The sequence below is a fragment of the Bubalus kerabau genome, chromosome 18 (genome assembly GCF_029407905.1).
Source record: "Bubalus kerabau isolate K-KA32 ecotype Philippines breed swamp buffalo chromosome 18, PCC_UOA_SB_1v2, whole genome shotgun sequence".
NCBI classification, from domain to species: Eukaryota; Metazoa; Chordata; class Mammalia; order Artiodactyla; family Bovidae; genus Bubalus; species Bubalus kerabau.
In genome coordinates, this window is record NC_073641.1 from 32,524,324 (window position 1) to 32,668,502 (window position 144,179).

The window sequence follows — 144,179 nt, forward strand, 5'->3', positions numbered from 1 at the left end:
GATCAGCAATTATCCCTTCCTATCAGCAAACATCTAGAAGGTGTTCAAATTTCTGACTATCTCATAATTTTTTCAGGTTATTCAAATCTGGTTCCCAATATGGTCCATACAGTTTAACTATTGGACATGTTTCTTAAATATCTTTAAGCTAGTTTTTTTTTTGTTTGTTTGTTTGTTTCTCATGCTTTTGTTTTCCTTCTAGTGTATTTGGTGAAGAAAACAGCTTCTTGCTCCTATAGTATCTCCAGGGTAGACTTTACTGATTGCACTCCTGTGGTGCCTTTCCATATTTTTTCCATATTATTCCATCTCTATCCTTTTATTTTCTATAAATTGGCAATTAAGTTTAGATTCTTAATTACATTTAGGCTTGATTGAAGAAAGGAGACAGTCAAGAACACTTATTAAATGTTGTTTTATACTTCTATCAGTGGGTACATAATTTCTGGCAGCCAATGATGTTCATTTCCTAAACACCATTTCATTAGGGGTTACAAAAAAATGGTATTATAATTTCATGTTTCTTTCTTGATTTATTGCTTCAAGCTCTTCTGGAAACTTTTCTTCGTTAGTTCTTTAATTTTATTTATCAGTTCTTTTAATTATGAATTGGTTTCCTGGCATATTAAATTGAAGGCTGAAATATATGTTGGTATTAATGTGAGCTTATAGATTTAAGTATTTTCAATGTTGGAATCATTCTTATTCATGCTGAAAAATTTCCAGCTTTTACCAGGACACATCTTCAAATTTTCTCCTTTAAATGTGAGTTAAGTAGCTTTTGATAACTTTCTTATTGTTTGGTGTAACAAGATGCTCCAGGATTAACTTATACATTTCCGAGTATCAGCTATTTATCCAAGGAATTCTTGTCTATTTTACTGGGAAGAGTTCTTTAGAGACCAGAGTATGGATGCTAGTGGTGCTTATTGCTATAGATTGGTCATTCTTTCTAGATTTTATTTTTCAGTTGATGGAGCTAAGCTCCATATTTGTTTTGAATCTAAAATAGAATTTTATAGTGATATATTTAATTCAAATTCAAGACAATAGATTTTTAATTAATCTTTTTATTATCATAGCTATTTCTTCTTTTTCTCATGCTAAACCTCTAGATTCCATAACCATCAACATAATAACTCCTCTATTTTATCCTAGACCACATACACAACAATCTCAGAATACTATTTTGGTAGATGTCTGATAGCCCCAGTTCTTCACCAACCTCTTACATCTACACACTTTGTTATTTAAACTTTGTTCATACTTACTCTGGACCTATGAGATGATTTTCAGAGGCCACAGGATCTTAGTAACCACTAGACAAAAAATTAGAAAAAATTCTTGCATGTATCTGCTTTCTTTCTTGCACTTCCATGATACCTTAAGAACATGCCCAGGCAAGCCTGCCAGAGGTATTAGAGGTCAATAGAGCCATATGGACTCTGTTATTAATATCTGCCATTCTAGATTACTAAACAGCCAAATAATCCCCAGCTTGAGCTCACCATGTTCAGCAGAACCATCTATCTAACCAAAACTAATAACATATTCATAGGGCTAGAACATATCAGCTAAACTCTGCAGACCTGTGAGCTAAATAAATACCATTTTATCTTGTATTTGTTTGTTACTAAACATTTTGTCATGAGGTATAATTTCTACAAATAATACAATGTGATTATTGAAAAAGTATTTTGCAATTTTTTTTGTTCATATTATACTAAGTATGTGCAGTCATATGTTTTTAATATCTGTGAAGAAGTTCCACTCTTTGTAATTATGCTCAACTTGATACAGAGTAAAGTTCATTAATTTTATTATGCCTTCAATTGTTAAGTATTAATTTTCATTTAATTTTGCTTGATAATAATTTAATATTTATATGGTTCCAGGAAATATGCAAAGCAGGATGTATTTAGGAGAAAATCACAATTCAAAAAGACACATGCACCCCAGTGTTCATAGCAGCTCTATTTACAATAGCCAAGATATGGAAGCAAACTAAATGCCCATCAACAGACGGATGGATAAAGGACATATGGCATATAAATATACAGACATACATACAATGGAATATAACTCAGTCATAAAATAGAATGAAATAATGCCATATGCAGTGACATGGATGGATCTAGAGATTATCATGCTAAGTGAAGTAAGTCAGAGAAAAACAAATATCATATGACATCACTTATATGGGGAATCTAAAAAGTGATGTGAGTGAATTTATTTATGAAATAGAAACAAACTCAGACTTTGAAAACAAACTTACTGTTTCCAAAAGGGGGATAAATTAGGAGTTGGGGATTAACATAGACACACTATAGATAAAAAAGATAATCAATAAGAACCTACTCTATAGCATAGGGAACTCTATTCAATATTCTACAGTAACCTATATGGGAAAAGAAACTGAAAAAAATGGATATATGTTTATGTATAATTAAATCACTTTTTTGTATACCTGAAACTAATATAACATTGTAAATCAACTATATTCCATATAAAATAATTTTTTAACATAAGATATATTCAGAGAAATAGTTTTTATCTCTGTCCTTCCATACTGTTTTCTCCTGGGCTGAAGGATGGCCATTATTTTAGGATTAGTTTATCTTGTCATTTAAAAATAAATAAATAAATTCAAATTTAAGCATGTTCTTTCTCTTCTAGTAAAAAGTAGCAGAATATATAGAAATTCCAAACTGATGCATGTTATGCCTTGTATTCAAAGCAAGGGTGTTAGTAGCTAGCTATACTCCTTGGTAATGGCAACCCACTCCAGTATTCTTGCGTGGAAAATCCCATGGACGGAGGAGCCTGGTAGGCTGCAGTTCATGGGGTCGCAAAGAATTGGACACTACTGAGAGGCTTCACTTTCACTTTTCACTTTCATGCATTGGAGAAGGAAATGGCAACCCACTCCAGTGTTCTTGCCTGGAGAATCCCAGGGACAGGGGAGCCTCATGGGCTGCCGTCTATGGGGTAGCATAGAGTTAAACACAACTGAAGTGACTTAGCAGCAGCAGCATACTCCTTGGCAGTCATTCTAACATTTTCTGCAAACCATTAAAATGATAATAATAACAGATCACTTCAGTTTCTCAGTCGTGGCCAACTCTTTGTGACCTCGTGGACTGCAACACGCCAGGCCTCCCTGTCCATCATCAACACCTGGAGTTTGCTCAAACTCATGTCCATTGAACTGATGATGCCATCCAACCATCTCATACTCTATTGTCCTCTTTTCCCACCTTCAGTATTTCCCAGCATCAGGTCTTACCTAATGAGTCAGTTCTTCGCATTAGGTGGCCAACATAATGGAGTTTCAGCTTCAACATCAGACCTTCCAAAAAACATTCAGGACTGATTTTCTTTAGGATGGAATGGTTGGATCTCCTTGGAGTCCAGGGGACTCTAAAGAGTCTTTTCCAACACCACAGTTCAAAAGCATCAATTCTTCGGTGTTCAGCTTTCTTTATAGTCCATCCCTCACATCCATACATGACTACTGGAAAAGCACTAGACAGACATTTGTTGGCAATGTAATGTCTCTGCTTTTAAATAAGATGTCTAGGTTGGTCATGGATAAGGCAATGGTACCCCACTCCAGTACTATTGCCTGGAAAATCCCATGGACAGAGGAGCCTGGTAGGCTGCAGTCCATGGGCTCGCGAAGAGTCGGACATGACTGAGTGACTTCCCTTTCACTTTTCACTTTCATGTATTGGACAAGGAAATGGCAACCCACTCCAGTGTTCGCCTGGAGAATCCCAGGGACGGGCGAGCCTGGTGGGGTGCCATCTATGGGGTCACACAGAGTCAGACACGACTGAAATGACTTAGCAGCAGCAGCAGCAGGTTGGTCATAACTTTTCTTCCAAGGAGTAATCATCTTTTAATTTCATGGCTGCAATCACCGTCTGCAGTGATCTTGGAGCCCCCCAAAAATAAAGTCTGTCATTGTTTCCACTGTTTCTCCATCTATTTGCCATGAAGTGATGGGACCAGATGCCATGATCTTAGTTTTCTGAATGTTGAGCTTTAAGCCAACAATTTCACTCTCCTCTTTCATTTTCAACAAAAGGCTCTTTAGTTCATCTTCACTTTCTGCCATAAGGTCATAAAGCATGACATATGCAGATATGTCATCTGCATATCTGAGGTTATTAATATTTCTCACAGCAATCTTGATTCCAGCTTGTGCTTCATCCAGCCCAGCGTTTCTCATGATAAACTCTACATATAAGTTAAATAAGCAGGGTGACAATATATAGCCTTGACGTACTCCTTTCTTGATTTGGAACCAGTCTGTTGTTCCATGTCCAATTCTAACTATTGCTTCTTGACCTGCCTACAGATTTCTCAAGAGGCAGGTCAGGTGATCTGTTATTCTTATCTCTTTAAGAATTTTCCACAGTTTGTGGTGATCCACACAGTCAAAGGCTTTGGTATAGTCAATAAAGCAGAAATAGATGTTTTTATGGAACTTTCTTGCTTTTTTGATGATCCAGTTGATGTTGACAATTTGATCTCTGGTTCCTCTGCCTTTTCTAAAACCAGCTTGAACATCTGGAAATTCATGGATCACGTACTGCTGAAGGCTGACTTGGAAAATTCTGAGCAAGAATTCTCACACACTTTAATAGTGTGTGAGATGAGTGCAATCATGCAATCAAAGCTGGTAGTTTTAACATTCTTTGGCATTGCCTTTCTTTGGGATTGGAATGAAAACTGACCTTTTACAGTCCTGTGGCCACTGCTGAGTTTCTCAAATTTGCTGGCATATTGACTGTAACACTTTCACAGCATCATTTTTTAGTACTTGAAATAGCTTAGCTGGCAATACATCACTTCCATTAGCTTTGTTCATAGTGATGCTTCCTAAGGCCCACTTGACTTCAGACTCCAGGATATCTGGCTCTAGGAGAGTGACCACATCATTGTGGCTATCTAGGTCATGAAGATCTTTATTGTATAGTTCTTCTGTGTATTCTTGCCACCTGTTCTTAATATCTTCTGCTTCTGTTAGGTCCATACCATTTCTGTCCTTTATCGAGCCCATCTTTGCATGAAATGTTCCCTTGGTATCTCTAATTTTCTTGAAGAGATCTCTAGTCTTTCCCATTCTATTGTTTTCCTCTGTTTCTTTGCATTGATCGCTGAAGAAGGCTTTCTTATCTCTTCTTGCTATTCTTTGGAACTCTGCATTTAAATGCGTATATCTTTCCTTTTCTCCTTTGCTTTTTATTTCTCTTCTTTTCAGAGCTATTTGTAAGGCCTCCTCAGACAGCCATTGTGCTTTTTTGCATTTCTTTTTCTTGGGGGTGGTCTTGATCCCTGTCTCCTGTACAATGTCAAAAACCTCAGTCCATAGTTTATCAGGCATTCTGTCTATCAGACCTAATCCCTTGAATCTATTTCTCACTTCCACTGTATAATCATAAGGGATTTGATTTAGGTCATACCTGAATGGTCTAGTGGTTTTCCCTACTTTCTTCAATTTCAGTCTGAATTTGGCAATAAGGATTTCCTGATCTGAGCCACAGTCAGCTCCTGGTCTTATTTTTGCTGACTGTGTAGAGCTTCTCCATCTTTGGCTTCAAAGAATACAATCAGTCTGATTTTGGTGTTGACCATCTGGTGATGTCCATGGGTAGAATCGTCTCTTGTGTTGTTGGAAGAGGGTGTTTGCTATGATCAGTGCATTCTCTTGGCAAAACTCTGTTAGTCTTTGCCCTGCTTCATTCTATACTCCAAGACCAAATTTGCCTGTTACCCCAGGTGTTTCTTGACTTCCTACTTTTGCATTCCAGTCCCCTATAATGAAAAGGACATCTTTTGGGGGTGTTAGTTCTAGAAGGTCTTGTAGGTGTTCATAGAACTGTTCAACTTCAGCTTCTTAAGCATTACTGGTTGGGGCATAGGCTTGGATTACTGTGATATTGAATGGTTTGCCTTGGAAATGAACAAAGATCATTCTGTCATTTTTGAGATTGCATCCAAGTACTGCATTTTGGACTCTTTTTTTGACCCTGATGGCTACTCCATTTCTTCTAAGGGATTCTTACCCACAATATTAGATATAATGGTCATCTGAGTTAAATTCACCCATTCCAGTCCATTTTAGTTCGCTGACTCCTAAAATGTCAACATTCACTCTTGCCATCTCCTGTTTGACCACTTCCAATTTGCCTTGATTCATGGACCTAACATTCCAGGTTCCTATGCAATATTGCTCTTCACAACATCGGACTTTGCTTCTATCACCAGTCACATCCACAACTGGGTGTTGTTTCTGCTTTGGCTCCATCTCTTCATTCTTTCTGGATTTATTTCTCCACTGATCTCCAGTAACATATTGGGCACCTACCAACCTGAGGAGTTCATCTTTCAGTGTCATATCTTTTTGCCTTTTCATACTGTTCTTGGGGTTCTCAAGGCAAGAATTCTGAACTGGTTTGCCATCCCCTTCTCCAGTGGACCACATTTCTCCACAATAACAGTAGGTGGCCCAATAACAGTAGTACTATTAAAATATTAGCAGTAATATTAAGCATTAAATAATAACACTAAATGCTAAAATTTAACATTTCTAAAAAGAACCCAATATTACAACCTTTAGCATCAATTATGAGCCAGACATCTTCAGAACAATAGTTAAAGAAACTGACAGAGTTTAAGTAACTCATTAAAGGCTACCCTGCTAACAAGTAACAAACTGGGTGTACATTAGAGCTATACTCTTTCTATTCTGCTATATTATTGTTGTTGTTGTTGTTGTTGTTCAGTAGCTCAGTAGTGTCCAGCTCTCTGCAACCCCATGGACTGCAGCATGCTAGGTTCCCTGTCCTTCACAGGAGTTTGCTATTTTGGTGCATAGCTTCTCATTACACTCCAGTCCTTTTTAAGTAGTGGGCTCCCCTGGTGGCTCAGTTGGTAAAGAGTCTACCTGCAGTGCGGGAGACCCAGGTTCAATCACTGGGTCGGGAAGATCCCCTGGAGAAGGAAATAGCAAGCCACTCCAGTATTCTTGCCTGGATAATCCCGTGAGTTGAGGATAATAAGCTGCCATATAATATAAAAGGGTAAAGGAAACAATCTCTAAAGTTTTCTCAAGTTTGAACATTCTATGATTCTGTAATAATCTATATTTTAAATTCAAAACAAAAAGGAGAAATTGATTATGAAGATGACATTCCCCAGCATCCACACATTACAGATTTTAGAAAGTTTTGAACTACACTGTAGATAAACATTGTACTGGTGTTTTGTTTATATGACACTAAATACTAGTGCTTTTGGAATACAATGCAGAGAAGAAATATTTTGCTCCTAGTAACAGAAAATTAATTCCATGTGAATTAATTTAAAAAACAATTGAAGGGAACTATGTACAACTTATCAATAACCTCAGATATGCAGATGACACCACCCTTATGACAGAAAGTGAAGAGGAACTCAAAAGCCTCTTGATGAAAGTGAAAGTGGAGAGTGAAAAAGTTGGCTTAAAGCTCAACATTCAGAAAACGAAGATCATGGCATCCGGTCCCACCACTTCATGGGACATAGATAGGGAAACAGTGGAAACAGTGTCAGACTGTATTTTTTTGGGCCCCAAAATCACTACAGATGGTGACTGCAGCCATGAAATTAAAAGATGCTTACTCCTTGGAAGGAAAGTTATGACCAACCTAGATAGCATATTCAAAAGCAGAGACATTACTTTGCCAACAAAGGTCCATCTAGTCAAGGCTATGGTTTTTGCAGTGGTCATGTATGGATGTGAGAGTTGGACTGTGAAGAAGGCTGAGTGCCGAAGAATTGATGCTTTTGAAGTGTGGTGTTGGAGAAGACTCTTGAGAGTCCCTTGGACTGCAAGGAGATCCAACCAGTCCATTCTGAAGGAGATCAGCCCTGGGATTACTTTGGAAGGAATGATGCTAAAGCTGAAACTCCAGTACTTTGGCCATCTCATGCGAAGAGTTGACTCATTGGAAAAGACTCAGATGCTGGGAGGGATTGGGGGCAAGAGGAGAAGGGGACGACAGAGGATGAGACGGCTGGATGGCATCAGTGACTCGATGGATGTGAGTCTGAGTGAACTCCGGGAGTTGGTGACAGACAGGGAGGCCTGGTGTGCTGCGATTCATGGGGTCGCGAAGAGTCGGACATGACTGAGCGACTGAACTGAACTGAACTGATGTACAACTTAAAAGCCCAACATTAGGTATCTTCAAGCAGAGTTGGATACAGGTACTCAACTAATATTCTCATCTAGTGTCCCTTTACATACAGCACTACTGCAATGGGTTGCCTTCACTGGCTAGTGGTTTTTCATTTTGGAAGAGTACCTTCCTACGGCTCAGCAAATCTGAATGGAAGAACTTTTCAAACAATCAATGCTTCCAATAGAAGTTCCAGGATTGAGTGTAAGTAACCTGATTTTGATAACATCATTGTCAAAAGAATATTCTTACAAGCAAATCAGGGTCATATAGCTATCCTGGAAGAAATTAATCCCACCCAAACCACATGGACTAAGGATGGGAGAAAGGTGATACCTCAGATGAAAAATCAGGGTTTTTACCAAAAGAGAAGTGGCTAGATTATATACAAGCACATACAACAGACATCTTCAAAAGGAGGATAAAGAAGAAAAGTGTTGGATAGCCTCATGATTGGCGAGTAGGCAGAGTGATATACAATAGCTAAATCCTTCTCTCATAATTATTTGATGTTCTTTAAAAGTTAAAATAATCATAAAATTATCCAAACCAGTTAAATTTTCAATCATCTCATGCTCCTACCGTCCTTTAAAGGTACAGGAAGTACTCATTGAGTTACCAGATGGAATTAAAAGAATCCATCTCAGTTTAGGGCCAAGGTGGAACAGTTATTAACCAAAGAAGACAATTTTCTTACTTTTTAACTCCAGAAAGCCTAGAGATGATCACTATTAATGTTGGGAAAGAAGAAAAGTGAGAGTAAGATGTTGACCCAGAGAGATGGTACGGGGAGGGAGGAGGGAGGAGGGTTCAGGATGGGGAACACGTGTATACCTGTGGTGGACTCATGTTGATATATGGCAAAACCAATACAATGTTGTAAAGTTAAAAAATAAAATAAAAAAAAGAAAAATAAATAAATAAAGGATTCCATTTTTCTTAAAGGAGAATTCTCTTGGTTTATCCTCCTGTATTAAAAAAAAATTATTGGAGTAAAATTGATATACAATATTGTGTTAATTTTAGGTTTATAGTAAAGTGGATCAGTTATACATATCCACTCTTTTTTAGATTATTTTCCCATATAGGCTGTTACAGAGTATTTAGCAGAGTTCCCTATATTGTATAGTAGGACCTTATTAGTAATATATTTCATTTACAGTGGTATGTATATGTCAAACTCAGTCTCTCAATTTATCCCTCCCTCCCTCACCCCTGGTAACCATGAGTTTGTTTTCTATGTCTATAACTATTTGTTTAGATAAGTTTATTTGTACCCTCTTTTAGGTTCCACATGTAAGCAATATCATATATCTATCTTTCTCTGTCTGACCTAGAGATTGTCCCATATGTTTTTTCTTGAAATTCCCTCCCTTAAAAATTGCTGAATTAGTGCTAATCAAAGAGTTTTGAATTCTTCAGAGAAAAGTCTCTAAATATGAAAAATCAATGTCAAAAATATTAAAACTTGAACATACAAAGCTTTGGGGGTATTGTACACCACAACAAGAAGAAAAAGAATTTTTCAGTCACATTTAACAGATGAAACTCATTGATGATTTTAAAGTCAACAATCCCCTTGTGATTGGCATTTTATCAAATTAAAATGTATTCTAGTTTACACACTCAGTTTTGTATACACTCTGAACATCAGAGTATAAATAACATACATACCAAATGTTGACTTCAGAGCTTTGTGTAGGCAGAACAAATTTCCTCAAAAATGGATATATAACTGAGGCAGAATGTTTCAAAATCATACATGAAACAATCTTAAGATTCTGCCAAAAATTCCAGTAGAAACTTAGATTGTTGTTTTGGTTTTTTACAGAGTATCTCAAAATAGGAGATAGCTGAATAAACATTGTCTAAAGACTTATTTTCTGTAAAACTTTATGCATAATCAATCTTTATGGGTCTTGTAGTCTGCAAACCTTTAGGACTGTTCAGCTTTTATCCCAATCAATTATAAAAATTAATTCCAATGAAGTTGGCTTCAGAGAAGCAATTTTATGCACTGAAGTTGAATAATGGATATTCAGTACCATTAATTCACCTCTTATAAACTTTCAGATTCATAGCTGACACATGAATTCATCCTCTCCAATTTTTCTACTGTGAAAACACCCTTATTCTTTAAATATGCTACAATACACAAAACAGTGGTAGAATCTGAACTTTGTGCCAGGTGAATAATAGAATTATTCCCATATAACTCCAATTCATAAGAGCTCCCACATGTGTGTCCAACTTTATGTTCATCAATTTCACTTTCAGCCTCAGAATGTAAGGAATTCAGAGTTCTAATTCCTAGAAAAAGAAATTTGTATTTTATGAAACAAAAGCAACTCTTCTTTTGTACACATCAAAATATTATTCTTCAGCAAATGCTTTAAAAGATATTGCATGTGCATTTGAGGGTATTTTTGTTCACTCACTCAGTCATGTCTGACTCTTTGCAACCCCATGGGCTACAGCACGCCAGACCTCTCTGGCCCTCACCATCTCCTGAAGTTTGCCCAAGTTAATGTCCATTGCATTGGTGATGCCATCCAGCCATCTCATCCTCTGATGCCCTCTTCTCCTTCTGCCCTCAATCTTTCCCAGCATCAGGGACTTTTCCAATAAGTCAGCTGTTCACATCAGATGACCAAAATGCTGGAGTTTCACCTTCATCATCAGTCCTTCCAATGAGTATTCGGGGTTGATTTCCCTTATAATTGACTGGTTTGATCGTTTTGCTGCCCAAGGGACTCTCAGGAGTCTTCTCCGGCACCACAGTTCCAAGGCATCAATTCTTCAGTGCTCTGACTTCTTTATGGTCCAGTTCTCAAATTGTATATGACCACAGGGAAGACCATAGCCTTGACTATATGGACTTTTGTCAGTAGAATGGTGTCTCTGCTTTTCAACACACTGTCTAGGTTTGTCATAGTTTTCCTTCCAAGAAGCAAACATCTTCTGATTTCATGGCTGCAGTTACCATCTGCAGTGATTTTACAGCCCAAGAAGAGGAACTCTGTCACAACTTCCACCCTTTCCCTCTTTATTTGCCATGAAATAATGGGGTCGAATGCCATGATCTTAGTTTTTTTAATATTTAGCTTTAAGTTTAGTTTGAGGGTATTTATATTCACATAAACTAGATAGCATATTCAAAAGCAGAGACATTACTTTGCCAACAAAGGTCCGTCTAGTCAAGGCTATGGTTTTTCCCATGGTCATGTATGGATGTGAGAGTTGGACTGTGAAGAAAGCTGAGTGCCGAAGAATTGATACTTTTGAACTGTGGTGTTGGAGAAGACTCTTGAGAGTCCCTTGGACTGCAAGGAGATCCAACCAGTCCATTCTGAAGGAGATCAGCCCTGGGAGTTCTTTGGAAGAAATGATGCTAAAGCTGAAACTCCAGTACTTTGGCCACCTCATGCGAAGGGTTGACTCACTGGAAAAGACTCTGATGCTGGGAGGGATTGGGGGCAGGAGGAGAAGGGGATGACAGAGGATGAGATGGCTGGATGGCATCACTAACTCGATGGACGTGAGTCTGAGTGAACTCCAGGAGTTGGTGATGGACAGGGAGGCCTGGCATGCTGCGATTCACTGGGTCGCAAAGAGTTGGACAAGACTGAGTGACTGAACTGAACTGATATTCACATATATGTGAATAATTACAATATAAATATATACATGTTATATATGAAGAATAGACACACACTGTGTACATGAAGAATATGACAGAGAAAGAATTATTATTTTTTGCATCTTGATATCACACCACTCACACAAGAAGTTTATAATGGAAGATATCTGTAATTCAACTTTTAAAAGGAGACTAGTATAAGATTGGGAGAAGGCAATGGCACCCCACTCCAGTACTATTGCCTGGAAAATCCCATGAATGGAGGAGCCTGGTAGGCTGCAGTCCATGGGGTCGCTAAGAGTCGGACACGACTGAGCGACTTCACTTTCACTTTCCACTTGCATGCATTGGAGAAGGAAATGGCAACCCACTCCAGTGTTCTTGCCTGGAGAATCCCATGGATGGAGAAGCCTGGTAGGCTGCAGTCCATGGGGTCGCACAGAGACGGACACGACTGAAGCAACTTAATAGCAGCAGCAGCAGCAGTATAAGATTTGGAGAAGGCAATGGCAGCCCACTCCAGTACTCTTGCCTGGAAAATCCCATGGGCGGAGGAGCCTGGTAGGCTGCCGTCTATGGGGTCCCTTTCACTTTTCACTTTCATGCATTGGAGAAGGAAATGGCAACCCACTCCAGTGTTCTTGCCTGGAGAATCCCAGGGACGGGGGAGCCTGGTGGGCTGCCTTCTATGGGGTCCCACAGAGTTGGACATGACTGAAGAGACTTAGCAGCAGCAGCAGCAGTATAAGATTATTCATCATGGGAGCTCATTCATAAGTTTTTAATGTCAAAATAAAAGACCTTTTGCTACAATCATCTGGCCTCTTTCCAATATGTTTAGTGAATTGTATATTCCTGCTAGGTATTTTCTCTAGATATTAAGTCTAAACACAGGTTTTCCCTATCTCTCCCCCAACTTTTCAGATTTATGCCCATCATATTCTTGGTCTTCCATGGGTGATTAGACTCTGGCCAATGATTTTAACTCAGTTAACTGGATTTACTCAGTAACTGGATTTAACTCAGTTACTAAAGAAATCCAGGGCCAAATTCTACCACAAATTCATTCTTTTCACACTGAAGTCAAAAGAGTTCTGTGCAGCAAACCGAGAAAAAAAACAGAGGCAGGAGTGCTTTTCTTGTCTCTTTTGAAGATAATAGCTCCAGGCCTCTTGTTGCTTAGTTCCTCTCCTCTGAAATTCCTGGATTGTTTTCCAGTTAAAGGCCAAGCTACTGCTCCCATAGCTAATGTCAAATGCAAGAACACCATAGCTGCCAAAAAACAAACCAGAGAATAATAAACTAGCCAACAGAGTTCTCAGCAGTATCCATGAACTTGCTGATCTGCGTGTCAATTAATCCTACTTTAAAATATCAATACAAACAGTTATGCAATGGGAAACCACAGCACATTTAACCTGAAGCTTTCAAATGTGCACAAATGATAGCCATACGTGAAGTCAACACAGGAAATATAAGTTTAGAGTTATGGCAATCTTGGAGAGTTTTTGGAACCACAGATCTTACTTTGATGTTCATAGCTATTTCCATCAGCCGAAGTAGCAGTTGTAGAGGAGAGAAACTTAGACTAGCATTTCTCAAGGGAGTTTTCCTTTCCTTTCAAGAATTCTTTTCAATTTATTAAATTACCTATCTCTTTTTTAGCAAAGTGTTTTATAATGTAAGAATGTATCAAAGTGACAAGTAATCTACTGGGAACTAAACCAAAATGAAAACTTAGTTGTTGTCTTTAAAAACCACGTGTCTTTAAATTCCTTGATTGTTAACTCTTATCCCAAAGAGAAGAGGTCTTAACATTCACCGACTTTCACTAAGTAATAGTTGGACTATTCTGAGTTATATTTACCCCTACCCTGACAACTTAATTGACCTTTTAGAAGTATAATTTACTATATATATATAAAAAAAAAGCTCCTAAAGCATTAAATAAATTTTTATTAAAAATCACAACAGTATTTATCTAAAAACAAATTAGGATAGAATTAAAATTAGATAAAAACAATTTTAAGAAAGTCAGATATAATATTACAATGCTATAATTTCCATCAAAACAAAAACATGTTTATTCCACAAGCCTTAGACTAATTGTCTACCTCAGATGTATCATGGTCATCCACACAGCGACTTTCTTTGGAATTACTTGTTTACACAAGAAAACTCATCTCAGATGTTGCATCTGTTTCTCACTAAGACTTAGCTTTCACCTAATTCTCCAAATGGGTTGACTGGGGTTCAAGAATGTGAGGTGACTCGCTCAAGATCATACGGAGAGTCCAGGGCAAGCAGCTGCTCTCCCTTGAGTAGTAGATGGATATCTTGGCACAAAACTCAACTGATGCTGCTCTCAGGTCTGTGACATACTTACATCCACTTGAAAACTTTAGTTTATTGAGTGAATTACTTAGCATCTTTATATTTTTTAAGTGTAACAGAAGGATGAAGAAAGTATCATGGAGTGTTAATGTGTTCACCACCAACTCTTCTTCATTAAATTATGTCTTGACTCCAAAAGTAACCTAACCTAAAATATTTGAGTTTTCGGTCCACAAGAATGTAGTAACAGGAAAAATATATATGAAAAATACCAAAAGGTAAAAAACAGCAAAAACCTGTTTACATAGTCTTACGTATTTATTATACATGAAGCATATTTTACTGTCTTTATTATAAAAGACTACTTATAAGTACTAATCTTCCTTGGATAACTTATTGGTTTTATATTACTTATTGCAAAGGATCCCAATAATACTTAAGCTTACAATAAATCCAAATAATTATATTTCAAAAAAATTAACTTTGCCATAATGTAAATATAAGTCTACATACACTCAGCTTAAATAAAGTGAAAACTCATAATTTGCCACTATGTGAACTTATATAGTTTCCTATAATGTGCTTGTATATTTTAATTATTTTTATTTTAATCATGATCTTCTTTAGCTAATTTTATCTCTATAAAATTGTGTCAACCCTTTTCTAATCTACAGTGAATAGAATTATTTAAATTCTTTTTTTCTAGTGTTTGTTTTCCAGAGAGTAATATCTTTTGCATCCATTTTGGTAAGAATACATCAAATCAAGTAACATATTTACAGAGGTTACTCTCAGACTTAATGTTATTTTTGTATAGAGCCAACGTTCTAAGTTCAGCTGTTTCTACATGATTATAAATACCCATGACTAGCCTAGTGATTCCTAATTCTGGTATTGCAACTAAAATGTTCTCTTCTATAACCTCCAGTGAGTATCACATAATTCTTCAGACACTCTGATGAAAGAGTTGCTCATATTCCATTTTAGTTCATTTTAAATAAAAATAAATGTTAATCACATGTTAATATTAAGGAAGCATAATACATAAGCATAAGACATATGAAAGCCCTCTATATTATATTTGCAGCTTTTCCATTAAAATAAGATTTTCCCCAAATAAAACGTTTAAATAAAAAGAAGAATGCTCTACATTCTTTGTGGGAGCAATGAAGTAACAAAATAAAAGGCCAGGTTCTGAGGTATAAAAGATAGGGAACTCTTCAGAGTAAATTTATGTTTTTTCCTTTTTTTTCCCATATATGTTACTAACTTATAGCTATTTCTCTTTCCCTTTTGACAGTTCTCTGAAATGTTATTGATTTATTAAAATGGTCAAAACTTCTGTAGTAATGAGAATGCATGAGAATTTGTGCATGTTCGGTTGTATCTGACTCTTTGCAACCCCATGTACTATAGCCTACCAGGCTCTTCTGTCCATGGGATTCTCCAGGCAAGAATATTGAGGTGGGTTGCAATTCCTTTTCCAGTCGATCTTGCCCAGCCAAGGATTGAACCAGTGTCTCTTGCATTTCCTGCATTGGCAGGTGTATTCTTTACCACTGTACCACCTAGGAAGCCCCAAATTTCAAAAGCATGCCACAATACTTAAAGTATGTATAAGTCTAGTTATAGTAGTGATATGTCATGTTGTTGCTAAGTCGCTTCAGTCGTGTCCGACTCTATGCGACCCCATAGACGGCAGCCCACCAGGCTCCCCCATCCCTGGGATTCTCCAGGCAAGAACACTGGAGTGGGTTGCCATTTCCTTCTCAATGCATGAAAGTGAAAAGTGAAAGTGAAGCCGCTCAGTCCTGTCTGACGCCTAGTGACCCCATGGACTGCAGCCCACCAGGCTCCTCCGTCCATGGGATTTTCCAGGCAAGAGTGTTGGAGTGGGGTGCCATTGCCTTCTCTGATATGTCATGAATATTCTTCAATTACCTCACAGTAACGAATACCTGCTAGAGAAGGGAATGGCAGCCCACTCCATTCCCTTGGCTGGAGAATTCCATGGACAGAGGAGCCTGGTGCGCTGCAGTGCATGGAGTAGTGAAGAGTCGGACATGACTGAGTGACTAACACACACACACTCACAATGAACACGTGATACCAACAACATTTTGATAAATCAATCAGCAAATATGTATGGAGCAATTGCTATATCTCAGATATTATACTAGGCGCTGGAGATACAAAGTTGTAAAGCATGGCCCTATGCTTGGAGAGCCAACATGCAGGCAACACATAATGAGAAACTCTAATTTAGAGATATTGTGCTCCAAATGAGTTCCCAGGAAAGCTCCCCAAAGTGGGTTTTCTTTAAATGCAGTGGTCTCAGATCTTATATTTGATAGCACTGTGTACTTTACAAAACAGTCCCAGACAGTTTTTTCTCATCCAAACCTCATCACAGTCTTATAAAGCTAAATGGACATCCATTTCATTTCTATGTTACTGATGAGAGTTACACCCAGCTTCACCTGAAGCCAAGAGGGTTTAATTCATGTCATATGAACTAATTTTGTCCCCATTCTACAATTTCAACTTACCTACATGAAAGTCCAGAGAAGGCAATGGCACCCCACTCCAGTACTCTTGCCTGGAAAATCCTATGGACGGAGAAGCCTGGTAGGCTGCAGTCTATGGGGTCGCTAAGAGTCAGACACAACTGAGCGACTTCACTTTCACTTTTCACTTTCATGCATTGGAGAAGGAAATGGCAACCCACTCCGGTGTTCTTGCCTGGAGAATCCCAGGGACAGTGGAGCCTGATGGGCTGCCATCTATGGAGTCACACAGAGTTGGACACGACTGAAGTGACTTAGCAGCAGCAGCAGCAGCAGCAGGTGAAAGTCTTGCCAGATTCATTCTATAAAGATTCCATTCTTTCTTGATATTAAAGTGAATGTCCAGTGTATTTCTTTTTTCTTGGCCTTTATTCTGTTCTTATCTATTCTCAAAACAAAGTAAACAGCAGTAGTTATTCTAGTTTTAAGTCAAATTTCCTTTCCCAGGACAGGCAGTCACTTTTGAAAATAAGTGAATTTCCTAAAGTTAACAGCCCTAAAAATAAATCAGGTACACTTTGAAAGTCAATTTACAAACATTATAACTTTTTAGTGTACTGAATGAAACATGCTCACACAAAAAAAAGATATTCCATATTAAAGTGCTTCACAATAATGTATTGGTTTGTCTTTTTTTATGTGCCAGGTACATAAAAATAGATTGTTTTATGCTGAATCCTTGATATACAAAGATAAACAAAGCATAGGATCTTCAGTGAAGGAGTCCCTAATCTAATGAAGGTGAGAAGATGAGTTATTATAATGCAATATGAAAGTTTCTATTATATATGTATGCACAGGACCTTACAAGGAGTTCCTGAAATAGAGGATTGGAGAGGAGCATTTTAGGTTGAGTTAGAAGCAGACACAAAGATTTGGAAATGTTGATGTAGCTGATCAAGAAATTAATAATAATTTAGGAGTAAGTATAGAGGGCTTTGAGGAACTGAAGATGAATGATATGACAGATGAGTGGCTTTGCATGGCAGGCTCAGGATCACAGGTTTTATTTGGATAATAAGGAGTCACAACAGGATTTTAAGCAAGAAAGATGTAATGAGCTATATTACTGAAAACATGAAGGTCACTCTAGTTGATATGGAGAGAATATAGAAACAGAGGAAAAGTGGAGTCAGAAATAAGTGAGAAAAACGATAATAGCCAAGAACACACTGATGAGAAGAATAAACTTGTTTGACCAGGTAATGACAGTAAGTCTTGAGTAAAGTGGAAGGATTCAGGCTTTATTCAGTGGAAAACTTGGTGTGAACTGAGTGGATACAGCGATGGAGAGAAGGTCAAGCTGGTCTTCCCAGTTGACAGTTTAGGTGACTATTCATTGACAACAAGAAAAGGGAGATTGCCAAGCGGACAAACTCTGAGGGGCTTCAGAGAGGTTAGGGGTGAGCAGGTGCAGAATGTAAGATGTTTAATTAGAAATATGTTGGGTAGGAGGCGCCTATGCATCCTCTGTAGGTATGCAACTCAGAAAAGATGTCTGTGATAGTAATATTTGGGAGTTATTTATCCTGATAGTACTCAGGTTTCTGAAAACTATATGTACTCTGAAGTTAAGGGCTCAGGTTTTAGAGAGTCTGGATCATGGAAAAAGCAAGAGGGTTCCAGAAAAACAACTATTTCTGCTTTATTGACTATGCCAAGCCCTTTGACTGTGTGGATCACAATAAACTGTGGAAAATTCTTCAAGAAATGGGAATACCAGACCACCTGATCTGCCTCTTGAGAAATTTGTATGCAGGTCAGGAAGCAACAGTTAGAACTGGACATGGATCAACAGACTGGTTCCAAATAGGAAAAGGAGTATGTCAAGGCTGTATATTGTCACCCTGCTTATTTAACTTCTATGCAGAGTACATCATAAGAAACGCTGGCCTGGAAGAAACACAAGCTGGAATCAAGATTGCGGGGAGAAATATCAATAACCTCAGATATGCAGATGACACCACCCTTATGGCAGAAAGTGAAGAGGAACTCAAAAGCCTCTTGATGAAAGTGAAAGAGGAGAGTGAAAAAGTTGGCTTAAAGCTCAACATTCAGAAAACGAAGATCATGCCATCTGGTCCCATTACTTCATGGCAAACAGATGGGGAAACAGTGGAAAAAATGTCAGACTCTATTTTTCTGGGGGTCAAGATCACTGCAGATGGTGACTGCAGCCATGAAATTAAAAGACGCTTACTCCTTGGAAGGAAAGTTATGACCAACCTAGATAGCATATTCAAAAGCGGAGACATTACTTTGCCAACAAAGGTCTGTCTAGTCAAGGCTATGGTTTTTGCAGTGGTCATGTACGGATGTGAGAGTTGGACTGTGAAGAAGGCTGAGTGCCGAAGAATTGATGCCTTTGAAGTGTGGTGTTGGAGAAGACTCTTGAGAGTCCCTTGGACTGCGAGGAGATCCAACCAGTCCATTCTGAAGGAGATCAGCCCTGGGATTTCTTTAGAAGGAATGATGCTAAAGCTGAAACTCCAGTACTTTGGCCACTTCATGCAAAGAGCTGACTCATTGGAAAAGACTCTGATGCTGGGAGGGATTGGGGGCAAGAGGAGAAGGGGACAACAGAGGATGAGACGGCTGGATGGCATCAGTGACTCGATGGACGTGAGTCTGAGTGAACTCCGGGAGTTTGTGATGGACAGGGAGGCCTGGTGTGCTGCCATTCATGGGGTCACAAAGAATCGGACACGACTGAGCGACTGATCTGATCTGAGAGACAGAATTTGTGTCATGGATTTATCCCTACTTAATTATTAAAGCTTCATCTTTCCTATCTGCTATTATCTATTGCATACTACTGTTGCAAGTATAGATAAAAAGATGTGTAAAGTAACAAGAATGATTCTTAGAATAGAAAAGGAGCATAATAATTGTGCATTACCTTTCAAAAATGCTCAAAGCAAATCTTCTCCTATAATAACACATTTTATAAAGGATTTTTTAATAAGAGAGGGGACTAACTACCTTCCAGTTCAGTTGTTTTGTAATTTTGTTTATTTATATGATTCATCAAGGTTTTTAAAAAGCAGACTATACTGCTTTCTAACTCAATATATGTTAAAATTACTATTTAAATTCAATATACAAATGAAAAAACTTTAATTTTATCTAAAGCAAATGAAAGTCTCTCACTTTAGAGCTAATATTTTGTGCTATTATGAACTATTATGACTTTTTGTCACTTGTGTATACTAAAGCTTAAGGTTACTAGAAAAAACTGTGGCAGTATCCCAAATTTTAATTGCCTAATTTTAACTTTTGTTTGTAATTTCCCATTTTAAAAAAGACAGGGATAATAGTCAAAAAATTTCAGCTGGATTTAATAAGTTCATACTCTAAACTGGAAAAGGGTAGAACCTTTTCCCATCCTACTTGGGACCTCCTTCCTAAGAATTCCCTTTGGTCGCTCTTCATATTACTGTTCATTGGAAGGAAATTGGAAGCTCTGGTGGCATTCAAAAACAACAACTCTTTGTGCTATGATTTAAAGGCTCTGTGTGCAGCACAATTGGAATTCCTCAACTTCAGAAAATTAATTTTTAGTACTTGTTCTGAAATCCAACAAAAAAACAATTCTTGAATTTTGCTTGGCTGCATCCTATTAGCATTCAAAGGTTGTTTTCATTAGAGTTGCTTTCAAAAAAGATATGGCTATGAGATATATAGGGCTTCCCTGGTGGCTCAGACAGTAAAGAATCCGCCTGCAATGCCAGAGACCGGGGTTCGATCCCTGAGTCAGAAAGATGGCAACACTCTCCAGTATTCCTGTCTGGGAAATCCCATGGACAGAGGCCCTGGAGGATTACAGTCTATGGGGTTGCAAAGAGTCAGACACGACTGAGCAACTAACACACAAATATATAATATGATTTAAATACCAGTTTTTGAACTAATGTTATAAAATAAATATAGAGTTTTTAAAAATGAAACAGAATTAAATGGGATATAGTAGAATAGAACATATCAGACGGCACCTACTACAGAAAAGGTAAATACCATTTTGTAAGACCTTTTATTTATATATCACGAGATATAAGTATACATATCTCCATGCCAGTGCATGTGTGTTACTGGCAGGAAAATATTTGAAAGTCATAGCACTGTGAATTGTACACTATGAAATAAGCTAGAAAAGACAAAATACTCCCTTGAGAAATTCTTTATCTTGTAAAGTTAAGCACATCTTGCTTTCAAAATCTGTCTCAAAATTCATTTTGAAAATAGAACTTTCCTTTGCTTGAATACAATGTTATACACTATACATATATGTATAGTGATGGTAATGATGAAGACAATAATGATAACTTCATTTTACTTATATATGTTGAAGGGATTTCAGATCAGTTATTCAATTTGATTCCATTCACTTCACAGCAATATTGTAAGACCTACAGGAGAGATAGAAGTAGCTGTGTTTACAGTGAAGCACAGAGAGGTCAAGTGGTTAGCCTCAGGTATATTAAGATATATTAATATTGTAAAACCATGAGTTTATGACATTATCTCCAATGCTAGTCTAACACAATAGGATAAGTTCCAGGGCTTTTTTGTTTTCTTTTCATATTTAAGACCCCCTTCTCCCATAGCGAGAAATCAAATTCCCATTCTATTAGTCTGTTTGCTTTACTAAAACAAAGATGAGGTGACTTAAACAATAGAACCTATTTTCTCATTTCTAAAGGCTGGGAAATTCAAGGTCAAAGTATAGGTGAATTTGGGTTCTACTGAGAGCCATCCTCTTCATTTGTGGTAACTGTTACACAACAATGTGCCTGTTGCATGCTCAGTTGCTAAGACATGGCCGACTCTTTGAGCCCCCGTGGACTGTACTTCACCAGCCACCTCTGTCCATGGGATTTCCCAGGCAAGAATACTGGAGTGAGTTGCCATTTCTTCCTCCAGGCGACCTTCCGAATCCAGGGATTAAGCTCTTGTCTTCTGCAACTCCTGCACTGGCAGGCTTGTACTTTACCACTGAGCAACCTGGGAATCATGTTGCATAATAACAGATAACTAATAAATTTCCTGAAGAGATGTATCACAGAATGCATTTCAAAGCAATTCCCACCTCCTCACTTCTAAGATCTATCTTTATACTTATGCCCTCTGGATGGACTTGTATCCCACCTTCTGATAAGCTGTCTATGTGAATATCTTCAAATCTCTTCCCTTTCACGTTGTTTATCATTATATTATTTTCATTTAAAGTCTTTTCTACCCTCTTCTTTGTTGTTCAATCACTCAGTCATGTCTGACTCTTTGTGACCCTATGGACTGCAGCACCCCTGGCTTCCCTGTCGTTCACCATCCCAGAGCTTGTTCAAACCCATGTCCATTGAGTCGGTGATGCCATCCAACCATCTCATCCTCTGTCGTCCCCTTCTCCTCCTGCCTTCAATCTTTCTCAGCATCAGAGTCTTACCTAATGAGTCAGTTCTTCATATCACGTGGCCAAACTATTGGAGCGTCAGCATCAGTCCTTCTAATGAATATCCAAGATTGATTTCCTTTCAGATTGATTGTGTTGATCTCCTTGCAGTCCAAGGAACTCTCAAGAGTCTTCTCCAACCTCACAGTTCAAAAGTACTAATTCTTTGGTGTTCACCTTCTTTATGTTCTAACTCACATCTATACATGACTACTGGAAAAATCATAGCTTTGATTATACAGACCTATGTCAGCAAAGTAATGTCTCTGCTTTGGAATATGCTATCTAGATTTGTCATAGCTTTTCTTCCAAGAAGCAAGTGTCTTTTAATTTCCTGGCTGCAGTCACCATCTGCAGTGATTTTGGAGCCCAAGAAAATAAAGTCTGTCACTGTTTCCATTGTTTCCCCATCTATTTGCCATGAAGTGATGGGACTGGATGCCATGATCTTCGCTTTTTGAATGTTGAGCGTTAAGCCAGGTTTTTCACTGTCCTCTTTCACTTTCATCAAGAGGCTCCTCAATTCCTCTTCACTTTCTGCCATAAAGGTGGTGTCATCTGCATATCTGAGGTTGTTGATATTTCTCCTGGCAATCTTGATTCCAACTTTTGCTTCATCCAGCCTGGCATGTCACATGATGTACTCCATGTAGAAGTTAAATAAGCAGGGTGACAATATACAGCCTTGACATACTCCTTTCCCAGTTTGGAACCAGTCATTGTGTTCCATGTCCAGTTTTAGCTGTTGCTTCTTGAGCTGCATACAGATTTCTCAGGAGAGAGGTGAGGTGGTACGGTAGTCCCATCTCTGAAGAATTTTCCACACTTTGTTGTGACCCACATAGTCAAAGGGTTTAGTGTAGTCAATGAAACAGAAGCAGATGTTTTTCCTGGAATTCTCTTGCTTTTTCTATGATCTAATGGATGTTGGCAATTTGATCTCTGGTTCCTCTGCCTTTTCTAAATCCAGCTTGAACATCTGGAAGTTCTCGGTTTACATACTATTTAGATAGCTTATCCTTAGGTAGGTTGATAAGGAGTCCTGGGTCCTTGAGGAGGAAGTGGTCCAGGGCCCTGGAGAAGGAGAAAGGGGTCTGAGGCTCTCAAGAAGGAGAAAATGACAAACTTTTTTTTCTACATTGTTTTGTCTTAGTCAATATAACAATGTATCTTGCTCAAAGACATGTTTCTCCTTAACAAGAACCTTCTGAATAATCTGGTTATCTTAAGATGTATGTTGTGGAGTGGGTCCGGTAAAATCTTCCTATTGTTAGTTCTAATCCTGTTATCTTATATTGTGGGAGTGGGTCTGGTGAGACCCTTTACTGTAATAAGGTATATAGCTCCCTTGCAAAGAATAGGGAGCAGAGCACTCTCCGTCCCCCTTTTCATGTATATGTCAGAAGCTTTCTCTGTCCCTTTTTGTACTTCAAGAAAACTCTGCTACACAAAAGCTCTTGAGTGATCAAGCCTGGCCCCTGGTCCTGAAGCTAAATCTTCTTTTTAAGACATCACAAATCCAACACCATTCACCATAAGCTATCACAACTGAAGCCTGGCTTGGAGAATTTTGAGCATTACTTTGCTAGCATCTGAGATCAGTGCAATCATGCAGTAGTCTGAACATTCTTTGGCATTGCCCTTCTTTGGGATTGGAATGAAAACTGACATTTTCCAGTCCTGTGGCCACTGCTGAGTTTTCCAAATTTGCTGGCATATTGAGTGCAGCACTTTCACAGCATCATCTTCCAGGATTTGAAATAGCTCAGCTGGAATTCCATCACCTCCACTAGCTTTGTTCATAGTGATGCTTCCTAAGGCCCACTTGGCTTTACACTCCAAGATGTCTGGCTCTAGGTGAGTGATCACACCATCATGTTTGGACTTTTTTGTATAAGTTTATACTTCTTTGCATAGTTTTTCTGTGTATTCTTGCCACTTCTTAATATCTTCTGCTTCTGTTAAGTCCATACTGTTTCTGTCCTTTTTTGTGCCCATCTTTGCATGAAATGTTCCCTTGGTATCTCTAATTTTCTTGAAGAGATCTCTAGTCTTTCCCATTCTATTGTTTTCCTCTCTTTCCTTGCATTGATCGCTGAGGAAGGCTTTCTTATCTCACCTGCTATTCCTCGGAACTCTGCATCAGATGGGTATATCTTACTTTTCTCTTTTGCCTTTAGCTTCTTTTCTTTTCTCAGCTATTTGTAAGGCCTTCACAGACAGGCATTTTGCTTTTTTTCATTTCTTTTTCCTAGGGATGGTTTTAATCACTGCCTCCTGTACAATGTCACAAACCTCTGTCTGTAGTTTTTTAGGCACTCTATCAGATCTAATCCCTTGAATCTATTTGTCACTTCCACTATATAATCATAAGGGATTTGATTTAGGTCATACTTTATTGGTCTAGTGGTTTTCCCTACTTTCTTCAAATTAAGACTGAATTTTGCAATATTGTCCTTCTTCTTATCAGACTATAAAATGTCTCACCAATACCAATGTTTATATTCATGCCTTTGTTCTCTTTTCTTCCCATCTCCTCTGGATATTTTACCCAGAAAAAAAAAATCCTTTCTCTATTTTTAATACAATTTCCTCACTTATTGGGCATTTATTCTTTCTTCTCTTTCTCCTGACTCAGTATACAAATGATGTCATGCTTAAAATTCTAAGCTCAGTTCTACCTTTTAAGCTATTCTCACATCTCCCTCTTTACTTTTATTTTCACCATCTAACTTTTTCCAAATAAACTGTACTTGTGATGTTTAGTTTGCACTCCTAAACCACTGTCAGTCCCTTGAAATCTGACCTCAACCTCCATCACTCTGCTTAAACTGCTCTTTTGTTTTGTTTTTAATTAATTTATTTATTTTAATTGGAGGCTAATTACTTTACGACATTGTTGGTTTTGGCCATATATTGACATGAATCAGCCATGAGTATACATGTATCACCCATCCTGAAGCCTCCTCCCACCTCGCTCCCCATCCTATCCCTCAGGGTCATCCCAGTGCACCAGCCCTGAGAGCTCTGTCTCATACATCGAATCGGGACTGGCGATCTATTTCACATATGGTAATATACATGTTTCAATGCCATTCTCTCAAATCATCCCACCCTCGCCTTCTCCCAGAGTCCAAAAGTCTGTTCTTTACTTCTGTGTCTCTTTTGCTGTCTCGCATATACGGTCATCATTACCATCTTTCTAAATTCCATATATATGCATTAATATACTGTGTTGGTGTTTTTCTTTCTGACTTACTTCACTCTGTATAATGGGCTACAGTTTCATCCACCTCACTAGACCTGATTCAAATGCATTCTTTTTAATAGCTGAGCAATATTCCATTGTGTATATGTACCATAGCCTTCTTATCCATTCATCTGCCAATGGACATCTAGGTTGCTTCCATGTCTTGGCTATTGTAAACAGTGCTGCGATGAACATTGGGGTACACGTGTCTCTTTCAATTCTGGTTTCCTCAGTGTGTATGCCCAGCAGTGGGATTGCTGGGTCGTATGGCAGTTCTATTTCCAGTTTTTTAAGGAATCTCTACACTGTTCTCCACAGTGGCTGTACTAGTTTGCATTCCCACCAACAGTGTGGGAATCAGCACCTTCTCCAGCATTTATTGTTTATAGACTTTTTTATAGCAGACATTCTGACCGGCGTGAGATGGCACCTCATTGTGGTTTTAATTTGCATTTGGCTGATAATGAGTGATTTTGAACATCTTTTCATGTGTTTGTTAGCTATCTGTATGTCTTCCTTGGAGAAATGTCTATTTAGTTCTTTGGCCCATTTTTTTATTGGGAATTGAGAGGCAGGGGCTGCTTGTATATTTTGAAGATGAATTCTTTGTCAGTTGCTTCATTTGCTATTATTTTCTCCCATTCTGAAGGCTATCTTTTCACCTTTCTTGTAGTTTCCTTTGTTGTGCAAAAGCTTTTAAGTTTAATTAGGTCCCATTTGTTTATTTTTGCTTTTATTTCCATTACTCTGGGAGATGGCTCATAGAGGCTCCTCTGTGATTTATGTCAGAAAGTGTTTTGCCTGTGTTTTCCTCTAGTTGTTTTATAGTTCCTGGTCTTACATTTAGATCTTTAATCCATTTTGAGTTTATTTTTGTGCTGGGAAAACTGGTCAACCACTTCTAAAAGAATGAAAATAGAACACTTTCTAATACCATACACAAAAATAAACTGCTCTTTTGAAGGTCATTAAAGTATAGACAAACTGATAACTCTATTTTTTGCTTGTTTGTTTTTGTTTTCATTTTTCTCAACCTTTAAGTGATATCCAGGAATGTTGGCCAATAATCACTTCTGGACAATAATCATCCTGGTCCTTCTTCTATCCATGTGATAACTCCTTATGCCTCTGTTTATCTGACCCCTACCATTTTCTAGTGTGTGAGATGAGTGCAATTGTGCGGTAGTTTGAGCATTCTTTGGCATTGCCTTTCTTTGGGATTGGAATGAAAACGGGCCTTTTCCAGTCCTGTGGCCACTGCTGAATTTTCCAAATTTGCTGGCATATTGAGTGTAGCACTTTCACAGCATCATCTTTCAGGATTTGAAATAGCTCAACTGGAATTCCATCACTTCCACTAGCTTTGTTTGTAGTGATGCTTTCTAAGGCCCACTTGACTTCACATTCCAGAATGTCTGGCTCTAGGTGAACGATTACACCATCATGATTATCTTGGTCGTGAAGCTCTTTTTTGTACAGTACTTCTGTGTATTCTTGCCACCTCTTCTTAATATCTTCAGCTTCTGTTAGGTCCATACCATTTCTGTCCTTTATTGAGCCCATCTTTGCATGAAATGTTCCCTTGGTATCTCTAATTTTCTTGAAGAGATCTCTAGTCTTTCCCATTCTGTTGCATATTGAAAAGCAGAGATATTACTTTGCCAACAAAGGTCCGTCTAGTTAAGGCTATGGTGTTTCCAGTGTTTATGTATGGATGTGAGAGTTGGACTGTGAAGAAAGCTGAGCACCCAAGAATTGATGCTTTTGAACTGCGGTGTTGGAGAAGACTCTTGAGAGTCCCTTGGACTACAAGGAGATCCAACCAGTCCATTCTAAAGGAAATCAGTCCTGGGTGTTCATTGAAAGGACTGATGCTGAAGCTGAAACTCCAATACTTTGGCCAGCTCATGCGAAAAGTTGACTCATTGGAAAAGACCCTGATGCTGGGAGGGATTGGGGGCAGGAGAAGAAGGGACGACAGAGGAAGAGATGGCTGGATGGCATCACTGACTCGATGGACATGAGTTTGAGTGAACTCCGGGAGTTGGTGATGGACAGGGAGGCCTGGCGTGCTGTGATTCACATGGTCGCAAAGAGTCGGACACGACAGCAACTGAACTGAACTGAACCATTTTCTAAGTCTAGATCCTGCACAAGATTGTGTGTAGTTTTCGCTCTTCCTTCTGTGGATCAAAAAAAGAAAAAAGACAATCCACAACGGATCCCATCACAACCAAAATAAAGTCCAAATGTTCACCCTGCCTTCCAATTCTCTCCATTTGTTACACCCATACTACTTTCCTAACATCACTGAAACATAGTCCCTTCTTATACCTGCTGCTGCTGCTAAGTCACTTCAGTTGTGTCTGACTCTGTGCTACCCCACAGATGGCAGCCCACTAGGCTCCCCTGTCCCTGGGATTTTCCAGGCAAGAACACTGGAGTGGGTTTCCATTTCCTTCTCCAATGCATGAAAGTGAAAAGTGAAAGTGAAGTCGCTCAGTCATGTCCGACTCTTAGCAACCCCATGGACTGCAGCCTACCAGGCTCCTCCACCCCTGGGATTTTCCATGCAAGAGTACTGGAGTGGGTTGCCATTGCCTTCTCCTCTTATTCCTACTTCTAATCAAAATGAATTATTTTCCAATTCCTAAATATTTCTTGAACTCCAAGCTCAGTTTTCACTCCATATACCTTATGAACAGTTTAAAATCTTTGTCACGAGCATAAAACTAATGAGGAAGCATTGTCATATTTATGTAACTACTTTATCTGTGAACTTGAATAGTCCTGAAAATTATATTCAGAAAATCATAACTGACTAAGGTGTCTCATTATTCATTGAGAGCCAATGAGGTGCAATTACTACAAATTGAACTTAGAATTGTTCAATATTTGGGGATGGAGACCATAGGAGAAGCGGTAAAAAAATTAGAGAAAAGCAACATTCACAAGTTCTCGGCTCTTTTTCAAACCATTTTAATCTCTTACTAACCTTTTTGGGTGTACTGCACACATTAATACTTGAGTTTTTCTAAAGTTCCATTTAAACAGCAAGTCCATCCCTCAAGCAGAAAGTCAATAAATTATTTCTTAGAATTCTTCCTTCTTCCATCTGCACCTACTCCTACCATTTCCTTACCCTTTTTCTGTAGCCTATTCAATTTCATCCAGTTGTCTCTTGTTTTTGAAACGTTTTATTTGTGTGAAGACTAAATCCCCATTTCCTCCTTTTTGATCTCCATTTAGTCTTGATTACAAACCTAACTGAATTATGGTCAGTATTATTTAGCTCCTTCCTCCACCCACTCACCTTTATGAGACCAGTCACATCATCGACTGAAAAAAACAGTTTTCATGATGGCTCACTTTTCATGATTGCTTTAGCATGGATCAAAAAGAAAAGCCATTCTATAAAATCTATGTTTTCCAGAATAAGCAAACAGAAAGAAGAACAGAGACCCCTGAAAATTTTTGGTAGTTTGGGGTTTAGTTAAATATATAAAATGCACTAGAATAAAATTGAAGAAGAGTTTTAAGATAAGTTAAAAGTTTATTCTCTTATTCCATAAAAAGACCAACCAGTGGATGGTTAAACAAGAGAATGTTAAGTTTTAATTCCTCTTATTTGAAGACAATTCTCTCTAATGACAATAATATTAACATAGTTAAGATTCAGGACACAGAACTAGATAAATGGAAAGATATCTCCTCTTTCCATCTTTGCTAGCCAAAGTCCCATTCCTGAAAACCATTTTCCTACATCCATTAGAAAAGATCTATAAACAGAACAGGTACCATAACTGAAACAATACAAAATATTTTCTTACTTTAGCTGCTATAGAAAATCATGTAATCATACATATTAAAGTGAAACGGGATAACCATTTATTTCAGTATTTTCTAAATAGCTTTGTGGAGATTTCTTATTCTGCATGCATGCTATGTAACTTCAGTTGTGTCAGACTCTTTGCAACCCCATGGACTATAGCCCACCAGGCTCTTCTGTCCATGGAATTCTCCAGGCAAGAAGACTGAAATGGGTTGTCATGCCCCCTCCAGAGGATCTTTCCAATCAGGGAATGAACCCATGTCTCATGTATCTCCTTCACTGGCAGGTGGGTTCTTTTCCACTAGAGCAACCTGGGAAGCCCTAGATCCCTTGTTCTATAGTATATTATTAGGTGTGGTTCCATGATTAAATAAGATGAGGGATGCTACATTCAATTAAGCTTAAGTCTAGACTATGCTAGGATTGATTTTAGGAATCTCTTTGGAAAGGTAGCTCAACTTTTCTGCTGTCATTTTATTTGCAAAGAGGCAAGATAATTAGCCTAGATTCTTTACCAGCTGAGTTACCAGGGAAGCCCAGAGCTATCTATACTGCATCCCAATGCTGCTAAGTCGCTCCAGTCATGTCCGACTCTGTGTGACCCCATAGACGGCAGCCCACCAGGCTGCCCCGTCCCTAGGATTCTCCAGGCAAGAACACTGGAGTGGGTTGCCATTTCCTTCTCCAATGCATGAAAGTGAAAAGTGAAAGTGAAGTCACTCAGTCGTGTCTGACTCTTAGCGACCCCATGGACTGCAGCCTACAAGGCTCCTCCATCCATGGGATTTTCCAGGCAAGAGTACTGGAGTGGGGTACCATCACCTTCTCTGATCCTATTAATTTAATCAAATTGTATTAAAGATAATATCCACAAAAAATTATAGAATATATCCTAACACATCTGAATTTCCTTCTTTTATTCCTTTCTGTGAGAACACAAACAAGATATGTTATCTTTTAAAGTGTTCTGGGGTTTATTGATCAAAAACATGGACATGGTCAGGAAAAAGTTAACACAGAGATAATCACATTTCCTCTCTTCTTGTTCTTGTTCTTTGATTGTGTTTCAATCAAAACACAAACCAAACCAAACAAAAATTCCAAATAAAGCAGCTCAAAAAGTCTGTGCAAAGAGAAAAATTCTTTTATTAAAACAAATATTTTAGTTAGAATTAAGATATCAGAATAAAAGATCAAGCAAAAGGTAATAGTACAGTTACTCTTGCTCTACATCATGCAAAAAAATAATCTGGTTATTTTCTTAATTAGTGAACAAAAGATCATACTTCAGCAATGTCTCCAATGAAGATATGAACAGATGAGTTTAAAAAGAGTTCTTAGTATCAAGCGGGCAGAGGTTACTCCTAAGGAACCCAAGAAGATAAAGCCAAGCCAATTAGAGAAGGAGAAAGAAGTGGTATACAGTAGAGTAATTCCTCTAAAAGTTTCCCTATTCCAAGCCTTCCATTTGTAAACAACTAGCATTTCTCAAATTATTTTGTTAAAAGACATTTTCATAATCTAGACTTTTCATTTCAAAACTTTGGACAATAAATGTTAGCAGCAAAGATTATTCTCCCAAAGGTATCAATAGCATGAACTCCAATTTATTCAAGTCCCTTTTTAATCTCTGAAAGATGCCTTGCAATGCCCCAAGAACAAGGATAAATATTACAATCGCTTTTCCAAAGTGGGTGCCTAGAGTAGGGAGCAGTAAATGGAACATGATCCAAAGAAATAGTTTCATTCTGACCCCTAAAATAATTTAGGGGCAGTTTCTATCATTCAATCAAAACTGCATGCTGTGTCATTATAAAGCTAACTGAAAAAAATAGGAGAGATGTAGCTATTTCCCTGTGATTGTTATTTATTTTAATGATGTTCAAGGCCATATTGATTCCTGTGATAAACAGTCTTCCAGGTAACCACCAAAAACTGGATTTTTGCTTAATCAACTAGGCTAATTAAGGCTTCTGTTCTGATCTTTGGATGACAAGGCAGAGTGTGGCTTCAATCAAATTGCTGGTTGACTCTTCCATGGGCCTAAATCATACCCAGCAATGTAATCAAACCAGTTTGGCTAAATTACACACCATATATCACTAAATGGCTTTTCTAGGTCACTAGCCTACACATAATCTGGCATTAAAGTATAGTAGATAAAAAGAAAATGTTTTAACATTTCCAAGAAACTCACATGCTTTACTTAAGGTTTTAACTAATAAGAAACTATTAGAAGAAAAAAAGAGAGACATGAAAGCATAACAACATCATGTCCATCCCAAACGTCATTAGCTGCAATCTTTAATCAGGCACTCACTCCAGTTACTGGGCGGTATCACCAACCTCCCAGAGGGAAGTCAGCCACAGACCAAGAATGAGAAAACCAATTTGAAAAGAAAAAAAAAAAAAAAAAGAACCTGAACGATAACTGAGCCCAGATGGAACTGGCCCCCTTTAAAGGCCACCAGTAAAATTCAAGCCACAAGAGAAATTTCCTGAAGAGGAAAATACTGTTTTTCCCTCTATACTAGAAAGGAAAATGAACATACTCAACTGGACCCACCAGCAGAGGCTTTTCCCAATTTTTAGTGTGGAACACAAGGTTCATGAGCCGGAGTTACAGGCTAAATTCGGAACTGCATCAGTGTAGGGAAGCAGCAGCTGTTTCTTATTATTTGCGTATATTTTTCTTAAGGGGAAAAACGTGGGCGGAGTGCCACGGTGTACTGCTGTGCAGACCTCCCAAAATGGCAAGGGCAGAGCACTGGCTTTCCTCTGCTACCATTAAGGATATGATCAAGATATCTATCCACTCCAGCAGAAATAGAACCTGTCACATGGTCACTGGCACGTAGTTCTATAAAAGAAGAAATGGATTGAGAGATGGTACATTTTAACAAATGCACTTAAAATTTTGATTACAAATAATACTAAGAAGAACTGGATTTACATATAACCAAAACTAAACATCATAAGTCTTTACAAACCTATGTTAGTTACTTAATAGTTTAAATCGCATGAGCTGTGGCTAAAATATTAATACATCCTACTAAAAACCATGAATTGGGAGAAAAGGCAGCCAAGAGAAAAATACCCAAACCTCTCCCATTCTCTTATAGACATACTGCAAACACCTCTCTTTGCCCACATCCATTTGGAAGCAGAAGGCCGGGCAGCCCCAGGGACATAGGACAGGGAAGGGCAGAGAATGGATCCAGAGGAGCAATGAATGCTAACCAGCATAATTCTGTGGCCTCTGCTCTTAGCAGGGCAGTATGAGTGGGGTTCCCTAGTGGCTCAGATGGTAAAGAATCCTGCCTGCAGTGCAGGAGACCTAGGGTCGATCCCTAGGTTGGGAAGATGCCCTGAAGAAAGGAATGGTAACCCACTCCAGTACTCTTGCCTGGAGAATTCCATGGACAGAGGAGCTTGGTGGGCTAAAGTCCATGGGGGTTGCAAAAAGTCGGACACAACTGAGTGACCAACAATGTAATGTAATGAGTGAGCCTTTTCAAACCTAAGTCAGTTCAGTTCAGTTCAGTCGCTCAGTTGTGTCTGACTCCTGGACTGCAGCACGCCAGGCTTCCTTGTCCATCACCAACTCCCAGAGCTTGCTCGAACTCATGTCTATCGAGTCAGTGATGCTATCCAACCACCTCATCCTCTGTTGCGCCCTTCTCCTCCTGCCTTCAATCTTTCCCAGCATCAGGGTCTATTCGAATGAGTCGGCTCTTTTACGTAGGTTTTTTTTTTTTTTTTTTTTTTTGGATAAATGTCTATTCAAGTCCTTTGCCTTAATCAGATTATTGGCTTGTACTTGATGATACTTTTAAACTGCTGAATCAACCAACTCTGATGCCTGCTCTGACTTTGTACTCCCAGTGATGCAATCCAGTAAACTACCTGCAGTAGACAGAATAATGGCCATTAAAAGATATCCATGTTCTAATCCCTGAAATCTATGAATATGTTCTCTCAGGTACTTTGCAGATGTGATTTAAGTTCAGTTCAGTTCAGTCACTCAGCCGTGTCCGACTCTTTGAGACCCCATGGGCTGCAGCACAGCAGGCTTCCCTGTCCATCACCAACTCCCAGAGTTTGCTCCAACTCATGTCCATCGGGTCGATGATGCCATCCAACCATCTTCTCCTCTGTCATCCCCTTTTCAAACCTAAGTCAGGGGTGTCAATTACCTTTCTGCTGAAAATCCTCCAAAGACTTCCTGTGGTATCAAGAGGAAAGCTAGAATCTCCACAAAGGTCAGCCCCTCCTGCTCTCTGGTATCACTCTTCCTGCAGATTCAGAATGATTTCCTTATTTTCATGAAGCCTTTGTACACAGGTCCCATTTCAGCATGATAGATCATGATTGCCCCATTTAATAGTTCAACCCCAACTCTACCCCTGAACAACCTGACCTTCCAGGATTTATTTTTCTTGATAGCAGTCACCATTAGCCTGAGCAGATGCTTTACTCTTCTGTTTATTGTCTGTCTTTCCCCTACTGGAATATAAGCTCCAGGGGTGTATAATATCTGTTTTGTTCTTGGATGTAGACCCACAACATCTAAACAATGCCTGGCACAGAGTAGCCATTTAATATTTGTTGAATGAATATATGAAGGAATGCATTAATGAATATTTCAAGATATTTAATTTTAACATGCTTTATAATCATTACTATTAACTTATGGACAACAATCAGTATCTCCTATAAAATTGCTGTATAAAATGAATGCCCTCTAAGTTTGCTTAGATGCTTATTATATTTAATTTAGGCTAACAGACATAAAAAAGTCCCAGCACCTTTTTTTTTTAACATCATCAAGCAACATGAAAACTGAACAAATTGCTTTGGAAAAGGGAAAATGACATCTCTTTGATTTTAGGAACAAAACAAATCTCCTCGTTTTTAATGCAGAGTTGTAAGGATCAAAATGAATGACGTACTAATTACCAACACTACAAACACTCCTCAGTACTGTCTTTTGTGACTTCTCTGGATTATTAGACACTCTTGAGCACCTCTTCAAAAATTTCCTTTCTGGTTTGATTTATTATGGCTTACTAAATAGGTGGGAAACTCATTCTTCAGTAAAATCAAATATATTTTGTCTAATTTATATTCAATCAAATTAACAAAACTTCAATTTCAAATTAAAATATAAAGTGCTAGCCTTTGACTATACAGAGAGCATGTGTTCACTGTAAAAAATAAATCAGAAAAATCAAATCCCACCACTAGAGACAAACAACTAAAAGCCCAATGTGCATTAAAATATTTTTAAACTAATGTTTACCTTAAATGTTAGTTATATTTATTCTTGTTAAAATATATGCAAACACATATATATTTTAATGTAGAAAATCTTTGTAGGAATGTGCCAAATTGTTCAACCCACCCGTCAATGTTATACATTTAGATTGTTTCTACCTTTTCTAGTTAAATATAGCTGAAATAATACCCTTGAATATACATTCTTGTGCAAATTACTCACTATACCTCAAGAATAACTCAAAAGTGAAATTGCTGGGTTACAACATTTATAAAAACATCAATTTCTTTGCCTATTTATGTTTATATTTACTTACTGCTTTAGTTTTGGTTATTACTTTGCCTGAAATCTCCAGAACGTAGAGTGAACAGACATGCTGGACTTATTCATGATTTTAGGAGAATTCCCTCTTGATACCTGTTATTTTAACCAGATTTCTCAAACTTAAGAACAGATAGTAAGTACAATGAGTACTCAACTTTGGAAGTGAATATTTTTCTAAACAGAAATCACAATTTACCTCTGATGAATTTCACATACCATTTAAATTTGTTTGCCAAAAATGTCTTAGTTTTAACTGAGCTAATCATTTAAATGGTGCTTCCCTGGTGGTTCAGAGGTAAAGAATCTGCCAAAACAGGAAACACAGAAACACAAAACATGGGTTTGATCCCTGGGTGAGGAAGATCTCTTTGGAGAAGAAATAGCAACCCACTCCAGTATTCTCAGGGCGGTTGGGGGCAGGGTGGGTGCCGGGTGGAAGGGGGGGGCGGTGGGGGAATCCCATGGAAAAAAGAGCCTGGCTGGCTACAGTCAATGGGGGGTAGTAGGGTGGGGTAACAAAAAGTCAGACATGGCTTAGCAACTAAACAACTAATCAACAATAATTTAAATTAGAAATTTTCACTTCTAATATTAAGACATTTTCATTTATTGGAAAATCAAAAGATCAAACAATACTTGGTCTGCACCCTTCGGGAACAAAAGTGGCTGAAACTGAATAGTCACTTACCCTCTAGGTAAGGACATAAATGTTCTAGCTGGCTGTGATCCCTACAACTCACTAATATATGCATATATAGTTATACTCAATGAAAGCTCAAACTACCGCACAATTGCACTCATCTCACACACTAGTAAAGTAATGCTCAAAATTCTCCAAGCCAGCCTTTAACAATATGTGAACCGTGAACTTCCAGATGCTCAAGCTGGTTTTAGAAAAGGCAGAGGAACCAGAGATCAACATCCGCTGGATCTGCCAACATCCGCTGGATCATCAAAAAAGTAAGAGTTTCATAAAAACATCTACTTCTGCTTTATTGACTATGCCAAAGCCTTTGACTGTGGGGATCACAATAAACTGTGGAAAATTCTGAAAGAGATGGGAATACCAGACCACCTGACCTGCCTCTTGAGAAACCTATATGCAGGTCAGGAAGCAACAGTTAGAACTGGACATGGAACAACAGACTGGCTCCAGATAGGAAAAGGAGTATGTCAAGGCTGTATATTGTCACTGCGCTTATTTAACTTATATGCAGAGTACATCATGAGAAATGCTGGGCTGGATGGAGCACAAGCTGGAATCAAGATTGCTGGAAGAAATATCAATAACCTCAGATATGCAGATGACACCACACTTATGGAAGAAAGTGAAGAAGAACTCAAAAGCCTCTTGATGAAAGTGAAAGAGGAGAGTGAAAAAGTTGGCTTAAAGCTCAACATTCAGAAAACTAAGATCATAGCATCTGGTCTCATCACCTCATGGCAAATAGATGGAAAAACAGTGGAAACAGTGGCAGACTATTTTGGAGGGTTCCAAAATCACTGCAGATGGTGACTGCAGCCATGAACTAAAAAGACACTTACTCCTTGGAAGAAAAGTTATGACCAATCTAGACAGCATATTAAAAAGCAGAGACATTATTTTGCCAACAAAGGTCCGTCTAGTCGAGGCTATGGTTTTTCCAGTGGTCATGCATGGATGTGAGAGTTGGACTATAAAGAAAGCTGAGTGCTGAAGAATTGATGCTTTTGAACTGTGGTGTTGGAGAAGACTCTTGAGAGTCCCTTGAGAGACTGCAAGGAGATCCAACCAGTCCATCCTAAAGGAAATCAGTCCTGAATGTTCTTTGGAAGGACTGATGTTGAAGCCTAAATTCCAATACTTTGGCCACCTGATGTGAAGAGCTGACTCATTTGAAAAGACCCTGATGCTTGGAAACATTGAAGGTGAGAGGAGCAGGGGATGACAGAGGATGAGATGAGAGTTGGATGGCATCACCAACTCAATGGACATGAGTTTGAGTAAACTCCGGGAGTTGGTGATGGACAGGGAGGCCTGGCGTGCTGCAGTCCATGAGGTCGCAAAGAGTTGGACATGACTGAGCGACTGAACTGTAACTATAGTTATATTCAAATTATTTCACTCATACATGTTTCTTGTCTCATCCATTGAGGCACTGGATTTTTTGTCCCAGTTCCAAAACACAAGTTTTAAAGACTCCATAGAATTCTATTATATCAAGTTATCATGATTTTTTTAACCAATGACCTATTTTAAAATTATAGTAATTGTCCATTACTTTTATTTGGTATGTATTCTAATGTGTAACACTAATTATTTAGGACAAAAATCTTAGTTGTAGAAATACAGGTTCTATTCAAAAACTATTTTGAAACTTGAGGTAAGCATTTCCAGATATCCTAAATGTAGATTTATGGAAGAAGGACCTTGATCAGTGCAGATAAACACACAGCCATCACTGGTCTAGTTGACTATACACTGTTCAAACACCTCTGCAGGGGAATTTGAGGGGGGGAATTCTTAGGAGACACCAGCGAAAGGAATGAAGACAACCAAAACAGTTTCTACTATGTGAAAACTATGTGAACAGATTGCTGGGGATCATTTTGTTATTGTTGTTCAGTCGCTAAGTCATGTCCAACTCTTTGCAACCCCATAGACTACAGCATGCCAGGCTACTCTGTCCTTCGCTATCTTCTGGAGTTTGTTCAAATTCGTGTCCATTGAGTCAGTGATGCTATCTAACCATCTCATCTTCTGCCACATTCTGCTTTTGCCTTCAATCTTTCCCATTCAGCTCTTTGCATCAGGTGGCCAAAGCATTAGAGCTTCAGCTTCAGCATCAGTCTTTCCAATGAATATTTGGGATTGATTTCCTTTAGGATTAACTAGTTTTATCTCCTTGAAGTCCGAAGGACTCTCAAGAGTCTTCTCCAGAACAACAGTTTGAAAGCATCAGTTTTTCAGCATTCAGCCTTATTTATGGTCCAGCTCTCACATCTGTACATGACCACTGGAAAAATCATAGCTTTGACTATATGGACATTTGTCAGCAAAGTGATATCTCTGCTTTTAAGACACTGTCTACATTAGTCATAGCTTTTCTTTCAAGGAACAAGCATCTTTTTATTTCATGGATACAGTTACCATCCGCAGTCATTTTGGAACCCAAGAAAATAAAATCTGTCACTGTTTCCACTTTTTCCCTTTCTGTTTGCCATGAAGTGATGGGACCAGATGCCATGATTTTAGTTTATTCATATTGAGCTTTAAGCCAGCTTTTTCATTTTCCTCTATTACCCTCATCAAGAGGCTCTTTAGTACCTCTTTATTTTCTGCCAATAGGGTAGTATCATCTGTATATCTGAGGTTGTTGATATTTCTCCTGGCAATCTTGATTCCAGCTTGAGCTTCATCCAGCCTAGAATTTTGCATGATGTGCTCTGCATGTAAGTTAAATAAGCAGGATGACCACATACAGCCTTGTCGTACTCCTTTCCCAATTTTGAACCAGTCAGTTGTTCCATGTCTGGTTCTAACTGTTGTTTCTTGACCTGCATACAGATTTCTCAGGAGGGAGGTAAGGTGGTCTGGTATTCCCAAATCTTTAAGAATTTTCCACAGTTTGTGGTGATCCACACAGTCAAAGGCTTTGGCATTGTCAATGAAGCAGAAGTAGATGTTTTTCTGGAATTTCCTTGCTTTCTCTATGATCCAACCAAAGTTGGCAATATGATCTCTGGTTCCTCTGCCTTTTCTAAATCCAGTTTGTACATCTGGAAGTTCTCAGTTCATGTACTACTGAAATCTAGTTTGTAGGATTTTGAGCATGACCTTACTAGCTTGTGAAATGCAAAAAATTGAGTATCATTACTGGTCACTTGAATTTCTACATTTTAGAATATTCAATTTATATTCTTTGCCCATTTTACTAATGCTGCTAAGCCGCTTCAGTCGTGTCTGACTCTGTGCAACCCCAGAGACGACAACCCACCAAGCTCCCCCGTCCCTGGGATTCTCCAGGCAAGAACACTGGAGTGGGTTGCCATTTCCTTCTCCATTTTACTAATAGTGAGTTTAATAAATGGTGGTTTTATTTTTTACTATCTTAAAAGTGCTGTTTACTTATAAAAATATTCTCCCTTTTCCATATATATTGCAAATTATCCACTCATTGTCATGTAAAGTTTCATTTTATTTACGTACCAATATCACAACTACTACTATTATTCTGTAGGACTTTTGTGAGATATAAATAAGTTTACATGAAAATAACTTGACACTATGCTTAGAACAAAATATTAGTAAATAAACAATAGCTGGATTTTTGTGCTTTTATGCTTAGAGGGGTCTTTTACCTCCAATATTTTTAAAAATTTAGATTAGTTTCCTATGATTTTATTGTTTGTTTTATATTCAATTCTTAAATTCATGTGCCATTATTTTGGCATATGCTATGATGGAAACATTTCATCTAATTTTATTTGCTGTCCAAATGACCTCAACACTATTTAGAGAATAATTATTCCTGCTCCACTAATTTAGAATTCCACTATTTTAACATTATAATCTACTGTGTATATCTGAGTCTGCTTGAGGACACTTTATTTCATTTTTGACAAATACGATCCTCCAAAATCACTGCAGATGGTGACTGCAGCCATGAAATTAAAAGACGCTTACTTCTTTGAAGGAAAGTTATGACCAACCTAGATAGCATATTGAAAAGGAAAGACATTACTTTGCCAACAAAGGTCCGTCTAGTCAAGGCTATGGTTTTTCCAGTGGTCATGTATGGCTGTGAGAGTTGGACTGTGAAGAAAGCTGAGCACCGAAGAATTGATGCTTTTGAACTGTGGTGTTGGAGAAGACTCTTGAGAGTCCCTTGGACTGCAAGGAGATCCAACCAGTCCATTCTAAAGGAGATCAGCCCTGAGTGTTCTTTGGAAGGACTGATGCTAATGCTGAAACTCCAGTACTTTGGCTACCTCATGCGAAGAGTTGACTCATTGGAAAAGACTCTGATGCTGGGAGGGATTGGGGACAGGAGGATAAGGGGATGACAGAGGATGAGATGGCTGGATGGTATCACTGACTCGATGGACCTGAGTTTGAGTGAAATCAGGGAGTTGGTGATGGACAGAGAGGCCTGGTGTGCTGCAATTCATGGGGTCACAAAGAGTCAGACATGACTGAGCGACTGAACTGAACTGAATCCTATTGACTCATTGGAAAAGACCCTAATGCTGACAAAGATTGAGGACAAAAGGACAAAAGTGCAGCAGGGGCTGAGATGGTTAGATAGCATCACCAAGTCAATGGACTTGAATTTGAGCAAACTCTAGGAGATAGTAAAGGACAAGGAAGCCTGGCTTGGTGCAGCCCATGGGGTGCAAAGAGTCGGACACAACTGAGAGACTGCACAACAACTCTGTTGTAAAACAGCATTTCTCGATGTATTCATCGGACACAACTGAGAGACCGCACAACAACTCTGTTGGAAAACAGCATTTCTCAATGTATTCTTTGTCATCTCAGTGAATTTTCTCTCGTTTTTCTTCTTATTCTTTTTTGACTACTTTTTACTATTTTTCTATTTTAGCTTCACTTTATAAAATTATCTTTCCCTTACCCCCAAATATAACTAAGAAATTTTTACATTTGTTCTACTGTGAAGATTATATGTCTTTATAAAATTGCCTTTCATCCAAAAACACTTATTGATTTTTTTTCTTTTATAGAAGAAATAGCCTCTCCTTTTAAACCTTTTAGATCTCTCCTGAGTGCTTCCCATTTGCATTTTTTAATGCAGACCCATGTGGAAAAGGGGTTCAGGGATTTGTATGTCCTGACCTTCCCTTGACAATGTGAAAAGGAGACCTCAGAAGGGAATTAGTACATGGGGTATCTTTCTATGGTGAATGATTTAGAGGAATAACTCAAATATTTTCTTGAGTATGAATTTTGGTCACTCTTGGTTTGATATAGATAGCACTATTACATTATAAAAGCTTCATTCTAATCTTTACTTCCAAATTTGCTAAGCTTTTTTTTTTAATCAAAAATGAATGCTGAATTATACCAAATATCTCCCTCCTTGAAACTCTCTCCCTGTGGTTATAATGACTCTGCTCTCTCCATTTTCCTACCTATTTCTCAATCCATTTTTCTCACTACCTTTTGCTTGCTCTTCATTCTTCATTTTCCTTTTTGTGATCAGTGTTGCCAAGGAGTCTATCCTTGGTTTGCTTTTCAAGTATTTGCTCACCATTACTATAGTTTCTGTATCATTAGCACAGATTTACTGAAATATAAACATTTTCAATTCTCTATTAAACTTCTCTTCAAACTGTCACAGAATGAAGACTATATCTTTTTTCTTTTTTTTTGCTAAAAATTACTCACTGTTTGTTTAAACAATTTTCTGACTCTGTCACCAAGAATTCACCTTCTTTGTAGGTCAGTTAAAGATAAAACCACCAGGACTCTGCTGGTGGTTCGGTGGTTAAGAATCTGACTTGCAATGCAAGGGACCCAGCTTTGATCCTTGGTTAGGAACTAAGATGCCACACATCACAACTAAGCCTGTGCACCACAACTACTGAACCTGTGCACAACAACTAGAGAGTTCATGTGCTGGAAAAAAGGTCTTGCATGTAGTAACTAAATCCAAAGCAACTAAATAAAAAATTTTTTTTAAAAAGGACAAAACCATCTACCCAATGACTGGAAGAAAAAGAAGCTAAAGGCAAAGGAGAAAAGGAATGATATAGCCATTTCAATGAAGAGTTCCAAAGAATAGCAAGGAGAGAGAATAAATAGAGGATCAATGCAAAGAAATAGAGGAAAACAAGATCTCTTCAAGAAAATTAGAGATACCAAGGAAACATTTCATGCAAAGATGGGCACAATAAAGGACAAAAATGGTATGGACCTAACAGAAGCAGAAGATATTAAGAAGAGGTGGCAAGAATACACAGAAGAACTATACAAAAAAGATGTTCATGACCCAGATAACCATGATGATGTGATCACTCACCTAGAGCCAGACATCCCAGAATGTGAAGTCAAGTGGGCCTTAGGAAGCACCACTATGAACAAAGCTAGTGGAGATGATGGAATTCCAGCTGAGCTATTTCAAATCCTAAAAGATGATGCTGTGAAAGTGCTACATTTCATATGACAGCAAATTTGGAAAACTCAGCAGTGGCCACAGGACTGGTAAAGGTCAGCTTTCATTCCAATTCCAAACAAAGGCAGTACCAAGAATGTTGAAACTACTGCTCAATTGCATTCATCCCACATGCTGGCAAAATAATGCTCAAAATTCTCCAAGCCAGGCTTCAACAATTCATGAAACTTGAACTTCCAGATGTTCAAGCTGGATTTAGAAAAGGCAGAGGAACCAGAGACCAAACTGCCAACATCTGTTGGATCATCGAAAAAGCAAGAGAGTTCTAGAAAACCATCTACTTTTGCTTTACTGACTATGCCAAAGCCTTTGTGTGGATCACAATAAACTGGAAAATTTTGAAAGAGATGGGAATACCAGATCACCTTACCAGCCTCCTGAAAAACCTGTATCCAGGTCAAAAAGCAACAGTTAGAACTGGACATGGAACAACAGACTGGTCCAAATCAGGAAAGGAGTACATCAAGATGATATATTGTCACCCTGCTCATTGCAAAATGCCAGCTAGATGAAGCACATGCTGGAATCAAGATTGCTGGGAGAAATATCGATAACCTCAGATATGCAGATGACACCACTGTTATGGCAGAAAGCGAAGAGGAACTGAGGAGCCTCTTGAGGAAAGTGAAAAGGTTTGTTTAAAACTCAGCATTCAAAAAATGAGATCATGGCAACTGGTCCCATTACTTCATGGCAAATAGATGGGGAAACAATGGAAACAGTGAGAGACTTTATTTTCTTGGGCTCCAAAATCAGTGCAGCTGGTGACTGCAGCCATGAAATTAAAATACGTTTGTTCCTTGAAAGAAAAGCTATGCCCAACCTGGACAGCATTTTAAAAAGCAGAGATATTACTTTGCCAACAAAGGTCCATATAGTCATGTATAGTTTTTCCAGTAGTCATGTATGGATGTGAGAACTGGACCATAAAGAAAGCTAAGAATCAAAGAATTGATGTTTTTGAACTGTGGTGTTGGAGAAAACTCTTGAGAGTCCCTTGGACTGCAAGGAGATCAAACCAGTCAATCCTAAAGGAAATCAGTCCTGAATGTTCACTGGAAGGACTGATTCTGAAGCCAAAACTCCAATAGTTTGGCCACCTAATGCAAAGAACTGACTCATTGGAAAAGACCCCGATGCTGGGAAAGAGTGAAGGCGGGAGGAAAAGGGGACAACAGAGAATGAGATGGTTGGATGGCATCAGTGACTCAATGGACAGGAGTTTGAGTAGTAAACTCCAGGAGCTGGCGATGGACAGGGAGGCCTGGCATGCTGCAGTCCATGGGGTCACAAAGAGTCAGACACGACTGAGCAACTGAACTGAATTGAACAATTCCCTGGTGGCTCAGATGGTAAAGAATCCATCCGCCTGCAATGAGGGAGACCTGGGTTCAGTCCCTGGGTTGGGAAGATCTCCTGGAGGAGAGCATGGCAATCCACTCCAGTATTCTTGCCTGGAGAATCCCCATGGATGGAGAAGCCTGGTGGGCTACATTCCATGGGCTCACAAAGAGTCAGACCTGACCGAGTGACTAAGCACACACGTATATAGCTCACTATATAGTTCACTACAAATTAAATATACGATAGAAAGAAAATGATAGTGAGAAATCAGGAAAACCAGTAAAAGATATCAGAAATAGAAACTATATCCAATCTAGTTATCAATGTCTAGAAACTAGAGCTTTTCTCATGTATTCCATATGACAAAAATTTTATCTGTAAACTTAACAGTTTCAACTAAAATATAGGTTTACTATTAAAGAAATTAGGATTTATTAGCAAAATCTATAATCAATTTGGATGGTTTTGTGTATGGGTCATCATCACTGCTCTATCTTTTATTTGGAAAAATATAAAATCCATTTCTATTTTTTTAAAGAAAGGAATTTAAACCTCAAAAACCTAATCGTATTTAAGCAATATTAAGGAAAGGAATTTTGACTTAGCAAACATGAAGACAATAAAGTTTAATTTTACAGAGCTATGTTTGGCTTTGAATCTTATTACATCAAAGAAAATGAAAATCTAATAAGACACTGCAATAAAATCTACGTGATTATAGACAACATTTTTTCAAGAAATAGTTGTATGTGTTTGCTTAGGCAACACCATGATAGCATAATGGTATCCCTTTGGCTACCACTCCCAGTTACATTTTTTAAAGTCTTTCTTTTAAATTAAAAATTTATCTTATGCTAATGGAAGTTCTTTTATCCAAATTCTCATTTGTCTTCAAAAATCTAGTCAAAGCAGTTAGCAAAAACATGTTATAAAAACCTGAAAGAGGGAGGAGCCAAGATGGCGGAGGAGTAGGACGGGGAGAACACTTTCTCCCCCACAAATTCATCAAAAGAGCATTTAAACGTCGAGTAAATTCCACAAAACAACTTCTGAATGCCAGCAGAGGACAAAAACCTGAAAGAGTATGAAGGAATTTATAATAATGCTGCAAAAAAGGTTAACTGTCATTGAAAATGGTTACTTTCCCCTTTGATAATAGGACCCTAAGAAATAATTTCCTTTTGACGTGAAATTGATAGGAATTTAATAATTGTTACACAGAAAGACACAAAAGGTACTAAATGAATTAGTTTGTTAAAGACACATCTAGAACAGAAGTTAAATTTTAGAGCTCAAACTTGGGTCATAAATTCCCAGAACTATGTCTGGATAGTGGTTTAATTCATACAAAACAAAGTGTATAAATCTTTTCAGCTTTAATATTACATCTCTTTTTTAAATAGAAGAGGCTGTTAAGACTTATTTACTGGCCACGACCTAAAAGAAGTGATCCCTCTGAAAGTACCAGTAATGAACCAGTCAATAAAATGAAATACCAATGTGGAGAAATTACACTACCTGAAGCACCATCTTGCTGGCCACTCTTTCCATTTTGACAAGTTTTAAAGTTAGTTACAGGTTCCACTAAAAAAGGAAGACTCCTGGGGACACTGGGTGATAGAGCTTCACAAGCTCACTAGTTACAACTCTAGTCTTTGGTTGGAAAGGGTTGTGTTTCTTTAGCTTTCTTTATATTGTACCCAAGCCCGTGCTGTGGACCTGAGGATGTTTCATGATGTTTTCAGGGCAAAAATGAGCAAAATGAAGTTGGGAAATGTTTTCTGTCTTCTGTAGTTCAATTTTAATAAATTATTTTTATAAGAAATTTTAAAACCTTAGCCAATATTTTGTCTCCATTTTAACTAGTTAATCTTTTTTGTATGTATGTAAAATGATTTGTGTAGTATAAATGATGCATTTTATAATAAGGGCCACATTTAGAGCTGAAAATTTTCTTTCTGTGACTATTTGGAGACCTTGAATGAGGCAGATTCTAAGCTTCAGCCTTACTTATGTTGCCATTAAAAATTCTTTTCAGAGTCAAAAAGTCAACCTTAAAAGCTCAAACTCTATGTCTCCCTCCCTATTTTAATTCTAATATTCTGATGTTCATAGAACTTCTGTCTTATGGAAGGTGAAAGGGAGTTGTTGAAGAGGAAATTCTTAAAATTAACAACCCTCGAGCCCTAGACCTTGAGCCTATGAATGTGAAAGAACCCTGTTGCCAAATTGACACCAGTCACAAAAGACTTTGAAAATTAATTCAAAAAGAGTTTGCACATGTTGTCAAATCCCTGAATAATATTGCCCTGATCCCAGGGAGCCATTATGGAGGAGTCGGAAATCTCCTATAACAAGCAAATGATTATGGTGGAATGAACTGAACTGATTGAAGCAGACATTTGACATCTGGGCATATTTCTATGAAGGCCTTGAAGAAAGAGATAGTTTGTGGAGTTTTTTTGTTTTTTGCTTTTTATTTTTTTAATCTAACTAGTATTTCCTGCAGGAACTTTCCCTCCAGCAGATTTACCATGGAGGGTGGAGAGCCTAAGACCATCTCTAACCAGCACAGTATATGGTAAAAATCACACTGAATTCTCCACATCCACATTTGTAAAGTGAATATAAAATCATATACAGGCAATCTGGATATCTATCAGAGGACAGTTATATCTCTGCTTCTTTACTGTCTGGAAATTATAGCAGTGGTTTATACACTAACTGGGGTATCCCAGGTGGTGCTAATGCTAAAGAACCCACTGCCAATGAAGGAGACATAACACACACAGGTTTGACCCCTAGGTCAGGAAAATCCCCCGGAGGAGGAAATGGCAACCCACTCCAGTATTCTTGCCTGGAGGATCCCATGGACAGAGGAGCCTGGTGGGCCACAGTTTATAGGATTGCAGAGTCAGACATGACCAAAGTGGTTTAACACACCCACACTAACTACTCGCATAAAACTCAGATCTTCTTTTAGCACATGGTAATTGAACCACCTCTTCTTCCTTCTGACAATCCCAGAACATAGGCAGAAAGATGATTTTTGTCACCAGCCATATTCTACATGTGTTTCTGTCAACATACATACAACTTTTCAGAAATTTATCTCATCATCCGCTGAAAACTGTAGCAAAAGAATAAATAAAACCTTACTAAAATATCTGGCAAGCCTACAGTGGCCAACCTGCGGCCTTTTCCTATGATCTTTGCATGATCAGTAAAGAGTAATGTAGTCAATAAGGCCAAAAAAAGAAAAAAATATGCTTGAGCTTTGAAATTCAGATAAGGTGGTTTTATGGTTTTAATTACATTGTAATAACTACATAGAAGTAAATACTCTCTTCCTGTTTTAAGTTAGGTGAACATCTGTCGTAAATAACTCCAATGCTCTTTCTTTTGTAAACTAATTACACAATAGACCCTATAAATTCATGGAGTGTTAGGATGCAGGATTTAATTATATAATTCACTTAACCAAAGTTTTGCTCTTGCTTCAGCACAGTTCACAAATCTTCATTTTCACAAAATGTAGCAGGAATGTGTTACATAATGTCCGTGTTGATTTCAGGTTAGAAAGGAAGGTAAAGAAAAGCTCTGTGACTGTACTTTTCTCTCTGTTAACCTGAACAAGGTGAACTAATGCCATTTACTCTTAAAAGAAGCTATTCACTCAATTTATAAATATAGGTGCACTATTTTTAAGTCACTTAACCTGTAAGTGATAGTGCTTTTCTGAGTTCTATAGGAAGAATAAATAAGAATTCACTTATTTATTCATTTATTATTAATAAATCTGTATTCATTCATCATCTACTGTATGTCAGAGAATAGATTATGTGCTAGAACTACAAAGAAAGACAAAAATTCCTATTCAGTTCAGTTCAGTCACTCAGTCGTGTCCGACTCTTTGCGACCCCATGAATCGCAGCACGCCAGGCCTCCCTGTCCACCACAAACTCCCACAGTTCACTCAGACTCAAGTCCATTGAGATGGGGAAACAGTGGAAACAGTGTCAGACTTTATTTTTTTGGGCTCCAAAATCACTGCAGATGGTGACTGCAGCCATGAAATTAAAAGACGCTTACTCCTTGGAAGGAAAGTTGTGACCAACCTGCTATATTCAAAAACAGAGACATTACTTTGCCAACAAAGGTCCATCTAGTCAAGGCTATGGTTTTTCCTGTGGTCATATACGGATGTGAGAGTTGGACTGTGAAGAAGGCTGAGCGTCGAAGAATTGATGCTTTTGAACTGTGGTGTTGGAGAAGACTCTTGAGAGTCCCTTGGACTGCAAGGAGATCCAACCAGTCCATTCTGAAGGAGATCAGCCCTGGGATTTCTTTGGAAGGAATGATGCTGAAGCTGAAACTCCAGTACTTTGGCCACCTCATGCGAAAAGTTGACTCATTGGAAAAGACTCTGATGCTGGAAGGGATTGGGGGCAGGAGGAGAAGGGGACGCCTATTATGTTATGATAAATAGAGAGTACTGGAATATGTTCTATAAAAAATATATGTACAAAATATCCTGGGACCCCAAAGAAGCTACGCCTAGGAGGAGTTAGAAGAGCGCTCTGAAAGGTAACATATGAGGCACATCTTTATAAAGTGGCTGCAAGAAGCAGAGGATCAGTATTGTGTTGAGCCTGAGAGTTTTGTTTGTGTGTTTCTTTGTTTTGATATGGAGCACATTAACCACAAAGATAACTATGAAGGTGGTTGGAAACAAAAATCCCCCAGATACCAACTATTTAATACTTTTTTTGTTCTTTTCCAAGGGACTCATAGCCTGAGGACTTTTTGTCTTCCTATTTCATGGCCTTCTCCATACTCTCAGTTCTCTTACTATGGACTGACCACTTACTACGGACAGTCAATCCAGTATCTAATCCAGTATCTGGATTCAGTTCAGTTCAGTTCAGTCACTCAGTCGTGTCCAACTCTTTGCAACCCCATGAATTGCAGCATGCCAGGCCTCCCTGTCCATCACAAACTCCCGGAGTTCACTCAGACTCATGTCCATCGAGTTGGTGATGCCATCCAGCCATCTCATCTTCTGTCCTCCCCTTCTTCTCTTGCCCCCAATCCCTCCCAGCATCAGAGTCTTTTCCAATGAGTCAACTCTTCGAATGAGGTGGCCAAAGTACTGGAGTTTCAGCTTCAGCATCATTCCTTCCAAAGAAATCCCAGGGCTGATCTCCTTCAGAATGGACTGGTTGGATCTCCTTGCAGTCCAAGGGACTCTCAAGAGTCTTCTCCAACACCACAGTTCAAAAGCATCAATTCTTCGGTGCTCAGCCTTCTTCACAGTCCAACTCTCACATCCATACATGACCACAGGAAAAACCATAGCCTTGACTAGACGAACCTTTGTTGGCAAAGTGATGTCTCTGCTTTTGAATATGCTATCTAGGTTGGTCATAACTTTCCTTCCAAGGAGTGAGCGTCTTTTAATTTCATGGCTGCAGTATCTAATCCAAATCCTAGAAGGCAGAGTATTGGATACAAGTGGATTTGGATTTAGGCCACCCTTGATCCAGTCAATAGTATAACCTATCTATATAAGAACCAATCATAATGTGTTAGTGAGCAGAGTACTAAAGAATAAGGTAATTTTTCCTAGAAGGGCAAGTTGAAGAATATAGGCATTGAGAACTGTGTCATTATAAAGTATGAATATGAATTTGCCATGTGAATAAGGTTAGAAATGTCATGTCTAAGGAACACTGTCTATACAGATATGAACACATAATAACAATGATGATAATAACTACCACTTATGGAAACTCAACTATGTTCCAGTTATTGTGATAAGCACTTTACATATATCAAAATACTCAAAATAAGTATGAATCATGATTATCATCCCCATTGAAGAAAGGATAAAACAGATGTTCAGAGAGTTTAGGTACCTTACTCAAGGTCAAGTGGCTCATAATTGTCAAATTTAGGATTTGAATCTGGATATACCCGACTCCCAAAATCTGTGCCTTTCCACTGTTCCATGCTGACTCTTTGGAGCCTCGAAAGAACCTGGTACATTTATGTGATTTCAGACTTGACTTTGATGGGTATAGCAGAAAGTTAAACCAGAATAATAAAAGTGGGTCACTTTTAGAACAACTCTGATGATTATACTAGTAGCTTGCACTTGTCCTATAAAAGATCTTCCTGGAAAGTGACAGAAAAAGACGGGCAGAGATTCAAAGGAAATAGATTTAGGAAGAGAGTGAATTGCTCCCAGGGAGCAATTTGACTATCTGAAGTAAATCTACCACCATGGGACAACTGGAGGGGGAAAAGATTTGGAGATTTTGGAGGTAAAGGGAAGCAACAGAAAGTAAACCAGATGGGGTGGGAAAGGAAGACAAGCAAATAAAAGAACTTGAATAAGAGTATCTAGCCAGACAAGAAAGGATAGTATCATGGAACCCAGGATGGGACAATGTTTCAAGATAGTGGGAGTTGTTAAGACTGTTAAATGATGCAGAGTGGTCTACTGAAATAAGGACCTAAATGTAAAGCTGGTAACAAAATCTGCTCCCCTTCGGGATAATCGATTAGAAAGCATGCCAAAGAATGCTCAAACTACCGCACAATTGCACTCATCTCACACGCTAGTAAAGTAATGCTCAAAATTCTCTAAGCCAGGCTTCAACAATATGTGAACCGTGAACTTCCAGATGTTCAAGCTGGTTTTAGAAAAGGCAGAGGAACCAGAGATCAAATTGCCAACATCCGCTGGATCATGGAAAAAGCAAGAGAGTTCCAGAAAAACACCTATTTCTGCTTTATTGACTATGCCAAAGCCTTTGACTGTGTGGATCACAAGAAACTGTGGAAAATTCTGAAAGAGATGGAATGCCAGACCACCTGATCTGCCTCTTGAGAAATTTGTATGCAGGTCAGGAAGCAACAGTTAGAACTGGACATGGAACAACAGACTGGTTCCAAATAGGAAAAGGAGTACGTCAAGGCTGTATATTGTCACCCTGCTTATTTAACTTCTATGCAGAGTACATCATGAGAAACACTGGACTGGAAGAAACACAAGCTGGAATCAAGATTGTCTGGGAGAAATAACAATAACCTCAGATATGGCAGAAAGTGAAGAGGAACTAAAAAGCCTCTTGATGAGGGTGAAAGTGGAGAATGAAAAAGTTGGCTTAAAGCTCAACATTCAGAAAACGAAGATCATGGCATCTGGTCCCACCACTTCATGGGAAATAGATGGGGAAACAGTGGAAACAGTGTCAGACTTTATTTTTCTGGGCTCCAAAATCACTGCAGATGGTGACTGCGGCCATGAAATTAAAAGATGCTTACTCCTTGGAAGGAAAGTTATGACCAACCTAGATAGCATATTCAAAAGCAGAGACATTACTTTGCCAACAACGTTTCGTCTAGTCAAGGCTATGGGTTTTCCTGTGGTCATGTATGGATGTGAGAGTTGGACTGTGAAGAAGGCTGAGTGCTGAAGAATTGATGCTTTTGAACTGTGGTGTTGGAGAAGACTCTTGAGAGTCCCTTGGACTGCAAGGAGATCCAACCAGTCCATTCTAAAGGAGATCAGTTCTGGGTGTTCTTCGGAAGGACTGATGCTAAAGCTGAAACTCCAGTACTTTGGCCACCTCCTGCAAAGAGTTGACTCATTGGAAAAGACTCTGATGCTGGGAGGGATTGGGGGCAAGAGGAGAAGAGGACGACAGAGGATGAGATGGCTGGATGGCATCACTGACTCGATGGATGTGAGTCTGAGTGAACTCCGGGAGTTGGTGATGGACAGGGAGGCCTGGCGTGCTGCGGTTCATGGGGTCGCAAAGAGTCGGACACGACTAAGCGACTGATCTGACCTGATCTGAAGCAGAAGAAATGCTAAAAATACTTAAAATTATTCCTCCCACATAGTATTCAGGAAAATTTCCTTCTCACAGTCAAGGTTAATTGTGTAGCTAGCACTGACTCTTCAGAGACGGAAGTTTTTCTAAGAGCAATAGAATCACAAGTTACACTACTGAAAGAAAACTCCATAGAGGGAGTATATTAAGACACAGCTTCAAGAGCAGTTCATCCCACTCCAGGCTGCGGATCATCCAAGTCCAAATGCCACATATTTTCTCTCCAAAAGTTGTTTATGCTAACCCCTCAGATTAATTGTAAACATAATCTACCTTATAGTTTCAAAAGTTTCCAGACTATCATCCAAATGATGGAATACTTGGAATGAATTGAGAAATAATATTGCTATTTTATTGATTAAAAAAATAAGTAACTATTTCAAATGACTATTATTCTTTGTTATTCTTTTCAAATAGAGTAAAAACATAGGATATTTTTAAGTTTTAAACACTTCATACATTTATATCCTTCCATGTGGGGTGTTGGGAGGGTGAAGAGAGACTGAGGAAATCATTAGTGCTGGCCACCAAATAATTATATGTATCCTTCCAGAAACATCGAATTGCAATTGTCTGCTTCCTTATAGTTGTGTGTGGCCATACAACTTACCTCAGCAAATGAAATGCGATAAATGGCAGTCTGGGTGTATATGTGAACTAGTACACGATTCACCATGCTCTTGGTTTCCTGTACCACAGCAGCTGGCCAGTTTCCAGAAATCATTCTCTCAGTCTGGAGTCCAGGTGAGAATAACAGGGGCCAGAACCTCCAGCCAATCTACAATGAACAAGTAACATGAGAAAGAATAATTTACATTGCTTAAAACTAAAAAATGTGGGTATTTGTTACTAAGTTCAGTTCAGTTCAGTTGCTCAGTCGTGTTCGACTCTTTGCAACCCCATGAATTGCAGCACGCCAGGCCTCCCTGTCCATCACAAACTCCCGGAGTGAACCCAGACTCACATCCATTGAGTCGGTGATGCCATCCAGCCATCTCATCCTCTGTCGTCCCCTTCTCCTCTTGCCCCCAATCCCTCCCAGCATCAGAGTCTTTTCCAATGAGTCAACTCTTTGCAGGAGGTGGCCAAAGTACTGGAGTTTCAGCTTTAGCATCAGTCCTTCCGAAGAACACCCAGAACTTATCTCCTTTAGAATGGACTGGTTGGATCTCCTTGCAGTCCAAGGGACTCTCAAGAGTCTTCTCCAACACCACAGTTCAAAAGTATCAATTCTTTGGCTCTCAGCTTTCTTCATAGTCCAACTCTCACATTCATACATGACCACTGGAAACACCATAGCCTTAACTAGACGGACCTTTGTTGGCAAAGTAATGTCTCTGCTTTTGAATATGCTATCTAGGTTGGTCATAACTTTCCTTCCAAGGAGTAAGCGTCTTTTAAATTCATGGCTGCAGTCACCATCTACAGTGAGTTTGGAACCCCAAAAAATAAAGTCTGACACTGTTTCCACTGTTTCCCCATCTATTTCCCATGAAGTGATAGGACCAGATGCCATGATCTTCATTTTCTGAATGTTGAGCTTTAAGCCACTTTTTCACTCTCCTCTTTCACTTTCATCAAGAGGCTTTTGAGTTCCTCTTGATTTTCTGCCATAAGGGTGATGTCATCTGCATATCTGAGGTTATTGATATTTCTCCCGGCAATCTTGATTCCAGCTTGTGCTTCTTCCAGCCCAGCGTTTCTCATGATGTACTCTACATATAAGCTAAATAAGCAGGGTGACAATATACAGCCTTGACGTACTCCTTTTCCTATTTGGAACCAGTCTGTTGTTCCATGTCCAGTTCTAACTGTTGCTTCCTGACCTGCATATAGGTTTCTCAAGAGGCAGGTCAGGTGGTCTGGTATTCCCATCTCTTTCAGAATTTTCCACAGTTTCTTGTGATCCACACAGTCAAAGCCTTGGCATAGTCGATAAAGCAGAAATAGATGTTTTTCTGGAACTCTCTTCCTTTTTCTATGATCCAGCAGATGCTGGCAATTTGATCCCTGGTTCCTCTCTGCCTTTTCTAAAACCAGCTTGAACATCTGGAAGTTCACAGTTCACATATTGCTGAAGCCTGGCTTGGAGAATTTTGAGCATTACTTTACTAGCATGTGAGATGAGTGCAATTGTGCAGTAGTTTGAGCATTCTTTGGCATTACCTTTCTTTGGGATTGGAATGAAAACTGACCTTTTCCAGTCCTGTGGCCACTGCTGAGTTTTCCAAAATTGCTGGCATATTGAGTGCAGCACTTTCACAGCATCATCATTCAGGATTTGAAATAGCTCAACTGGAATTCCATCACCTCCACTAGCTTTGTTCGTAGTGATGCTTTCTAAGGCCCACTTGACTTCACATTCCAGGATGTCTGGCTCTAGGTGAGGGATCACACCATCATGATTATCTGGATCGTGAAGCTCTTTTTCATACAGTTCTGTGTATTCTTGCCACCTCTTCTTGATATCTTCTGTTTCTGTTAGGTCCATACCATTTCTGTCCTTTATTGAGCCCGTCTTTGGATGAAATGTTCCCTTGGTATCTCTAGTTTTCTTGAACAGATCTCTAGTCTTTCCCATTCTTTCTTTCCCATTGTTCCTAAAGAGTAATCTAATTAGCCTGAATGGATATACATAGTGTGTGTAGTTTGTGCAGTGGTAAGGACTTCCCTGTAGCTCAAATTGTAAAGAATCTGCCTGCAGTGCGGGAGACCTGGGTGTGATCCCTGGGTCGGGAAGATCCTCTGGAGAAGGGAATGGCAATTCCCTTATCCACTCCAGTATTCTTGCCTGGAGAATCCCATGGACAGAGGAGCCTGGCGGGCTACAGTCTATGAGGTCGCAAAAAGTTGGACAAGACTGAGCAACTAACACACAAGAAAGATATGGCAGAGGAGAAAGAAGAAAAGTTTGGTAGAATTTTACCATCAAAAACAAAGCAGTTAGTGCTGACTTTATTCTATTCATGAAAGATAGATTCTGACTGAATAGCCACAGGGGAGTGAGAGTGAAAAACATAGGCTAGGCCAGCATAAGAGACTCAGGCAAGGCAGCCTATGATTATTCACCTTGGGCACTCACCACAACGCCCAGATACTAACTGTAAGAGGCTCATCATGTAGCTTCTTACAACCACAAAGAAACAAGAACCAAATTCTTAATCTGTCTTAAAAATGGGACATGGCAAAACCACAGAGAAGTAGCAGCCCTCATAGATTTTACGGTGTTCATCTGAAATACCAGGGATTGCTTAAAACTTGTTAAGTCCCCCAAATTCAAATGATTTTATCAGCTAGTAAGGATAAAGCTTTACTCTGTGGCCTCAAAACTGGCAAGAATAGTTGCAGCCAAAGGCAATACTTTTTCACCACATGATTAAAAAACATGCGTATTAGTTTTGGCAATTTCTTAGTTGCATACAGTATAATGCATTTTAAAATTTTGTGAGTTTTGAAGGCTGATAGCTTTAAAAACCAGGCTTCCCAGGTGGTGCTAGTGGTAAAGAACCCACCTGCCAATGCAGGAAACACAGAGACATGGGTTCAATCTCTGGGTCGGGAAGATCCCTGGAGAAGGAAATGGCTGTCTACTCCAGTATTATTGCCTGGAGAAACCCCTTAGACAGAAGAGCCTGGAAGATTACAGTCCATGGGGTTCCAAAGAGTTGGACACGACTATAAGTGACTTAACAGGTTTTAAAACTTTGGAAAAAATTATGAATTTAGAAAGTTTCATGTTAATATAAAAGCAAGTTAATATATTTGATCTTAAAGAATAATGAAGTAAATATTTAACAGTAGTTTTTAAATAGGATATACACATGACACAATATCTTAAATTATTCCAATATTTACATACATTAAAAGAACTTCTGCAAACAAAATATTGGCCTCCAGAAAACACATGTTTTTTTTGTATTCTTATTGTTTATTTTCTGAGCACAAGTTGCCTGTGAAAAAATCAGATGTCCTTAAACAATGAAATAGTATACATGGAATATCAATAGTATTTTAGTAAAAGAAAACTATTTACTCTTTTAGAATGATTGAATATGGGATGTACTGGCAGGACAAGGGAAACAAAATGTAATAATATGTGAAAAATAAGTTGTAATTCATTCTAGAATAACTACTAATGTGCTGTTGTTTAGTTGCTAAATTGTGTTCTAGGCTTTTGCAACCCTATAGACTGTAGATTGCCAGGCTCCTCTGTCCCTGGGATTTCCTAAGCAAGAATACTGGAATGGTTTGCCATTTCCTTCTGCAAGGGATCTTCACAACCCTGGAATTGAAACCATGTCCCTGCATTGCAGGCAGATTCTTTATCACTGAGCCACCAGGAACTTTAGAGGCACTTTTAATTCACTTAGAGTTTAGCCCTATTAATCCTGCAGCATACTGAAAGAACTGCAGTGTGTCTAAGTAGTGAAACACATGGTTCATAGTTCATAGAATTATCCACTGTTGTTGTTCTTGTTGTTCACTCACTAAGTTGTATCTGACTCTTTGCGATCCCATGGACTGTAGCACCCCAAGCCTCCCTGTCCCTCCCTTTCTCCCAGAGTTTGCCAAGTTCATATCCATTGAATTGGTGATTCCATCCAACTATCTCATCCTCAGTCACCCTCTTCTCCTTTTGCCTTCAGTCTTCCCCAGCATCAGGGTCTTTTCCAATCAGTTGGCTCTTGGCATGAGGGGCCAAAGTATCCGAGCTTCAGCTTCAGCTTCAGCATCAGTCCTTCCAATGTGTATTCAGGGTTGATTTCCTTTAGGATTGACTGGTTTGATCTCTTTGCTGTCAAAGGGACTCTTAAGAGTCTTCTCCAGCACCACAATTTGAGATCATAAATTCCTTGGTGTTCAGCCTTCCTATGGTCCAACTCTCACATCCATACATGACTACTGAAAAGACCATAGCCTTGATTATATGGACTTGGTCAGCAAAATGATGCCTCTGCATTCTAATATACTGTCTAGGTTTGTCATAACTTTCCTTCTAAGGAGCAAGAATCTTTTCATTTCATGGCTGCAATCACCATCCATAGTGATTTTGGAACCCAAGAAAATAAAATCTGTCACTGTTTCCACTTTTTCCCTTTCTGTTTCCCATAAAGGATGGGACTGAATTCTGTTTTTAGCTTTTTGAATGTTGAGTTTTAAGCCAACTTTTTTACTCTCCTCTTTCACCCTCATTTTCCTCCTCACTTTCTGCCATTAGAGTGGTATCATCTGCATATCAGAAGTTGTTTTTATTTCTCCTGGCAATCTTGATTCCAGCTTGTGATTCACCCAGCCTAGCATTTTGTATGATGTACTCTGCATATAAGTGAAATAAACAGAGTGACAACATACAGCCTTGATGTACTCCTTTCCCAATTTGGAACCAGTCAGTTGTTCCATGTCCGCTTCTAACTATTGCTTCTTGACTCACCTACAGGTGTCTTAGGAGACAGGTAAGGTGATCTGTTATTCCCATTCTTTTTAAGAAATTTCCACAGTTTGTTGTGATCCACATAGTTAAGGCTTTAGCATAGTCAATGAAGCAGAAGTAGATGTTTTTCTGGAATTCCCTTGCTTTTTCAATGATCCAACGGATGTTAGTAATTTGATCTCTGGTTACTCTACCTTTTCTAAACCCAGCTTGTATATCTGGAAATTCTTGGTTCACATACTATGGATGTATAGTTTGAACATTCTTTGACACTGCCCTTCTTTGGGATTGGAATGAAAACTGACCTTTTCCAGTCCTGTGGTTCCTGCTGATTTTTCCAAATTTGCTGACATATTGAGTGCAGCACTTTAACATCATATTTTAGGATTTTAAATAGTTCAGCTGAAATACATCACCTCCACTAGTTTTGTAATAATTCTTCCTAAGGCCCACTTGACTTCACCCTCCAGGATGTCTGGCTCTAGGTAAGTGGCCACAACATCGTGGTTACTGCTGTTCAGTCACTCAGTTGTGCCTGACTCTTTGCAGCCCCATGGACTGCAGCTCACCAGGCTTCCCTCTCTTTCACTGTCTCCTGGAGTTTGCTCAAACTTGTGTCCATTGAGTCAGTGTTGCTACACAAACATCTCATCCTCTGTCACATCCTTCTTGTCCTGCCTTCCATCTTTCCCAGCATCAGTGTCTTTTCGAATGAGTCAGTTCTTTGTATCAGGTGGCCAAAGTATTGGAGCTTCAGCTTCAGCATCAGTCTTTCTAGTGAATATTCATGGTTGATTTCTTTTAGGATTGACTGGTTTCATCTCCTTGCTGTCCAAGGGATTATCAACCATTATGGTCATCCAGGTCATTAAGACTTTTTTTTAATTGTTCTTCTGTGCATTCTTGCCACCTCTTCTTAATCTCTTCTGGATCCTATAGGGTCAAGGAAATTTCAAGCCGAGGTCATTGCACTTTGTTTATTATGACAAGAAGTAGATTTTTATGTGTTATTAAAATTTACACCATCAAATGGTTTAAAAAAGTATCTTTCTTCAATTAATCAGAAGATGCCAACATTAAGAGATCAATTCCTTAGCCATTCGGATGAGTTGAATTTGTAGCAACTCAGATCTTTGCATTAAATTTTAACTTATGCCTTGCTTAATTCCATCACAAGACCACCTTCTAGGTTTTCTTCTAATAGAACTGAGTTAACAGAGACCACAGCAAGTACTCTGGGACTGTGGTCTGAAAATCTCTCAAAATTATAAAATTACCATCATACATAGAAATATGAACATATTTGTAATAGATGAACCTTAATTTTTTAGAAAATTGAATGTTCTAAGATTAAGAAAAGAAGGAGATGCCACCAATGAAGAATTTTGCCTTTTAAATTATGTTTGATTTTTTAATGAACTATATAGTTAAGGTAAACAACTTTCAATTTTGCTGAGTCCTTTTCCAAATTGCCACAATTTCATAGAATAGAAGAAATAAAACAGCTTTAGTAATTATGTCGCTTACTCCTTGGAAGGAAAGTTATGACCAAACTAGATAGCATATTGAACAGCAGAGACATTACTTTGCCAACAAAGGTCCGTCTAGTCAAGGCTATGGTTTTTCCAGTGGTCATGTATGGATGTGAGAGTTGGACTGTGAAGAAGGCTGAGCTCCGAAGAATTGATGCTTTTGAACTGTGGTGCTGGAGAAGACTGAGAGTCCCTTGGACTTCGAGGAGATCCAACCAGTCCATTCTAAAGGATATCAGCCCTGGGATTTCTTTGGAAGGAATGATGCTAAAGCTGAAACTCCAGTACTTTGGCCACCTGATGTGAAGAGTTGACTCATTGGAAAAGATTCTGATGCTGGGAGGGATTGGGGGTAGGAGAAGAAGGGGATGACAGAGGATGAGACGGCAGGATGGCATCACCGACTTGATGGACGTGAGTTTGAGTGAACTCCGGGAGATGGTGATGGACAGGGAGGCCTGGCATGCTGCGATTCATGAGGTCGCAAAGAGTCGGACACGACTGAGCAACTGAACTGAACTGAACTGGCTTATATTGTCCTCTGTCATCATTTTATCCAAAGAGATATGGAGCCTGAGATAGACATCCATCCATCTGTGCATTCCTCAGATTATATTGACCTATTATATCAATAACATCATGTGGATCAATCAGTGTATGCAAGAGATCGTTAACATGGTATGAGGCCTTAATGAGATACATGAATTTTAGACAGTAGGGACAACTTACTTTGTGGTAATTTCAGTTCAGTTCAGTTCAGAACTCATTGAGTTTGAGTGAAGTGGAGTCAAACTCCACTGGAGTCAAACTCATCAACTTCATTGAGTCAGTGATGCCATCCAGCCATCTCTTCCTCTGTTGTCCCCTTCTCCTCCTACCCCCAATCGCTCCCAGCATCAGGGTCTTTTCCAATGAGTCAACTCTTCCCATGAGGTGGCCAAAGTATTGGAGTTTCAGCTTCAGCATCATTCCTTTCAATGAATACCCAGGACAGATCTCCTTTAGGATAGACTGATTGGATCTCCTTGCAGTCCAAGGGACTCTCAAGAGTCTTCTCCAACACCACACTTCAAAAGCATCAATTCTTCAACACTCAGCTTTCTTCACAGTTCAACTCTCACATCCATACATGACCACTGGAAAAAACATAGCCTTGACTAGATGGACCTTTGTTGGCAAAGTAATATCTCTGCTTTTTAATATGCTATCTAGGTTGGTCATAACTTTAAAGAGTAAGTGTCTTTTAATTTCATGGCTGCGATCACCATCCACAGAGATTTTGGGGCCCAAAAAAACCAAGTCTGACACTGTTTCCACTGTTTGGTAATTTAAGCCTCCATAATTTCAATAATTTTTAGGGGTCCACTATTCAGGGGTGCCATGATATCCCCTCCAAAGTAAAAGATGAAATTGCTTCATCTTTGATTCCCTATCATGAAAAAGGAGGTGCAAGACCTGGAGGCAAAATGGACCACACTTAGAAACACTGCTCTAAACCATGTATGGGTGTCATGGAAGTTACTAGCCTTGAGTAGGGCCTGTGGCAGGAAAGAGCTCTGCACAAAGTCCAGGCTAGGATGAAAGTAGCCCTGCCAATTTGACCAGTACTATCCAGCAGACCCTATGGTGCTGGAGGCAACAGTGATGGAAAAAAAAATTAGTGTGGACTTTATGGCAAGATGCAGTGAGAGAATCACAAAGTAAGCTCCTGGGGTTTTGGAGCAAGTCCATGACATCTGCAGTGGAGAGTTACACAGTATCAGAAAAATAGATGCTGGCATGCTATTTGACCCTGTTAATGATGGAATGCTAGAACACTTGGACAGAAGTGACTATACATCTGGAACTGTCCTATGGACCAAGTCATAAAGTCAGGCATGCCTAGCATATTCCATCACAATGTGAAAATGATACATACGGGAACAAGCATCAGCAGGACTGTACAAGAGTAGAGTAGTTAGACTCCGTGTTACCTATCACAATTGCATCAATATCTTTGTCCATTTCACAGTGATAGACCAAGGGGAGACTACTGTGCAATTACCCTAAGAAGCATGAGAAGAACTAAACTCAGATTATAGGTGTGTATGTCTGGTAAATAGGTAAAGTCCAGAAATTGTTTGATTTTGCATCACAGCCCCACTGAAGAGTGGTTTTAAAAGACAGCGGCAAGGGGGAAATCCTAATGGGCGGAGATTTGGGTGGAGGACATGCTCCTCTCATTTCTATGGATAAAACAGTGCTATCCAATAAAAATATAATGTAAGCCACAACTGTAGCTTTCAATTTTCTAGTACCCACATTTAAAAACTATTTCTTTAGTCCAATGTATTTAAAAGTTATCATTTAACATATTATCAATATTTTTTAATTAATAAGATACTTGGCTTTGTTTTCATAAGTTTTCTACATCTGGTCTGCATTCTACATTTACAATATGTCTCAGTTTGGACAGTCGCATTTCAAGAGCTCAGCAGCAATAAGATATGAGACTAGTGGCTAACTTATCAGACAATGTAGTGTTAGAATATACATAGACATGTGGACTGCAGCAAGTAAACTGGCCAGCTGGTCAGGGACCTGGAATAAAAAAGCCTGGGATATTAGAGGCAAGAAAGTTTGGAGTAGAGGCGTGTGAACAAACATTTGCAAACTGGGCACAAAGGAAAAAGATCTTTATATTATGTATCAATGCCAACTAGAAGCTACTCACCATTCAAGAGGCACTCTGTATATGAGTAGACAAAATGTCTTGAACTTTTGATGTTAGCCAACCTTTGTCTGTAACCACCCAGTGATGATACAATGAGCACACGAACAGCTATTCAGTGGTAGAGTTGAAGGTTATGCACATGCCTAGTGACTATGACCCCCACTTATCAAGGTTAAGTGAACTTGCCATCTCAGTGTATCAAATTTGCCAGCAACAGAGACCAGTGTGAACCCTTGGTATGGCACTATTCCTAGAAGAGTCCAACCACTTGATTATATTTTGGTCCCTTCTATTCCAAAAGAGCCAATAGTTCATGATCATGAAATAAACACCTATTAGCATAGATTTGTTTTTCTTGCTCACAAAGCCTCACTATACCATGTGATATAGCACTACCTCTCTCTTCTAAGTTTAGCCTCAGTAAGTGAGACCAACCAAACCCCTGGAGAAGGTCTGCGTATACAGAAGTGAATCAGCACAGAGCAAAGAACACATTTAGACGGAGATGCACCACTCAGAATCTTCTTCAAGCAAGGACTTGTTGCAGAATAATGAGGAGTGTGGTTAGCTGACAGTTTCAGCTGCTAGCTTCTCCAGCATCCATCTCAGTCTCTAACCCTGGTTATGCAGTTCTCAGCAACGACTGATCAAGACAGTGACAGATAAGGGCACATTCCTCTGGGGGTGGCCTCCAGCCATTGAACAAGTCATGATGCAAGGGCCTTACTATTTCTACACAATGGCAGACCCGTGTAAGAGGCTGTCTTTGCTCTAGACTCCTCACCGGGCTGTCAGATTGGCAGTGCTCCTCCTACCTAATTCTTCTTCATTCTTTTCCTTTCACAGATATTATTCCCCAATAAAAATTTATACTTCTAACTCCATCTCAGAGACTACTTCGGGAGTACTCAAACTGTGATACCTACAATGGAGAACTGCAAATGAGTTCTGGCACTGAGAGCAAAAGTGCCCTGATATTGGTATACTGAGAATAAAAGTTTAAAGGTATGTCTTTCTCTATAAATTAAGCATTAACCATATTTCACCTTAAGACAAGAATTAACAAAGTTTTATTGCTGCAAAAATATAACCAAATTTAAATCTTCATGTAGAATTTGGAGAAATTTAGACAAATAACTCCAATAATTTACTTTCTCCTAACCCAAGCTTTTGTGATGTCTGTAAATTACACATAAATATCTCACCATTAGGGACTTCTCAGGTGGTGCTAGTGTAAAGAACCCACCTCCCAATGCAGGAGATGGAAGACACACAGGTTTGATTTCTAAGTTGGGAAGATCCCCTAGAGGAGGGCATGGCAACCCACTCCAGTATTCTTGCCTGGAGAATCTCATGGACAGAGGATGCTGGTGGGCTACAGACCCAAGAGTTGGACATGACTGAAGTAACTTAGCTTGCACATCTCACCATAAACAGCATGATGATATGTATATATATGAATGTATAGATATATATGAATACACATATACATCTATATGTGTATTAATGCTATATATTAGTTTAAAGTTTAAGTATGGTCACATGCCCTATTCAAGAATCCATAATCAAAGAATTATTAGTTATCATATTAAACAGTTCAAAGTCCTGTATATGCTTATTCACATCTTGCTTGATAATGAAACATTATCAATTTGTATACCATATCAAAATGTGTTTCTATTGGTAAAATTAATGACTTTCTTATCAGAAGGATAAATTCAGACATAGCTTCCAATAAATAAATCAAAAGTTATTCAAGGCAAGTAAATTGGCTCAAATTATTTTAGAGCCAACCTCCTATACTTTCCTGAAGAAGATATAAGAATCTTTCAAAGTCTGTCCCCTGCTCCCCTTAGGAATGGTGCTTTTACTGTTAGTTTAATACATTTCTGCATACATTGCAGATTTTTGTGTACAACTTACCTTAATTAAACCAGGAAAGGAGTGATGGGGAAGTAGCTAATGCATACTCCAAAATTTTCAGACTACCATTATATACCCATTTCCACACCCTTCCTGACCCAGGGATGGAACCTGCCTCTCTTGGATCTCCTGCATTGACAGGAGGGTTATTTACCACTAGCCCCACATGGGAAGCCCGGTCTGAGCTCTGCTGCCGCTGCTAAGTCACTTCAGTCGTGTCCAACTCTGTGCAACCCCAGAGACGGCAGCCCACCAGGCTCCCCCATCCCTGGGATTCTCCAGGCGAGAACACTGGAGTGAGTTGCCATTTCCTTCTCCAATGCATCAAAGTGAAAAGTGAAAAGTGAAAGTGAAGTCGCTCAGTCGTGTCTGACCCTCAGTGACCCCATGGACTGCAGCCTTCCAGGCTCCTCCATCCATGGGATTTTCCAGGCAAGAGTACTGGAGTGGGGTGCCATTGCCTTCTCCAAGTCTGAGCTCTACCACTTTCTAAATAGGTGATGCTGAGCAAACTTTTTAACTCCTTTAATTCCTAGTTTTCTCAACTCTAATGCAGATATTATTATTACTATTATATTATTATTATTAATGCCTGCAATGCAGGAGACCCAGGTTCAATGCCTAGGTCAGGAAGATCCCATGGAGAAGGAAATGGCAACCCACTCCAGTATTCTTGCCTGGAGAATCCCATGGATGGAGGAGCCTGGTGGGTTACAGTCCATGGGGTCGCATATAGTCGGACATGACCGAGTGACTAGCACACACAATGCAAAGATAATAGTAGTAAGATAATAAGATTCTTATGGAGATGCGATTAATAAAGTACTTTGCTAAAGGGCTTTATAAAATCCTACTTTAATTAATGTGATATTATTTTCCACCATCATCATCATCATCAACTGAAACCTACTCCATGCAGAGCACAAAAAACAGAAAGTTTACAAAAGGAGATTTGGCTCATGCCATCAAAATATTTTAAAAATCAACTCAGCAGATTCTGGTAGCACAGTTATTAAAGTGGAACAAGATAGACTGGAATGGCCAAAATATGCCACCAAACTCCATGAAGCATTTTATATATGTCAGAACCTGAAGAATTGAACTGTGAAGATGAAACAAGCTAGAAATTTTGTTTGTTTTAGAATATCGGACACAAGATTGAAAGCAGAAGTAATTTGAAATACATATACACAACAATGACTGGACAAATTCTTCAAAAAGTTATTTATAAGTTGTTAACTATCCTTTAGAGATTACTAATTAATAAAGCACAGTTAACTGGGTCTTTGGGTTAGCAATAAGTTGTAAATATGTATGTAGTACTGAAAAAAATCAAATATTTGGCATCTGATAATATAAAAATATGTTGATAATGCCACTTAAAAATAAATTTGAATATAAATATTCCTGATTTTGAAGTTGTTATAATGGTTTTGGCTAACCTTCAGTTTTGTTGTCCTGATCATTATGCAGAAACACCTAATGCAATTTTCGTTTTAGATCAGGAATGTTTATATCAAATACAGTTGTTCATTTCAGACAAGCACATTGAGGTTTTGACACAGGAGATGTATTTCTTCCATCACTGCATAAAGAACACAGAACACAAACAAAAATTAATGAAGCCATTATAGCTGTCCAGGCAATTATTGCTGATCCAAAGACAAACCACAGGCTGGAAAACATTGGAAGATGAAAATTTTAAGATTTGAGCTTTTGGTTTAACTAGTATAGTCAGAGCCTACACACAATTCTGGAATGTGTGAGGAAATAAAATGTTATTTTTTCAGGAAATGAAACCCCATATTTGACCAAATACTTTGCCATTTGGGCTTTTTTCCCTCTAGGAAGTGTTAAGGAAAACGAGAAGTTAAAAAAGAGAAGAAAAATACTATGTATACAAAGATATTCACTTTAATATATCTAACATAGCTAAAGTTGGGAGAAATGCAAAGCCCAACAGAGTGAAATAATTTAAGCTTAGTTCAGGTCAGTTCTGGAGAAGGCAATGGCACCCCACTCCAGTACTCTTGCTTGGAAAATCCCATGGATAGAGGAGCCTGGTGGGCTGTAGTCCATGGGGTCGCTAAGAGTCAGACACGACTGAGCGACTTCACTTTCACCTTTCACTTTCATGCATTGGAGAAGGACATGGCAACTCACTCCAGTGATCTTGCCTGGAGAATCCCAGGGATGGGGGAGCCTGGTGGGCTGCCGTCTATGGGATCGCACAGAGTCGGACACGACTGAAGCGACTTAGCAGCAACAGTAGTTCAGTTCGGTCGCTCAGTCGTGTCCAACTCTTTGCGACCCCATGAATCGCAGCACGCCAGGCCTCCCTGTCCATCACCAACTCCCGAAGTTCACTCAGACTCACGTTTCTTAGGACAATCACAAATCACTGAACTTCCTGTACCCCAGTTCTGACCTCCATAAAATGCCAACAATACAGAGAAAACTATCTACTCAGTTATCTAATGTTCCACTACATCTCATACCTAAAAGTCCTGAGTTCTTTTGTATATTCAAATAATCTTCAGAACAATTCTTTGAGACAGGTACTATTTATTCCATTTTCACATGTGATGAATGAATTTAGGAAGACTTGGTGTGGTCATACATTGTAGTCAATGTCGTGCACCTGTTAAGTGACGAAGCTAGAATTTCAGTCACATCTACAAAGCTCAAACCCTGCTCCTAGAACATTTCTAAACTAAATATTCTCCTCCTAAACATTCTTTTTTTCCTAACTTCCTTTTTCTTTTCCCTGAACCACCATGTTCAAATTCTTGGTGTCATTTCCTTCCCCTTCCAGAAAACTGAAATAACTCTTGTATTCCCTCCTACATCATTCTTCTACTTCAGCAATCCTTACTACCTCTCTGCTGAGAAACTGAAATTGTTCTGTTTGTCTTATTGGCCCCAGTCTCTGCATGTCTTCAGTCCATTTTAGAACTATCTCATCTTCTTCTACCTGAACCCCTGCAGTGGCTTCGTTCCCTAAACCCTATCATGTAAAGGATGAAGCAACTTTGTTGTCCAAACCCCTTTGTGCTGTGCTTAGTCATTCAGTCATGCCCAATTCTTTGAGACCTCATGGACTGTAGCCCACCAGGCTCCTCTGTCCATGGGGATTCTCCAGGCAAGAATACTGGAGTGGGTTGCCATGACCTCCTCCAGGGGATCGTCCCAACCCTAGGATCAAATCCAGGTCTCCCACATTGCAGGTAGATTCTTTACCAGCTGAGCTACCAGTGAAGCCCTGAACCCCTTTAGTCTGTCCTCAGTCAAAATGGCAAAAGTTATCACCTACTGCTTTCATTTATACATTCTAAATTTCAAGTAAACTTGAAAAGGCATTGTTTAATTTACATCCTGAGTCTTTCTTCTTGTATGCTTTATTCTATTTCCTCATTCTGGAATTCTTCCTCATTTTACCCATTTTCTAATTTTCTCAGGTAAATGTTAATACCCTATAAAGAATTTCTTTAAAGATCAGCATCATTCTGTATAGGCATTTTTAAAACCCACATTAAATGCATACCTTCTCCATTTGCTTTAAAATGCTTTAAAAACATTTTAATGGTACATTATTCTCTAATGTATTCAGTTTGCTTCCTTTTTTAAAAAAGCCATTTTTACATTACAATAGTAATCCTTTTCTAAGTACAAAATTTCTGATTATATCTTGGCTAGAATTTTCCTGAGAAGTTTTTTTTAATAGAAGTATAGTTGATTTACAATATTATATTAGTTTGAAGTATACAGCATAGTGATTCAATTTTTTATAGATTATACTTCATTTAAAGTTATTACAAAATAATGGTTGTATTTCTCTGTGTTTTATAATGTATCCTGTTACTTATCTATCTTTAATTATAGTATAATTGCTTTACAATGTTGTACTAGTTTCTGCTGTACAACACAGTGAATCCACTATGCTACTGGACTGTGCTCAGTCATGTCCAGCTCTTTACAATCCCATGGACTGTAGCCCACCAGGCTCCTCTGTCAATGGAATTTTCCAGGCAAGCATACGGAAGTAGGTTGCCATTTCCTACTGCAGGGGGTATCCCTGGCCCAGGGATTGAACTGGCATCTCTTGCATCTCCTGCATTGGCAAGTGGATTTTTTACCACTGTACCACCTGAAGCCCAAATCAGTTATATGTAGGCATATATCCTAGCCTTCTTGACCCTCTCTCTCTGACCCTCATCCCACTCCCCTAGGTCATCACAGAGCACTGATCTGAGCTCGCTGCAATATACAGCAGGTTCCCACTACTATCTGCTTTACACGTGGTAGTGTATATATGTCAATGCTACTCTCTCAATTTGTCCCACTCTTCCCTTTCCTACCTGTGTCCATATGTTCATTCTCTACATCTGGGTCTCTATTCTTGCCCTGGAAATAGGTCCACCTTACCATTTTTCTAGAGTCCATGTATATGCATTAGTCCCTGATAGCTCAGTTGGTAAAGAATCCACCTGCAATGTAGGAGACCCCAGTTTGATCCCTGGGTTGGGAAGACCCACTGGACAAGGGATAGGCTACCCACTCCAGTATTCTTGGGCTTCCCTTGTGGCCCAGCTGGTAAAGAATCCACCTGAAATGCAGGAGACCTGGGTTCAATCCCTGGGTTGGGAAAATACCCTGGAGAAGGGAAAGGCTATCCACTCCAGTATTCTGGCCTAGAGAATTCCATGGACTGTATAGTCCATGAGGTCACAGAGAGTCGAACAAGACTGCAACTTTCACTTCACTATGCAATATTTATTTTTATGTCTTACTTCATTTTGTAAGAAAGACTCTAGGTATATCCACATAACTACAATAAATGGCTCAATTTTGCTCCTTTTTATGGCTGAGTAATAAAGATTTAAAGGAATTGCAATCAGTCACAATGGGTGTCTCCAAATGGTAGGTGGGGTTATGTTTATTTTTAGTTTTCTTTTTTAACATTCTAGTTGGATTCAGTTCAGTCACCCAGTCGTGTATGACTCTTTGCGACCATGGACTGCAGCATGCCAGTTGTCCATCATCAACTCCCAGAGCTTACTCAAACTCATGTCCATTGAGTCAGTGATGCCATCCAACCATCTCATCCTCTGTCGTCCCCTTCTCCCCCCACCTTCAATCTCGCCTAGCATCAGGGTCTTTTCCAATGAGTCAGTTCTTTGCATCAGGTGGCCAAAGTAATGGAGTTTCAGCTTCAGCATCAGTCCTTCCAATGAATATTCAGGACTGATTTCCTTTATGATGGACTGGTTGGATCTCCTTGCAGTCCAGAGGACTCTCAAGAGTCCGCTCCAACACCACAGTTTAAAAGCATCAATTCTTCAGCACTTAGTTTTCTTAATAGGTCCAGCTCTTACATGCATACATGACTACTGGAAAAACCATAACTTTGACTAGATGGACCTTTGTTGGCAAAGAAATATCTCTGCTTTTTAATACACTGTCTAGGTTGGTCTAACGTTCTAAGTTGTATATAATGAGTATTTACTTTCATCATTTGAAAATAATGTTATTGATGACTTTCAATATACTGTGAGCTGAGCAGAAATTAAAGAGAAAGATGTAGACATATTTGACTGAAGTCATATATGTTATATGTTCAATATATGTTCAATAACATATATATGTTATTGAAGACCTCAATGAAATCTGAGGCACATTTAAAGGCATATATCAGATGCAGGAGATGTGGGTCGGGAAGATTCCCTGGAAGAGGAAATGGCAACCTGCTTCAGTATTCTTTCCTAGAAAATTCTGTGGAAGAGGAGCCTGGTGGGCTACAGTCCATGGGATTGCAAAGAGTTGGACATGACTATGTGACTGAGCACACATGCATGTCAGTCTAGAAAGATGTGTTCTAGACACCAGAATAAGATCATCCCATTGAGAGTCTCTGGAATGTGAAAAAGGAAGAGAAACTGGCTTGCTTGTTGTTTGGAAGAATGCAGCTTGGGATCCCTATTGTGGCTAGAGATCAGGTTTAAAAATATATTCTGGGCATAGTGAGTTCATACCTAGTCTTGAGAGCAATCCAAATGGAATAGGTTTGGTTGTTCAACTATGAGCACAGAGAATAATGTTGCAATTTGATTTGCACTAATAGAGTAAATAGAATGGTGTTAGATGACATCAGAAGAAATGGAAGTGATAATAAACTATGTAGTAGTACAAGGCTAGTCTTGCTGCTGTGCTCTCCTGAGCACAGAGCAGGGAAATTTGCCTAATTATAATAGGTTAAATTCATATATGCAAATATGGAATGAGAAATACCACATGTGGCTATCAAAAATAAATATTAAAAATAAATAAATAAATACATATTAGCCAATAGATATCATAAATGAGCTAGAGCAGTATATTCAAATGTAAGTTTTAAATGAACAATCAGAGGAAAGGCCACTTAAGCTTTAATATCAAACTACAAAGCTCTAATAACTGCAGGAATAAGACTGCCACTTTCATCACATGATATGGAGAGGAGAAAATCATAGCTCTGAGGATAATAGTGCTTTCTCATTGGTTACTTAAGTTATTTGAAAGAAGTATAAGGAAAAGAGACCTTTCTGCCTAGATATATATACAGTATCTCAGGGAAAAAATATATTGCAATGTGTTATACATTCATGAAGTTGTACCTGAAATTTTTCATTTTGTTGTGTCCACTGGTCATGGGCTCAGAAGAAAGTAGCAGTATCAAAGGCTATTCAGAAAGTGAGTCAAGAATTTAACATAAACACTGCAGATGGTGAATGCAGCCATGAAATTAAAAGATGCTTACTCCTTGGAAGGAAAGTTATGACCAACCTAGATAGCATATTCAAAAGCAGAGGCATTACTTTGCCAACAAAGGTTCGTCTAGTCAAGGCTATGGTTTTTCCTGTAGTCATGTATGGATGTGAGAGTTGGACTGTGAAGAAGGCTGAGTGCCGAAGAATTGATGCTTTTGAACTGTGGTGCTGGAGAAGACTCTTGAGAGTCCCTTGGACTGCAAGGAGATCCAACCAGTCCATTCTGAAGGTGATCAGCCCTGGGATTTCTTTGGAAGGAATGATGCTAAAGCTGAAACTCCAATACTTTGGCCACCTCATGTGAAGAGTTGACTCATTGGAAAAGTCTCTGATGCTGGGAGGGATTGGGGGCAGGAGGAGAAGGGGACGACAGAGGATGAGATGGCTGGATGGCATCACTGACTCGATGGACCTGAATCTGGGTGAACTCCAGAAGTTGGTGATGGAAAGGGAGGCCTGGCGTGTTGCGATTCATGGGGTCGCAAAGAGTCGGACATGACTGAGCGACTGAACTGAACTGAATATTGTAAAATTTATTTTTTAAAAATATAGGAGATAAAAATATAAAAATCTTAGAGAAAATACATTAGAACATAAGTATCACTAACCATGAAAGAAAAAGGATACATTTAATTTTATCAAAGCTTAAAACTATTCGAAGGATGGTATGGGGAGGGAGGAGGGAGGAGGGTTCAGGATGGGGAACACATGTGTACCTGTGGCGGATTCATTTTGATATTTGACAAAACTAATACAATTATGTAAAGTTTAAAAATAAAATAAAATTAAAAAAAACTATTCATCAAAAATTATCATAAATAAAATGAAATGACAAGTTAGACACTGATGAAAATAGTTATAATAGATATCCTTGTCAAAGAGCTCTTATAAATTAATAACAAAAAGACAAATGCAATTTTTAAAAATGGGCAAAATCTTAAGCAGATGTTCACAGAAAAACCTAAGTGAATGGCCGATCAGCATACAAAAAGATGTTCAACATCACTAGTCATGAGAGCAATGAGAAATCAAAACCGCAACGAGATCTCACTACATACCAACCAGAAATGACCAAACTTCACACTAACAATATCAAATTGGGGCAAAATGTGGAGCAATTGAAGTATTCATATATAGTTGGTGTGAGTGTAAAAGGCTACAATCCCTTTGGAAAACTGGGTGGCAGCGTCTAAGAAAGTTAACCATCACCTACTTTATGACTTAGCAGTTCCACTCCTAGCTATATTCCCAAGATCAATAAATGTATATATCAATAAAAAGTCCTACACAAAAATGTCCACAACAGCTTTATTCATAATAAGCCCAAACTGAAAACAGTACATTTATCAACAGGAGAATGGATAAACAACTGGTGGTACCATTTACACAGAAGGATATTATGGAGAAAATAAAAGGGAAAAACTACTCATATAAATGCAACTTGAAGAATCTCAAAATGTTTTGTCAGGCAGAAGTAGCCACAAAAGAGTACATACTGTATAATGTTATTTATGTGAATGCTGGAAACAAGCAAAAACCTAAGTGATTATGGAAATCAGAAAATGGTTGTCTCTGGTGGGGATAAAAGATGCAGATTGACTGCAAAGAGGCACAAGGGAACGCTCTGTAGTGATGGATATGAGCCATATCTTCATTTGTCTGACAAATGCGTGAATACATATATTTATATAAATTTCAGATATATACCTAAGACCTGTGCATTTTGCTGTATTTATGCTGTTCCTCAGGAAAAAGCAAATCAGAAAAAAGTACTGAAGAGTAGACTTTAAGTAAACCAAGCCTTGTTTTAAAAAAAATGCTAAAACAAACAAAAAAAGATGTTTAAATCCATGATCTAAGTGAGAATAATGAAAAGGTATACCTCAGTACTTGGCCTGTTTCCACCTGCTCACCACTCTCACTTCCATCTATTTGGCAAAGTTGAGGGGCTTTTACACAGTGGAGCAGACATTAGTAAGAGGGAATTGAAGCCTAGGGGAACAGATTATTAAGTGCTGGCTTTGTCACTAACTTATTTTGTGATGTTGGGCAAGTCAGTTCTTCTGGACCTCTGCTTCCTCATCAGTAATATGAGGACCAGACTAGATAATTTCTAAGGCTACTTCCAGCTCTTTCTGTATGTAATTCCAAATGAGAGTTCTGCTTCTTAATACAAAGAAAAGCACCAGAGTTCTATAGTGACCTAATGAAACATTTGGCAGCATCAATAGACCTGGCAGATATTTCAAAATGTTGGGCTGCCAAGAAAAGCTTACCATGGTCATAAGCCTATTCCACAATGATATATTGGTCATGCTAGTGTTGACAGCATGTCATGTGATCCCCTCCCAAATTCTGGTAAAGTAAAGTAAGGCTATGAATGAGATCCAGGGATACCTAATTCTTTGTATGCAACCCTGTTAAGAGATTCAAGAAAAGACTTGGAAGCTGATATTAAGATCTGTTCCCAGTCCTTTGGAAAACCTTTTCAACTCATCTGACCAAGCACTCAAGAAGGAACAAACAACCAATGTTCTAAATAAAAGCATTCCTGTGGGCTTAAAAAAGTTATAGTACCATTAAATAAACCTTTTTTAGGTTAGCCATTTAATTTCCAATAATAATAATATATTTGAGTGTCCTGAATGACTATATAAAGATGTTAATTGTTCATCTCATTTTCCAGATACTAATGTCTTCTGAAGATTGGAAAAGAGGCAGCTTGCCCACCTCCCAAAGCTATATAAAACCAATTCAAAAGTACAGTGACTTCTGAAGGTGAGACACAAATTTATTCATTTCTTAAGGGCATTATTCAGTACATTTCAAAAATTGACCGAGTCTGAGTAGTCCACATAATTTATCACTCATCTCCCAGAACCCTTTAGTCCAAGGAGTCCAAGGAATAACAGGACCTTTTCCTTCCTAAGGCATTCATGGTTCATGACTAAAGAATAAAGAACATTTTTAAGCAAATCCAAGTGATTTCATTAAAGGCAAAGAACTGGATTTCATGTTTTCCTGCTAATCACATACACTCATCCTGGAGGCATCCTAAGTGCAATAAATAAATACATATATCATTTTCTGCAAAGGTTGTTTGTTCATTTGTTTTGTGGTGAAAATAGCTTTTATTTTCTGGAGTATACCCTAACTTCCCACTAATAAAAATGACTCCAAATGTATGAGAAAGAATGGGAGAATGGAAAAACTTAAGACAAACACTTGATCATATTTCCATCTTGTGGTGCAGAAATGATGGAGAGGCACAAAACTGAATCAAAATGTGCCAAGAAAATCTGTTGGTTCTTGAAGCAGGATGTCTTTCAAATTAATTTATACTCAAGTGCAGTCACTGAACAATAAAAAAATATTGTGAAAAGAGGATATTTGTGCATCTTCTCATAATTAATGTCAAAGAAGAATGAATTTTTACCAAATAAAATATTTCCATTTCATATATCATAATACGGAAGAATTACAACTGAGAATCACCTTAGGAAGACAAACTTTTTAAGTACACCCTAGTTCTACTCACTTTGTGTTACATGGAACTTTTCTTGGATTACTAACTTCTGAGGCTTTTTCAAATATATGTTGCTTTACGCGAAAAACATGTCCAAAAGCTTTACTAAAGCAGGAACTCATTCAAAGCAAATTTCTTTAAGAAGTGTTTTGTTGTTCTTTTCCCCATCCTGAAGGCTGTGGGCAAAGGAAAGGAAATTTGTGTTGCTTCAGAATTTAAGTGAGGTTCTAAAGCATTCTTTACACTGTCTTTCAGTTGTATGCTTAGTGTAATTTCTCAGTTTCACTCACAAAGACTAGAATTTTTTTTCAGAAATTATACGATTCTCTAGAAAGCCACGATTACTAACAGGGTTAGAGACAAAGAATCCTAGGAAAGTGACTGGGGCATTAGAAGGATACCAAAAACAAGATATCCCATTAGAATTCCTGGAACAAACAAGATGATAATTGTGCTGTCTGCTGACTGATGAAGTCCCCAGAAGAACCTGAATAACTGGATGTATCATGGAGTATTCATAGTACAGTTTATCCTCATTATTCGTGAATTCCATATCTGCAAATTCACCTACTCACTAAAATGTACTTATAAACCCCAACATCAATAATTGTCATGCTTTTGTAGTACTTTATGGACATACACAGAGTAGAGAAAAATTTAAGGCACCCTACCTGCACATGCTCAACTAACGTCAACAGGACAATACTCTGTCTTCTTAATGTATTGAAGTATGAAATCACTGTCGACAAGTATGAAATCGACAACCTGAAACTAACATAGAGTATAAGTCAATTATCAGTTCAGTTCAGTCCTTCAGTTGTGTCCAATTCTGTGACCCCAAGGACTGCACCACGGCAGGCTTCCCTGTCCATCACCAACTCCCGGGCTTGCTCAAACTCACATTGACTGAGTCTGTGATGCCATCCAACCGTCTCATCCTCTGTCCTCCCCTTCTCCTCCAGCCTTCAACCTTTCCCAGCATCAGGGTCTTTTCAAATGAGTCAGTCCTTTGCATCAGTTGGCCAAATTATTGGAGCTTCAGCTTCAACATCAGTCCTTCCAATGAATATTCAGGACTGATTTCCTTTAGAATGGACTGGTTGGATCTCCTTGCAGTCCAAGGGACATTCCAGAGTCTTCTCCAACACCACAGCTCAAAAGCATCAATTCTTTGGCACTCAACTTTCTTTATGGTCCAACTCTCATATCCATACATGACTACTGGAAAACCATAGCTTTGACTAGATGGACCTTTATTGGCAAAGTAATGTCTCTGCTTTTTAATATGCCGCCTAGGTTGGTCATAGCTTTTCTTCCAAGGAGCAAGCATCTTTTTAATTTCATGGCTGCAGACACCATCTGCAGTGATTTTGGAGCCCAAGAAAATAAAGTCTGTCACTGTTTCCATTGTTTCCCCATCTATTTGCCATGAAGTGATGGGACCGGATACCATGATCTTAGTTTTCTGAATGTTGAGCTTTTTTTTTTTTTTTTTGAAGGACACATAAGTGAAATGTTTGAAACATTTCACTCATGTCTTTGTTTTTTTTATTTTATTTTATTTTTAAACTTTACATAATTGTATTAGTTTTGCCAAATATCAAAATGAATCCGCCACAGGTATACAGGTGTTGAGCTTTTAAGCCAACTTTTTCACTCTCCTCTTTCACTTTCATCAAGAGGCTCTTTAGTTCTTCTTTGCCTTCTGCCATAAGGTTGCTGTCACCCTTCATAAAAGGGTGATGTCATCTTATAAGTTGAAGTCAATTATACTTCAACTTAAAAAATATAGGTAAAAAATACAGACGCTGGGAGAAAATGCACCAAAATGCTAATGTAGTTACCTCTCAGGCGTGAAGATTATGGATGATTGCTAATTTTTACTTTATGCTTTTATGTCTATCTAGTTGCTTGCAATGAACATGCATCAGCTTGAAAAATTACAAGAAAACCAATGTAATAAAAAATGTTTAAATACATTTTCTAATGCTGGACCATTCTAAAATACCTGAAATAAAGCAGATAATTAACATATTTGTAAATTGAACTGCTAATATCTTCTTAGGATTTTTTCCATTGATATTCCTAAATAGCTGAGGCCTTTGGGGTCTATATTGACCATGTTTTTTCATTATCATTATGCTGTTTTTATAAAATGAATTAGAAATTTTTCCATTTTTAAGTGCTAGAAAAATTTTTTATAGATGGTAACTACTATCTTTGAAGAACTGAAAGCATCCATTGTCAAACTACTTGCATCAGTACCTTTTAGAGAAACAATTTTTGACATTTTAAATTTCAATTGTTTATTGTCTTTAGATTTTTATTTCTTAATTTAATTTCATGTTAATATTTTCTTTAAAAAATAATTTCAATTAAATTTTCCTACCATAATAATTATTTCAACCCTATCTATATTTATTTCTCCAATCTTATTCCCAGTATCATTTGTATTTCTGTCTTCTCTCATTTTTAAGTCTTACTATTTTTATGAAACAAATAATTTATTGAATTATTTTTCAATTTAGCTTTTCTGTAGATCAATTCTTTTATTTCTTCATATCATTTTCCACACATTTAACATTTTCATTAGTTTTCTTTCACTAACTTCTTTATTTAAAGCCTCCATGATGTGTAAATCAAATCATTATGGCATATACCTTAAAATTATACAGGCTCTATCTCAATTCTATTCTAATGAAACTGGAAGAAGAAAAAAGAGGATAGAGAAAGGGAAACATATCAAAGTGGAGAGAGAGATAGGGATTTATGATAAAGAAAAGATGACTCAGGTCCTGGTTTAGGAATCAGAACAACTGGTTCAAAAACACAGAAACACTTCATATCTTTTCTTCTATGAACACTGTTTCAGAATGCAAAGTCTAGAGTCACTATGGAGACAGAACTTGGGCTCTGCTTAATTCCCTCTGCAGGGTGCAGGCCTGGCACAGAGAAAATGTAAGCCTGGAGTATCTTGTGGTGCCAGAAAAAAAGGAAGAAAGGAAGTAATCAAAAATAAAAAATAATGAGAACATTTGAAAGGGCAAAGAGGCCAATAAAAAGAATCCCTAATGGCAATAGTTGGAAGAAGTTGAGCATGCAAATAAACAATAGTACTGCATTGTTCCCCCCACAGAAAAAATATACATGAGATCACACTGACATAAATAAGTGAAAAGGACAGCTATTCTTTTTTAAATAATTTTATTTATTTATTTTTGGTTGTGCTGTCTTTGTTGCTTCACACGGACTTTTCTCTAGTTGTAGAGAGCAGGGGCTACTCTTCATTACAGTGCCCAGGGTTTTCATTACAGTGGCTTATCTCACTGCAGAGCAGAGGCTCTAGGGCACACAGCCTTCAGTAGTGGCAGCGCATGGGCTGTGGTTCCCAAGTTTCAGAGCAGAGGCTTAGTAGTTGTGGCCCATGGGCCTAGTTGCTTCATAGCATGTGGGAGCTTCCCAGACCAGGGATTGAAACTGTCTCCTTCATTGACAGGCAGATTCTTTACCACTGAGCCACCAGGAAGTCCACAACTAATTTTTTATAGAAGAATTTCAATTAATAAATGCAGGAAGAATACGGGAAATTGAAAATCAATAGGAGAACACTGTAATAATGATTGCTATAGGCAAGATCCTAATCAATACTTAATTTAATGAGCAGAACTTTAAGCAGAAAAGGGCACTTGCAAAATCTCAAAGAATCTCCTCCAAAATATTTAGTAATTACAAAGAAAAAAGAAAAAAAAAAAAAAAAAAAAAAAACAAGAGTAAACTTTACAGTGGAAAATCCTGGCCAAGTAGTAAATGGTAATAATACTAGCAGTATATACTGACACTGTGTGCCCCCTGATATGATACATTAATGAGGACATATTACCCCTGCAGTATTCTTTCTAGTAATGAATAACCCTAAATTAACCTTACAAAACATCAAACAAACACAAATTAAGGAATGTTCTAATATAGTGATCAATTCTCTTCATAAGGGTCAAGACAGTAAGATACAAAGAAAGACTGAGCAACTCATCGATGACGGAAACTGGGGAAACATGGAAACTAAATGCAATATGAGATGCTGGGTTGAATCCTGGGCCAGAAGAACAGAAATAAACAAAACACCTGGTGAAATCTGAATAAGTTTTTTAGTTTATCTAATAGTATTGTACATGATTAATTTGTTAGCTTTGGCAAGAGTCTTATGATTAAATCAGATGTTAACATAAGGGAAAGTGGGTGAAAAGTTTCAGAAATTCTATTATGTTTGTAATTCTGTTAATCTAAAATTATCTCAAAATAAGAAAATTTAAAATCACCTTAATTTGATAAAATATACACAAAAATTTCACATACATATTCCTGATATATGTCTAATAAAATACTAATTAAATAACAAGTCTATATTCAACTAGCCTTCAACACTCTAACCACTCAAAATTCTAAAATTTCTTTCATCCATAAAAACTTGTTCCTGATCTGGAATGCATGAAAACAGAATCTGTACGTTGGTCAGATTTCCATCAATATCATACACAAAGCACCCTGTAGGAATTTGGGTTCATAGAATCAGTAAAACAAAATGCCGATGCTCAGGCTACTGCTTTAATGAAGTCCTTTGTCTTTGACCCGAGTCTCATGTCTTCTGCCAGAATTCATAAACTGAAGCAAGTCTAACTTGCTACCTTGCAAGTAAAAATATAACCCTCTGAAGAGTTCTTAACATGTTCAATTCTACTTTCTTACACACAAAGAACAGTAATGCACGTGCTGAAAAAACAACCAAGTGCCTAAGGGTGTTTAGCAAGTTATGTAAATAAATGAAAAAGGCCAGATGGATATCGTGGCAAACTATAGTTCAAAGCTCTTTTAAAAGACCTGTGGCGGATTCATTTTGATATTTGGCAAATCTAATACAGTTATGTAAAGTTTAAAAATAAAATAAAATTTAAAAAAAAAAAAAAAAGAGAAAAAAAAAAAAAAAAAAAGGCACAATTGCCATTCCAATGAATTATTGTTGACCCAGTACTACCAGATTGTTTGATGTTTTTAAGAGAAGCTAAACCTCCACTCTTGTGTAAGTAACACTTAAGTTTCAAATGTTGATAGACTAATTTTAAAAATTCTAAAGCATGGTTGTGAATTCAATAGAATTGATCTATAGACCCGTGCTGTCGCCGATATTTCTACCTTCGTCTACATGTTAGATGTCAAAAGACACAAGCCTAGTTTCTTCCGCTTATTACTATATAAAATAATCCATTTACAAACTTTCTATATTTTCTCTCACTTCAAATCAGTTCCATATTGGTAGGATTCACAGAGGAGGTTTGTTCCTTAGACTCATCCAGACATTTTAAGCAACCTGTGGAAGACAACATGACCAGAACATATAGGACAAGAGAGAAATTCAGGAAAAAGAAATTAAACAATCAAATTCTCGGATCAGATCTGTGTTTTGCCTTCATGATCTGTCTTTGCGAAAATAAGCCCTGCAGTTTCAGGGAAAATGAAACACTGTATTTTGTTTATTGGTTATTCAATCAGATATGCACCACTGAGTCTTTAACGTTGTACTTTAGCAGTTCTACATTTGCTGGCTAAAGATAAAGAAAAAGTATATTAAAATAAGATGCTGGTAAGAACATCAAAGATTGAATGAAAATTTGGGCTTCTCCATTTTGCAATATAAAAATGCTTAACTCTAGAACTTTCTCACAATTTGGATATATGATTTTGCATTGATGCTTTTTATATAATATGGTAATCTCCCATAACAAAAAGGAAAAATTAAGATGATCATAAAACTACTCCATACTCAATCTGTTGGACTTGAAGATATGGTATCATTCAAGTATTACTTATTTTAAAAGCTTTAAACCCAAAAGCAATGTTTACAAAGAAATGACAAGTCTGTGGAAAGACATGGGACATATAGAATTTAAAATAAATTCTATCTTACCGAGATAATTCCTACCCAAGGAAGCATTTTAAAAAGAATCCTACAATGTAAGTTACTGGGTAATTCAGTGGGCCAAATGAATGCTGCTCCCTCTAACCACAGATACACTATGATAGTCCAAGAAATACTCTCTCCACCTCTTCCTGCCTGTGCCTTGTCTTCCATCAGAAGTCAACTCACTTGTCATTGTCACAAGAGAGGCTTGTATTAGTTCCTTCCACTGCCAAATTACTTTTCCTCTATCATACTTTTTATAACTCTCATCACAGTTGCGGTTATTAGAATACTGCCCTTATTCAATGGAAATGAAATACCTAAGAAGAAAGGATCCATTTCTGTCTTTATTTTCCACTGGATCCTCAATTTCAAGTAGAATTTTTTACATATGGCAGACAAGTCAAGTTAAATATATGAATAAAACAAGTCCAAATTCTAAGATGCTAGTCCTAAGTCTCTCACTGTCAACTGATCTCAGGCAAATTACTTTAGTTTCTTCACCTGAAAAAAGAAGAGTAAGAAAATAGGGTTGTTTGACAAATATAAAAATTTTAAACTGAAGAGGACAATTGCTATCTTTTTAACCTTTAGGATTATATTTAAATTATTTTGCTTTAGATGAATATTTTAAAATAAGCCTAATGCATTTAGGTCTGAATAACTATGGACGGAGGTTCATGGAATTGTACAGGAGACAGGGATCAAAACCATCCCCCAAAAAACAAATGCAAAAAGGCAAAATGGTTATCTAAGGAGGCCTTACAAATAGCTGAGAAAAGAAGAGAAGCTAAAGGCAAAGGAAAAGAAAATATACATCCAAGTGAATGCAGAGTTCCAAAGAATAACAAGAAGAAATAAGAAAGCCTTCCTCAGTGATCAATGCAAAGAAATAGAAGAAAACAATAGAATAGGAAAGATGAGAGATCTCTTCAAGAAGATTAGAGACCCAGGGGAATATTTCATGTAAAGACGGCCAGAGTAAAGGACAGAAATAGTATGGACATAACAGAGGCAGAAGATATTAAGAAGAAGTGGCAAGAATACACAGAAGTACTATACAAAAAAGATCCTAATGACCTAGACAACCACTATGGTGTGATCACTCATCTAGAGCCAGACATCCTGGAGTCTGAAATCAAGTGGGCCTTAGGAAGCATCACTATGAACAAAGCTAGTGCAGGTGGTGGAATTCTAGCTGAGCTATTTCAAATCCTAAAAGATAATGCTGTTCAAGTGCTGCACTCAATATGCCAGCAAATTTGGAAAACTCAGCAGTGGCCACAGGACTGGAAAAGGTCAGTTTTCATTCTAATCCCAAACAAAGGCAATGCCAAAGAATGTTCAAACTACCACACAATTGCACTTATCTCACACACTACCAAAGTCATGATCAAATTTCTCCCAGTGAGGCTTCAACAGTACGTGGCCTGAGAACTTCCAGATGTGCAAGCTGGATTTAGTAAAGACAGAGGATCCAGTGATCAAATTGCAAACATCCACTGGATCACTGAAAAAGCCAGAGAGTTCCAGAAAAACATCTACTTCTGCTTTATTGACTATGCAAAGCCTTTGATGTGTGGATCACAATAAACTGTAAGAAATTCCTAAGGAAATGGGAACACCAGACCATCTTACCAGCCTCCTGAGAAACCTCTATGCAGCTCAAGAAGCAACAGCTAGAACTTGACATGGAACAACAGACTGGTTCCAAATTGGGAAAGCGTAGCTCAAGGCTATGTATTGTCACCCTGCTTATTTAACTTATTTGCAGAGTATGTAATGTGAAATGTCAGGCTGGATAAAGCACAAGCTGGAATCAAGATTGCCAGGAGAAAGATCAATAACCTCAGATATGCAGATGACACCACCCTTATGGCAGAAAGCAAAGAGGAACTGAAGAGCCTCTTGATGAAAGTGAAGAGAGAAGAGTGAAAAAGCTGGCATAGAAGTCAACATTCAGAAAACTAAGATCATGGCATCTGGTCCCATCACTTCATGGCAAATAGATGGAGGAACAATGGAAACAGTGACAGACTTTATTTTCTTGGGCTCCAAAATCACTGAAGATGGTTTCTGCAGCCATGAAATTAAATAATGCTTGCTCCTTGGAAGAATAGCTATGACCAAACTAGACAGCACATTAAAAAGGAGAGATATTTCTTTGCCAACAAAGATAAATCTAGTCAAAGCTATGGGTTTGCCGGTAGTCATGAATGGATATGAGAGTTGGACCATAAAGAAAGCTGAGTGCTGAAGAAGTGATGCCTTTGAGCTGTGGTGTTGGAGAAGACCCTTGAGAGATCCTTGAAGTCCGTGGACTTCAAGGAGATCCAACCAGCCAATCCTAAAGGAAATCAGTCCTGAATATTCATTGGAAAGACTGATGCTAAAGCTGAAGCTCCAATACTTTGGCCACCTGATGAGAAGAGCTGACTCATTTGAAAAGACCCTGATGCTTGGAAAGATTGAAGGCAGGAGGAGAAGGGGATGACAGAGGATGAGATGGTTGGATGGCATCACCGACTTGATGAACATGAGCTTGAGCAAGCTCTGGGCATTGGTGATGGACAGGAAACCCTGGAGTGCTGCAATCCATGGGGTAACAAAGACTCAGAATGACTGTGTGACTGAACTGAAGTGAATGCATTTAGAGGGATTATATGCAACTAGTGAAAATACAATCCCATACATTTATAAACTGTACAATTCAACAGATTTTAGTATATTCAAGATTTGTGAACTGTCACATTTTTAAAATATCTTTATCACTAAATTCCATTTTGTCTGATATTAATATAACCACCACACTTTTCTTATGGTTTTAGTTTGCATGATAAATCTTTTTTCCTTCCTTTTACTTCAATCTATTTATATCTTTGAATATAAAGTGTTTCTCCTATGGATAGAATATAATTGGATATCAATCAAATAAAATTGTTCTTATTTATATGAATGTTTTTTAATGTTTGAGATCAATTCTAATCCAAAGTGAGTTCTTCTTTTAGAGATATCTGGAATAATAACATTAAGTATATCAACATTTACATTATAGGGGTACCAGAAAGAGAAGAGAGAGAAGAGGATCAAAAATATACTTCATGAAATGGTGGTTGAAAACTCTCTCAATCTGAAAAAGGAAATAGACATCCAAGTTCAGGAAGCACAGATGGCCCTAAACAAGATGAACCCAAGGCATTTAGTTAAAATGGTAAACATTAAAACTGCATGAATTCTATAGGCTGCAAGAGAAAAAGTCATATTAAAGGGAATTTCCATAAGGCTATCTTTTCTGCATCACCTTTGTAGGTCAGAATTGAGTCTATGATACATGCAAAGTGGTGAAAGGGAAAAACATGCATCTAGGATGCTCTACCCAGAAAGACCATCATTTAGAAAAGAAGGAGAGGTAAAGAATTTCTCCATTCAGTTCAGTTGTTCAGTCGCTCAGTCATGTCCAATTCTTTGTGACCCCATGAATCACAGCACGCCAGGCCTCCCTGTCTATAACCAACTCCTGGAATTCATTCAGACTCACGACCATCGAGTCAGTGATGCCATCCAGCCCGAGCATCGGGGTCTTTTCCAATGAGTCAGCTCTTCACATGAGGTGGCCATAGTATTGGAGTTTAAGCTTCAGCATCAGTCTTTCCAATCAACACCCAGGACTGATCTCCTTTAGGATGGACTGGTTGGATCTCCTTGCAGGCCAAGGGACTCTCAAGAGTCTTCTCCAGCACCACAGTTCAAAAGCATCAATTCTTCAGCGCTCAGCTTTCTTCACAGTCCAACTCTCACATCCATATATGACCACTGGAAAAACCATAGCCTTGACTGCTGCTAAGTCACTTCAGTCATGTCCGACTCTGTGCGACCCCATAGATGGCAGCCCACCAGGCTTCCCTGTCCCTGGAATTCTCCAGACAGGAACACTGAAGTGGGTTGCCATTTCCTTCTCCAATGTGTGAAAGTGAAAAGTGAAAGTGAAGTCGCTCAGTCATATCTGACTCTTAGGGACCCCATGGACTGCAGCCTACCAGGCTCCTCCATCCATGGGATTTTCCAGGCAATAGTACTGGAGTGGGGTGCCACTGCCTTCTCCATAGCCTTGACTAGATGGACCTTTGTTGGCAAAATAATGTCTCTGCTTTTCAATATGCTATCTAGGTTGGTCATAACTTTCCTTCCAAGTAGTAAGCGTCTTTTAATTTCATGGCTGCAATCACCATCTGCAGTGATTTTGGAGCCCCCAAAAAATAAAGTCTGACACTGCTTCCACTGTTTCCCCATCTATTTCCCATGAAGTGACGGGACCAGATGCCATGATCTTCGTTTTCTGAATGTTGAGCTTTAAGCCAACTTTTTCACTCTCCTCTTCTACTTTCATCAAGAGGCTCTTTAGTTCTTCTTCACTTTCTGCCATATTATCTGTGCTTCTCCTTGTCACTGCCTTTATACCATCAGTACAGAATATTTATAGCTTAAATACTAAGAATTTTATTCTCTTCACATTGGTTTCTGTGAAAATTTCATGCCATGCAAATTTGAAAGACAGTAGCCAGACATTAATATTTCAGATAATTGGTATTGATTACACTTTTGTGGAAATTTGGCAACCCACTCTAGTTTTCCTGCCTGGAGAATCCCATGGACAGAAGAGCCTGGCGGGCTACAGTCCCTTGGGTTGCAAAGAGTCGGACAAAACTGAAACAACTGAGCATGTATGCAAACATTTGAACTGTAGTAAAATCAATTTTAGGTTTAACAGGTTTCTCTCACCTCATAGCCTGTCCTTGTTATACGTATGACTTATTTTTAGTTATTTTTTAAAATTCTGCATTTTCTTTACATATTTAAATATTTTACAGAAATTACTGGTAATAGTAAGCTCTTCCATTTATGAAGAAGGTAAGAAATCTATTTTTGTATTTGTTTTGTTTCCAATTAAAATAGTAGTTTTAGAGTGAGTGACCTCAGAATCACTTTGCAAAATTTTGCTGCATAAAATATACTAAGGAATTTTTTTAATCAACAAAATGGACCCCACACAAGTGAAAGTCACCTACCAATGTAATTTTTTACCTTTGACATTTGCATAGTACTTTTTTTTTAATGGACGTTTCCTTCAGCCACTATTCAGTGGCTTGGTTAGCTTGGGGTTGTTTGTTAGGTATTGTTTTTGTCTTGCTTTGGTATAGTGATTTCATTCCTTCCATTGCTGTCAGTCTGGTCAACACTAACTGAACAATCAATTTACCTTGATTGAGCTCCTTAACCTCAATTTTAAATTGCAATTTAGCCACATTCAATTTTAAATTTTCAATATTCCTGTTTTTTAACTAGTTGTCTATCAATTTTAGGGTATTTTATCTCACTTAAACAAAATATAACATGCATACACACAGAAAAATGTAAAAGTCAAAGAATGAGCAAAAGACTTAAATAGGAATGTCACAAGGGAAAAATACACAATTGAAAATATGGTCATATGAGAAAGCTCAACATCATTAGTCAGAAAGATATCAAGTTAAAACCATAATGAAATATCACTCTACACCATCAGAAATGAAGTCAAGTAAAAGTCACTCAGTCTTGTCTGACTCTTTGTGACCCCATGGACTGTACAGTCCATGGAATTCTCCAGGCCAGAATACTGAAGTGGGTAGCCTTTTCCTTCTCCAGGGGATCTTCCCAACTCAGGGATCAAACCCATGTCTCCCTCATTGCAGGTGGGTTCTTTACCAGCTGAGCCTCAAGGGAAGCCCAAGAATACTGGAGTGGGTAACCTATCCCTTCTCCAGCAGATCTTCCCAATCCAGGAATTGAATTGCCCTCAGAAATGGCTAAAATCAAAATGACTGACACCATAAAATGCTGATCAGAAAGTGAAATCATCAAAATTTTTGTCTATTATTGGTGGGAGTATAAAGTTAATTTTGACACATTTACTTAAAAAATATCAACATACGTTATTTTACACAAATTCTGTACCAAATATCATCCTAGTCATTGATAATACACAGTTGTAAAGTTGGCTTCAGGGTAGTACAGGAGAAACTTGAATATACAACAACTTAGAGTAATAAATTCTGTGATGTACTAAGTGTAGGATATTGTACAAGCTATTTTGGGGGAAAATGTTTAAAAATTGGGTCTAACTATCCTTTAAATTTTTGATAGATTTCATAAGTGAAGCTATTTTAGGTTTGGAGTTTTCTTTCTGTGGGAAGATTTTTAATTGTAAGGTTAATGTCTTTTAAAATATAGGGCTACTCAGATGTTTCTATACATTGCTATGTCAGCTCTGGTTATTGTATCTTTTAAGGAATTTATGCATTCATCTAAATTAGTAAATATATTGATATAAAAGTATCCATAATGTTTCTTATTAACCTCCTATTTTAGTATACTGTACAACAATGTCTCCTATTTCTGATATAGTAATTTCAGTTTCCTTTCTTTTTATCTAGATCAGTCTAGTTAGGAGTTTTCTAATGATTTATTCTTTGATAAAGTATGCTGCTTAATTTCCAAATATTTCCTAATTCTTCATGTCTTTTGCTATTAATTTTCAACAATATAATTGCTGTCAGAGAACATACTCTATATGATTTCAATTCTTAAAATCTGGACACATTGGTAATGTTTCATATACATGAAAAATATATATTCTGTAGTTGTGAAGCCATAGTGCACCATGGTGATTGGTTTGAGTATATTAATGGTGCTATTCAAGTCTTTTTATAATTCTGTCTACTTCTCCATCAATTACTTAAAGAAGAAGGTGAAAATATCCAATTGTAACTTTTCTATTTATTCCTTCAGTTTTGTCTTCCCGTTCTGTATTTTGAAGCCCTCTTATTAAGTAAATATACATTTAGGGTTGTTATATCTTTTGGATGACTTAATATAGTCAGTTCCACTTTTTTATGATTAGTGCTTTCGTGAAAGTGAAAGTGCTCAATTGTGTGCAACTCCTGGGGACCCCATGGATTATACAGTCCATGGAATTCTCTAGGACAGAATACTGGAGTGGGTAGCCATTCCCTTCTCCAAGGGACCTTCCCAACCCAGGGACTGAACCCAGGTCTCCCAAAGTGCAGGCAGATTCTTTATCAGCTGAGCCACCAGGGAAGCCCAAGAATAATGGAGCGGGTAGTCTATCCCTTCTCCAGCAGATCTTCCTGACCCAGGAATCAAACCGGGGTCTCCTGCATTACAGGTGGATTCTTTACCAGCTGAGGTAAAGGGAAGCCTGAGTGTTTTCATGTATATGTTTTTCTATCCTTCACTTTTAACCCAGGTTTTATGTGTAATATGTTTCTCTTATAAACAGCAAATGATTAGGCTTCATTTTTTACCTAAATCAAAAATCTTTTAGTAATGACTAGATTATTAACATTTAATGTAGTAATATATATTAATACCATCCTGCAGTTTGATTTTTATTGTTCCATCTGTTCTTTCTTTCCTGCCTTTAAATTATTTGAATAATTTTTACAGTCCATTTAATGTTCTCTATTGGCTTTACCCTATCCTGTTTTTTCCTTTTATTTTTTTATTTTTTTTAGGTATTTATTCATATTTATTTATTTTTTTTAATTTTATTTTATTTTAAACTTTACATAATTGTATTAGTTTTGACAAATATCAAAATGAATCCACCACAGGTATACATGCGTTCCCCATCCTGAACCCTCCTCCCTCCTCCCTCCCCATACCATCCCTCTGGGTCGTCCCAGTGCACCAGCCCCAAGCATCCAGTATCGTGCATCGAACCTGGACTGAAATGCATAATATGCATCTTAAATTTCCATAATTCTATCATTCTATATACAAATTTTATATTTCAGTTTATCCCTCTAATGCTTTGTAGTAATATTTTTTATAATTTTTCTCCTACATATGGTAAGTCCTATAATACATTATTATTATTTTGCATTAAAGTCAATTATCTTTTAAAGAAATTGTTATTTAGTTGCTAAGTTGTGCCCAACTCTTCTGCAACTCCATGGACTATAGCCTGCCTGGCTCTTCTCTCCATGGGATTTTCCAGGCAAGAATACTGGAGTGGGTTGCCATTTCCTTCTCGAGGGGATCTTGCTGACCCAAGGATTGAACCTGTGTTTCTATCATTTCCTGCATTGGCAGGTGGATTCTTTATCACTGAGCCATCAGGGAAGCCTTTTAAAGAAATTAGTAACTAGAAAGAAAAATTGCAGAGCTTCCTTTAACATTTCTTTCAGCCCAGGCCTACAAGAAACAAATCCTTGGAGGTTTTGCATGTGTGACTATATTCTTATTTCACTCTAGTGTTCAAAAAAATACTTTTACAGAATACAGAATTCTAGGCTGACTTTTTTTCGTTGGGACTTTGAAAAGCCACTGTTGTCTTCTGTCTTGCATATTTCCTGATGAGATGTCAGTGGTTGTCTTTAATGTCTTCTATGTGCAGTGCATCTTATTTCTCTGCTTTAAAGATTTTGCCACTGATTCCTAGCAACTTTATTATGATGTTTCTTATATTTTGCTTTGTGCAAATGCTGCTTAGGGTTTTCTGAGCTTCTTGGATCAATGAGTTTATACCTTTCACCAAATATGTAAATCATTTAACTATTATTTCTTGAAAAATTTTCAGTGTATCTCATTTTCTGTTGCTGCAATTATACATATAATAGATACATCAACATTGTCCATGAGTCACTGAGGCTTTAAAATTTTTTCAGACTTTTCCTGTCATTCAATTTAGTTTCTATTGCCCATCTGCATGTTAAACATTTTATTCTGCAGTGTTTAATCAAGTGAAAATTTCAATTCAGATATTGTATTTTAAGTTCTAGAATTACCAGCTGGTATGTTATATATACATATATATGTGTGTGTATACACACACACATTCCAATTCTCTATTGAGATTTCCTATTTGTTTTCTCACTTTCTTATTTTTCCTAAAAGACTTGAAGAATTTTATAACTCTTCTAAAGCTTTATTTTTTTTTCTTATTCTGTCATCTCTCATTATATCTGAATCTATCTTTATTGAATGGTTTTAATCCTGATCAGAAGTCATAATTATTTTTGCATATGTTTAATTAATTTTAATTAGTCTATTTAATATTGTGGATTATACATTATTGAGTGTCTGGACATTTTGTATTCCTTAATAAAGTACTGAATTTTGTTGAAATGTTGCAGAAACCATTACTTGAGAAACCAAGCACCACACTTGGAGAGTTGGAGAACTCAGCTTTATTATGCCAGCGGGCCCAGAGGAGTTAACAGTCCAAGCTCTGAGCCTCAAACAAAGGGATTACAGAGTTTTTATGGACAGACTGTAGTGGGCAACACTAGCTGTTAACAGGCTGGTTTAAACTAAGGGGTTTCGTGAGTGCAGGAACAGCAGTCAAGATGGGGAGGGGGGATGCCTGATCTTTACACAGACAGGCATAATTAAGCAAGTTTGCAGGGGCCAGGGGATTTCGAAGAGCAGGACAAGGGTGAGTGAGATAAACTCCAGTTCCTAGCATTGCAAGTCCCCAGTTTCTGAGACTACATGACCTACGTGATCTAGACTTTGCAAGGGGCAAGCTGAGTTACAGAGGCAGAAGGAGAAGGAGGTTATGTAAAATTTTAACTTTTCCTCTTCACCAAGAGGCTATTAATTTACTTGCACATCAGTTTGATACTTTCAAGGTTGCACTTGAACTTTCTTAGTGAAGTCAAGTATAGATTTTACTTTAGAGCTATGTTAGCTTTACTCTTTATGTATGGTGTTTCGGCAGATGCTACTAAATGCTGAGAGTTTTTAATGATGACTTTTTGGTCAGAGTAAAGTCTAGTCTGAACTTGATCATCCAGCCTTGTGTGAGCTCCATAAATTGTTTTTTTTTTGTCTTTTTATTTTACTATTCCCTCATGGTTCTTTCCTCCACATAGTTGGCTTTTGCCTTGCTTTGTGGGGTCTCACTCTGTACACTCACAGCTAGGTACTCAGCCTCAATAGATTGCCTGACACAATTCTGGAGCTTCCTCTTAGCAAGCTCTTTTATTCCCAGTACCCTACTCTGCAAGTTCTGAATGCCTTTGTGACCTGGCATTCTGATCTCTCTCAGTGAGAGTACTAGGCTCTGTTGAAACCCATTCCCAGGAAGACTCTCCAGACAAAAAATCCAATGATCATAGTGCTCAGCCTCTTTTGTTTCCATTCTCAGAGATTTCACTGCATATTGCCCAATATCTTAAAAATAGTTAAAGATTCTGTCTCGTTTTCTAGTCATAGATAGAAAGGTATTGTCAGGTACTCCCTTAGGCCCAAAGCAGAAGTCCCTTAAATTGTGTTTTTAAAGGAATACAGGACATAGACCATCCATGCAGGGCCTGGAGAACCAGGTCAGAAGTCTAGATTTCATTATGAGCCACAGAAGATTTTCAGGTAGAGAAGAAACATGAAATGACCTACATGTTCTAAATATAACCGTAAGTAAAGAATAGATTGTAGATAAGAATAGGAGCAAGTAGGTCATTTAGAAGGCTATTTCAATATTCCATATAATATATTATAGTGGCTTAGATTTCCTAACAGTAGTAGTAACGAAGAGAAGTAATGGTAGACAAGAAATATTTGGTGATAGTTGGTAATAGTTTGAATAGGAATTAAAAAAAAAAACAAAAACCAAGAATGGCTCCCAGGTTTTTCTTGACCAACTAAATCAAAAGTGGTATCATGGACTGCAATATTTTATGTATGTTTCTTTATAAAATAAACACTTTTGTGAACATTCATATTACTTTGCCAGGGCTTCAGTAACAAAGTACCAGACTCGGTGACTTAAACACCAGAAATGTATTCTCTCACAGTTCTGGAGGCAAGAAGTATAAAATCAAGGTGTCACAAGGTTAGTTCTTTCTAAGAGCTATGAGAAAAGGTAACATTCCAGGCCTTTCTCCTTGACCTATAGATGGTCAACTTCTTGCGCTGTGCTTAGTCACTCACTCATGTCCAACTCTTTGTCACCCCAGGAATGTAACCCGCCAGCTCCTCTGTCCATGAGGATTCTCCAGGCAAGAATCCTGGAGTGAGTAGCCATGCCCTCCTCCAGGGGATATTCCCAACCCAGAGATTGAACCCAGATCTCCAGCATTGCAGGTGGATTCTTTACCATCTGAGCTACTAGGGAAGCCCAAGAATACTGGAGTGGGTAGCCTTATCCATTCTCCAGGTAATCTTCCTGAGCCAGGAATTGAACCAGGATCTCCTGCATTGCAGGTGGATTCTTAACCAACTGAGCTACCAGGGAAGCCCCATCTTCTCCTTATGTCTCTTCAATTATCTTTCTGAATGTCTGTGTCCAAACTTCACCTGTCTCTAAGAATGCCAGTCGTATTGGATTAGGGCCAACTCTCATGACCTCATTTAAACTGGAATTACCACTGTAAAGATCCTATCTCCAAATAAAGTCACTGTCTGAGGTACTGGACGTTAGGACTTCAAATATGAATTTAAGGAGACACAATTGCAAGCCCGTGGACTGACTGTGACCAGCAAATCTCCTCTGTCCATGGAATTCTCCAGGCAAGAATATTAAAGTGGGTTGCCATTTCCTTCACCAGGGGATTTTCCCAACCCAGGGATTGAACCCAGGTCTCCAGCATTGCAGGGGATTCTTTACCATCTGAGTCACCAGGGAAGCCCAATTTAACCCAAAGTCTGAAAGAAAAGTAAAGAACCAAGGTTAAAATTTCTCTAGTAAATCGCACATTTATAAAATTTTCAAACATATGCACAGAGATGGCAAATACAAATTTTATTCCATTCTTCAGTAGACACAGTGTAATATATGCATTATTATTCACCAAAATGTTAAAAAATTTTATAGATGATTTGGTATATGATTATGTGATGTTTCTAGTGTTCTGCATATGTGTGTGTACTAATTGACTCAAATATTCTTTCTTGATAACACTTGGTACCTCTTGGTAACACCACATTTCCAAAAAAACACATTTTAAAAATCATTTTAGAAGTTTGTACTTCTAAATATAGAAATTAGATATATAGAAAACTAAGATTGCATAACTGAGGTAGAGACGGGGGAAAGGTTTTGAATATAAAAGAAAAATAATTTCATGTGATTAAACAAATTCCTTGTTTTCTGTTTCATGAACAATGTCTTTGCATAATGAAAAGGATCATACAAACCCAAGCAGGAAAAAAATATATTTCATAATAGGTAGTGTTAATAAGCTATTCAGGAGAGCCACCTAGCTCAGTGGGTAAAAAATCCGCCTGCAATGCAGGAATCTGCTTGTGATGCACGAGACCCAGATTTGATTCCTGGATCCAGAAGATCCCCTGTAGAAGGAAATGGCAACCCACTCCAGTATTATTTCCTGGAAAATCTCATGGACAGAGGAGCCTGGTGGGCTACAGTCCATGGGGTTGCAAGAGTCCGACAGGACTTAGCGACTAAACCACCACCGTCACAGTGTTAATAAAATCACTGGGAATGAAGAAAATTGAGTAAAAGAGATCACACAAGTAAAAATGCCACCAAATGAAAAACTGTCTTCCAATATACAAGGAGATGGTGGTGGGTCTTTGAACTAAAAAAAAAAAATTTTTTTTAACATATAAGACGATTTACCCCTATAAGTTTCCCTTAAACAATGAGGCTGTTTATAACCTGACTATCTTGAGAACAGAAAATATCTTTAGATATTTTACATATGTTCTAATTTTTGAGATGTAGATAATAACTTTGTATAGTTACAGTCCCTCATAATTATCAGCTTGCTATTCATTGAGCTACAAATATTATGAGATCTACTTTAAAGAGAGAATCATGACAATAAAAGATAAATTCATCCCTGAATCAAACACAAAAATCAAGTCTCTAAACTGCCAAGATGCAGCCTTATGTCTAAGAGTCTCATTTTGAAATTTAGATGACCCAGACATTTTTTTCTGATGTTTTCAAACTTATATTAATCATCGGAGAAGGCAGTGACACCCCACTCCAGTACTCTTGCCTGGGAAATCCCATGGATGGAGGAGCCTGGAAGGCTGCAGTCCATGGGGTCGCTGAGGGTCGGACACAACTGAGCGACTTCACTTTCACTTTTCACTTTCATGCATTGGAGAAGGAAATGGCAACCCACTCCAGTGTTCTTGCCTGGACAATCCCATGGATGGAGAAGACTGGTGGGCTGCAGTTCATGGGGTCACACGGAGTCAGACACGACTGAAGTGACTTAGCAATAGCAATGGCAATATTAATCATGCTTTCTTGAAAACATTGTTATGGCACCAAATAGTGAGTTCTATATGTTTCTAAGTCTATTTAGCATTTAATCAGAAAACAATGGTGTATTTGTGGTTCAGTACTCAAAAATCCAGCTCTTGGAAACAAGAAAGATCTAGCATGCGTTATCTTATTCCATGAGTTGAAATTCCTTCTTTCAAAATTATTCAGCTTCATGTATTATGTCAATTGCTTCCCACAACAACCCTTGAAGACATGTTATTCTTATAATTGAACAAAGTCAGGGATTAAGTAACTTGCCCAAGAGAAATCAGATCAACTAGAACTTAAACCAGTGTATTAGTTAGCATATGGTAATGTTGCTATGACAAAGAGACCCACTTCCCTTTTCTTCCTTCTACTCCCCACAAAAAGCAAGTAACCTAAAGAAGATCAAATCTGTTTCTCAGGTAATAAATCAGAGACAGATGATTCAGGACTAGCAGGATGAGTTGTATCCTCAAAACCAACCTTCCAACTCTTTGTTCAGTACTCTAGTTCTTTTCATTTCCCAGCTATCAGAAAGAAAAAAAAAAAAAAGAGGTGCTGGCAATTGCTTTCTTATAAGAGAGTATATAAAGTCACTCAGTTGTATTTGATTCATTGCGACCCCATGGATTATACAGTCCATGGAATTCTCCAGGCCAGAATACTGGAGTGGCTAGTTGTTCCCTTCTCCAGGGAATCTTCCCAACCAGGGATTGAACCCAGGTCTCCTGCATTGCAGGTGGATTCTTTACCAGCTGAGCCCCCAGGGTGAACCTCACTTCTAATCATATTCCATGGACTAGAACCTAGTCAGCTATACCAAGCTGTAAGGGAAACAGAAGTCTAGTTGGGAGGCCATGCACTAGAGGTGGAGTATTCTCAGTGATTATTAGATGCAGAATATGTCAAGTGAAACAATTCAGAAAAACTGAAAGCTCAGCCAGATAATGTGGGGAAAGAGATATGGTTAAACGGAAACTGAATAATACCTACTTCCTTTAAAAAATGCAAGCAACATGAACCAAGAACTAAATTGAGAGTCTGTCAAGTAAAACATAGGATACAGGTTGTCCTGCACTTGAATTATTCCATGTTACCTACACAGAATGTCTATTTCTTGTGTTATTGTGATCCAAAATTTCTTTGCAAATAGGTTAATAGTGATCAGAAGAAGATTAGCACAAGGACTAGTTAACTCCTGCTTGGAATAACAGAGGGCTGTTGAGAGTTGTTTTAACATCTGGCAAAAGTTTGATAGACAATAAGAGATTTGAATTGTAGATTAAGGGGTTTAAATTAAGCCTGTGACCTTGTGACCTTCATGAGTTCTGCAAAACTTCCTCTGAATGGGTAAGGGTCAAAGGAGATGTAGATTGGCATTGTCATTGCTGCATGGCAGGAAGTCCTAGAGGGAACATATTTCAAAGAATCACATAAGTGCTTTTGTTTGAAAAGAAAAAAAGTAAATCATTATATATGGCCTTCCCTGGTGGCTCAGCCAATAAAGAATCTGCCATGCAGGAGATGGCTTCAATCCCTGGGCCGGGAAGATACCCTGGAGAAGGGAATGGCTACCCACTCCTGTATTTGGGCCTGGAGAATTCCATGGACAACGGAGTTTGGTGGGCTACAGTCCATGGAGTTGCAAAGAGCTGGACATGACTGATTGACTAACCCTTTATATAGAGCATTTATATACTTAGCAGTTTTAGAAACACAGAATATGTACCCTTGAAGTATGCTGAAAGACTTATTATCTTAAGTCCAGGAGTATGTTCTGGAGAATAATGATATAGTTCAAACGCAGAGGAGATATTTGGTGGAAATTTTTTAATATTATTATGTATAGATGAAACAATAGGTAATAGAGAATCTCAACAGGTTTGGATAGAAGTATTGTTTGAAGCTGATGATTCTGGTAGCTGTATATGTTATAGACTTAAATAAAAATATATCATGTGTAACTATAATTCAAAATGCCCCTTCCTCCACCTCAATTTATATTTCTTTAAAATTCTTCTTTTTCATCTTCAAGGATTTTTCTGTGGTATTCACAGAAGCATTGCTTTTCTGTGCTACTCACATCACCTACTCTTTTTTCTCATGGTATATGTACTCATTACTCACTTTTCTTTTCTGGTATATATTCCATTTAACCAGTTAAGTCATATTTCACATTGTAAAGATTCTAGATTCTCAAACTCCTTCATTTCTTTGCTTCCAGGAGCTCCTGAATAGTCCTCCCCTGAGCACATGTAAGCAATGTCCATTCAATGATATAAATTAGGAAAAGAAAGTTTTGCATAGAGTAGGTAGACAAAGAGGCAGGTACTCAAGGTGGTGTTGTTAGCATAATTGTTGCAATTTGCCAGAAAACAAATATATAGAGAATATAGTATGTGTCATATGTTTGTACCTAAAAGTTCTCTTCTAAGAGTTTAAAACAGATGTATAAGGCAATGATGTCTAATTGCCTAATACCTATCCTGTTCTTTTTCATTAGTAACAGAAATGAAGTATGTTCCAAATGGTAATATTACAAGCTTCATTCACAATGAAGGATGACTTTGTGACTAAGTTCTAACCCATGAGATGTGAGTAAAAGTTCTACTTTGGTTTTCTAGGGAAACATCTTTAAAGGACAACTGACAACTGGTACGTCACATTTTTGCCTGGCCACCTTTCTTCCTTTTGGCTAGCTAGGAAGCTCATGTGAAAAATGGATTTCCAGCAGTCACTTTAAACCTATAACAACCTCAGGAATGGAATCCACATGTTAAATAAGATGGACACAAAGATAACAGGAGACTTTAGTCCCTGATAGATTGCCATGCTAATTCTAAGCTATCTTCAGCTCTTACTTGAGAGAGAACTAATTCTCTATCTTAATCGAATCATTTTGAGGTTACTCTTAAATGTACTAGAATTTAAACGTATCTGATTGCGGAAAATTCTGAAAGAGATGGGAATACCAGACCACCCAACCTGCCTCTTAAGAAACCTATATGCAGGTCAGGAAGCAACAGTTAGAACTGGACATGGAACAACAGACTGGTTTCAAATATGAAAAGGAGTACGTCAAGGCTGTATATTGTCACCCTGCTTATTTAACTTATATGCAGAGGACATCATGAGAAACGCTGGGCCAGAAGAAGCACAAGCTGGAATCAAGATTGCCGGGAGAAATATCAATAACCTCAGATATGCAGATGACACCACCCTTATGGCAGAAAGTGAAGAGGAACTCAAAAGCCTCTTGATGAAAGTGAAAGAGGAGAGTGAAAAAGTTGGCTTAAAGCTCAACATTCAGAAAACGAAGATCATGGCATCTGGTCCCATCACTTCATGGGAAATAGATGGGGAAACAGTGGAAACAGTATCAGACTTTATTTTTCTGGGCTCCAAAATCACTGCAGATGGTGATTGCAGCCATGAAATTAAAATACGCTTACTCCTTGGAATAAAAGTTATGACCAACTTAGATAGCATATTAAAATGCAGAGACATTACTTTACCAACAAAGGTCCATCTAGTCAAGGCTATGGTTTTTGCAGTGGTCATGTATGGATGTGAGAGTTGGACTGTGAAGAAAGCTGAGCACCAAAGAATTGACCTTTTGAACTGTGGTGTTGGAGAAGACTCTTGAGAGTCCCTTGGACTGCAAGGAGATCCAACCAGTCCATTCTAAAGGAGATTAGCCCTGAGATTTCTTTGGAAGGACTGATGCTAAAGCTGAAACTCCAGTACTTTGGCTACCTCATGCGAAGAGTTGACTCATTGGAAAAGACTCTGATGCTGGGAGGGATTGGGGGCAGGAGGAGAAGGGGACGACAGAGGATAAGATGGCTGGATGTCATCACCGACTCAATGCACATGAGTCTGGGTGAACTCCGGGAGTTGGTGATGGACAGGGAGGTCTGGAGTGCTGTAGTTCATGGGGTTGCAAAGAGTTGGAAATGACTGAGCGACTGAACTGAACTGAAACTGAACTGAACTGAAACAATCAAGTCAAATTTTTTTCATTAAGTGATCATGAAGTGGGTCAGGGCCAGGGAGGAAGGGGGGAGGAACAATAATATTAACAAAGTTTCCACCAAGCCAACTATAAAGTTTTAAGGGTTTAACAAAGTCCACATAATAACTTGTAATATTTTCTAGACCTTAGTTGTGTGTTATGTTTTCAAGGTTACTCAGGCATCAATTTTATCTTAGTTTTCTTGAAAGGATAATTCTCACTCTTCAGAGCATAATTACTACATATACTTTTCAGTACCGTTACACAAATAAGATACAAATAGAATGAAAAAATATTCAAAAATGTATCTACATTGAGAATATATTTCATTTCCCTTGTTTGTTTTTTGGTGAGGAGTGAGTTATTTGCTACTTGGTAAAGAATCCACCTGCCAATGTAGGAAATGTAAGAGATGAGAAAGTTATGGCTTCAATCCCTGGATCAGGAAGGTCTCCCGGAGGAAGGCATGGCAACCCACTAGTATTCTTGCCTGGAGAATTCCATGGACAGAGAAGTCTGGAGGGCTACAGTCCATAGGGTCACAAAGAGTTGGACATGATTGAAGCAATTTAGCACACACACAAACTTAAGTTAAAAAATAATGTAAAATTGAAATTTCTTAACAGAATAATTGTTCTCAAAAATATAAACGAACTATATCATGTTCTTGAATTCAGTGATCATAATTTCACTATTATATGACCAAAGATTTCAGTTGAATTCTCCTTCTCCAAATATGACATTCATTTCTTAAACATCCTTTCCTCCTCAAAGTAAAAACTGAAATAATGTGACATTATTATACCCAAAATACAATACCTGTAACATTTATATTTAGAACAGAAGGGGGGAAAAGCATATGATCTCCAGTGGCATATGTTCTGAATTATACTACATGAATTAAATGTTTGCAAACAATTTTGAGTAAGTGAAAGACATCATGGAATGAAAATATAATATACACTATAAAGCCATACATGTCCTAAGGCTGAAGTACTTTTAGTTTTCATTTATGGGACCATAGCAGAAATATTTGATGTAGGAGGCAAGTTTTTTGCCATTGTTTTTTTTTTTTTTTTTTTTTTTCTTCCTTGCTAAATTCTCACAAGTGGTTTCTTTTCTAGAGTGTACATCCTCTTTCTCACCACAAGAGTCACAATCAGTGTATTTCAACAGCTTGAAGAAATTACTTTCTCTCCTGTATTCAGTACAAAATCTTCTTTCTTCCTCTTTTCTGTTGAGAGTCATGTGTTATAAAATTTCCAACTGCTAATGAAAAATAAGCATCTCTCCAGGCTTTTTTTAGGTCTAAAAATCGGGCAAAGTCACTTGAGTTTAAATTCTTTCCCTGCATCGTCAGCCCCAGCCGGAAGCATGTCCAGTAGTGTTTCTAGTGGCTTCTCTTCTGTGTTCTCCTTTTGTTATATGCCTGTCCTCGAGACATCTTCTCAATTACTACTTCAAAAACATTTGAAAAGCTACTTCATGGAATTATTTACAAGTCAGGAAGTGCAAAAGTTAAGGTCTTGACAACATGCCAAACTCACACATTGCACAGATTGTCTAGATTAACCTTGAATTTTTAATTACCTAACCTATGATTGAAAATATATGAATCCAGTGTAGGGGAGTTGTTTTTATGACATTCTATGACATCCAATACTTCTATTAAAATTTAGTCACAATGAAGTAACAAAATCAATTAAAGTCAAAATTCTAGGATTTGCAGTGTTAACTTAATCCTACATGCACTGCTTATTTTTCCCCCAACACACAAAGTAAATGTACATTTTGTGTCACTCTGATATTCTCCTAAGGATTTGCAGAAAAGTTGATATTTTGATGAGTGAACTCCAGGAGTTGGTGACGGACAGGGAGCGCTGGCGTGCTGCAGTTCATGGGGTCACAAAGAGTCGGACACAACTGAGCGACTGAACTGAACTGAACTGGTATTTTGAATGTCACACCTAAAGTGACTTTTCCTTCTCAGTTCAGTTCAGTTGCTCAGTCATGTTTTACTCTTTGCGACCCCATGAATCGCAGCATGCCAGGCCTCCCTATCCATCACCAACTCCCAGAATTCACCCAAACTCATGTGCATGGAGTCAGTGATGCCATCCAGCCATCTCATCCTCTGTCGTCCCCTTCTCCTCCTGTCCCCAATCCCTCCCAGCATCAGGGGCTTTTCCAATGAGTCAGCTCTTTGCATCAGGTGGCCAGAGTATTGGAGTTTCAGCCTCAGCACCAAGGAACACCCAGGACTGGTCTCCTTTAGGATGGACTGGTTGGACTTTTCCTTCTAGCTGATCACTAAAACAAATTTTTAAAATTTTAGATTTTTGTGTTACTATATTAGAATATAATTTCAATCTCTATTTTTTAAAAATACATTATTTGAGCATAAAACATTTTAAAATTTCTGACAGTTGCACTTACTATTATAGGATGAAAAGACTAAAGGCAACATGTGTGGCTTTCCTATTATAAAAATAAAGCCATATTTAAAACATCATCTATTCCAAGTTTATCTTTTATGAATATATAAAATTTTATTTCAATTTAAAATTTTTCTGAAAAATAACTAATGGCTTACAAGAGAAAATGCTATCTTATTTTTTTAATGTTTAATGGTGGTGGTTTAGTCACTAAGTCATCCGACTCTTGAGACCCCAAGGACTGTAACCTGTCAAGCTCCTCTGTCCATGGGATTCTCCAGGCACGCATACTGGAGTAGATTGCCATTTCCTTTTCTAGAGTATCTTCCCAACCCAGGGATCAAACCTGGGTCTCCTGCATTGCAAGCAGATTCTTTACCGACTGAGCTATGAGGAAAGCCCCATAATGGTTAATGTTTGAGACTTAATAAAAATTATAAATTTGTCTATATGCTTCTTTCCTACCAAACTGACAAAGATTTCCAAATTGTATATGAACCTGGATCCATGAAATTGTAGTAAATTTGATATTATCAAACACTGCTACTGACAATAAAATTGCTTCAATTTTCCTGGTGAGTAATTTGGCAATCTTTAATTAGAACTTCAAGATTATTTGTATGTCAATCCAGTAACATGCACCAAAATCAAAGATTATGTGTGTTTTTTAGAATAGAGAAATATTAAAAGCCCTCTAGCATTTTTATTAGAGAAGTAGATAAATTATAGTGCAACCACATATTTTAATATTATTCAGTCATTAAGAATATTTCTATACATCAGTGTCTCTTTTGCTGTCTCGTATACAGGGTTGTTGTTACCATCTTTCTAAATTCCATATATATGCGTTAGTATACTGTATTGGTGTTTTTCTTTCTGGCTTACTTCACTCTGTAAAATCGGCTCCAGTTTCATCCACCTCATTAGAACTGATTCAAATGTATTCTTTTTAATGGCCGAGTAATACTCCATTGTGTAGATGTACCACAGCTTTCTTATCCATTCATCTGCTGATGGACATCTAGGTTGCTTCCATGTCCTGGCTATTATAAACAGTGCTGCGATGAACTGGGATGACCCAGAGGGATGGTATGGGGAGGGAGGAGGGAGGAGGGAGGAGGGTTCAGGATGGGGAACACATGTATACCTGTAGCAGATTCATTTTGATATATGGCAAAACCAATACAATATTGTAAAGTTAAATAAAATAAAATTTAAAAAATAAATAAATAAACCCTACAGGTGTAATGAAAAAGAAGTTTTAGCAAATACAAAAATGAACTTGCAATAAAACTTTATTTATTAAAAAAAAAAAGAATATTTCTGAAGAAATTTTAATAGAAAAAAAGTTATCTAAGTGGAAACTGCAAGGCTAATGCTGAATATAAATTATGACAAATGTCTTTTTATGCTATTTGTAAAACTGGCCATAATAAGTACTTTTCCAATTGACAGCTCTTCGGTAGTATCATCTCCTCTGACTACCAGCCTGACCACAAGGCTTGCTTTAACCAATTAGGCATTAGCTAATGCAGTGACTCAGACAGTAAAGAATATGCCTGCAATGTGGGAAACATGGGTTTGATCCCTGGGTAGGGAAGATCCCCTGGAGAAGGAACTGGCAACTCACTCCAGTATTCTTGCCTAGAGAATTCTATGGACAGAGGAGTCTGGCGAGCTACAGTCCATAGGATCACAGAGTCAGATATGACTGAGTGACTAACACATTCACTTTCAATGTTAAACAAGCACGGGTGCTCAGCAAGTGCTTACAAGTGGGACTTTGCCCTCTTGCTACTTTCTGGAACAGTGAGACCACAATGTTAAGTAGCTGGGGTAACCTACAGGAAAGTGGGAGGCCGCATGAAGCAGAAACAAGTGATCCCAGCTGCTGCTGCTGCTGTTAAGTCGCTTCAGTCGTGTCCAACTCTGTGTGACCCCAGGGACGGCAGCCCACCAGGCTCCCCCGTCCCTGGGATTCTCCAGGCAAGAACACTGAAGTGGATTGCCATTTCCTTCTTCAATGCATGAAAGTGAAAAGTGAAAGTGAAGTCACTCAGTTGAGTCCGACCCCTAGCAAACCCATGGACTGCAGCCTACCAGGCTCCTCCGTCCATGGTATTTTCCAGGCAAGAGTACTGGAGTGGGTTGCTATTGCCTTCTCCGGATCCCAGCTAAGGCCCGCTAAACCAACCAGCCAGTCAACTGCCAGTCATATGAATGAGGTTACCCAAGATCAGCCATCACCACCCAAACTTCCAGCTGATCATTTCAGCCCAGAACAGAAAGCCAGCCAGATATCCCACAGAATTATGAATTAAACAAATTGGAGATTTTTTAAGCCATTAGATTTTGAATTTTTTTTTTAACAAAGCAAAAACTAACATGGTAAGACGACTATAGACTTTGATAGTTTCCTTTAAAGTCATATTTTTCATAGTTTCCTTTAAAGCCTTCCAAGTTTTCTAAATGCAGTAAAGTCAGTATACACTCTTTAAAAAAAAAATTAAGTCAGAGGATAATTGCTTTACAGCATGCTGGTTTCTGCTGTACAACAATGTGAATGAGTCATAATTACATATACATAGGCTTCCCCAGTGGCTCAGCAGTAAAGAATCTGCCTGCAATGAAGTTGCTGTAGGAGTTTCAGGTTTGATCCCTGAGTCAGGAAGATCCCCTGGAGGAGGACATGACAACATACTCCAGTATTCTTGCCTGGAGAATACTGTGGACAGAGGAATCTGGTGGGCTACATTCCATAGGTTCGAAAAGAGATGGACATGACTGGTATATATATATATATATATATATATATATATATATATATGTGTGTGTGTGTGTGTGTATGTATTGAGCATCCTTCCTATTGAGCATCCCTCCCTGCTCCCATCCCAGACCTCCAGGTCGTCACAAGACACCAAGCTGTTAAATGCAGCTTCCTACTAGTTATCTGTTTTACACTTGATAGAGTATATATGTCAATGTTCCTTTATAATGAGAAATGCATCTTATTTTAAAATAAGAAAATAGACATAAATCAGAAAAAAAGTAAAACCAGCTGAAGAAAACTTAGCAATAATGAGTTGCATTCTTTCTGTGTACCCTATCAGCTTTCCCTTTAAAAACAGTTGGACAGTATAATCTCTGGGAATGCTTTTGTATGAAACTGTTGTTTGTATATTCTCTTTTTGGGTGCATTTAGTACCTGGTTTCATGTTAGCTCATTTTTGTAGTTTTGGTGTCCTTTCCCAATGCCTTCTGCTTTTTAATAGCTGCAAAGCATATAGTGAGCAACATATAAATTGGAAGTCACCCTTTAAAAGTGGAGTGACTTTCATTATGGGAGTGATGTCAGCACAACGCGTGCATGCTGTATCACCTCAGTTGTGTCCGACTCTTTGCAGCCCTATGGACCATAGCCTGCCAGGTTCTTCTGTCCACGGAATTCTCCAAGCAAGAATACTGGAGTGGGTAGCCATTTACCCCTCCAGGGGATCTTCCCCATCCAAGGATCAAATCCATGTTTCTTAAGTCTCCTTCATTGGCAGGCGGGTTCTTTAACACTAGGGCCACTTAGGAAATATATTCCCACTGTCATTCTGCTTCAATCCACACCTGGTTAAACAGGCAGAATTCAAAGTTTCCTCTGCCCAACACACCAGGTTACTAGAGAGATTCACACATCTATATGTCCAAAAGTGGGTAAACTGGAACACCTAGAGGAGGCAACACCCACGATCCTGGTCTCTCAACTACAGTGAAAGCCACAGCCACCAGGAGGAGGGCAATAGAAGCTGGGCACCCAGAACCCTCCTCGAAATTCTCTCTCCTTGTTGCTGCAATGACAGTGCCCAAAACGCAGGTGACACCCTCAAGCCAGCAGAAGCAAAACCATCCCAGTGCCCCAGGTGGTGACGCCAGCAACCCTGGCAGCAGCCAAGCATCAGCAACTCTGGTGGCGCAGGAGGCAATGGCAACACCTCTGGCAGAGCCACTGCAGGCTGGAAAGTGCCACTTCTTAAATACAGCCAGAGGCGGCTCAGATAAGAGAAATCAAAAACTTCTGCTGCAACGCTGATCAAGTCTTCTAATTACCAGTCTGTTGAATTATGAGGACCAAAGTAAACAAAGTTTTAGCTAAATAAGAAAAGTTTTCACTACTTCTAATGTGCAAGCTGAGGAACAACACATCAAGTACCATGAAAAGCTATGGTAATATAGTATCACAAAAAGAAAATGACAATTCTCTAGAAATCAAACTTAAAGTCATAGACAATTGCGCTATCGCTGACAGAGAATTCAAAATAGCTGTCATGAAGAAACTCAATGAGCTACAAGAAAACTCACAAAGGCAGTTCAATGAGCTCAGGAATAAAATTAATGGACAAACGAATACTTTACCAAAAAGACTGAAATACTAAAAAAGTACCAAAAAGAAATTCTGGAGCTTAAGAACTCAATAAATGAAGGATTCATTAGAAAGCTTGGAAATAGAGTAGACCATATACATGGCAGACAGAATTAGCAAGTTCAAAATATAGAAAATTTTAAGTAAAAAAGGAGATTTTTTTTTCAAGTAAAGAATTTATGTGAGAACTATATAACCCATTAGATAAGACAACGTAAGGAAAATAAGTACTCCAGAAGGAGAAGAGAGGGAGAAGAAAACATAGAGCTTATTTAAAGAAATAATAGCTGAGAACTTCTCAAACCAAGGGAAGAACTAGATAGTCAAGTCCACGAAGCTAATAGAACACCTAATAATCCCAAAGCAAAAAGACCATCTCCAAGACACATAATATTAAAACAGTCAAAATTCAGTAATAAGGAATTTTAAAGACAGTTGGAGGCGGGGAAAGACAGTAACTTACAAAGTCATCCCCACTAGGCTACCAACAGATTTCTTGGCAGAAACTCTATAGGCCAGGAGAGAATGACATACGGATAATATTGGAAGATTAAAAATTGTCAAACAAGAATACTGTACACAGCAAACTTATCTATTAGATACAAAGGAGAAATACTTTCTCAGAAAACCAAAGCTGAAGGAGATTGCCATCACTAGACCTGCCTTACAAGAAATATTGAAAGGAGCTCCTCCACATGAAATGAAAAGACAAAAGTACACAAAACTTTGACTAGGGTGATAAGTGAACAGAAATTTCCAACTTCGTATCAGAAAGACTGTTAAACAATTATAATTTAAATGGGGAAGGGGAAAGCATTATGAATAACTATAATTACTTCTACTTAGTAACAAACTCATAACATAAAAGCAGACAATGTGATAACAAAAACATAAAAAGGGGAAGAGGAAAAGAATAGAACACATATAAACAATTGAAGAAAAGATACTATCAACAGAAGAAGGACTATTTTATCTATGAGATACTTTATACAAAGCCCATGATAATAACAAAACAAAAACCTACACACATTCCTCAAGTGCACATGGAATATTCTCAAGCAAAGACTATATTTTAGGGCACAAAACAAGTCTCAGATTTAAGACAAATCATATCAAGCATCTTTTAAAATCACAGTGGTATAAAACTAGAAACCAACTACAAGAGGAAACCTGGAAAAATACAAACATGTGAAGTCTAATAACATGTTACTGGACAATTATTGAGTGAATGATGCAATCAAAGGAGAAATCCAAAAATATCTGAAGATAAAAGAAAATGAAAATATGACATCTAAAACCTACAGGATACAGTAAAAGTGGTACCAAGAGTAAAGTTTATAGCTACACAGGCCAGCTCAAGAAATGAGAAAAATCTCAATCTAAGCTTGCAGCTAAAGGAAAAAAGAAGAAAGCCCAAAGTCAGAAAGAAGGAAGGAAATAATAAAAATCAGAGCAAAAATAAATGAAAAAGCCTAAGACAACAGAAAAGAAAAGTGAAACTAGAGCTGGTTCTTTGAAAATTTTAACAAAGTTGAAAAACTTTTAGCTAGACTAAGAAAAACAGAGTTAAGTCTCAAAAAAAAAAAAAAAGTCAAGATATCACAGAAATGTTAATGATTATGAGACTATTATTAACAGCTATACACCAACAAACTGGACAATCTATAAGAAATAGATAAATATTTAGAATCATATAATCTTCTAAGACTGAACCATAAAGAGAAAATCTGAAAAGACTGATCACTAGTAAGCAGATCCAAACATTAATCAAAAATCTACCAAAGAAGCAACAGTCCAGGATCAGACAGCTTCACTGATAAGTTTATAACCAAATATTCAATGATTTAATACCTATTCTCCTCAAACTCTTTGCAAAAATTGAAAGTGAGGGAATGCTTCTAAACTCATTTTATAATTCCAATATTACCTTGATACCAAAACCAGACAAGGACAAAACAGAGACAAAAAAAGGAATTATAGATTAGTATCTCTGATGAACATAAATGCAAAAATCCTCAACAAAACATCAGCAAACTGAATTCAATAATACATTAAAAGGATTATACATGGAGATCAAGTGGGATTTATTCCAAGGATGTAAAGATGATTCAATGTCCATAAATCAATGTGATACACCACATTAACAAAGTGAAGGATAAAAATTGCATAATCTCATAGATACAGACAAAGCATTTGACAATTTTCAGCATCCATTTATGATAAAAACTCTCAATAAAACGGGAAGAGAAGGGACATACTTGAACATAAAAAAGACCATACCTTTAAAAACCCACAGCTAGCATCATACTCAATGGTGAAAAACTAAAAGCTATCCCTCAAAAATGAGGAACAAAACAAGGATGCCCACTCTCACCACTCTTATTCAGCATAATATTAGAAATCCTAGCCAGAGAAATTAGGCAAGAAAAGAAAAAGCATCCAAATTTTAAAAGAAGAAAAAATATCAATTCTTGCAGATAACATGATTTTATACAGAGAAAACTCTAAAGTCTCAAAAAATAATTAAAACTAATATATAAATTTGAAGGATACAAAATATGCAAAAATTTATTGTTTCTATGCGTTAATGATGAGCTATAAGAAAGAGAAATTAAGGAAAACAATCCCATTTACAAATGCAAACAAAAAGAATACCTAGAAATAAATCTAACAAAGGAGGTGGAAAGCATGTACACTAAAAACCAATAGACACTGCTGTAAGAAATTAAAGACACAAAGAAATGAAAAGATATGTTGTATTCATATATTGGAAGAATTAATATTTTTAAAATATCCACATTACCTAAAGCAATCTACAGATTTAATGCCAAAATCCCAACAATATTTTTCACAGAAAAAAAATACTAAAATTTATATGACACCACAAAAGACCCAAAACAATCTGCAGCAACAAATGCTGGAGGTATCACAATCTCTGATTTTGAATTATAGTACAGAGCTATGGTAATCAAAATACCATAGGTCTGGCAGAAAAATATACACAGATCAATAGAACAGAATTGAGAGTCCAGAAATAAACTCACACATATGGACAACTAATTTACAGCAAGAGAGCCAAGAATGACATATTGGAGAATGAAAAATCTCCTTAAATAAATGGCACTGGGAAAACTGAATAACCACATGCAAAAATGAAACCACACCACTGATTCACACTGTACACAAAAATCAATTAGAAATGAATTAAAGACTTGTATGTAAAGTTTGAAACCATAAAATTCCAAGAATTAAACAGGCAGTGTGCTTTGACGTGTTTTAGCAATATCTTTTTGGATCTGTCTCTTCAAGCAAGAGAAACTAAAGCAAAATAAACAAATGAAATTTTATTAAACTAAAAATCTACACAGCAAAGGAAACTCAAAATGAAAAGACAACCTTCTGGATGGGAGAATATGTTTGCAAATCATATCCAACAAGGGGTTAACATCTAAAATAAACAAAGAAACTATGCAACTTAACAACAAATAAAATCTGATGTAAAATGGGCAGGAGAAAGGATAATTTTCCAAAGAAAATTATAGGTGGCTTATAGATGGCTAATAAGTACATGAAGAGGTACTCAATATCACTAATCAGCATGAAAATACAAATCAAAACCACAATGAGCTATCATTTCACACCTATTAGAATTGCTTTTGTTGAAAACACAAGAAATAACAAGTGTTGAAGAAGATGTGGAGAAACGAGAACTCTTGGACATGCATGGTGGGAATTTAAATTAGTGGTGCCACTATGGGATACAACATGAAAGTGCCTCAAAAAACTAAGGATAGAACTTTCTTATGATCCAGCTATTCACAACTTCCGGGTAGCCAAAGAACACAACATGAATTCAAAAGGCATCCCTATATTGATTTCAGCATTGTTTACAATAGCCAAGGTACAGAAATAACGTAAGGACCCATTGATGGATGAATGGATAAAGGTATGGTATACACACGCACACATAAATACACACAGAGACACATAAACACACTGGAATACTGCCGGATGAAATATTCCATTTGCTACAACATGGTTGGATTTAAAGGGTACTATGGGAAGTGAAATGTCAGAGAAAAACAAATACTACATGATTTCACTTGGCAAAATGTGGAATATAAAAACTAAATGAACAAACAAGAGCAAAAACACACAGATACAGACAACACCGATGGTTTTCAGAGGTGAAGTAAGGAAGAAGGCAAAAGAGGTAAAGAGGGTCAATTGTATGGTGACAAATGGAAACTAGACTTTTAGTAGTATATATAGAAGTCAGTGGAGAAGGCAGGGGCACCCCACCCACTCCAGTACTCTTGCCTGGAAAATCCCATGCGCAGAGGAGCCTGGTAGGCTGCAGTTCATGGGGTCGCGAAGAGTTGGACACGACTGAGAGACTTCACTTTCACTTTTCACTTTCATGCATTGGAGAAGGAAATGGCAACTCACTCCAGTGTTCTTGCCTGGAGAACCCCAGGGACAGGGGAGCCAGGTGGGCTGCCGTCTATGGGGTCGCATAGAGTCGGACACGATTGAAGTGACTTAGCAGCAGCAGCATAAAAGTCAAATTATGATGTTGTATATATGAAACTTGTTTAAAGTTATAAACTGTTACTCAAATAAATAAAGTCTCATTATAATAGCCAGTAAAAAAACTAACCTATTACCCTCTTTTTAAGCACACTAACATTTTTTGTCATTCTATACTAGCATTATATTATAGAATATTTAAGAAAACACTATCAGGAGATCAACAATTATATCATTTTTATCACCATCATATATTCAATGTAGACATTATAGGAGCTGAATTTAACATGATTACAGTCAGTCACTAATCTGAAAGATGGCCTGTGTGATATGTATATTAAAAGAGCCACCAAATTTTTATAAAAGTAAGTGGGTAGAAAAAAATCTGTTATTTGGCAAAACTAATACAGTTATGTAAAGTTTAAAAATAAAATAAAATTTTAAAAAAATCTGTACATTTTCAAGAACTGAATGTTTATATTTCAGTATTTACTTCAGTTCAGTTCAGTTGCTCAGTCATATCTGAGCAACCCCATGCTCTGCAGCATGTGAGGCTTCCCTGTCCATCACCAACTCCTGGAGATTGCTCAAACTCATGTCCATCGAGTCAGTGATGCCATCCAACCATCTCATCCTCTGTCATCCTCTTCTCCTCCTGCCTTCAATCTTTCCGAGTATCAGGGTCTTTTCCAGTGAGTCAGTTCTTCACATCAGGTGACCAAAGTAACAGGGTTTCAGCTTCAGCATCAGTCCTTTCAATGAATATTCAGGACTGATTTCCTTTAGGATGGACTGGTTGGATCTCTTTGCAGTTCAAGGGACTCTCAAGAGTCTTCTCCAACACCACATTTCAAAAGCATCAATTTTTCAGCACTCAGCTTTGTAGTCCAACTCTCACATCCATATATGGCTACTGGAGAAACCGTAGCTTTGACTAGATGGACTTTTGTTGGCAAAGTAACACCTCTGCTTTTTAATATGCTGTCTAGGTTGGTCATAGCTTTTTTCCAAGGAACAAGCATCTTTCAATTTCATGGCTACAGTCACCATCTGTGGTGATTTTGGAGCCCCCAAAAATAAACTCTGTCACTGTTTCCATTGTTTCCCCATCTATTTGCCATGACGTGATGAGACTGGATGCCATGATCTTCGTTTTTGAATACTGAGTTTTAAGTCAGCTTTTTCAATCTCCTCTTTCACTTTCATCAACAGGCTCCTTAGTTCTTCTTCACTTTCTGCCATAAGGGTGGTGTCATCTGTGTATCTGAGGTTACTGATACTTCTTCCAGAAATCTTGATTCCAACTTGTGCTGCATCCAGCCTGGTATTTGGCATGATGTATGTACCCTGCATATAAGTGAAATAAGCAAGGTGACAATATACCACCTTGATGTATTCCTTCCCCAACCTGAACCAGTCTGTTGTTCCACGTCCGGTTCTAACTGTTGCTTCTTGACTTGCATACAGATTTCTCAGGAGGCAGGTAAGGTGGTCTGGTATTCCTATCCCTTGAAGAATTGTCTACAGTTTGTTGTGATCTGTGACCCCATGAACTGTAGCCTACCAGGCTCCTCTGACCATGGGATTTCCCATGCAAGAATATTGGAGTAGGTTGCCTTTTCCTTCTCCAGGGGATCTTCCTGACCCAGGGATTGAACCCATAAATCTGTCTCCTGCATTGGCAGGTGGATTCTTTACCTCTTCACCACCTAGGAAGATCTGGGACAGGATATATCACCTCATTTCCCCTGTCCTTGGATTTACATCACTGACCCCCACCCTGGTTCTCAAGTCTTCAGACACAGACTGAAGTGTGCCACCAGCTTTCAGTTTGTAGAGCGCCAATCACACTACTTCTCAGCCTCCATAATTGCATGAGCCAACTCCTCATCCTAAATCTTTTATACATCTATCTCCATTCTATCTTCCCTGGAGGACCCTCACTAATACAATGAGATCCCATGTATTTTCCTATGATCCTGTGTGAACTACCCCCAGAAAATGCACACTGCTTAATGCAACAATGCAACTCACACTCCTACCCTCAAATATGAAACTTTATTAAAGGTCTTCTGAAACCAGCAGGACTGGTATGAGAGAATTTTAATGACATTGTATAAATGGCTGCCTTTTCACGAAGGTAAGGGGGCAGACTCAGATGCAGAAGTCAGAAGGACAGGTAGCACTTGCATTCGACTCTTCTGCCTGCCAATCCATCTGCAGAATGCCTGTGAACTGTGGTTAGTGGAGTGCACGCTAACCACTGGTGCTGGCACAAGCAACTTAGAACCCAGCCCAGTCCCCAACCTGGCCCCCTCTTTGCCTCAGACAATCTGCACATTAAGATTGTCCCTCCCTTGCCTCATTTCTCCAAACAAGAGAAGTGGGGGCGGGGAACAGAACCGAGAAAAGTCTCTAGGAAAAATGGAATCAGAGACAAAAAGTGAAAATAGATGAAATATTATTTTGGCAATTCCTCTGCCTTACTCAGAGACACGCCTTCCCCACCACACTCCCAGGATCTCCATTCCTGCCACTATGCAGAGCAATTGGTTCCACTCTCACCTCCATGGACAGTTGTCAGATATCTTGACCCTTTAGTGCCTGGTACCTGCAAAAACAATTTGCCTATGTTAGATTTTGTGATCCTCTGGAAAATTGTTTTTCCCCTGTTGTTCGTGGAAACGCTTGTTCTTGTTTCCTCTTCCCTTAGGTCTGCCCCATCTGCTTCCAAATGACAGAAAGTCTCCAGGTAGATGCCGGCTTGGTGCATGCTGAATCCAGCGGAGCTGGACCCATGTCCTTAGACTAACAGTGAGCCCAAAATTAAATGCTTTCTTCTCATTCATGAAAAATAATCAATGCCCTCTCTCAGTTTGAATATTTCTTGGATCTCCAGGCCCAGACCTTGAATGTTGGGAACTGCAACATTTAGTCACTGGGGTTCCAGTACCAGACTAAGCAGTGTGGGGGGTGGTGGGGATGGGCTAAGGTACATCTTTGTGGTAGTTTATTTTCTAAGCAGTTCACATTGCATTAATATTGATACACTAGTCCTACAAAGGACTTCCCTGGTGGCTCAGACGGTTAAGCATCTGTCTACAATGTGGGAGACCCGGGTTCAATCCCTGGGTTGGGAAGAGCCCCTGGAGAAGGAAATGGCAATCCACCCCAGTACTGTTGCCTGGAAAATCCCATGGACAGAGGAGCCTGGTAGGCTACAGTTCATGGGGTCACAAAGAGTCAGACACGACTGAAAGCAGTACTACTTTGAAGATGCACAAACAAAATTTGAGAGACTTTTTAAGACTCCCTCAAAAATTGTGACAATAGTGGGAAACCCAACTCTTTCCCCCAAAGCCAATGCTAACCCAATGTCCTCATTTTATGATTTAAAAGTTAATACCCTAAGCATATGAAAAATGTGTTAAATAGTTATTAAAATGTGTTGAATGTGTTTTCAAATATTGGAAGTTACAACATATCTTCATTGTCAAAACAAGGCTTATAAGACTATAATAGCAAAGACTAAAACCCAGTTCCTTTCAGGTCTAAAATTTTAATTAAATTAAAGATGTGCCATGAGAAATAAAAAAAAAAAAAAAAAAAAAAAAAAAAAATTAAAGATGTGCCAATTACTTTCATTTTTTGCCATTTATGTGTACTTATGTTTTGGCTAAGAGAAAGTGTTCAAGCTAGGTTTGTTGGGTGGCTGAATGAAATATGCGTCAACAATTTGATTTCATGCCATTAAGTATCCTTAGGAACTCTGAATTGGCAAACTTGAATCCGTGGGAATCTGTTCTTCAAGAATGCTCAGCCTGCATAATTTGTTACTCATACAACATGGACATTTGCTTAGAACTTTAAAAGTACTTGGGAACAGGGCATCACAAATATTGTAATCATGGCTATTGGGAATGATGATAGATAAACTTCTTTATGCCTTTAATAGAATTGGGGGATCTAGTTCTGTCCATTGGGAAAAAGTATTATTGTGTATGTTCTTTTCTTAACAGCACGGGTGTGCTACTTAACAGCCTCTTTCAAATGTGTAAGAGATGGCATTAGTTCTGCTCCCCTCAGACCACAGGGCAGGAAGCCACCTTCTTTATGCAGAACAAACTTTCACGTGCTTACTCCCCAGTCTCACCATAAGCCATGCTGTACTCTTCCTTCACCACCCACAAGAACATGTTACTCACTCACAGTCCTTCCCTGCTCAAATTTGCATTGCCTTGTAAAGTCCAATTTTCTCTAACTGCATCATGCCATGCACTATAAATTATATTTGTATCCCATCTAAAACTTAAACCACAGTAGACACTGAAGAACAAAAGGAACTACAAACCCAGGTTTTTTGATGAAAACTCTCACACATTGATAATTGGAAGCACATAAATCTGTACCCAGACAAGATCTGCTACTCCTGCCATGACTTATGCTGCCTGACTCACAGCCCAGCCCATTTTCAATGCTGCCACCAAGTCCCCTGGAAAAGTATGAAGGGCAAGAAAACACTAACAAAACTTTCTGGGGAGCAACAGAAATGAAAACAATAACATGAATTGCCTAACAAATTGTACTTCTGGAGTCTGCATTTAAGCATCATTGAGATCTGTCTGGTTGGTTGATATTATAAAAATCCCATGGTGAGAATTCAATCTTTAGGTCAGTTCTAAAACAACAGCTAGTTACTAACATGTTAAGGTACACATTTAGAAAAACAAGGTTTGTTTAAGAAGTCCAAATTATTTTCAGAACTAAGAAAAAATGATTTTGCCCCCCAGCCTGTGTAAACAACTCCCATGAACAATGTGGGGTTTTCTGTATGTGTTTAATTATCCATCAAAATTCCATACTTCTAAGCTAGACCAAATTCCTTTACAATATGGCTCCTAAATTTAATTACCATTTTAGGTGCAAATCTAAGGGAAAGTGAAAGGCCTTTTACTGCAATGCAAAGCAGCTGATTTTGATTTGCTGCTGGAAATGATTTTGTCTCTTCTGCACACATAGGTATAATATACAGCCAATAGTTTCTCTACTTCAGAATGACGGAAATAGACTCTTAATAACTAAGGAAAACTGACATTATCTCCCTTTAAAAATCAATTAAGACGGCAGACCTGATCACTGTAGATCATCCTCCCCCAGGGACCAACACAAATATTATTAACACATGCCAACTTCTGCTTCTGAACTGTCAGAAACAGCTTAAATGGATAATGGTTTGATACAAGTTGAACAAGTATCTGACTTGAAATAGTCAGGAAGCTAAAGTAAGATTTTAATTAGATTATCAGAGGGCTATTTGTGAAATTTTGGAATGCTGATAAATTTTTAAAGCCCTTTAATCTGGAGATAATTACCTTTAATCATTAAACTTGTTCTTTATTAAGAATCTGAAAATGAGCCTGTTAAGCCTTCAGCAAAATAGTAAGCCCAATAAAACACTGAAAGTAATATTGCCAAGCTACCACGAAACTCAAACAGCTACTACTCAGAGAATCTGAACAACTGGTGGAAATTAAACCAGTGCTCAAAAAGAGACCAATGCATCTTGAATGAATTCTGACCCTGAGCAAGTTTTTGAGTCTTGCTTCAGAAAAAAATCAAAAGGAAGATTTATATTTGGATAAATCTGTGAAAAGTACCCATAGAACAAAACTTTTTTATGCTTCAAAGTGACAGAAATGATGTAGACAAAGGATAATGTTGATTTAACTCCTCAGCACAGAGTCTAGATCTTTGAGAAACTGATTACAAAGAAAAAAATCAGGGTCAACTATAACATGTGCAAGATTGATAACCATCAACACAATACTTGGTTGGATCATAAGACATTCTGCTTATAATCTTTCCTCTGTTAAGTTCTGGCTTTAACTACCTTGGAACTTAATCAGGTGAACCACTAAAGCTGACATGGATGTCTCCATTGTTCCAAAAGCAAAAGATGTCAGAACTGAACATTGCTAAATGATATTGACTAAGGTTTTCTTCTTCTTGATAAGCATTATTACTGTTGGCCTAACAGTCACTATCATAAACAAAAGGCAAATGTTACTAATTATCTTATTATATAGTAAGGGAAACCAGGTATAAAAAGAACCTGACTTTTCCAAGGTTTCCTAGTAAATTCAGTGGTAAATTTAATGAAAGTCACATTCTGTCAATATCTAATCTCTATTTGAAAATAGTGGATGCTGTTTTAACTCAGACTATCAACAGATTAGTTATTAAATTATTGCCACAATTATTTGCTGCCAAAAAGGTAGTTTACTAAGGTGCATAGGTATGGAAGGGGTTGGGCACACATTTAATCTATAAACGTTAGTTACCTTACTGTGCCAGGCAGTGTGCCAAACACAGGAAATAATGACCCAGAAAGAACCAGTGTTTGTGTTCTTGAACTTTCATTGTAGTGTGAGAGATGGGCAAGTAAAGCAAACAATAAATAATTCCAAACTGTACTAAATATATTAGAAGGAACCAAATCTCTACTGAGGCAAAGATTCATCAACTCCCTAGGTGGCATCATGGATTGTCAAGTGACTTCAGGGATTATTGGCTTTGAGCGTTAGAACCAAGGATGATACTAATCTGCAGTATGGGAGTACAGGGATCAAAGTCCCACAAAATCAAGATCTATCATATCGAAAGTGTGAGTAGTGTTCCATTGAGAAATAATATACCTGGTTGAATTATCTAGTCAAGTGAATAGTCCTACTATGGGGAAGTTATTGAACTGGGTTATATAAAAGGAATAGAAGAAAATCAAATACTTTCTGCCCCCAGTGAACTTGATCTACCAGCTAAATTATACTGAATGCAATAACTAAAAAGGATAAGTCAACAAATGCAGAGTGATGTCACGTTAATAAATCACATACTGGTATAGAAGTCAATAGTTTGAGGAGATTTTGAGAAAAGGGGAAAATGAAGCAAAAATTTAAGAAGGCATGAAGTGGCATATATGGAGAGAGAAGGCTTTCCTAAGCATAGGAAGAGTCATGTGAAAACAAAAAGATATTTTTGTTATTAACTTAACAGTCATTATGTCATTAACCTAATAGAAGTGTGATAACTACCTGTAAATAAAAAGTAAATCCAGCACAACACACAAGTACTGAGTTTCTTGGATTTACATTCCCTTTATCTTGTATCTAAATTTTCCTATATATTAGAATGATCTCTGTTTCCAAAGCACCTGATATTATTGGTCCTACTTACTATTCCACTTTTCCTCACCTTAAAATCTTATCCAATTATGTTTAATTGTTTAAGGCCGTAAGCCCAGTTAATAGACTTTATTAACTTTCACATAAATAGTCCCCTGGTAGGTTCATATACATATCCTCTAAAATAGATTTCATTCACAAATGATCATAGGAGTCAAGTTCTTTCATAGTCATTAAAATCCTTGGGCAGTATAAGAAACAAAACAAAATTTTAAAAGGTCAAGTACTTTCTTCTCCAAAGGCTGACAAACAGAGAAAACAGCAATTTTGTGAAATGCCACAAATTCTCAGAGCTTTTACATTAAGTCTTTCCTGTAGTTACTCAGTGAAATCCTCTACTGGAGAGGATCTGCCACATTTGAGTTCATACAATAGAATATGGAGCACTGGCCAAGAGAATGGGGTTTGAAAGTCCCCCATTATGTGGTCAATCAATGGTTTATGGAAGGAGAATTCAAAGGTATTTAAATTACATATAACACAGATGCTTTAAACCACTAACATTGCTTAGCAAGCCACATACACAAAAAATATATGTTTGTAACAAACCAGTTTAGAAGTTGATCTGAAAATAATGATACCACACTAAGATTCTTACGTAAACATTTATTTAAGTTTTATAAGGAACTAAGCCAAAACGTTTGTGCTTATACATTTAAGGATGGTCAGGTTCTCTAGGATTTGCAGGGATTTGTTATATCTTTTACTTATTTCTTCAAGATTTTTTTTTTGAAGGGAAAGTTTACATCCAATGTAATAGAAAAGTGAACAAACTTTAAAGGGTATACTAAATATTTTCTGGGAGGAAGCTGTGAAAAATTATAAAACCTAAAGAAATGGAGGCAAGAGAGGCTTTTAAAATATGGCCATTCAGCCATTGGCTCACTGCCAACTCAAAACCTGGAAAGACATCTTGAAACCTTTAAATACCATAATTTTCAGCTGCAAGGAATTCTCTCCAGGTTATCCATGTACTGAAAAAACAGTATTATTTTATAGATTTCCAGATCCAAGGTTAAAATTCATTTTAGGAGATGTTTATTTGAAAGTATTTTGCTGCTTTCCCATATTGCCCATTTCAAGTAAGATGAGGTCAAGTGGAGTTCAGATGAGACTGTACCAGGAAATCGTGTGAACAGAGCAAACCCAAAATTTCAGCCTCATTGTGACAGGACATTATTACACAAGAGCTATTTTTCATAAATATTTTATAATTTTATTTCCCTTGTAACTGTTATATATCTCAATTATCCACTAACTAAAATACAAAACAATAGAATTTCAAAATGTTCTTGATTCAAGGTATTGTAACTCATTATCTTTTCCACAGCCAAGTGAACTTTTTTTTGGTCCTACACAAGAGAAAAGATGTCATAAATTTTGAAAATGTCTCTTGAATATATATTTTTTGCAATGACAATTTATTCAGGTTAACCCAAGATAGGGTCTTGTTTGGTTAGGGATTCATAAAATCAAAATTCCCTTCATTGTGGTTTAACTGATAAATTAGGAGTAATTGCAACTTTAGTTAGCACTTGGGCCAGAGGTAGCAGCTGATAACATATTCCAGGATAACAATATCGGGCCAAAATGACTGAAGGATGAGCAGGAAATCGGAGCAAATAATAGATATGAAGGAGGGCGGATTTAGGTAAGATTCAAATGACGGATCTGGACATCTGAATTCTGGTCAGCAGTACAGAAGGTAGGTGCATTGGTACCAAGCAGACATGTAGGAGTCTTTTTTGTTTGTCTGTTTGACTGTGTCAGGTCTTAGTTGTAGCACATGGGGATCTTTCTTTGCAGGGCATGGACTCTCTAGTTGCAGCTCCTGGGCTTAGTTGCTCTTCACAGCACGTTTCCTGACCAGGGATCAAATCTGTTTCCCCTGCATCGCAAGGCAGATTCTTAACCACTGGATCACAAGAGAAGCCCCAAGTATGAGGCTTTGAAACTCATGATGACCAGGTTCAAAAACTCATCAAACCAAAGAGGATGCCAGGAGGCCTAAATATGGAGAAAAACATAGGCTTGGTGTTGTTCTATGTCAACAACATAGAACACTAAGAACACAATTAACAACATAGGCTCCAGGGAACTATCTAGCAACCTGAAAAAGACTCCTCACACATCCTATGTGATGAGCTGGGAAATCTTGTTGGTTCTACAGCACATATTCAGAAGCTGGCCACTATTTACTGCATTCACCTTGATCTGAGCCTCTGTCATTTCTTGCCTGAATTTTTAACCTTATCCCCTACAAGGGAATCTCAACTGTATCTCAACTGTAGAATGCAACTCAACTCAAGTCACTCCTCTGCTCAAAACTCTGCATTGGTACCCAATCTCACTTAGCATGAAACCCAACACCCTTGAAGTAGCTGATAAGGCCCTATATGATTTGTTCCCCTTTCCTATAGGCTCTCTGAATTACCCTCTTCTTCACTGTCCTCTGATCACTTCACTTCAGGCTGCTTCAAGCATGCTCCCTGATTAGGCTTCTCTCTAGTTATTCCTTCTGCTTACAATATTCTTGCCTCAGATGAGTCCTACTAACTCATATCTTGAGTCTTTGCTCAAAACTGACCTTCCAAACAAGGCCTATTTAATACTGAAAATGTCTCTCCTTCCCCTGCACAGGCTCCTAATTCTCTCTACCTTTTCTAATTTCATTTCTGTCCATTGCACTTACTTCCTAATATGCATTACAACTGACTTATTAATCATGTTTATTGTTCATTTTCTTCTGTCCTCACCAGAATTGCAAGTAAAACAATGCAGAAATCTTTTTTATTATTAACTAGGATGGTGTCTAACACAGAAAAGCTCAATAATTATTTGTTTAATAAAGGAGTCCACAAGCATAAAATGAATTTTGTTTGCACAAAATTTCTGTCATTTATTAACTCAACCTTTTGAAGAGATTATGTGATTATTCATCATGAAAACTCTCTTCCCTAATCTAGTATGGTACTTAAAATCCTAGGTCAAGAGAATCCATCCAGCTTCTGAATCTACTTCTCCCTGGGCTTGTTTTGCAGAGTCACACTCATTCTCTCTTTGGAAGTTTCTATTAAACATTTGTAATGGTGACAACTAACATTCATCTACCAGTTTATAGCTTTTAATACACTTTCATGTTCATGCATTCATATGCTTCAATAAAGAAAAATTCTATTGCCAAAAGAGTTAAGTTTCTTGGTTTAAACAAAATATATTTGAGTTACATTTTTGGAGATTATAAACATAAAAGATTTATTATTCATCAATGCATGGTTATTTAGAAAATGTGACATGGTTCCAGTTGCCCACACTTAACATATGCTTCTATTTAGATTTTTTGGTAAACTATTTGTAGGATTAAATCCCCATGGAAAAGAAATGCAAAAAAGCAAAATGGCTGTCTGAGGAGGCCTTACAAATAGCTGTGAAAAGAAGAGAAGCGAAAACCAAAGAGAAAAGGAAAGATATAAGCATCTGAATGCAGAGTTCCAAAGAATAGCAAGGAGAGATAAGAAAGTCTTCTTCAGCGATCAATGTAAAGAAATAGAGGAAAACAACAGAATGGGAAAGACTAGAGATCTCTTCAAGAAAATTAAAGATACCAAGGGAACATTTCATGCAAAGATGGGCTCGATAAAGAACAGAAATGGTATGGACCTAACAGAAGCAGAAGATATTAAGAAGAGGTGGCAAGAATACACAGAAGAAATGTACAAAAAAGAACTTCACGACCCAGATAATCACGATGGTGTGATCACTCATCTAGAGCCAGACGTCCTGGAATGTGAAGCTAAGTGGGTCTTAGGGAGCATCACTACGAACAAAGCTAGTGGAGGTGATGGAATTCCAGTTGAGCTATTTCAAATCCTGAAAGATGATGCTGTGAAAGTGCTGCACTCAATATGCCAGCAAGTGGAAAACTCAACAGTGGCCACAGGACTGGAAAAGGTCAGTTTTCATTCCAATCCCAAAGAAAGGCAATGCCAAAGAATGCTCAAACTACCACACAATTGCACTCATCTCACATGCTAGTAAAGGAATGTTCAAAATTCTCCAAGCCAGGTTTCAGCAATACATGAACCGTGAACTTCCAGATGTTCAAGCTGGTTTTAGGAAGGCAGAGGAACCAGAGATCAAATTGCCAACATCCGCTGGAACATGGAAAAAGCAAGAGAGTTCCAGAAAAACATCCATTTCTGCTTTATTGACTATGCCAAAGCCTTTGACTGTGTGGATCACAATCAACTGTGGAAAATTCTGAAAGAGATGGGACTACCAGACCACCCGACCTGCCTCTTGAGAAACCTATATGCAGGTCAGGAAGCACCAGTTAGAACTGGACATGGAACAACAGACTGGTTCCAAATAGGAAAAGGAGTCTGTCAAGGCTGTATATTGTCACCCTGATTATTTAACTTATATGCAGAGTACATCATGAGAAATACTGGGCTGGAGGAAGCACAGGCTGGAATCAAGATTGCCGGGAGAAATATCAATAACCTCAGATATGCAGATGACACCACCCTTATGGCAGAAAGTGAAGAGGAACTCAAAAGCCTCTTGATGAAAGTGAAAGAGGAGAGTGAAAAAGTTGGCTTAAAGCTCAACATTCAGAAGACGAAGATTATGGAATCTGGTCCCATCACTTCATGGGAATTAGATGGGGAAACAGTGGAAACAGTGTCAGACTTTATTTGTTTGGGCTCCAAAATCACTGCAGATGGTGACTGCAGCCATGAAATTAAAAGACGCTTACTCCTTGGAAGGAAAGTTATGACCAACCTAGATAGCATATTCAAAAGCAGAGACATTACTTTGCCAACAAAGGTCTGTCTAATCAAGGCTATGGTTTTTCCTGTAGTCATGTATGGATGTGAGAGTTGGACTGTGAAAAAAGCTGAGCACTGAAGAATTGATCCTTTTGAACTGTGGTGTTGGAGAAGACTCTTGAGAGTCCCTTGGACTGCAAGGAGATCCAACCAGTCCATTGTGAAGGAGATCAGCCCTGGGATTTCTTTGGAAGTAATGATGCTAAAGCTGAAACTCCAGTACTTTGGCCACCTGATGTGAAGAGTTGACTCATTGGAAAAGACTCTGATGCTGGGAGGGATTAGAGGCAGGAGGAGAAGGGGACGACAGAGGATGAGATGGCTGGATGGCATCACTGACTCAATGGACGTGCGTCTGAGTGAACTCCGGGAGTTGGTGACGGACAGGGAGGCGGTGATGGACAGGGAGGCCTGGCGTGCTGCGATTCATGGCGTCGCAAAGAGTCAGACGCGACTGAGTGACTGAACTGAACTGAACTGAAATCACCAGAGCAAATATTAGCATAGTATAAGTAGTTTAATTTTCTTTGTCAACTGAAGATAAGTAATGTTCAGTCTTAGCACTAAGACTACTGTTTTTAAATTTTACTTCTTTTATACTTTTGATTAAATATCAGGTACATGTGGTAGTATACATTCCTAAGTCACTTGAACATCTCATCACAAATGTGCACCTAATTAAATTTCCATCTTAGAAAGGATACACTAAGAACTATAACAGCTATAACTGACACTGTATGTAGATCAAAAAGAAATATGAATTACTAAATGAACCTTTGATGAAAAGTAAATTCCTCCCCTCCAGGGAAATATAAACCCATAAACAATTTCTAAAAAACTGTGTGGACAGTAGCAGGAGTGGATGAATTTACAAGTGAGGCTGCACACACTCTCTTATCTATCTTTGGTTAAATCTCTCTCTTAGGCAGCTGGCTAGCCTCAGCCATTTGCCTCAATACAATTAGTAAGCTATAACTCCTTCAGACAACCATGAAAGACATCCATATTAAGATTTTTTTCCCCATTTGTGCAACTTAACCAAATAGAAAAGACTCATGATGGAAATTACCAACAATTTAATATGTTTTCTAAAATCTGTTATGCTCTGAAGATAATTTTTTTTTTCATTTCCAATGAGAGCCTGAAAGAGGAAGTACAGAGGACTTGGAAGTGCTTGAACAAACTTCCGACTTCACTACTACTTTTAGTCAAAGAAATACAAATCAAAACAGAATACCACTTTTCATCAACTAAGTCATAATACCCAAAGCAGATCAGATAAGCAAACTTTAGATTGCTGATAGAATTCTAAGTTGTTATAACTTTCTCTTAAGCTAATTTTCAATATATATCAAGGGCTTCATAAATGAGTATATTTCCTATTTTGGTATCAATTCTGAAAAATAGCCTGGAATGCAATAAATATATATATTGTTTTCAAAGATATTTATTACATCATTAATTGGAATGACAAAATAATCCAAAACTATTGTCTAGCAATAAATATACTTACATATACTAAAGTACTGGAATGTTATATGGCCATTTAGCTTAGGACCTTTCCTAGGGCCTACTAGGAAAGACAGCAACAAACTAAGGCTTATAATACCCACCAAACAGAAACTGAAATTCCAGAACAAAATACTGAGAAAGAAAAAGTAATAACGACATCAGTTTAAGTATCACAAGGGATACTGAATTATTACAAACATATTTTAACCTTTGAGGGAATTTTTTCCACATCTAGCTCAAGTTTAATCAAATTACATTGTCAAGAGTGCTATTACATTTCAATAAGCTATTGAAAATATGTAAAGGGAAATGTATCAAAGTTCATTAAGATGCCTCAATTAGAAGAGAGAGAAAGGATGAGAGATTCTGTGAAGAATAGCAGAACCACAAAGTGCATTTGGGGGAGAAAGCCAGAAGTCAAAATGCCCTGAATTTCTTTGACTCAACTCCCAGTGAGCTGTTTTGGCTTCTCTTACAAGAAAGAAACACAACTGCTAACCTGAAAATGTATTTTCTGGAGGGCAGGGGAAAGACAGAAGAGGCAAAAAACAGTCTACTTAGACCTGTTGACACAATTTATACCAAAGGTATCAAAAGTAACTTCAATAGAAAACGTACTTTCTCTCATCACTCAAAGCAGGATAGTGGTGGGTTTTTTCTGAACTGGAGTTTATATTGACATACAAACTCATGCCCGAAAAAGAGTAATCACAGTCTTTAATGAAGGCATCACCATCTTAAATCATTGCTTAGTATAATTCTGTGAATTTAATGGAGTTTTCACACAACTGTGGATTCAACAAAACAATCAAATACAGTCAATTACACAGAAACAAAGATCCCTGGAGTTCTGTGATCCACACGAATTAGGCAGATGAATGACCACACTGATAAATTTAACTTATATCCCCAGTCCTCTAGGGAATAGGTTCTAAGGGGAGAGATCTAAAATGCCAGGTACATAATTTGCAAAGCCCAGCACAAAAGGAAAATGTGGCTATTTAAAATCCAGGGGAAAAAAAGTGTCATTAAAGGTACTAAAATGTAAACTAGTTCTTCTTTTGTGTTCTCTTTAAATATATCACATTTTTTTAAATTTGCTATTTAATATCATGCTTCCTGTAGTATAAGAATAGTACCTAGGCTAGCTCAGACTCTCATAGCACCAGAGGTGACGCAGACCCATGATTCCTCATGAATTTACTGCTGGATTCCCCTCTCTGCCAACTTTCCAACCAACATGCTGTACCCCAGCCTATTGTGGACAAGTAATCTCCACTATCACACAGGAATATAAACCTAACCCATCACACTGTAGTAATCTGGAGGAACTGTAACCTCCATCTTAGGATGCCCTAGGTATGTAGATTGGAGTTGCTTAAGAGGACCTCTGCTCAATGGCTCCCCAAATATGGGCCTGCCATATTGAGAAAGGTCAGGCACTTCCATCCTCCTTGCCCAGAGACCATGAGGTATACTGCCAGACTCTCACCTCCCTCTCGCCCTTGCCCAGGCATCCACTGAAGGTAAAGAGCAGCAGTGGTTACTGAACAAAGGTGAAGAAAAAGTGAGAGAAGTGGAGAATGAGTGCCAAAGAATGAGGGAGCAGATGACCAACATGGGGAGACCCAGACCTGTGAGCTCAGGAGAATGATGATGCACGCTTCATCATTCCCTTGCATTCATTATTCACACAAAAAATGCAAAATTTAAACATAAAATTATTAAGAATTTGAAAATGACAGCTGTAGAGAATTAAACCTTAAACTCTTCTGAACATGAAACTATTGGTCATATATTCGCAAAGCTGGCCCTAACCATAGATCATACACTGAAGTATCTTTGTCCCTAGAAAGAGAAGAAAATTTTAGATCACCATTGTCTTATACTCTTAAACCTGGATAAGAGATGAGAAATGAAATAGGACAAACTAAAATGTAATAAGTAAAGATTTAAGCAAATGAGTAATGCAAGAACAAAATTTTAAACCTTTAGAAAATAGCAGAAGAAATACAAGAGAAAAGGTAATGGGTGCCTGATTCAGTGCAAAAGGCTTGGGAAAAAGCCAAAATGCCCAGAAAAAAATAAAGAGATTAAAGTGAGAATAAATAATCTATATGGAAAAATATTGGGTGGAGTTGATACATAAAGTTAGTTTTCTTTTTGAATAAACATATAGAAGAAAATACACAAAGATAATAGAAGAAAGCATCATCTAACATTAGGGCAAACCTAAATACACAGATCAAAAGGATTAGATAGAATTTCTGATTCAAGTCAATTGAAGGAGTTCACTCAAGAAGCGTGAAACAACAGAATGGGAAAGACTAGAGATCTCCTCAAGATAATCAGAGATACCAAGGGAACATTTCATGCAAAGATGGGCTCAATAAAGGACAGAAATGGTAGGGACCTAACAGAAGCAGAAGATATTAAGAGGTGGCAAGAATACACAGAACTGTACAAAAAAAGATCTTCATGACCCAGATAATCACAATGGTGTGATCACTCACCTAGAGCCAGACATCCTGGAATGTGAAGTCAAGTGGGCCTTAGAAAGCATCACTATGAACAAAGCTACTGGAGGGGATGGAATTCCAGTTGAGCTATTTCAAATCCTGAAAGATGATGCTGTTAAAGTGCTGTACTCAGTGTGCCAGCAAATTTGGAAAATTCAGCAGTGGCCACAGGACTGGAAAAGGTCAGTTTTCATTCCAATCCCAAAGAAAGGCAATGCCAAAGAATGCTCAAACTACTGCACAATTGCACTCATCTCACATGCTAGTAAAGTGATGCTTAAAATTCTCCAAGCCAGGCTTCAGCAATACATGAACCATAAACTTCCAGATGTTCAAGCTGGTTTTAGAAAAGGCAGAGGAACCAGAGATCAAATTGCCAACAACTACTGGATCATCGAAAAAAGCAAGGGAGTTCCAAAAAAACATCTATTTCTGCTTTATTGACTATGCCAAAGCCTTTGACTGTGTGGATCACAATAAACTGTGGAAAATTCTGAGAGAGATGGGAATACCAGACCACCTGACCTGCCTCTTGAGAAACCTATATGCAGGTCAGGAAGCAATAGTTAGAACTGGACATGGAACAACAGACTAGTTCCAAATAGGAAAAGGAGTCTGTCAAGGATGTATATTGTCACCCTGCTTATTTAACTTATATGCAGAGTACATCATGAGAAATGCTGGGCTGGAAGAAGCACAAGCTGGAATCAAGATTGCCGGGAGAAATATCAATAACTTCAGATATGCAGATGACACCACCCTTATGGCAGAAAGTGAAGAGGAACTCAAAAGCCTCTTGATGAAAGTGAAAGAGGAGAGTGAAAAAGTTGGCTTAAAGCTCAACATTCAGAAAACTAAGATCATGGCATCTGGTCTCATCACTTCATGGCAAATAGATGGGGAAACAGTAGAAATAGTGCTGGACTTTATTTTTCTGGGCTCCAAAATCACTGAAGATGGTGACTGAAGCAATGAAATTAAACGACACTTACTCCTTGGAAGAAAAGTTATGACCCACCTAGACAGCATTTGGAGAAGGCAATGGCACCCCACTCCAATACTCTCGCCTGGAAAATCCCATAGATGGAGGAGCCTGCTAGGCTGCAGTCCATGGGCTTTGTGAAGAGTCAGACACAACTGAATGACTTCCTTTTCACTTTTCACTTTCATGCATTGGAGAAGGAAATGGCAACCCACTCCAGTGTTCTTGCCTGGAGAATCCCAGGGACGGGGGAACCTGGTGGGCTGCCATCTATTGGGTCACACAGAGTCGGACATGACTGAAATGACTTAGCAGCAGCAGCAGCAGACAGCATATTAAAAAGCAGACATTACTTTGTCAGCAAAGGTCCTTCTAGTCAAAGCTGTGGTTTTTCCAGTGGTCAGGTATGGATGTGAAAGTTGGACTATAAAGAAAGCTGAGCACTGAAGAACTGGTGCTTTTGAACTGTGGTGTTGGAGAAGACTCTTGAGAGTCCCTTGGACTGCAAGGAGATCCTACCAGTCCATCCTAAAGGAGATCAGTCCTGGGTGTTCATTGGAAGGACTGATGTTGATGCCGAAACTCTAATACTCTGGCCACCTGATATGAAGAGCTGACTCTTTAGAAAAGACCTTGATGCTGGGAAAGATTGAGGGCAGGAGGAGAAGGGGACGACAGAGGGTAAGGTGGTTGAATGGCATCACTGACTCAATGGACATGGGTTTGGGTGAACTCCGGGAGTTGGTGATGGACAGGGAGGTCTGGCGTGCTGCGATTCATGGGGTCGCAAAGAGTCAGACACAACTGAGCGACTGAACTGAACTCAAAAAGGATGCCAGAACAGTCAAGAATATCAATAACTTTGGGAAAATTTTAAAGCAGACAGAACAAGATTGATGGAAAAAACCGAAGACAGAGAAATATGGGTGTTTTCAGTAGATCAAGATGCTAAGATCAATGGTAGTTAGAGCTAGGATTAAGATTAGGCTACAGTGTTTTGAACTGGCAAAGTTTTTAACTAAGAGACCGTGTAACAGTTGAACACATGCCCTTCAGAATACCTAGACCCATATTTTTGCCTTAGGACAAAATCTTCTAAACAAAAGTCCAAATGAAAGAGAATACACAAGAAATTCAATGCATTTTCAGATTTAGAAACAGGTAATTTCTGCGTATCCCACCCATTTTATTCATATATTCGGTATAGCATATTGACACCTCATATATACTAGACTGAGCATTTTAAGGACTGGGCATGTAATATACCAATAAAATGTTATAAACATATAGCCAAACAAAATATTATTAAATTATCTAAAGCAGGTACACTAGAAATACACTGTATTAGACTTTAAAGCACCTTTTTCATAAATAGTCATATTAAGTAAATAAAACAGAAGATCAGAAATAATTTTAATAACAAAAGCAGTAGGTTTGACTTTTTCCTTAGTTTCCTTTGTATATTTTTAAACTATCTAATTTTTGTCAAAAAAATTCAAGAATGGACTATTTTTCAGTTTCAAATAAAGAGAGTACAATTTGCACTCTCTTTTCATTCCCATAACTGAATTATTACTAACATATATATTTATTGCTTTGTATCCCTCTTTCATTTCTAAGCATTAATACACATATATGTACTCATTATGAGTACACAGTTTTCCCAGGATATATCATTTAAAGAGCAAGAGATAGAAAATCTGACAAGTAGTACCGCGATTTTTAAACCTAGACATCATTCATTTTATAAGAAATTTCCAGGGAATAAAGGAGAGGAACAAATACTCATACAAACAATTGAATAAAATGTGCAATCACTGAGTCTTCTCCATGGTTGAAAAGACCATTGAGAACCATGCAAAATGGCAATCAGGTCAAAATGATTACTTATTTTAAGTTACACACACAGAATAAAGCACTAATTAAGACCACAAAGACATTACAGTAATTGAGATCCCTAGCCCACGGAAGAGGGTTTTGTGCTTCAGATTAAGAATAGACTAACCAAGGTCCATTGTATGAGCTATGCATGTTTCCAAGAGAGAAGCCAGATCAAGCTACGAGGAAACTAGGAACAATACTGGTTTAAAAGAGAGACCAACTCAATCAAGATGATACTGACAGATTTCTTGACATTTTCCAAGGTTCACCACCTGTTCTTGCATCCTGGGTAAACAAACAAGCTAAACACAGAAACAAGGGTAACTCCCGATTTTCCTGCCTATGTCATAAAAGATAGCAGTTGCCAAGAGATGAATTATTTTCCAGTCTGCCCTTACCCAGGGAGTCTCAGTAATTCTGCAGTGTCACACTTAGGTTTAAAATATGTATACTATATAGCTTTTATGGTAATTAAATTCCCAGTAGAGTTATTTTGCCTTGAACTCTTGTCCCCTAATTCAAATGTTTCTGTAAGTGCCAAGAAAGGGGAATATGCACCTGGCAATGTTCCATAAATATAAGTACATGGAAATAGTCATGAATATTTGAATGAACAGAGGTATATACAACATGACAGTAATAAGATTTGCTCAATTTCCCAATGTAATTTAAAATATTTTAAAAGAAAAAGAAAAACTAAGAGTACTGACATCAGCTAATTCCAAAACTGAAGAGGATAGCTTAAATATTCAAACACTAGGTAAAGAAGCATATAAATATCCTGACTGTGTCAACAGGATTTTAATGTATTTTTACTGTGCATCTCTATGAAAATGAACCCTAAATAATTTCTCCAAAGAGACTGTCATTGACCAAGCTTCATTCCCTTTGGCAAACCTCTCACTGACCACTGACATATAAGTAAAAGTAGACAGTCCAAGCTCATCAGTTAGATGTAGTCCCCTAAACGTTTTCCTGGGGATAGTGTTTTGGGGACAGCTGCCCTCCCCCTTAGGGTCTTTCCCATATCTGAGCAGATGAGCAATCACAAAGGAGCTATGCCTTTCCTAGCAGCACTCTGTCTGAGATTCAGCCTCATTAAGAGTGGTGGGGACTTCACTGGTGGTCCAACCGATAGGGCTTCACCTTCCAATACATGGGGTGCAGATTCCATCCCTACATGGAGAGCTAACATCTCACAAGGTTTATGGACAGAAACCCAAAACAAAACAGAAGAAATACTATAACAAATTCAATAAAGAGTTAAAAAAAAAAAGAGTGGTGAAAGTAGAAAAGACACACTCTGACAAGCCCATCAACTCAGCCACAGTATTCTACATGATATCTTATGGATTTTGCTACTGGAGAGTGGCACAGAAGCTAAATTTGCTTTAAATGCCACCACTTTCTCTTTCAAGTCTAAATGAAAGGTCCAATTGTCAGTTTTTATGGTGATAAATCTAGATCATCTCTGAAAGTTTTAATTCTTAAAATGTTATATTCATTCTTTCCCTTCCTCCTTCCCCAGTATGTAGAAGGGGAACTCTGTAAATTCATTTTAGGAAACCTTATGAATCTTTAGAAAACAAGCAGATAATCTTCTATAACAACATATTTAAAACAGTGTGTCCCTGGAATAAAAATCTAAACTCCATATAAAATGTATTGAACGCTATAATATCAGGAAAGAGTCCTAGGTACACGGATATAGTTTCCTCAGGGATGTATGGCCAGTGTGTCACTACAGGCAAAACAAAAATAAAAATGTTGCCAACATTCAAATTTGGGAAATGAAATGTAGGGGGAAAATCTTCTACCCTTGTATAAAACCATGACCCAGACTCATCCAGATTATCATGTGTAGCTCAGGCATACTGATCTGTAAACTCTGCTTTCCACACAGATGCTATGCTAAATGCTTTGGATGATACATCCCTTCTTAGTCTGTTATCAGGAATATGGCCTTAATTTCTAATTCAACAAGATATTAGTGCAATGTTTCTTCAAAAGTAGAAGGCAAGGAAATATCTTCACCCAAAATATTCTCTGGTAACCTTACTTGCTTACTCCCCTGCCCATTTGTGATGTTAGCTAATGCAGCAACTGGCAACCAATGGGAGCAAGCAATCTAGAACTTTCCCTAAGCCTGAAATCTAGTTATCAGCTATCTGTGTGATCCCCTCCTTGCTTTCTAGCACTTGGAGGAACCTCTGTATTACAAAGTTGATTGTCCAAGGAGCACAGGTTCATTTCTGTTTGTCTTCTGGTTCTATAAAAACCATAATCCAATCCGAAATAAATTGTTTAGGTGGTCGGAGTCAGGAAATGTAAATACGCTAATTCAACATTATCTCAACACCTATATTATATCCAGAAAGGAATGTTGAGAAATTTGATGGACTAATTGATACCAATGAGGTAAATGTCACACCATGGATAATTCGGCATGAGAACAGTTGAAGCCATCATAAGCTAAAACCATCTTTGTTAACTCAAATTATTCTGGCTACAATAAGTATCCTTGAAGAATAATTAATCTCTGATCTAGATCAGAAGTATTTGAAATTATTCTGTTCGCTCCCTGAAATAGAACTCAAGAGGTTTCAAAGGGACCTGTTCCATCAAATTCCAAGATTTGACTTGAATTCCATGTCATGGATGTGGCAGAGACAGTACCAAAAATAAACAACATATGATAGGACAGAAAACAGCTCCAATAAGAGCATAGGAACAACACTGCATAAGGAAGAACAAGAGGGCAAATATATGTTGAGGGCCACAGAAGGCTGGGTCTATAAAAAGAGCTTAATTTTCTCTTTGGAATAATAAAGTCTATAATGGAAGAATCAAAATCTTTAATTTCTCAGATGTATTGATAGAAAGCACATACCTGCTAGACTCAACATTCCAGAACTGGAGTTGGAGATAGAAGATAAATGGAGAGTATATACAGGCCCTTGAAATTTAAAGATGGAAAGTCTGATCAATTTGAAATTTCCTATTGCTTGGCAAAGATACATTAGAAATATATATATTCACTAAAAAAAAAAATGAGGTATTCATTCAGGTATGACCTAAATCAAATCCTTTACAATTTTGTAGTAGAAGTAACAAATAGATTCAAGAGATAGATCTGATAGAGTGCCTGAAGAACTATGGACAGATGTCCGTGACATTATACAGGATTCACTGATCAAAACCATTTCCAAGGAAAAGAAATGCAAAAAGGCAAAATGATTATCTGAGGAGGGTTTACAAATAGTTGAGAAAAGAAGAGAAGCTAAAGGCAAAGGAGAAAAGGAAAGATATACCCACTTGAATGCATAGTTCCAAACAATACAAAGGAGAGATAAGAAAGCCTTCCTCAGCGATCAATGCAAAGAAATAGAGAAAACTATAGAATGGGAAAGACTAGAGAGCTCTTCAAGAATATTAGAGATACCAAGGGAACATTTCATGCAAAGATGGGCACAATTATGCACAAAAACAGTAAGGACCTAACAGAAGCAGAAGATATTAAGACAAGGTATCAAGAATACACAGAAGAACTATACAAAAAAAGGTCTTCATGACCCAGATAATCGCGAAAGTAACTCACCTAGAGCCTGACATCCTGGAGTGCGAAGTCAAGTGGCCTTAGGAAACATAACTATGAACAAACCTAGTGGAGGTGATAAAATTCCAGCTGAGCTATTTCAAATCCTAAAAGATGATGCTGTTAAAGTGCTGCACTCAACATGCCAGCAAATATGGTAAACTCAGCAGTGGCCACAGGAATGGGAAAGGTCAGTTTTCATTCCAATCCCAAAGAAAGGCAATGCCAAAGAATGTTCAAGGGGAGGTCGCTTAGTCGTGTCTGAATCTTTGAGACTCCATGAACTATACAGTCCATGGAATTCTCCAGGCCAGAATACTGGAGTGGGTAGCCTCTCCTTTTCCTAGGGGGTCTTCCCAACCTAGGGATTGAACCCAGGTCTCCTGTATTGCAGGCAGATTCTTTACCAGATGAGCCACAAGGGAAGCCCAAGAATGTTCATACTACCACACAATTGCATTCATCTCACACACTAGCAAGTAAGTTAAGTGTAGTCGCTCAGTCGTGTCTGACTCTTTGCGACCCCATGGACTGTACCAGGCTCCGCTGTCCATGGGATTCTCCAGGTAAGAATACTGGAGTGGGTGGCCATTTCCTTCTCCAGGGGATCTTCTAGACCCAGGGATCAAACCTGGGTCTTCCACATCACAGGCAGATGCTTTACCCTCTGAGCCACCAGGGAAGCCCTAGGCAAAGTAATGCTCAAAATTCTCCAAACCAGGCTTCAACACTACATGAAGCAAGAACTTCCAGATGGGCAAGCTGGATTTAGAAAAGGCAGAGAAACCAGAGATCAAATTGCCAACATCTGGTGGATCATAGAAAAAGCAAGAGAATTCCAAAAAATTATCTACTTCTGCTTAATTGACTACGTTAAAGCCTTTGATCTTAGTTTTCTGAATGTTGAGCTTTAAGCCGACTTTTTCACTCTCCTCTTTCACTTTCATCAAAAGGCTTTTTAGTTCCTCTTCACTTTCTGCCATAAGGGTGATGTCATCTGCGTATCTGAGGTTATTGATATTTCTCCCGTCAATTTTGATTCCAGCTTGTACTTCTTCCAGCCCAGCGTTTCTCATCCTGTACTCTGTGTATAAGTTAAATAAGCAGGGTGACAACATACAGCCTTGACGTACTCCTTTTCCTATTTGGAACCAGGCTGTTGTTCCATGTCCAAGGGGAAACAGTGTAAACAGCGTCAGACTTTATTTTCTTGGGGCTCCAAAATTACTTCAGATGGTGATTGCAGTCATGAAATTAAGACACTTACTCTTTAGAAGGAAAGTTATGACCAACCTAAATAGCATATTAAAAAGCAGAGATATTACTTTGCCAACAAAGGTCCATCTAGTCAAGGCTATGGTTTTTTCCAGTGGTCATGTATGGATGTGAGAGTTGGACTGTGAAGAAAGCTGAGCACCAAAGAATTGATCCTTTTGAACTGTGGTGTTGGAGAAGACTCTTGAGAGTCCCTTGGACTGCAAGGAGGTCCAACCAGTCCATCCTAAAGGAGATCAGTCCTGGGTGTTCATTGGAAGGACTGATGCTAAAGCTGAAACTCCAATACCTTGGCCACCTCATGCAAAGAGTTGACTCATTGGAAAAGCCCCTGATGCTGGGAGGGATTGGGGGCAGGAGGAGAAGGGGACGACAGAGGATGAGATGGCTGGATGGCATCACCGACTCGATGGACATGAGTTTGGTTGAACTCCAGGAGTTGGTGATGGATAGGGAGGCCTGGTATTCTGAGATTCATGGGGTCGCAAAGAGTCCGACATGACTGAGTGACTGAACTGAACTGAAAGCCTTTGATTGTATGGATCACAACAAACTGTGGAAAATTCTTCAAAAGATGGGAATAACAGAGCACCTTACCTACCACCTAAGAGGTCTGTATGCTGGTCAAGGAGAAACATTTAGACCCGGACATGGAAGAATGGGCTGGTTCCAAATTGGGAAAGGAGTAGAACAAGGCTGTATATTGTCAGCCTGCTTATTTAACTTATATGCAGAGTATATCATGAGAAATGCCGGGCTGGATGAAGTATAACCTGGAGTCAGGATTGCCAGGAGAAACATCAATAACCTCAGGTAGGCACATGACACCACTTTTTTGGCATAAAGTGAAGAGGAACTAAAGAGCCTCTTCATGAAGATGAAACAGGAGAGTGAAAAAGCTGGCTTAAAATTCAACATTCAAAAAGTCAAAGTGATGGCATCCAGTCCCATCAGTTCAATTCAGTCACTCAGTCATATCTGACTCTTGGTGACCCCATGAACTACAGCACACCAGGCCTCCCTGTCCATCACTAACTCCCGGAGCTTGCTCAAACTCATGTCCATCGAGTTGGTGATGCCAACTAACCATCTCATCCTCTGTTGTCCCCTTTTCCTCCCGATCTTCTCCTATCACTTAATGCCAAATAGATGAGGAAACAATGGAAACAGTGACAGACTTTATTTTCTTGGGCTCCAAAATCACTGCAGATGGTGACTACAGCCATGAAATTAAAAGACGCTTGCTCCTTGGAAGAAAACCTATGACAAACATAGACAGCCTATTAGAAACCAGAGACATTACTTTGCCAACAAAGATCCATCTAGTCAAAGCTATGGTTTTTCCAGTAGTCATGTATGGATGTGAGAGTTGGGCTGTAAAGAAAGTTGAATGCCAAAGAATTGATGCTTTTGAACTATGGTGTTGGAGAGGACTCTTGAGAGTCCCTTGGACATCAAGGAGATCAAACCTAGAGGAAATTAATCCTGAATATTCATTGGAAGGATGAATGGTGAAGCTGAAGCTCCAATGCTTTGGCCACCTCATATGAAGAGCTGACTCATTAGAAAAGACCCAGATGCTGGGAAAGATTGAAGGCTGAAGGAGAATAGGATGACAGAAGAGGAGATGGTTGGACGGCATCACTGTCTCAATGGACATGAGTTTGAGCAAGCTCTGGGAGATGGTAAAAGACAGGGAAGCCTGTATGCTGCATTCCATGAGGTCACAAAGAGTCGGACATGACTAAGTGACCAAACAACAACAAAAGCAAATGAGAGCAAAGAAAATTTTATTTTTTATTCACTGCTATTTTCCAGCACCTTGAACAGTGCCTGGAAATTATTAGAGTCAATAAATATTTGTGAAATGAGTAACAAAATAATGAATGACTATTCAAGTTTTTAAATAAATTAGAAACAAAGCCTTCCTTAATACAAAAAGAAAATTTGGATGTGTTTCAGCAACTGACAGGGTACATTAGTATTACATAGGGAGGTCCCTGAAAGTGGAAAACACTGCAATCTTCAGTATTTTTTAAGTTGAAAATCATACAAAGAACTAACCTCTAGAGAATATTATGATTTCCCACTGGGATGCAAGCATTTGATTTTATTCATTGAGGATTAGTCACTGGCAAGTTTTATGATAAAAAGTAGATTCTATCATCTATCATACTTTAGGTGATATTATACCCCCATTACTCTAGCACATTTCCTCCCTTAAGGACATGATGTTCTCTTACAAATTTTTTCTATTAGAAAGAGCACTGAACATACAATAGGAGAATCTGGATATGAATTAAAATTCCAACTCTGCTACTTGCTATGTGCTCTTGGGAAAATTTCCTCTAAACTCCTCTGATTTCAGTTTCCTTTTTTTGCAAAATGGACGGTGAGAAATAAATGCATGTGAAAGCATCTACTATGGTCTTTCCTTTTCTCTTCTCTCAAATATATCATTCTATGTCTCCTTATTACCATGTATCCTATAACTTTTCCCCTTTTATTCCATAGTCAACAATTCAAGTAAGTTTCACTCAATACCCAGTAGTTGCTACCTCTTAATAATTCAATGTATATGTTAATAAAGTGAAAGGGAAAGTCACCCAGTCGTGTCTGACTCTTTGCGACCTCATGAACTATATAGTCTATGGAAGCCTTCAGGCAAGAATAGTAGAGTGGGTTGCCATGCCCTCTTCCAGGAGATCTTCCCAACCCAGGGATCGAACCCCATCTCCCACATTGCAGGTGGACTCTGAACCACTAGGGAAGTCCAAGAATATTGGAGTCTGCAGCCTATCCCTTCTTCAGCGGATCTTCCCAACCCAGGAATTGAACCAGGATCTCCTGCATTGCAGATGGATTCTTTACCAACTGAGCCATGAGGGAAACACATATATGTTAGTAGAAGAGGATTATTAAGTGGCATTAACAAGAGGGCATCAGAGGGCAGACACACTGAAACCATAATCACAGAAAACTAGTCAATCTAATCACACTAGGACCACAGCCTTGTCTAACTCAATGAAAGTAACCCATGCCCGTGGGGCCACCCAAGACAGGTGGGTCATAGTGGAGAGGTCTGACAGAATGTGGTCCACTGGAGAAAGGAATGGCAAACCACTTCAGTATTCTTGCCTTGAGAACCCCATAAACAGTATGAAAAGGCAAAATGATAGGATACTGAAAGAGGAACTCCCAGGTTAGTAGGTGCCCAATATGCTACTGGAGATCAGTGGAGAAATAACTCCAGAAAGAGTGAAGGGATGGAGCCGAAGCAAAAAGAATAACCAGCTGTGGATGTGACTGGTGATAGAAGCAAGGTCCGATGCTGTAAAGAGCACAATTGCATAGGAACCTGGAATGTCAGGTCCATGAATCAAGGCAAATTGGAAGTGGTCAAACAGGAGATGGCAAGAGTGAATGTTGACATTCTAGGAATCAGTGAACTCAAATGGACTGGAATGGGTGAATTTAACTCAGATGACCATTATATCTACTACTGCGGGTAGGAATCCCTTAGAAGAAATGGAGTAGCCATCATGGTCAACAAAAGAGTCCAAATAGCAGTACTTGGATGCAATCTCAAAAATGACAGAATGATCTCTGTTCATTTCCAAGGCAAACCATTCAATATCACGGTGATCCAAGCCTATGCCCCAACCAGTAACGCTGAAGAAGCTGAAGTTGAGCGGTTCTATGAAGACCTACAAGACCTTTTAGAACTAACACCCAAAAAAAGATGTCATTTTCAAAATAGGGAACTGGAATGCAAAAGTAGGAAGTCAAGAAACACTTGGAGTAACAGGCAAATTTGGCCTTGGAATATGGAATGAAGCAGGGCAAAGACTAATAGAGTTTTGCCAAGAAAAAGCACTGGTCATAGAAAACACCCTCTTCCAAAAACACAAGAGAAGACTCTACACGTGGACATCACCAGATGGTTAACACTGAAATCAGATTGATTATATTCTTTGCAGCCAAAGATGGAGAAGCTCTATACAGTCAGCAAAAACAAGACCAGGAGCTGACTGTGATTCAGATCATGAACTTCTTATTGCCAAATTCAGACTGAAATTGAAGAAAGTAGGGAAAACCACTAGACCATTCAGGTATGACCTAAATCAAATCCCTTATGATTATACAGTGGAAGTGAGAAATAGATTTAAGGGACTAAATCTGATAGAGTGCCTGATTAACTATGGACTGAGGTTCATGACATTGTACAGGAGACAGGGATCAAGATCAACCCCATGGAAAAGAAATGCAAAAAAGCAAAATGGCTGTCTGGGGAGGCCTTTAAAATAGCTGTGAAAAGAAAAGAAGTGAAAAGCAAAGGAGAAAAGGAAAGATATAAGCATCTGAAGGCAGAGTTCCAAAGAATAGAAAGAAGAGATAAGAAAGCCTTCCTCGGCAATCAATGCAAAGAAAAAGATGAAAACAACAGAATGGGAAAGACTAGAGATCTCTTCAAGAAAATTAGAGATACCAAGGGAACATTTCATGCAAAGATGGGCTCGATAAAGGACAGAAATGGTATGGACCTAACAGAAGCAGAAGATATTAAGAAGAGGTGGCAAGAATACACAGAAGAACTGTACAAAAAAGATCTTCACAACCAAGATAATCACGAAGGTGTGATCACTGACCTAGAGCCAGACATCCTGGAATGTGAAGTCAAGTGGGCCTTAGAAAGCATCACTATGAACAAAGCTGTTGGAGGTGATGGAATTCCAGTTGAGCTATTTCAAATCTTGAAAGATGATGCTGTGAAAGTGCTGCACTCAATATGCCAGCAAATTTGGAAAACTCAGCAGTGGCCACAGGACTGGAAAAGGTCCGTTTTCATTCCAATCCCAAAGAAAGGCAATGCCAAAGAATGCTCAAACTACTGCACAATTGCACTCATCTCACATGCTAGTAAAGTAATGCTCAAAGTTCTCCAAGCCAGGCTTCAGCAATATGTGAACCATGAACCTCCAGATGTTCAAGCTGGTTTTAGAAAAGGCAGAGGAACCAGAGATCAAATTCCCAACATCTGCTGGATCATCGAAAAAGCAAGAGAGTTCCAGAAAAACATCTATTTCTGCTTTATTGACTATGCCAAAGCCTTTTACTGTGTGGATCACAGTCAACTGTGGAAAATTCTGAGAGAGATGGGAATACCAGACCACCTGACCTGCCTCTTGAGAAACCTATATGCAGGTCAGGAAGCACCAGTTAGAACTGGACATGGAACAACAGACTTGTTCCAAATAGGAAAAGGAGTCTGTCAAGGATGTATATTGTCACCCTGCTTATTTAACTTCTATGCAGAGGACATCATGAGGACTGGAAGAAGCACAAGCTGGAATCAAGATTGCCAGGAGAAATATCAATAACCTCAGATATGCAGATGACACTCTTATGGCAGAAAGTGAAGAGGAACTAAAAAGCCTCTTGATGAAAGTGAAAGAGGAGAGTGAAAAAGTTGGCTTAAAGCTCAACATTCAGAAAACTAAGATCATGGCATCTGGTCCCATCACTTCATGGGAAATAGATGGGAAACAGTGCAAACAGTGTCAGACTTTATTTTTCTGGGCTCCAAAATCACTGCAGATGGTGATTGCAGCCATGAAATTAAAAGACGCTTACTCCTTGGAAGGAAAGTTATGACCAACCTAGATAGCATATTCAAAAGCAGAGACATTACTTTACCAACAAAGGTCCATCTAGTCAAGGCTATGGTTTTTCCAGTGGTGATGTATGGATGTGAGAGTTGGACTGTGAAGAAGGCTGAGCACTGAAGAATTGATGCTTTTGAACTGTGGTGTTGGAGAAGCCTCTTGAGAGTCCCTTGGACTGCAAGGAGATCCAACCAGTCCATTCTAAAGGAGATCAGCCCTGAGATTTCTTTGGAAGGACTGATGCTAAAGCTGAAACTCCAGTCTTTGGCCACCTCATGTGAAGAGTTGATTCATTGGAAAAGACTCTGATGCTGGGAGGGATTGGGGGCAGGAAGAGAAGGGGACGACAAAGGATGAGATGGCTGGATGGCATCACTGATTCGATGGACATGAGTCTGAGTGAACTCTGGGAGTTGGTGATGGACAGGGAGGCCTGGCGTGCTGGGATTCATGGGTTGCAGAGAGTCAGGCATGACTGAGCGACTTAACTGAACTGAAAGTGTTTATGACTGCCAATACCAATGTATTGGCTTACCTTTATTCTATAGCTTTTAAAAAGGCATATAAAATCATGCCACAACTGTGCTTAAAGTTCAATTGTTTCACATGTCTCTTAGGATAAATGTACTCCTGCACAAGGCCTAGATGTCCATCAGCAGATGAACTGATAAGAAAGCTGTGGTACATATACACAATGGAGTATTACTCAGCCATTAAAAAGAATACATTTGAATCAGTTCTAATGAGGTGGATGAAACTGGAGCCTATTATACAGAGTGAAGTAAGCCAGTAGGAAAAACACCAATAGAGTATACTAATGCATATATATGGTTGTTGATATTTCTCCTGGCAATCTTGATTCCAGCTTGTGATTCATCCAGCTTGGCATTCTGGAAGATGTATTCTGCATATAAGTTTAGTAAGCAGTGTGACTGTATAGTCTTGACAAATTCCCTTCCCAATTTTGAGCCAGTTTTGTTTCTAGTGTTTGTTAATATAGCATAATATCTGACTTCCTAAAAAAAGGAATTGTGTGCCTTAATCCAAAAAAATTTGTTAACATAATTTTTAGGTATCATTAGCAGGCTAAAGTTAAACTATAATGGAAAAGATGCTAGGCAATAGGATGAAAGATTCACTCCTCATCCCACCTGAAAGCAACTTCCATGGCACTCCCTATCTTGTCTAAAGAGATTGAAACATCTGTCTGAATTAGACACAAAGCTATGGTGCATTATCTCAAGCAAGTAGGATAATTTATTTAATATTTTTGGACAACTGCAACATGTTATACTTTGCTCTCTTTCCACTGAAAGTGATTAGTTTTAATACTGTGAAGCCCATTCTCTAGAGTTTATATTTTACAGAGAACACACCAAGATTTACTTATCCTCCAGCCTCTCTCCTTAGCACATTAGTAAAAGAGAATGGCACCCTAGATGCCCACATGTCTCAGAAGAAGGGCTAGTCCAGGAAGGATCAACATAGGGGAGCAGAACAGCACAAAGACAGCAAAATTGGCCAAATGAAAGTAAGACCTGGTTCATTAAGTATTGTTAAGCCAGGGAGATCAAATCCAGGTAATGAGCCTGGAAGACAACGAGAGGAATAGTTAGTAATAAAGTAGCATGAAAAAATCTGAGAGCAGAAAACATTTCTGGAAGAACAGCCCCTACTTGCTACTTTTGCCTAAAGTAAGATATACATATATTCAAAGCTTTCATTAAAACCACAGCTGTTCTAACTTATTTCTGGGGAAGATATCAACTCCCTCAGTGACCACTGGAGAGGTAGAGAAAAAGAAACTCAGAGCAAGCAATGTAGATTAAGCCTGGCAGTGGTCAAAAAATATAAGCATGTATAATCTGTTACATCCTGTATTCTTAAGCATAAATTTTGACATCTTAAAAAGGAATCTGAGGGTATATGCCCAGTAGTGGCATTGTTGAGTCATATGGTAGTTTTATTTCTAGTTTTTTAAGGAATCTCCATACTATTATCCATAATGGCTGTATCATTTTACATTCCCACCAACAGTGCAAGAGGGTTCCCTTTTCTTCATACCCTCTCCAGAATTATTATTTGTAGATTTTTTGTTGACAGCCATTCTGACAGGGAGCTAAAATCAGGCACTCGTTTAGAACCTAGAGGGGTACAATGGGGTGGGAGGTGAGAGGGGGTGATCAAGAGGAAGGATACATATGTATACCTATGGCTGATTCATGTTGATATAAGGCAGAAACCAACACAATATTGTAAAGCAATTATCCTCCAATTAAAAATTTTTTTAAATGTTAAAAAAGACTCTGAGAATAAGAAAATAGAAAAATATAAAGACAGATAGTCTGGAAATTTTGAAAACACTAATGTGCAAACTAGTTGAAGGAGCAGACTGTCTTAAGTAGTTGACACCTGATGACCAACAAGAAGTCCAATTCAGCTAATGAAGCTTTAACTTTTCATTTGTTCACAGCAAAAGAACTCTAAAAGGGAATATTAGAGAATTTTTTCCAACAAATGTACAACACATGCCAGTGCATAGATACATAATAAATTTACAAGGAACCATGTTGACAGTTTCATTGCCTTTGGTAAGACTCTACAAATTCTTGGACATTATTTTCATAAACAGTTTTATTTTTTCCCTTTTTTCACCCCAAGATTCTTGATTGGGGTAGGGAAGGGATGGTGAAAAAAACTGAGAAGGCATTTTCTCTCTTTTAATATTAAATGACTCTTTAGGGGAAATTATGCAAACTCAAAATAATTTATGAATTACACTCAACTTCCATTGAATCCAAAAATTCTGATCTTTGGCTGCTGTGATTTTTATTGTTGCAGAAAGTTCTTTCCTCTTCTCAAAAGTGTTAAAATTGTTTATCAAATGCATCTGCTTTCTCATTCTATATCAACAATAACATATTTTGCTTATAAACTATTACACATAGCACAGATTGGAAATTTTGAACATGTTAAAAAGATCTAATAAGCATAATCAAAAAAGCCATAAGAGTTTTTATGATTTAGCTTTTATCAATAATCCTTTATAACCATATGAGGAAAATGATTACAGAAACCCAGAGAGCCACTTGATTGAGTCTGAGTCACACACAGTTCTCTATACCATAATACTGTTTTAATATCCCAATCTCATTTAGCACAGGTAACAATTTTTAGAAAAGCTTGCATAAAATTTCTGGTCTTAAGAACTAGCCCCTTTTCCTCCTAAGGCTGCCAAGCTTTAGAAGTTACAGAAATATATTTTCCAAGTACTGTAATCACCTTTTTTTTTTTTTTTAAAGACCCATGACTAATATATTCCAGGTCTGTTTAACCTATGCTGATTACACTGAGTCTCCTTTTGCCTTTCATTTAAGGAATGCTACTTCCACCGGCTTTGCTGCTGTCAGATTTTGTAGGCTCTTCTCCGTGTACCCCTCATTTGACCTCCTGGACATTGACCAACCTGTGTGGTTCTAGAGCTTCTGTTGGCAGTCCAGGTGGTCCTGGATTCCAGCCTCCCCTCTGCTTTGTTCATCTGTATGACTGCAACACCCCTGTAGGCCTTAAAAGGTTGACTTTGGCTGTGAGACAGGAAACATTGCATCCATGTGGAATCAGATGAAAAGGGAACCATCTAACAAAGTACTAAACATAAATCAAAGGGAAAAAAAAACCAGAATGCTATAGATTAGGGTCTCAGCTAAGTGTATTTCGTGTTACATCGAAACACTCAAGTCTGAGGTTGAAATGTTTAGTTATCACTTCACTCAAGTTAGAGAAAATCATGCTCATTGGGCTTGATGGTTGGATTAAATGCCAGGTACAAGAAAATATAATTTGCTCCTCTACACCACGAAGAAGTTTCTCTCTGGAGTTCACTTCTGTTTAAGATCAATGAGATGTCTTTTGTACAACAGATGCATGCCAAATAGCTCCAAAGACACCTGCCTTCCTCAAAGTGTGTTTAGTGCAATAAGGTATCATTTAGAAGCGATGAAAAATATGGGGATAACTGTTATTTTAACTCTCTACATTTTCTCATGGAACAAGAATTTCTAAAGTTTACCTTTATTTTAATAAACACATAAATGAACGAACTCTAAGTTGAAGTTTTAAATTCAGCTAATTAACTTAAAAATGATTTTGTACAGATAATCAATATTCATCTTATGGGCTCTCAAGCTCCTCATTTCTAAGCTGACAGATCACCAGATCTCCCAGGTGAGGCCAAGGCAGTAATCGACAGTTTCCAGAACAAGCTGACCCATGGAATATATCAAATATTCTTTTTTTTTTTTTCATTCTGTATGAGGAGAATAAGAAAGTATTTTTATGCAGAGCAGAAGTTCTCAAAATGTGTCCTCGGGTCAGTGGTATCAGGAAGCTTATTGGAAAAGTAAATTCACAGGCCCCATCATCCCAGACTTACTGAATCAGAAATTTTAGGAGCTGGGCCCAGAAATCTATGTCTTGACAACCCCTCTATCAGATTCTGAGATACGCTCAAGTATGAGAAGCCAGTAGTGTGGAGTCAGCACCTAGAGTTCTACTTCCCACCTAAACTCTCCATTAAGAACAACGTTTCTCTCCCTAACCAAAACTCAAACCTGTTAGCAGAATTTTTGAATACAGCTCTCCTTGTTGTTGCTGTTTAGTCTCTAAGTCATGTCCAACTCTTGGGACCTCATGGACTGTAGCCCACCAAGTTCCTCTTTCCATGGGATTTCCCAGGCAAGACTACTGGAATGGGTTGCCATTTCTTTCTCCAGGGATCAAAAACACAGCTCCTGCACTGGCAGGCAGGTTCTTTACCACTGAGCCACCAGGGAAGTCCGCTACTCTCCTACAAGTTCTACTTTTTTTATTTATATAGCAATCTACATCAAATATAATTAGCACATAGTAGTGCGGCAAGAAGGATTTTTGATCCATCACAAATCATTATCATCAATTAAATTTTCAGTTGAGTTCAATTCAGTCACTTAGTCGTGTCCAACTCTTTGCAACCCCATGGATGGTAGCATGCCAGGTTTCCCTGTCCATCACCAACTCCCAGAGTTTACTCAAACTCATGTCCATTGAGTCAGTGATGTCATCCAACCATCTCATCCTCTGTCATCCCCTTCTCCTCCCACCTTCAATCTTTCCAAGCATCGGGGTCTTTTCCTATGAGTCAGTTCTTCGCATCAGGCCACCAAAGTATTGAAGCTTCAGCTTCAGCATTAGTCCTTCCAATGAATATGCAGGACTGATTTCCAGTAGGATTGACTGGTTGGATCTTCTAGCAGTCCAAGGGACTCTCAAGAGTCTTCTCCAACACCAAAGCTCAAAAGCATCAATTCTTTGAAATTCAGTGTTCTTTATAGTCCAACTCTCACACCCATACACGGCTACTGAAAAAATCATACCTTTGACTATATGGACCTTTGTTGACAAAGTTATGTCTCTGCTTTCTAGTATGCTGTCTAGGTTGGTCATAGCTTTACTTCCAAGGAGCAAGTGCCTTTTAATTTCATAGCTTCAGTCACCATCTTCAGTGAAGTCAAAAAGTAGGAAGTCAAGTGTTATCTCAAGTAACAGGCAAGTTTGGCCTTGGAGTACAAAATGAAGCAGGGCAAAGGCTAACAGAGTTTTGCCAAGAGAACCCACTGGTCATAGCAAATACCTTCTTACAACAACACAAGAGAAGACTCTACACATGGACATCACCAGATGGTCAATCAGATTGATTATATTCTTTGCAGCCAAAGATGGAGAAGCTCTATACAGTCAGCAAAAATAAGACCAGGAACTGACTGTGGCTCAGATCACATACTCCTTATTGCCAAATTCAGACTGATGCACGATACTGGATGCTTGGGGCTGGTGCACTGGGACGACACAGAGGGATGTATGGGGAGGGAGGAGGGAGGAGGGTTCAGGATGGGGAGCACATGTATACCTGTGGCGGATTCGTTTTGATGTTTGGCAAAACTAATACAGTGTTTCACGTTTAAAAATAAAATTAAATTAAAAAAAAAAAGTAGGGAAGACCACTAGACCATTCAGGAATGACCTAAATCAAATCCCTTCTGATTATACAGTGGAAGTGAGAAATAGATTCAAAGGATTAGATCTTGTAGACAGAGTGCCTGAAGAACTATGGACGGAGGTTCGTGACATTGTACAGGAGGCAGTGATCAAGACCAACCTGAGAAAAAGAAATACAAAAAGGCAAAATGGTTGTCTGAGAAGGCCTTACAAATAGCTGAGAAAAGAAGAGAAGCAAAAGGCAAAGGAGAAAAGGAAAGATATACCCATTTGAATGCAGACTTTCAAAAAATAGCAAGGAGGGATAAGAAAGCCTTCCTCAGTAATTAGTGCAAAGAAATAGAGGGAAACAATAGAATGGGAAAGACTAGAAAGCTCTTCAAGAAAATTAGGTACTAAGGAAACACTTCATGGAAAGATGGGTTCAATAAAGGACAGAAATGGTATGGACCTAACAGAAGCAGAAGATATTAAGAAGAGGTGGCAAGAATACACAGAAGAACTGTACAGAAAACATCTTCATGACCCAGATAACCATGAAGGTGTGATCACTCACCTAGAGCCGGACATTCTGGAATGTGAAGTCAAGTGGGCCTTAGGAAGCATCACTATGAACAAAGCTACTGGAGGGGATGGAATTCCAGTTGAGCTATTTCAAATCCTGAAAGATGATGCTATGAAAGTGCTGCACTCAATGTGCTAGCAAATTTGGAAAACTCAGCAGTAGCCACAGGACTGGAAAAGGTCTGTTTTCATTC